Genomic DNA, 128827 nt, shown 5'->3' with positions numbered 1-128827 from the left:
AATATTGATGCTAATTCCTGACTTTGGCATTTGATGGAAGGTTTGGAGGAGCAAGGATTTACCTGTTTCTAATGTTTTGAAGGCCATAATGATATAAATTAAAGCGAAAACAATTGTTAAATGTTAAAGTAACTACTCTTGAATGACAATTGTTTGTTCTTTTTCTAACTATTTTTGAAATATAATATAATAATATAATAAATTATAATAATAGAATATTTCTGTTGCACATTAAATAATGAGTTTTAATGGTAGTTGAGCACATTAATACCAATGTCCATATGGTGTTGGAGAACTCTACATAAGATGAACCTTCATTTTAGATATATGTGCAACCATTATTTTTCTAATATCAATCATTTCTAAATCACATCAACCAAGCATATTCATGATGTTTATATGCTATCGGACTAGAAAGGCTCAACACTAGCATGCTCCATCATTAACATAGTATCCTCTTTACATTGTAACTCTCCAAGTTGTTTTGCTAGTAAATTCCATCATTCACATGGCACATGAAAAGCTTAGCTTACATGCATACATATAACATATGCACATGCCCATGTGTGTGCACCCATATGTATGTATGTATTATGTAGATAGATAGATAAATAAATAGATAAATAGCTGCACTCAATTTGGTTGGATCGATTGTCTTTAGAATTGTCCGATCTGTACCAATTTAGACGCATCAAACTTTCTACTCTTACCATTAATAACAGCTGTTTGGAAAAACAGAAAAAGAAAAAGAAAAAGAAAATCAATTGGATGGGACATGGAGATGGACCAGACTAAGTACCATTTCAAGTCATTTGCATTAATCTATAATAGTCAAAAAGAGAGTGTAATTATCAAAAATTTTATCTATTCATTTTTACTCTAAAAACCAGGTATCCTTGAATTGATCTTGAAAAACCCTTAATAGATGAGTTTTCTAAGATGTTTTTGTAGTGCTCTCAAAGAGACTCTTTGTCTTTTTCTTTTTTTTTCTTCTTCCTTTTTTTTTTGTTTGTTTTTTTGTACATCGGCACCTTACACTGAACAAAGATAAGCTCATCCAAGAAAATCAGAAAAAAGAAGCTGACCAAGCGGTTGAGAAACATCCGCCTGGTTTTTTCAGATAAAATCTCTGGCGTGCTGTGCCGCGTACGATGCTATTCAGTCAGCAGCTGAATTGGACTTTCGATACACATGCATGGCCCTGAAGGATCTATAGTCCTCTGTCATCCGTTGAATATCACAGAGTAGGGAGTGTTCACCCGGCTCGGAAGGTCGCCCACAAATTTTCCCTATTATCGCAGCCGAGTTACCCTCTAAGTGTAAGTACTCCGCCTCCAGAGCCTCCTTATGAAGGAAATCCTCTCCCACGCTGCTCGCCGCTCAGCTTCAGTAGTAGAGGTATCGATGATCCGTCGACTACGGGCCGCCACAAACCTAGAATAGTGACCTCTGATGATGAAACCTACACCTCCTTTCTCGCCTAGCTCAGCAACAATGCCATCGAAGTTCACCTTGAGAAAGTAGGAGGGTGGGGGGCTCCTAGGAAACATAAGCTAACCTGGTCGCTGAATCAATTGGATTTCAGGTCCCTAACCGTCACAAGAGAACTAGATGTAGCACTACTGGTAAACTCCAATGCATGGAGAATGGCTCGGGCTGCCACCACTCTCGGATATAACCACCTATCCTCGAAGATCTAGGTGTTCCTATCCAGCTAAGTATGGTAGGCCAGAAAGGCACATCGGGTTCCCCAATCTACCAAGTCAGGCCTCCTCACAGATGCTTGCAGCTGCAGGAGAAACATCTCCACCGAGGACTTGCTCTGCTCGCCGTTAAATACGATCCCTGCACTTTGCCAGACTTGGGCCGCGCACGGGCAGCAAACGAGGGCGTGACAAATGGTGTCCTTTGTAGCAGGGCAGGCCTCGCATGCTTGCTCGCCAACACACCACCAGTCAGCAAACACCCCCAGGCCACATTTCGGATGAACAAGGCAACCCGTGAGTGTATGAGCAGTCGCTAGATCCAGGCACCCTCAATCTGCTGCATCGGGCCCTTGTGACCTCACCAGTCCTCGGAGGTCACGAGTGCACACCCTCGTCTGCCTCCAAACCCTCCTATCAGCTCCTCTTTCGGTGATGATCGGCACTGCCAGAACTCGCTCAGCCAGTGACTCCCCAAAGGCTTCTTGCATGAGATCTGCATCCCACCTCCGCTCTCCCAGGATGAGGAAGTCACTCACTCTACAACTCGCCGCCTGTACCGGGTTGATGAAGGTCGGCCACCCACTGAGTGGGATCGCTGCCAACCACCTATTCTCAAGGATATCCATTGCCCGCCCATCTCCAACCTCCCATCTGATCGCCTCCATAATCTTCGGGCTCTAAGTGCAGATCTCTCTCCAAATGAAAGAGCTGCGATGACCGGCGCCAAAAACTGAAACCCTACCGGCTCCTCGTATTTGGCCCTCGTTAAGGAACTCCATAAACTGTCCGGCTCTAGAATAAACCTGGCTGCATGACTGGTAGTAAGAACCTCACATTGCTCAAGCAAGGAGTAGATACAGAGGCTCCCAACACTCGGAGGCTGACAAATCACATCCCACGCAAGCAAGTGCACCCCCCCTTCCCCGCGATGACTCTAGAGGAAGCTCTGAATGAGACAGTCCATCTCTCTCAACGGAGCAACGGGCACTATGGTATCGGACAGAAGATATATCGGGATGGAGCTGGGCATGAACCGTACTAGAATCATCCTACGAACAAACACTAAGTGCTATTTCAAGTCATTTGCATTAATCTATAATAATAAAAAATAAAGTGTAATTTTCAAAATTTTTATCTATTCATTTTTACTCTAAAAACCAAGTATCCTTGAATTGATCTTGAAAAACCCTTAAAAGATGAGTTTTCGAAGGTTTGTTTGCATTGCTCTGAAAGTGACTTTCTGTCACTTTTCACAAGGAAAAGCCTTCGGATGCGTGGGCTCCGCTGTCTGGAAGTGAATCCCGGGGTGGAAACGACACCTAGCCCATTCCCACCCAAAGTAACCACTTTCCCGACTTTAGACTCGGAGTGGGTATGAAGTGGCCAAAAGTGGGGCCGGGCCTTCGTCCAAAAACCTCAAGCTGACCTATAACACCATGAAGGATGGGCGCATAATTATATCCTTTGCGGGCAGCCTGGCTGCAGCCACCTTGTGAATATTGGCAAAGCCATTGGATTTTTTTTAAAATTAAGCAAGTTCAAGATAGACCTCTGAGTCTCTAAATTGGACAGGTTCAGGATAGGCCTCTAAGTCTCCAACATCTATACCTCTAAATTAGACTAGTTTGAGATGAATCTGTCTCTAAACTGGACAAATCAAGACATACTTCTAAGTCCATAAACATAGACTCACAAGTCTTTAGACCAAGCACTTCTACAAGAATTTCAAATCATTGGACTAAAATTGACTTGTGCTGATAATGTACATTGTGGTTATGCCTCTATCTTAGCCATGTAAACTTGATTGAATTGAAATAAAGGTGTATCTTTCACTTAATTTTATTTAGCATTTTCCTCGATGTCTCTTAGTGGGAAGGACCTTATAATAAAGGGATAATTAACAATGGGCTCTTCAACATGCTAGAAGCCAGGGTCCCATATAAACAAAAACCCCTCCCTAATAGGGCTAATTTAAATAGATTAATTTATAAAATAAATCTCAAATCCCTCATCTCTCTAAACCTATCCCTAGAGTATATTTGTTATCCCACAAACTTTAACACACCCAATATGACTTGGCTTATCCTCCTTTGAGACATCAGGACAATGCCAAAATAAGGGGAAAAAAAAAAACAAATAATGGTTTGTTTTTCTTAGTCACAATGAAATTATGGTATGTAGCAAGAGAATACTTACCCCTGCTAATGCTGAAACTTGACCTAGACTATCTTTTTGGGTGCTAGTTCTAATGTCTGCATGGTGCAAAATATTATAGAAGTAGTCACTACTGGATTTGCAATTCAGTTCGAAACCATCTAGGAGGCAACTTGCTTCATCCTTGGCCTTGCAACTGTTATTAATTCAAGCTCTTACATAAAGTTAAAAAAATACTTTCTTTAATACCATTAGCCTTGGCTAGTATAGTAGTATTTTGAATGTAATAGAAGCCAACATGTGACCTTTCTCAACTCGATGACACCTATTCTTTAGGAGTTTTCTTTAATGTTGGAGTCTTTCTCTCTCCATTAATTTCTCTGTGTTCTTTTTTATGTTGTTTCATTAGAGAGGCACCTTTTCAAGGGTTCTCTTCATGCTTTTTCTTAGCAATTATTGGTATCGTATAAATAGGATGAAAACCTATAAGATCAAAGCATGTAAAATTGTAGCTTATAAATCATGATCATACAAATCTCAACTTCGATTCGTTGTATTATTTTATTCTCTTCTTTTATTTAGCCAAATAATACTGATATTTGGGAAGTTTATGATATAAGTATTTCTAGTTTGGTAGTGTGATAGCAAAGAAAAGTAAAATAACCTATGGAAAAATTATTTTATGGAGAGTTGCAACCAAGGAATGACCCATCACCCATCTGATTATACTCTCCAATCATTCACCTCATATCCAGATCTATAATTTTGAAATAATTTAAAGTCTTGTTCGTTCAATCACATAACCATTATATTGCATGAAATTCAAAATTTATATAAGATAATACTTTAAAATATCTATATAAAATTATTTATCCCACCAACCCATCAGTCAAATATATTCCAATATCATGGATGATATATAGGAACTGAGATATTGAAGTCTTAGCTATTATAATAAAACAAATATAAGAACTACTTGAAGGCTTTGCTTTTGAAAATTATTCGTTGAACATTTTGAAATATAAAAGAAGGATAACAAAATCCTAGCTGATACTATATGAATATCATATTCACTGATATCTTGAGTTATGTTGGTTTATTTCATTTAAGGGCTAAATTTTTCATTTTATTACAACACCAGGTGTCCAATATGATACAAATTGATAACTTGGTGGACATCCGAGGTAAGATGAAAATCTTGTTTATTAGCAATTTAGTAAAAGTTATGATACTAAAACTTATAAGAGATGAGTAAAAGCATGAGACTTTTTTTCTTTTTTTTCGGAGTAAAGTACAAGCATAGGCAGTTAAAAAAAAGTGAGGCTGAAACAATTGATATAGTCAAAATCAAATTGCTGAAGACCAAAACCACAACCACTTGAAAAAAAGTTAGATAAAACCCTTTTGGTGGTACTTTATCTTTTGTTTTTAAATAAACTTCGATATCTACTAAAGTTATTGAATTATAATCAACCATAAAGTACAATAGTAAATATTTTATTTTAATTTTTGAAGGTACTTAACCTTCTAGCTCGACCATAATCTTGGAATATCTCGATAGGGTACGGTGTATTGCTTACAACTTTATTTGTAAACTGTTGTTTTATTTTGGAACGATGCTTTCATTGATCTATAAAAAATATGATTTATCAGAAAACTATATAGATTAAGGTGTCGTTTATCTTGTAAATATGATGAGTCGCAATTCATTAGGTTGTCGAGTTTATATGGTTGGTAAAGATGCACATGAGCTAACTCGAGCCAAATTTTACGTGCTAGATGGTTCACATATGTGCATTCCTATTGGAAGCGCTCCATGGTTAGAATAGAGCCGTTGATAATTAAAATAAAGATTTGCTTGAAACTCATACTCCCTTGAAAACTAAATTGAACGCATCTAACTTAATTATGACCTCAATTTGGTTAATCAAGCTTCGACCGAACTGCTTATGGCTTAATATCAACCACAATTAGAATGTTGTAGGAAAATAAACTTGAGTATACCAAAATTTAATGACCTGGGTTGCATGTTCAAGATTGGATTTTGATTTCACAGCCAATATGAGACGCCGAACAACTTGCACCTAACCTATTTTGTTCGCGTTCTCAACAACCGGGATGTCAACATTCATTTGTCCTCTCTCATTTAGTTTAAGTCCACCATTTGGCCACTGGTATATTAAATAACATCATGGTTTGTGCCACCCACGCGCCATTCTGTGCATGGCACAGTTTTCCATGCCATACATGTCGAAAGCCGAATCCCGTCCGTACACTTGGTAATCAGATGCTCGTTCCGAACACAAAACACCGTGTAGCCCTAAAATTTTTTTTTTTTTTTTTTTTGCTAAAACAAAAAGGGGAGGGGGAGGAAGGGACAAGCCCATTCCCGCGGAGTAGCTCCCACTGGCATCTACCTCGCCAGGAGAATATTCGATGCGGACAAAAATGACCGTGTGTTGGGCACGCCGGCTGGTTTTACTCATACCTTCCCCACTTGTAGGCTTGGCTCGTTACCCCTTTGGGCTCCGATATGGTTATTCTTTGTGTGAGTATGTCACACCTAGTATCACCGAGGTTACCAGCGGACCAATAAGCCCTTCCAGACTACGTGTCCGAGCAGGGAGCATCCGATTTTCATAATTCAATCGACGTCCACGTGTTTCGAACTCGAAACCACTTGGTTGGAAGTAAGGTACAGTTCCACTGAGCTACCACCTCAGTATCGCCCTAAAATTTTTTTCTCGCTTAGATTTAGATCAAATTATGCACCAGCAATCAGTGAATCCCATTGGTTCCACCACCAATGATGCTGTCTCAAACATACAGCTGATCCCAACGAAGCACGCCACGTCCCACCGACCCTCTTACTTTTTTTTATTTTTTTAATCTCTACATCTGATTCCATCAACCGGACCACCATCATCCAACGGTGACAACGAGCTTATACAATATAAGATCATGTATAAGCTTCACAGAGTAGCGCAGATAGCTGCATGATTCATGAATCATGGCTCTTCTTGGTCGCTGTCAATTGGAATATCATATTCACGCGGAATATTATATTCCGAACCATGTCGACATGGTGTTCCAAATTGCAGCCCGCCTATCCGTTCTCTCTCTCACTTTCGAGCCAATGGTCCTACGGTCCTACCAAAGAGACGGCCCTGTCGGCTCGAGATCTCTCCGCAGAAATTTGATATGCGGGAACAGCATCTGCCGTCAGAATTTTTCATTTTGACGGAAGATATGTTACTCGCATATAACGTTTTATGAGAATAGTCGCAGAATAGAGGTGCCCGCCCACCGTTCTCTCGCCCCGCCTTCGTCTCAAACTATACCAGCGACGACTCCTCCCGCTAAGGAAGAAGAGAATTGCTTCCAGTTGTCTCTCGCTCTTCGTGTCCTAGGGTTAGGGTTTCGGGAAATGGAGAATTCGGATGGCGTGGCCGGCGAAGGGGCGACGGCGACCGGCGCCTTGGAATGGGGAGGCCTGCTGGATTTCACCATCTACGACGACAGCCCGCTCTTCCTCCCCTGGGGTGGCCCAGAGGACCGCCCCCAAGACGTGGAGGTGGCGGCAGCGGAGCCTCCACTCCCTCCGCCTCGTGCGGTCGGCAGCGTGGATCGCGTCCGGAAGCGGGACGTGGGGCTGGTCTGCTCGAATTACTTGGAGGGTCGGATCCCTTGCTCGTGCTGGGAGGCGGAGGAGACGGCGCAGGAGGAGGGGGAGGGGCAGGAGGTGGCGATGGAGGGAGTGGAGAGTAGTAAGGGAAAGAAGCGGGCGAGGATGGGGGGGCCGCCGATAGGGCCTCTTCGGTGTCAGGTGCCGGGGTGCGAGGCCGACATCGGCGAGCTCAAGGGGTACCACCAGCGCCACCGGGTGTGTCTCCGGTGTGCGTATGCTCCTTCAGTGTTTCTTGATGGGGAGACCAAGCGGTACTGCCAACAGTGTGGCAAGTAAGTTGGCCATGGAATCTCTATTTGTTTCTTTCCATGCCATCGTAGTTTCTACATAAAAGCTTATGGTTCTTTTATCGGCTCTCGACTATTAGAATCTGAAATTTAATTATCTTTAGACTTTAGGGAAAAATTGTTCTTTTGCGGCCGTGCAGACCGCTAGTTGGCACTGGTTGGGTGGAAAAAATTAATAAATGTATTAAAAAAAGAATCTTTTGAATTGAAATGCTAGGTTTGGAAAAAAAAACAAAATTCCATCATGGTGATCCAATTTGTACGCTCTTGTTTTATTTGGTTGTAGAAATTTTGACCATGATGAGACATGTTTCAAATATCAGTTATTCTTGTTATATTGGTGATTTTGTTAAGTTACCACGCTGACTAGCACAGATAGGCACATTATTGCTGATAGATACATGAAAGATATAAGGGCTATCATAGGGAACTCTTTCTTATAGTTATAATGGATTGCTTTATAGTGGTGAATAGGCATTTTAATCATTGAAAATGCATAGCTGAGTAACCCAGATGAATCCTTGTATTAGGAATCATCATCTGGTATATGGGTCGGTACTCATAAACATCATAAAAGTATGTAAGCTATTCCATTAAGCCCCTGTTTTGCACCGTTGCTGTTTTTGTGTTCTTGTTTCTATACAAATTAGTCAAATCCTCTATGGAGATTGATGTGGCAGACTGCATTTGTAAGAAACTTCCGGAACTCTTCACTTCCATTTTTGCTCATTTTTGAAAGCAATAAATCTTCGCTTCTGCTAGAAAAAAGAGTTTTATCATGTAAGTTATCTGATCCAATATATATTTCTCCTTCGGTTTTTGAAAACAGAAACAAAGCAACAAAAGAAATACCAAACCGCAAACCGGCACTATCCTTTTCTGTCTAACGGATGTTATGCAACTATAAGGAGCATGCCCCGTAGATTTGCACATTAGAAAAATGGAAGTTTGGAATAATAAATCCAAATAAGTGGTACAAACATGGGCTGGCTGCTTAAGCTAATGGCCAACCTAGAACTAACCTATGACAATATTCAGTTGGCTCGTTTCAGCTCCAATTTTTTCAATGCTAGCACAACTTTTGTCAGGCAAACTTGGGCCAAGTTAGGTCAGTTTTGGTTGTATCTTTTATGGGATTTTGGTCATAAGCCAAGGCTATAATTCAGACTAGGTTACGGGAATTTGTGAAGCCTTCTGTTGCATGCAAGTTTCAGAGACCTAGATCACTGGCTTTACTAACCCTTTTTTTATTTGTATGGTGGAGATTGCATGATCTTATATTATTGGAGGCTTTAGACTTGTTATTTGACATGGCAACTTAAGTTACAATGGCTTGTCATTTCTTAAACAAGTTTTTGGCCTTTTTGGTAGTCCAACAGATAGAAAAAAAAAGGATGATTGAGAGGAGAAAATGGGCGGACGGATTGCCCATCTCACTCGGGCATTTGTACTACCCTCTTCACCTAGTCCTCTCCTTTTAAATCCTAAGGGCCTGCTTAAAGTGTGGATTTGGGATTCAAAATTTGTTTTTTTAGGGCTCAGTATTTAAAGTCTATGCTTAATAGAGACATTATGTCTTTGAAGAATAGAAGGAATTGAGAATCAGAAAAAGAAACGCCATAAAGCAGTCTCCATCAACTACCTTGTTATGGAAATATTGATTTTGTATCAAGTTGCATTTGGTTCAAGCTATCTAGGTCTTTAACTCCAATTCAATCTAACTTGAATCACGTGATATGTTCTAGTCTAAGCCTGACTCGAGGTAGGTATATGTCAACCCAACTTGACCTGAACTATGAGTTATGTTGGGTCAGGTATGGATTAAACCAGCCCAAGTTGCATGCTATCCAAGTATGCAAGAAAGGAAGATGCATGCGGCAGAAGATAAATTGATAATTGTTGCTGTCCTAATATCTTAACCCGTCTAATTCCTTGTCATATAGGTTAATGAATGATTGTTTGTAAAGTTTGCATTGTTGGGGTTATCAGCTGGCTCTCAAGTTGTATAACTAATGCTAAATCTGCCTACCGACACCCAACACGCATAATTGTGGTGTAATTCTGGTAAGGCTACAAAATCTGGGAAAGATAAAAAAGGTATGTTATATAGCAAATGTAAAGGGACTTAAAAAGGAAATCTTTTAAGGGTATTAGAAATTTTGAGGTTATGATCGATAGAAGTTGGAGTAAGATGCTTTTTTTTGTGTGGAGAAATTGAGTGCATTTAGGGCCTACTGTTCACATGACAAGGAGTTGGTTGAGATGAGTAGGCGAGGACAAGAATTATGGGAATCAAGGAAGCCCTTAGATTTCATATTCCCGTAATCCAAGATTTTGATTGATATGAAAAACCACTAGAAAGTTAACTCTAACTTTTTGCTAGATTTTGTGATTGTGGGATCAATGGCCTCCTCGATCCTCCCTAGTTTCCAACCTGCTTGTTTCTCCCTCACTAGCAAGGTTCGTCGTCTTGGTACCGGACTCTGTATCGATGCCACACTAGAACAATGTCGATACGGTATGGTATAGAATTTTTTTGGCGTATCGAGTGTCGGTATGCCACCTGTACCGAACTGGTATGGTACGGTACGCCCCGTATTGCCCGATTCAGGCTGGTACGGCGTACCATGCTCACTAGTTTCTATTTCATGGGAGTTAATCATGGACGTGGTATGCAAAGAACAAAAAATGCCCCTAATGTCCAATCTAACTATGTTCAAACCAAGGAGAAGGGAAAGGGGGAAGTTAGAATTCCAAACTCTATGGGAGCTAGGTAGCCCATTATTTTGGGAATGGATTTGTGACTAAAGGGAAAAAGCGAAGAGCATTTTTTGTAAAATATGGCACTAGCCTATCATCATCATGGATGGGATTGTTGAAGTTTATGACAAGATATATCCACAGATCTAACTGTGCATTGGGTTTGGGATATTATACAGAGATCAATAATAAGAAAAGGGTAAAGAAAACAAAAAGGAGATCGAGACATAGGGAGAAGGTAATTTGAACAATCCTATTAAAGGAATGCAATGCTGGAAGGCCATAACTTATCACAGGGTGACATAAGGTGCTGTTTGGATGCCTGCACAGCTTATACATGGAATATTCCTTTGTAGTTAAGAGACAGAATAACTTGGCAGGGTGAAGAGAGGTTCTTTCCCTGATCAGGGAACCTTGTGGCTCCCAGATCCCTAAAGTTTAGGATATGTACCAGCTTTCTACTGGAATACATTATCAAAGTTATGCCATCGTGAGAGCTCGGCAACCTCCCTCAACTCAACCAGTCAGACTATTTTTCTCTTATCTCCTTTAGATGGTGACAACTGCTGATGATAAGCTATCAGCAGATGAGAAATTCATGCATCCAAATAGTTCCTTAAAGGCTTTTTTATAATAAGTATAACGTAGCATATGCAATATTAATTAATATGATTGGTGGAGGTCAATACAAAGCTGAACAGCCATCAGGTACAATATACCATAAGTCTATCTTTGGTTAGTGGAAATTTAAGTAATTGCATTGTGACAATTGTCATGGAGAACTCTTACTCTTCAAGATATGGATGATAAGCAGATCTTTTAGAATTAACTGTTGGAGAATATAACATATCATATATGGAAATTTTAGTTATAATATGCCTCATAACATTTAATTCAAGAATAATTAGGAAATTTTTCCTACTCTTGACCCTATCACAAGAAAGTTATGCTCTCAGACTTACATTTTGGTACTAACTTGAAGATCCTTCATATAAGCAGATAAGAAAAGTAGGAGACAATAATAATGCTACACCTTACAAGGATCCATGAGATTTTAAAAGACTTATCATGCAATCAGATATCTTTAAATTAATATTTTATTTACTGATAAAAGGAAAAATGGTCTGCTGGAAATATACATGGCTTTGATGTTGTAATACTTTGTTAGAAACAATTTTGTCCTTGACATGGCGATTTTATCAGTTTATTCTGAAATAATTCAGGCTATAATTAATTTCAGAGGAGGAAAACCTGCCCTTTGCAGCCATATATAATTAAAGCATGCCTGTGCTTTCGAGCTTCGTATATGTAGGTTCCTAGAAAATGTATTTCAGGTTTTAGAAATGGATTCTTAGTTCTGCTTAAATAGTACTGGGAGTCTGCTAGTGGTATTTCCTAGAATGTAATTCTGGGGAAAATCTTAATTCAGGGAATCTATGATTAATTGTTTCTTTTGGTTGTTTTCCAGGTTCCACATATTGACAGATTTTGATGAGGGTAAGCGTAGCTGTAGGAGAAAATTAGAGCGGCACAACAAACGAAGGCGGAGAAGACCTACCGATCTTATAAATATTGTGGAAAAGGATAGGGAACATCAAGGAGACATTTTGGAAGATAATAATTGTGTTGGTAAACCTAGAAAAGGTACAACTTGTATAACTCAAGTGTCTTCTGCAATTACTTCTGTTCATGTAGAGATAACAGAATTATGCTGTTGAAATCCAATTTCTAGGATGCAGCATCTTTGAAAACAAGTTTTGGTGGAGGTACTGCTGTATCAGATTTGTGGTCCTTACTGATTGAATTGGGATGACATGTTTTGTTTCAGTTCATAAGCCTACTGCCTCTCTCGAGAAAAAAGGGTGTAGAAATAGTATATGTTTTAGACTTATTCAGTCATGCATGACTTAAAATGCTATCGGTCAATAAGATTACTGTGCGGGCATGCCGTGTTAACTGACGCAGCATTTTCCATTGTCTCATTTTTTTCTCTTTTTTTAAAGAACTTCTAATTTCTCATATTTATGTCTTACTTAATGGTGTTTGGGATTATCTAGTCAGTTGTTGCATGCTTCACATTATCAACATGCTTTGTCTACTGAAATCTATCTAGGAAGACCCCCTTTCTTTTTACCCTTTCCCAATGCATCAAGGTGGATGGTGGTCTTTAAATCCTGTTAAAATCTGATTTGCAGACCAAAGTTCACTTCAGTGGTAGGGACTGAAAGATTACAATTGCTTTGATAATTCATGTTCATATTTTTTTCTCTGTGCCCTGGTTCTTGGTTGTGTAGCTCAATTAGTTCCTCTACTTGCCATCTTGGCTGATGTAATAAGATTTGTTCCAAGATATCAGCAGTTATATTCATATAGTGGCCAAGCTATTTTTTGAATATTATTTTTTTGACTATCTCATTATGTTTAAGATGTATTTTGAATATTATTTTTGACTATCTCATTATGTTTTTTTAATAAATAAATAATACAATTACTGCCTAAAACAATAGTGCTTCTTGCTTTTTACTACGTTAGCTATTCATTTGAGCCCTCAGTCATTATATTCTATCCGAGTTATTGGTATATCTTACGCCTTATAAAATTTCTTCACCCTTAATATCTCATTCCATGTTGGTGATATCATCAACTGAGCTGGTTGAGACACTGTATTTTAAAACCCTTTTTGGCATCCAAACAAAGAGCTTGCATTGAATCCTCCAAGCATCCTCCAAGTATACTTAATACATAAAAAGTGCTATGTCATCAGGAAGCTTGTACATGTTAATTATCTCTCAGCCACTTTGAATCAACTTGAATTTGGTAACAATTGATGGAGGCTAGAATCTAAAGTTAGGTTTTCACTTTTAGCATGCCATAAGGCTTTTTAAATCAAGGATATTGGTGTTGATATGCAGGTTCGTATTGTATTTTGTGTACCTTGCCAGCAAGATATGGGCATAATATCGGGATATGTAGTGTTCTGTTATGCATGCAGATCCATTCCTGTTTGCCTATTGGCATGGACTGGGGTAGACTGGTATGGATTGATACATGCCCTCTCTTTTGCCATGCCCTGGTGTGTAATGGCCATAACACCATGTGGTGTCATATGTTGATAATTGTACCTTTCCATATTGTGATTGGCACAGGAGTAGCATGTGGTACTTTTAATCCACTTTTCTACATATTCTTATGTGTAATTAAGCACTCATTTACCTTTCACGCCACTAAAATAAAAATTGATACCATTGCACACTTCTTGATAACTACCTCTTAGACAAGATGGTCTAAATTCATCTACTTTGCCAAGATGATAAATTTCAAACCCTTCTTCTCAGTACATGCTTTGAAAACCTTACATTGTTTACCTCTAGCAATAAAAAATATCAGTTTCTTTTGTTGACATGTTTCAAAGCAGGTTATATTAAACTTCTAAAAGTAGTAAATTGCAACGATATCTTCCAGTTCAAATGGACACTTCTCTAATTGACATATAGAGTACAACACCGAAGAATGACCAAAAGACACAACCATAATGCTAAAGGGAAACAAGGGCTTGACAGTTCTCCTTTAAGGTTTCATTGGATTTACCACGAGAAGAGAGCTTCTCTTTGTTCCTAACCACGATCATTAATTCATAGCAATGAGTTTCCATGTACATAGAACCTTCAAAATTGTTCCTAAGCCAATTGGAGTACTCAAAAGTTGAGCTACCAACTATAATGTCTTACCTCGGACATTTTTTTTGGGCAGTCAATTAAGAAAGACACTACTGACCACTGAGACATATTAACATATATTCCTTTTTAAACAGAATATACTTTCTGTTTAAACAAAGACTTTAAAGAACACTCTTTCAAGTAAAATGCTCCGTACATCCTTTTGTAAAAATTCTGTTAGATTCTAGATCAATGTGCCCTTTATTACTAGTATAGTTCTAGTAGCAAGTGCTTTAGTTGTTTTCTATCCATCATATGCTTATTTGGACCCTAGTTCTGGTTTAAATTTCAGTCTGTATTAACTTGGCTTGCTAATCGTCTTTGAAAATGAGATTTGCTGTATACACATCTTGTTTATTTAGTTTTGCTTGCTTCTGTATTGTTCAGAGACATTAGATGGATTTGCATGTGGTACAGTTGAGACATCTGTAAGCAACAAACTGAGGGAGAGAGAAACACTATTAGAATCTGAAGATGGGCATGGTTCTCCATTTCATTCTCTTAGTAGTTTCAATAATGTTCATAGCAACAGCATCATGTCTTTTGTTGCCTCAGATGAAGCCCAGAGAGAAGAAAAAATTGATAATTCTAAATCTGGCCTTTCTTCAACATTTTGTGACAATAAGAGTGCTTATTCATCTGCGGTAGGTTCCTATTTCTTCATCATCCTAGCAATTCAGGTCATACTTTTTCTTGGTAATGCCTTAGCTAGGTCTATTCATGTATGGCAGCAATATTATGCTTTGATTTTATTGCATGAAGAAAATGATGCATTACGTGTTTGTAGTGTCCGACAGGTCGTATATCATTCAAGCTTTATGACTGGAACCCCGCAGATTTTCCTAGACCACTTCGCCACCAAGTACTCTTAGAAAATTATAACTGCAATTTAATACTTTAAGTGAAATAATTGCTTTCTGCCTGGAGTTGCTAAAGGTCAACGAGTTCGTCTTGTTCTTTGAACATGCAGATATTTCAATGGCTGGCAAGTATGCCTGTTGAGTTGGAGGGTTATATCCGTCCTGGATGTACCTTGTTGACTGTATTTATTGCAATGCCACAGTTCATGTGGGAGAAGGTAATAGACTTTCCCTATTAAAGAACTCCCCCTTTAAAGAGCACAGTATGTCCTTGGTTCATCATTAGGATGGTAGGATCCTTGATTCTTCCTGCACTACTTGTGTCAAAACCTACACTATTTATGATTCCAAGAAATTATCTCATATTGCACCATTATTTGAACTTTGAAGCTATGTATTAGTTATCCTTAGCATGGAAAACAATAAAATATTAAATTACCTTTTACTGTGTTTATGCATTATTGCACCTTAGTAATTAATATCTGACGTTTTGATATGCTTTTTCTAGTGTAATACTTCTTAAAGACAGCAATAGAAGTGGCTTTGTCATATGCACTGGAGTTTTGTATAATAAATTAGGTGCACTGTGCACATTCAGAAGATACATGGTAGCTGGGAGGATGGATTGGAGTTGCTTGACTAATTACCAACATGACTGGGTTTTTGTTGTGATGGTGGGGTCATTTGCATAACATGCAATGATCGGTGATCCGATTTGAGCCAGCTTGTTAGAAAGAGGGCATAGACCATAAAAGCCTAAACTAAAGTTGTGATGAAGGATTTGAACAAGTACACGAGATGATAATGGCCAGCAATAATATCAAGTGGTGCAATGTAATCTTCAATGTGGTCCAACATTATTGGGTATGCTATTTTCCCCTCCTTTTTTTGGCTATCAAGACCTCAATGATAACATCTTTAATTTGTTGGCGTACTTTTATGTGGTAAGATTGCATGTGCACAAGAATAGCAGACATAGAATATGTGTGGTAACTCTTGGGTTGCTTAGAAGTAACAAAGTATATACCGAGATGTGTTTTGGATGTGTGAGAAAGTCAGCGAAGGGGCTCAAACTGGGAAACAAGAGGAGCATAGACCAAGCGGATCTAGATTGAAGTTATGAAGTTATTTCAACAAGTTTAAATGGATGACAACCCAATAATAGTGTGAGGACCTGTGCGGGCGTGTGCGTAGTCCCACATCGGTTATTCACCGAGGAGATCTTGGGTACTTATACAGGGCTAAAGAACCCAAAAAATACCTTCCAGTTAGCTTTTTGGGTGAGGTCCTGGGTTGTGATAAATGGTATTGGAGCGGACTTGGCCCATGGCCTATGTGGTCTAGGGGACACTGCAACACGAGTTTATAGAGGCTGACCATAGGCCTATCGTGGTGCTTGTGATTAGATATGAATGGATTTGCACCCTTAGCCTGATGAGGACGTCAGAGCTTGAACAGAGGGAGTATGTGAGGATCCGTGTGGGCATGTGTTTAGTCCCACATTAGTTATTCACCGAGGAGATCTTGGGTACTTATACATGATTAAGAAACCCAAAAAATACCTTCTGGCTAGCCTTTTGGGCGAGGTCCTAGGTTGTGATAAATAGTCAATGACATATTATAGGCTTCGCAAATTTTAACTAAGTTGGTGTTGCTGGGGGACATGGTCAAGACCCTTGTGGATGGTGGACCCAAAATTTCCTATTGTAGCTATTCAATGTATAGATTTTGTCCAAAGAGGCCCCATTTATTTAAGCATCATAAGCTCACAATTCTGAACTTTATGTCCAAACATAAAAAGAAACGTCAATTGGATGGTGCCTTTTTGATGGGACCATACTTACCCAAAGGGATTAACTCCATCTTTAAGTCAACGGGTTCAAGCATGAAAATGGGTCTCTTTCAAAAACTTGGCATTTTCTGAATTAAACAGTTTTGGAGACCACACTTTCAAGTCTTACTACCAAAAAAATCATTAATTTAACTTTTATAAAGGACACTCAGGTTAATGAGTTTGTCTTGTGATACATGCAAGAATGCTGGATAAAAAGAGCAAGCAGAAAAATATATTAAAGTAAACAAAAATGATAAGGATATCAATTCCCTAGGAATGGAGTCCTGCAGGAGAAGTTGAAGCAGAATATTGAACTGTCGGATTACCCCCGCACGCGTTGTGACGATCGCAGCGGAAAGACGCGTGGGGTCGTTCATCTCATGAACGTTTTAGGGAACGTAGATTTCAAAATTTTTTTAGAGTTCTCTAACTCTAAATTTATAAAATCTAAAGGAAAGATTAAAATTAAAAGACTAGATTAATTCCAGATCTACTACAATTCCTAATTGTATAGAATTTATAAAAAATTAATCTTTATTTTTGAGCAGGTAGAACTTCACCACTATCTGATGATCGTTGGATTTTTGGTTCGCTCGAAGCCGCAAAAGCGTCCGGCCTCTATAGGTATCCACACGAGGTACAGATCGCTCCAAGATCTCACTGGGGTGCTAGCTCCCTTGCAGAGATCATCTTTGATGGCTGAATTCCTCTCCCTTTAATCAACCCCTTGCTACTTTGCGAGGAAGAAGGAGGACGACGAAGGTCGAAGAGGAGGAAGAAGAAGAAGACGCCTCTTCTTTATTCTTTGCTCACGCCAAGGAGGGAGAAGGGAAGAGGGTGGCAGCTGCAAGGAGGCTTCAATACTTCTATGCCTCACGCCTGGTCCCTTTAAATGGGCATCTCATGCCCACACAAACAAGGAATAATTTCAACAATCAATCACTCCTTGATTCATCTCTCTGAAATCAGCCACACCCCTTAATTATATCACAACCCTTAAAGAGTTTGGAGAGAATCCAAGGGACGTGCTCGTGCCATGTGGCAATCCGTGTAAACCTACTGCAGCCAATCTGCACCACAAGGACCCTTAGGGCCCATGTTTATGCTCGTCAAACTACAGCAACCTCACCGTGATTAGCTAAGGCATCGCAGGTCTGAGTACTAGTCATACAACTGCAGCATCAAGTAAGTCACTGACGAGTGGATAGACATCCAAGTGACTTCTTGTTTTGGTCACGCTCAGTACCTTTGTTCTCTAACAAGCACTTGCACAATCATCCTAGTGCCCCCACACTATGGACTTAAGACTCGTCTATCAAGGAAAGTGATTTGTGCACTAATCTTATCGGATCGATCACCGTCCTTCGTGATGATCCATCGATCAGGAGCTATTCAGGAATTAACTATTAATTACACATGCCTTAAATTCTCAACTCTTGAGAATGTGTTATTATTTTATTAATTCCTAGGATGATTCATGGACACATAATAACACGAATGAACAAAATGCCTAATTTTATTAATTGATAAAAGATTAAATATAAATTTCATGCCTCCAGAACAATTACAATGCTTCTGCCAAATTAGCTTCTAGGGTATACTCCTAACATTCTCCCACTTGCACTAAAGCCAATCAGACATATATCTAAGCTCCATCTTCTCAAGATGTGTTTCTGTCTTTTGCTGACTCAGTTGCTTAGTGAATGGGTCTGCTACGTTATCTGTGGAGTATACTCTCTGCACCTCTATATACTTCTTTTCGAGGTAGTTGCGTATCAGGTGATATCGTCGCTCTATGTGCTTGGACTTCTGGTGAGACCTCGGCTCCTTAGCCAGTGCTATGGTGCCATTGTTGTCGCAGTAGAGTGTGATGGCATCTGATGACATCACGCCTAACTCTTCAACAAACTTTTTGTACCAGAATGCTTCCTTTGCAGCTTTAGAGGCGGCAATATACTCAGCTTACATGGTAGAATCTGCAATGATTGGTTGTTTGGAACTCTTCCTATTTACCGAACCACCATTGCACAAGAACACATATCCTGATGTAGACTTTCTATCATCAATGTCAGTCATAAAGTCTGAATCTGTGTATCCTTCTATCTTTAATTCTGATCCTCCTTCAAAGACCAAGAACATATTCTTAGTTCTTTTTAAGTACTTAAGAATGTTCTTCACAGCTGTCCAGTGCTCTTTACCTAGATTCGACTGATATCTGCTTGTGACACTCACAGCATGTGCTATATCAGGTGGTGTACATAGCATGGCATACATGAGGCTTCCTATAGCCGAAACATAAGGAATCTTGCTCATGCATTGAATCTTTTCTGATGTATTGGGGCACATCTTCTTGGAGAGATGAATCCCATGCCTAAGGGGTAACAATCCCCTTTTAGAGTTTTCCATGCTGAACCTCTTCAGCACTTCCTCTATGTACATTTTCTGTGATAGGCCAAGTATCTTTTTAGATCTATCTCTATAGACTTTAATTCCCAAAATGTAGGATGCTTCCCCAAGGTCTTTCATGGAGAATTTCTTAGACAACCATACCTTGACCGAAGTAAGCATGGGAATATCATTCCCAATTAGGAGGATATCATCCACGTACAATACGAGAAATATAATAGCCCTTCCACTAACCTTCTTATAAACACATGGTTCCTTTTTGTTTTTGATGAAATCAAACGATTTGATTACATCGTTAAAACGAGTGTTCCAACTTCGAGATGCTTGCTTTAGTCTATAGATGGACCTTTGTAGTTTGCAGACCTTGTGATCACCATCACTGGAAGTGAAACCCAAAGGCTGCTTCATATAGATATCTTCTTCAAGATATCCATTTAGAAAAGCAGTTTTCACATCCATCTGCCATATCTCATAATCATGATATGTTGCCATGGCAAGCAATGTTCGAATGGACTTCAGTATGGCTACAGGTGAAAAGATTTTCTGATAGTCAATGCCTTCGCGCTGACTATAACCTTTCGCCACTAGCCTTGCCTTATAGGTCTCCACCTGGTCATCCGAACTTATTTTTCTCTTGTAGATCCATTTGCATCCAATAGGTACTATACCTTCTGGTGGATCTACTACGGTCCAGACTTGGTTGGTATGCATGGAGTCCATCTCTGGCTTCATCGCTTCCAACCATTTCTCGGAATCGATGTCTAATATCGCCTCGTTATAGCTATTGGGATCCTTAGAATGATCCCTATTTTCCACGAGGAATACTTCCTTTACTTCCTCTGTAAGCATACCTAAGTACCTTTCAGGAGGATGGAAAATCCTACTAGATCTACGAGGTGGAGGAGGTTCTGCATGTATTGGCTCAATGTGAATAGGTTTTATAAGTATAGTGGCTTGTTGCTCTTCAGAGACTTTCTCCTCGAGCTCAATTTTTCTCCCACTGTCTTTATCAAGGATAAACTGTTTTTCCAGAAAAACAGCATATCGGCTCACAAACACTTTGTGATCCTCTAGGACGTAAAAATTGTATCCTAATGTTTTCTTAGGATATCCTATAAGACGAGCACTAACTGTCCTAGCCTCTAACTTGTCCGCCTGTTGTCGCTTGACGTGGGCCGGACATCCCCAAATCTTGAGATGACCAAGACTTGGTTTTTTACCATGCCATATCTCATACGGTGTGGTAGGAACAGACTTAGAGAAAACTCTATTCAATATATAAATTGCTGAAAGTAGGGCATCTCCCCAAAGGAATAAGGATAAATCAGTAAAGTTCATCATGGACCTGACCGTATCCAATAGGGTCCGATTCCTCCTCTCTGACACTCCGTTGAGCTGAGGTGTTCCAGAAAAGGTCCATTGTGAAACTATACCATTTTCTTTAAGATAATCATGGAATTCTCCACTTAGGTATTCGCCTTCTCGATCTGATTGAAGAACCTTAATGAGTTTTCCTGTTTATTTTTCTACTTCATATCTGAACTCTTTGAACTTTTCAAAAGCTTCAGACTTATATCTCATAAGATACACATACCTATACCGAGAACAATCATCGGTAAATATTATGAAGTAAGAATAACCTCCCCTAGCTTGCACATCGAATGGGCCGCACACATCAGTGTGTACTAGGGTAAGTATTTCAGTGAACCTCTCCCCGTGTCCTACAAAGGGTAATTTGGCTATTTTTTCTTGAAGGCAGGATTCACAAATCGGATATGACTCGGAAGTCAATAAGCCTAGAAGTCCATGTTTCTCCAATTTGTTTATTATGTCTTCTTCTATATGACCAAGTCTGAGGTGTCACAAATACTTTTGATTTATCTCATCTCTAGATCTTTTAGATCCTATAGTACTCACTGTTTGTTCAGATACATTCACAGACACATCCAAATATAAGTGATAGAGACTGTCAATCATAAAACCACGTGCAACTATTTTATTTCTCAAATAAATAGAACAATAGTCTTTATTGAAATTGAATTCAAAATCTTTCTGTGCTAGACAAGATACAGAAATCAAGTTTCTGCTAGCAACAGGTTAATAATAACAATCCCTAAGTATCAAACTAAATCCAGACGGTAATCGTAGAGGGTAGGTGCCCACAGCAATAGCAGCAATTCTTGCTCCATTGCCAACCCGGAGGGTTACCACACCTTCCGTAAGTCTTCTACTTTCCTTTAGACCCTGCATACTAGTGCACAAGTGAGCACTAGAACCAGAATCTATAATCCAATTGGAAGTAGAAGCAACCGTTAGATTAGTTTCAATAATGAGCATATCTGACATACCTTCAGAAGGCGTGTCATCCTTCTTGCTCTTTATACTCCCCATGTAGATTGGACAGTTTCTCTTCCAATGGCCATCTTCGTTGCAATGGAAACACTTTCCCTTGTCTGCGGCCTTTTTCTTTGGAACATCCTTCTTTGGCTTCTTCTCGGTCTTTTGCTTCTTTGCAGACTTCTTCTTCCAGGTAGACTTTCTCTTAGAAGTAGAAGTCAACTCGGCAGCGAGAACTGTGCCCCTTGAACTCTTCAAGGTTCCCTCAGTTGTTACCAACATATTTAACAATTCAAGTTTGGTGCATTCAATCTTGTTCATGTGGTAGTTTACAATAAACTGCCCATATGAAGAAGGGATTGCAGGATCAAATCAGTTTGCAATTCATTGTGCATGTTCATGCCGAGCTTCTCAAGCTCCTCCAAGTCCTTTATCATGGTCAGACCATGATCATGGACAGACTGCCCTTCGCGCATCTTGGCCTTGAAGAGCCTCTTGGACACTTCAAATCGAGCTGTGTGACTCTGTTTACCATACAACTCTTGCAAGTGATTCAATATGTCTCTGGCAGTCCTCATGTTCTCATGCTGGCATTGTAGTTCATTGGACATGGATGCCCAATATAGCACCTAACTTTATTGTCATCATCCATCCACCTAGCATGCGTCTCATGCTGCTCAGCATTCGGACGATTTGGTAACACTGGGGCATCATGGTCTAGTACATACCCTAATTTCTCACAACTTAAGACAATTTTCAAGTTGCGGAGCCAATCTTTATAATTGGGTCCGGTCAATCGGTTGTTCTTAAGGATGCAGGTTAAGGAATTAGAGGTTGACATTTTTATCTGCAGAGAGTAAAAATTCTAGTTAGAGTTTTGTACTTGAATTTGAATTTTTATTTGTTTTAGGAACTTTTAAAACAAACATCTCCCACTATTTTCTCGAATCTCCTATACTCCTCTAGTAGAAAAACGGAAACCTGCGATTCTAGGTTTTAAGTGGGGTGCTACGGTCCCACCAATTTACATGCCACCTCACTTAACAGTTATTGGTAACACATAAACGATGAGTGTACAACTCTTTGTATAATGCTTTATTAACAAATTGTAGCCAACTTGGTCTCCAAGTCATAAGGGCCTCACCTAACAGTTATTGGTCATGTTCCTTGGTTAAGTCAGACCCACCATAATTTCTGCAGAAGTAAAGTCATCATTAGGTCATCACGTAACAGTTATTGGTCCCCAACCCCATCTTTACCCCACAACATCTCATGCTAATAGAGAGGTCCAGCCCTCCGATGCAATTTGCTCACTGTGTCCAGCCGAGACAAATTAACGCCGGAAAGACCTTAGCAACTCTACTACGGTGGAAGACCTCTAGACTTAATATTAGGTAATCTAGTCTTAGTGATTCCAACTTTGAGCTATTCATAGGAGATAATCGATCAATTAGCCAGGTAAGCAGGTGGGAGGCTCTCCTTACTTAGAGAGTAAGATCCTAATTAAGTAACCACCTTTAACGCTTTCCTAGACACCAATTAGATCAATTAATCAAATATGGCTAGCTCAATGTATCGTTCACTCTCGACTGATTGAGGAGGTTTTAGGTATCGAATGGGGTTTACATCTTATGTAAATATGAAACTGCTTTCATATGTTATGCATTTACATCTTATGTAAATGTCATATTGTTTAGGTTTACATCCTATGTGAATATGAAACCCTTTGCATATGTGTTTACATCTTATGTAAATGGCATATTAGTTTAGGTTTACATCTTATGTAAATGTCCTAACCTATCTGGGTTTTTATTCACATCTTATGTAAAAATTGCTTAACATATATATACATCTCATGCATATATTAATTTGCCTTTTTAAGCACAATCCTAAACAAAATTATCCTTTAATAAACATTATTCTATGATTTAATCATATCTTATGCATATCATGCATATATCAATTTTCTTTTAAGCATAGGCATAAATAGAAATTTATCTTTTATGATTATGAATCTTTGATTGAATCTTGTCAAATACTTCTTATGTAATTTTAGATCTGAAAATTTTAATTAAATATGCTATCAACTGAAATTCTGATGATGCAAGATATGATTTTAATTATTGCAATCTTATTGTAATTAAAATTAATCATGCAAGATATAGATTTTTCAAACAAAAATCTGCATGCGGAAATCAGAAATTTCAGCACGCAGAAATTTCAGCAAGCATACAAATTTTTCAGATCTAAATTAAATCCTAATCAAGCCTATCAATTTTAATCTAAATCCCATAAACACGGCTCTGATACCACTGTCGGATTACCCCCGCACGCGTTGCGACAATCACAGCGGAAAGACACGCGTGGGGTCGTTCATCTCATGAACGTTCTAGGAAACGTAGATTTCAAAAATTTTCTAGAGTTTTCTAACTCAGATTTATGAAATCTAAAGGGAAGATTAAAATTAAAAGACTAGATTAATTTCAGATCTACTACAATTCCTAATTGTATAGAATTTATAAAGATTTAATCTTTACTTTTGAGCGGGTAGAACTTCACCGCTATCTGATGATCGTAGGATTTTTGGTTCGCTCGAAGCCGCACAAGTGTCCGGCCTCTACATGTATCCACATGAGGTACAGATCGCTCCAAGATCTCACTGGGGTGCTAGCTCTCTTGCAGAGATCACCTTTGATGACTGAATTCCTCTCCTTTTAATCAACTCCTTGATTACTTTGAGAGGATGAAGGAGGACGACGAAGGTCGAAGAGGAGGAAGAAGAAGAAGACGCCTCTTCTTTCTTTGCTCACGCCAAGGAGGGAGAAGGGAAGAGGGTGGCGGCTGCAAGGAGGCTTCAATACTTCTATGCCTCACGCCTGGTCCCTTTAAATGGGCAACTCATGCCCATACAAACAAGGAATAATTTCAACAATCAATCACTTCTTGATTCATCTCTCTGAAATCAGCCACACCCCTTACTTAATTCTGTCACAACCCTTACTTAAAAGAGTTTGGAGAGAATCCAAGGGGCGTGCTCGTGCCATGTGGCAATCCGCGTGAATAAGGAGGAGGGGCATCTGCCCCTCCACATGGCGTGGGGACCATGAAAGGAAAGGAGGGGCGGACGCCCCTCCTTTCTTTGTGCGTGTGAGAAGGAGGAGGGGCGGACGCCCCTCCTTTCCTTATTTGCTCCACACGCATGAAGGAAGGGCTCTCTCCCTTCCTTCCATGCATAGGTCACCTAATCCAATTAGGATTTACATGGTCCCACCTGATCAATTGAATTCTAATCCAATTAGAACCCAATGCGTCCTCTAAATTGATTTATGTGAATCCTAATCTAACTAGGACTCAAATTGGATTTTATGAATTAAGTTTCTTATCTAATAAGGAGTTCTAATTAATTAGGCCTTCCCATCCTTATCCAATAAGGTTAAGCCCATGGTCTGCCGTACCGGCCGGTACATACCGGTATCGGATCCTACTGGTACGGTACAGCTACATATTTCGATACCGAACCGTACCGGCCGGTACGGGCCTGTACTGATCAGTCCGTACCGGCTCCAAATTTTTTTTGGCTTTTAGTCCCATCGGTACCGTACCGGTTTGGCTCGGTTTGGTTCGGTACCGTACCGGTACCGATGCCCACCGGTACGTCGGTACAATCGGTACCGCGTATCTTGGTTAAGCCTAATTTAATTAGGTCCAATTAAATCAATTAAATTGCAATCTAATTGCAAATCCTTCTTCTTTCTTTAACTCACTAACTCTTAGCGGGTTAATCCAATTGACATTCAATTTTAATTGCGATTTTTAAATCGCAATCCAACCGTCAGAACGATCAAAACATCTAATGTGTGTGACTCCGTAGGTTCTATTCTGACTGGTAGTGAGATATATTATGATCTCTATTATAATATCATCGAAACTTCTTTCAATGGGTTGAAACGATTTCAGCTCTACTCTTAGGGTTCACTGATCACCAAGTGAATGCCTTCGAGTCTCACAATCCACTAGGGACACCTAGCAGCATATAGTGACAACCCAGCAGAACGGAAGGGATGAACCTTTAGGTGTAGTTAGCGTATGATACAGTACCTCTATCATGGATCCTGACATGACGAAGGTTATGGATAACTCGTCAAACCCCATCGTCTATCTTATGTTAGATTTTTTTGACTCAAGTTCGAGATTGAAAAACTCTTTTTCCAGAACTGCCATGGCCAAGGTCTTTCGAACTTAGTCTAATAAATCACATAGGATCACTCCTAATCTATTAAGGTCGATAATCCCATCTAGATGCAACCCTAATCCGACAGTAAACTTACTGCAGCCAATCTGCACCACAAGGACCCTTAAGGCCCATGTTTATGTGTTCGTCAAACTGTAGCAACCTCACCGTGATTAGCTGAGGCATCGCAGGTCTAAGTACTAGTCATACAACTGCAGCATCAAGTAAGTCACTGACGAGTGGATAGACATCCAAGTGACTTCTTGCTTTGGTCACGCTCAGTACCCTTGTTCTCTAACAAGCACTTGCACAATCATCCTAGTGCCCCCACACTATGGACTTAAGACTCATCCATCAAGAAAAGTGATCTGTGCACTAATCTCATCGGATCGATCACCGTCCTTCGTGATGATCCATCGATCAGGAGCTATTCAGGAATTAACTATTAATTACACATGCCTTAAATTCTCAACTCTTGAGAATATGTGTTATTATTTTATTAATTCCTAGGACGATTCATGGACACATAATAACATGAATGAACAAAATGCCTGATTTTATTAATTGATGAAAGATCAAATACAAATTTCATGCCTCCAGAACAATTACAATGCGTCTGCCAAATTGGCTTCTAAAGCATACTCCTAACATGAACACTAGCTAGCTTTCCTCCCCCAGAACTTTCTTCTTGAATGCAGAGTATGGGAATGCATATGGACTCATTTTGGCATCACCCCCTTCTCCTTATTTGTAGACTTGGAGGGCAGGCTGGTCAACCAAGTGGTGGTCTTTGTAGTTGCTAGACTTGCCACATGTAACGGGTGTTTTCCCCCGAGCTGAGACGAATGTCACACTGCATGGACTTGGTTCAAAATATAAGGGAGGCTCAAGCTTGAGCTGAGTTTGACATACCCTATTCAAGCTTGGCTCATATCAGCTCTAACCTGAGCTGAGTTGAGCTTCCTTTTGGTTCTCTAATCTAACCATGCTCAGGCTCAACTCAATTAAGAGCCAAGCTCCAAAAACTATGTGAACCGAGCTCCAAAAACTATTTGAGTTGGGCTCATTTTCTAATTGTGCTGAGCCTCAATTGAGTTGATCTTGAGTTGTTCATGAGCAGCTAAAATCATTTATAACCCTAGCCACGTGATTGCTTTGGCTTGTGCTACATTGAAGAATTGACACATGGCTTTTTGTATTTAAACCTTTTGGCAAGAGTAGTTTCATATAAGAAAGTTGGGAATGGGCACAATTTAATTGCATGCCATGTAGTAGGGAGGTGGATTGTAACAAGAATATGGGGCACATGGTATCTAAATTTGTGCCATGTGGGAAAAAGAGGTAGTGTATGGAAGAATTAGATTAATGGCAATTTAACTCCATTCTACGTAGCGACAAGGAAATACATGGCATCATCGATCTGTGGCAAGTAGGATGTAAGATGTGGCATTAGAGAATTTTATGACATCTGATAAAGGCAAAAATAAAACATGAGTCTTAGGCTACGATTGGTTATGGAATGTGTAGCGGATAGGTGGATAGCTATCCTTGTTCTTCATTATACCTTTAGAAAGGTACTTATCCCGTGCTCCGAGGATTGGGTTGCTTGATTTCCAATTGGAGTAATAATGGAAGGGAGATGGATGAATATAATAATTAAAAAATAAAATATGGGATGGAAAATAGGAAAGGGAAGAATAACTTTTGCTACAAAGGCGACAGGATAAGAAATTGATTTATTCTGCAAAAATGGGTTATCCCATCTTGACTAGAAATATTTTGTTCTGTAAAAAGCCAACTTGTTTGGCATTATAAGCTATTATCTTTCCTATCCCATCTCCTATATTCGGATTTTATCTAACCAAACACAGCCTTAAGGTTATCAGGCCTTGTAACAATAGCCTCTCTCCTTTAGAACTGCTACTCATTGCAGTAATACTCTTAAGTTGGTTGTTTCCATCTTGTTCTAGAGGCTTATGTAAAAGGCATTCGAATGCATGAGGCTCCTATCATTGCAAGGTCTGAGGAGAGTCAGACGTATGCAGCCTTAACCCCATGTGTGGAGACATTGTTTTCGTGTTTCGAACCCATGACATCCAAGTTAGAATGGAGCAACCTTATCATTGTGCCAAGGCCTGCCCTCTTTTAGAGGCTTATGTGATGAAATCAAATCCAATCTCTTTCTTTCTCATCTATCCATTGAGCGATCTAATTTCAAGTTTGAGAGTGGCATCACCTACCTAATTGGAACATTCTGAATGTTCTTATGTGATTTTATTTGTGTTTTATATAGCTGTCTCAGGATGCAGCTCGCTGTGTAAAAGACTTGGTATGTGCACCTGAAAGTTTGTTTTTGGGAAGAGGCAACATTCATATTTACCTAAATAACATCATTATTCAAGTTTTAGAAGGTATGTCATTGCTCCATTGATTTGGATAGATAAGTTCCATTTATCCTTTATTTTATCTTTATAATGATGATCACTTCATCCTTGCTGAAGTATTTCTTTTTTTTTATAATTAGGCTTATTAGCATTGAAATTTTATGCAACTTGAGATATTCATTGTAGCATGTTTGTTTATGAAAAACTTTGTATAGGTTTGAAATTTCAGCTGAAACAATCTATCTTGGCTGAAACTGATTGATTTTGGCTAATAAGCCCAAACTGAAACTGACCCCTAATCTTGGGTTTCAATTAGTTTTAGGATATTTTTGGATGATTGGGCTGAAAATCTTATTGGATTCATGGATTGAGCTAGTACAACCAGCAAAATCATAGGATCACAGGCCGGGCTAGGTCTATATTCATAAGCACCTAGAAATGGCTTTGGAGTCGTCCGGCCCGAATCCCATAGGGAGAAAAAAAGATCCTTAGCAGTTTCAGCTGAAATTGTTTGGTTTTGGACCTTTTGGTGGTTTCGGCTAGTTTCGACCGAAACTGTTTGTTTTTGGTGGTTTTGGCCAGTTTTGGCTGAAATTGACCGTAAGCAGCTATACACACTTCTTTTAAGTATTATTTTGGCGTTTGCAACTATATCTGGATCATTTCTTTGTTCATTGAAGTACATGGTTTATACTTTATAGTTTATACTTTATATAATATTAATTTTCAGTGATTTTTCTTACATAGTTTATATACTATTAATTTTCAGTGATTTTTCTATGATGAGATGCATGTTTTGAAAAAAATAGTATACTTATCGAGCTGGTAGGCCTCAAGAAACATTGACATGAGAGTAAATCTTACTTCTAAACATCTCTTGATTTGATGTCCAACTTGGTAATACTAATAGATCCCGTTTTCTTTTTAACATCATCACAGAACAACGAACTTTCAACTTTAGTGTGCTAATCAACTCAAATGCATTAGACTTCATAACTGAAATTGTTCCTGCAGATGCACTAAGTATAACTTGGAACGGTTTGAATATTTTCAGAATCGATTTTATATTTGGTTTTTTGTCCATCAAATGTCTGATTCACAAAATAGCGGAGTGCCATCTCATATAGAATGTGGAAAAATGAGAATGATCCAAAAGGCAATATCATGTAATTGGGGTAAGAACGGTGTTATAATTGCATGCTATCTAGCATTGTTGGATCATTGTGGTTGTGCTGCAGCAATTTTGGCTCTTTTTATTGGACATAATTTGATAGTGAAAAGAATAGTTAACAGATTTATGACATCATGTATTATAGGTATTCTCTTGCTACTATTTGAACTATTCCTTGGTTCTTCACTCAACTACTGTCTTCTTTAAATGGCAGATCGCCAAAAAATGTTTGTGTCATTGTTCTAAGTTAGTTGGGAATCAACTTTTGAAGATGGACACTCAGAGCTTGGGAATAGCCTATAAGATTTGAAGAAACTTCTTGAAGAATAGGAAAAGTAATCAATGACAATGTTATGAGTGCAGCCATAATTCTTCAATTTATAAGTAAAACTTAATAAATTGTATGTGTTGTGCTTTGACTTGGTTGCAAAGGAGGATTGAACCAATCTCTAAATGTGATTGCATTTTTGATACTAGAGGCATCATAATTTTTTCAGCCAATCTTTCTTACTGTGAGGAGCCCTATCGAATTTGGGTCCAACAAAATGCCGTTCCACAACTCTTATAATGCGGTGTTTAACAAAGCTTACTAGCATGTTTGTTTTAAGAAATTCTGTTTCTAAATTTAATTAGAGTGCTTTGTATTAGAGTGTTGCAAATGTGTTAAAAAACTGCAAGTGGCAGATGGGTAGTGAAGGTTTTCCTAATGCTTAGTGTTAGAATAGGGCTCAAACTGGGCTAGCTTCAAGTTGGGCTTTAGGCTTGGCTTGAAAGGGTTTGGGCTCAGGTTCGGGATCGGGCAGTAGAGCTCAAGTGAAGATCAGGCCTAGCTTGAGCCCACCCTGAAGCCCGATTTCGAGCTCAACCCACTGCCTAATCCCCTTACACCTTGCACTCCATCTTTGCCTCTCATCTCTCTCCCCTTATATCCCAGTTGTCCCCTCCCTCCTCCCACCTGTCCCCCTCTCTCCACCCTTCCTCTTCAACTTCCATTGTCTCTCTCTCTCTTCCCCCTTCTCACCCCCATTCCCCTCAACCCACCCTCTCCACTTCCTGTCTCTTCTTTCTCTCTCTCTCTCCCCCCCTCATCGCCCTCTCACTTCCCACTTACCTCCCCTCCCTTTTCCTGCCCGCCCCCCTCCCTTGCCTTTTTTTGCCTCCCATCTCTCTCTTTCTCCCTTTTTCCATTCCCTTCTAGATCTCCCCTAGGGGTGGCAATTTTAGTCGACTCATCAGGTACTCGACCCGGCCCGACTTGAATGGGGTGGATTTTACCCGACTTGTGTAAGCTCGGAGTCGGGTATGAGTTTTAGATATAATATCTAAAGCGGGTTTGGGTCGAGCACGGGTAATAGTATGCCTCATCCCAAACCTGACCCGAGCCCGACTCGACATAATATAACCTTAATCCACCCCCTCTCTCGGTTTCCTAGATAGATGATATCCGTCATAGCCCTATTCACCTTAGTTGTCCCTCCCTCTTTTTACTTAGAAATTTATTATTGTTGAAACTTAGAAAACATATATATTCTATGAAAATCACAGCAGTCGATTATTTTTGTTTATTTTGTTTCTAAGCCCTCAATTAATTTGACTTATGTATGAATGTTTCTAATTAGAATATATTGTAGTTATTGATGTATACTAGGATTTTCTCTATCTAAATCAAAAATTGAGTCATAAGAGAATATGCTATAAGCTTCTCCCATTTATATAGTAGCTATAATCTCATTAATTACAGCTATAAGTTATAATTATCCGACCCGACCCGACCCGACCCGATCTGACTTGTCTTGTCTGCCCGACTCAACTAGCCACAACCCGCCCAATCTACTTTACTTGGCTTGAGATGGGTAAGGGGCGGGTATTGGTATAGGGTTTTTAATTGCAAGGAGGGTACAAGTGTTGGCCGACCCGACCCATACCCAGCCTGTTGCCATTCTCCCCTCCTAGAGCACTTTCATCCCCATTGTGCTAGGCTTGGGCATGGGTTGGGCTGATTTGGATTCGGGCTTGGCTCGAGTTGCTTGGAAACCTGCTTTGACCCAACCCCAGTTTGAGCACTATTAATGCCTAGGAAGGCATCCAAAGGTCGAAACAGCCCAATAATGATAAATTTAAAATGATAAACCTAATATCTATATAAAAGTGAATGGTCAAAGGGATTTTGGTTCTTGCCTCTTTGACCATCCACTATTTGATTGGTGACCAGTATGTGGCCGAAGCATGGGCCTCCACTAACTAGCAACCCACCCACTCTATGGATTTTTGCTTGCTTTTGTTTCTTTTCACCTAGTGACTTCGGGGTGGTTCATATTGGCGTTTGAGGTAGGGCTGCTAGCCCAGGCCCGTTTCTGCAGATTTTCTATTGATATCTTATGCCTTTTTTCTAAAAAAAGAAATCCTTCAATTCTTCATCCTGCTCCCAAGCATAAAGTTTAAATGTATGGTGGGACCTTGAGTTACCACCTAACAAGGAAGTGCTGTACCATGGGCTCATGTTTTGTATATTAGATATTTTTAAGTAGAATTTCATAGGAACTTGGATTCTTTCAAAGTAACAACTCCCATCATTATCTCACATTCCCTTCAATATCAATCACATAATACACAACTTATATAGCTGATCTATTTAAATGTAATTTTTAGAAAAAAATCTCCTAAATTTTAAATTTATAAATAATCATTAATTAATGGGTAAAATATGATGCATTTGATATAAATACCTTTTAACCGGTCAAATACATCTATTAAATATGTCTTATGTAGTGTGTATGATCTAGGCTAGGGCCACTAGGCATGTTAATTGCTGAGGTCTCAAATTGCTAGCTTAGACTTCATTAAGTTTAATTCAGGTCTTCACAATCCAAAAAAGATTAGCTTAGCAATAGTTACTTAATTTGGCAAACTTGAATCTAATTTTAACTTGGTTCTCAAGAAATCAAGTCAACACAAGGTTAACACACAAGTGCATTCTATTAACCGTGAAAGGTAAATAGTTTGGTTGGCACCTTCATAAGCAATAATCTCAAGTAGGATGGCCCTATTTAGTTTAGATTCCTTATCAGAGATGTTTATTATTTAAATTCTTTTTTTCTGAAAAATACTGGGGCATCACTTTTGGAATCCAGACTCTCTAGGTGGCCTAAAAGGTGAAAAAAAAATTAAACATCTATCAACTTAGGCAGCAGCACCAAACTATCAATACCTGACTACTGAGGATGGTATTGATTTATGAATTAGTACTAAATTTTCCAAGTTGGTAGTTTGTGTTGATCTTCTACATCTTCTAAATCAATACCATCCTCAATAGTCAAACTTGATGAAAACATTAAGGTGGGCACTTAGGCAGCGACAACACTAGTTTCTTAGAACAGCACTAGCCAAGGGATGGGCTCTTTCTACCCATTCTGTATAATATCTTTTCTTTCCATATTAAAATAGAAACTTATTTTTTGATTATACAATGCATGATTATATGAGGTCGAGTTCGTTATTTATAGAAAGAAATAACTATTTTTTTTCAATGAGAATTTGTAGTACTTGACATGAGAGAAACCTGTCTTTGTATTTTCTAATTAAGAAAAAGATTCTTCAATGATACTCCCCCCCCCCCCCCCCCCACCCAAAAAAAAAAGAAAAAAGATTGTTTCTTTCAGCGCTCCTGCTTGATTTTGTACTTTCCCCAAATGATGAGTCATTAATGATGAATAAATGACCTGGCATCGGTAACTTTACTGAGGCATATGTGCTACTATATATACTTGCTGACCTCTCAAGATTGCTCGTCAATAATTGGTTCCTACACCTCATTCCAAAGAATTGTGCTTGTATCTTGATTGAAAACAATTATAATTCTCAAATGGTGTCTAAGATTATTTTGCTCATGAATTTAGATGGGACATTGTTAAATAGCATCAGGATGGAGGTGCAAGTTCCATGGCTTCATTATGTGTATCCTACTTTTTTCGAGGCCGGCAAACCTATGGAATTTGTAGCCTGTGGCAGTTATCTTGACCAGCCTAAATTCCGGTAAAATCCACTAGATTTAAAACTTTTTGCTGCAACTACATTTTGCACATGTATTTGTCTTAATACTGATTGTTTATCCTTGTTCCAATTTACATCGCAGATACTCTGGCATATTTTTATTCTTAGTGTGTGCAACCACGTGGTTATGAACTGCTATTTCAGCTGACCATTCTTGTATTTTGTGTGCCAATCTTGATATTTGTATGTACTGACATTATTTTGTTATGCAGTTAATCTTTAACTACTAAAGTTTCCCAGGAATTTGGGTAGAGCTAATACAAACACTGGTGGTGAAATTAGTATATATATATTTTTACTACTTGATCAATAGCATTTATTTTTTCTTCTATTCCCCGTGACTTCTCTTATCCTCACATAGTCACATGGGTGTCATGAGTCAGATCATGAAAATGTGGTTGGGTAGTGCATATATAAGGTGAGTGTGAAGTTATGGAAATCTGTCACACTGGACACTATCACAATATGGTTTCTAGTGCTTTGCATGATAAGACTGTTTTGATTGTTTTTTTTTTCTGTCAGAATGTTAGGTTGAGCAACAGAAGTGTTAATCTCTTGGAGATTATAATTTTGCTATTATTTAATAATTACAAAGGGTGATCAAGACAGATGAACATTTGTTTAAAGCCAGCAGCTTTTGAATCTCTTAATCCCTTGGGAGCATATAATTCAGAACCTATGGTCAAGTTATAATTCAATGGTTTCTTTTATTCCTTTTTTATCTTCTATTTTCTTATGCATAAGACCAATATCACTATAGGAGAGAGACATTTGGCAATTAGGGCTGAAATGGATGGGCTATGGATCGGATACTAATATATCCATCCAGGTTGGATGCACTGGTATTGGAACCTGTACTACTTACCCGACAGTACGATACTAGTATTGTGCTGTTTCAATCTGTTTCAGACTCTTTTTTTATTTTCAAATTTTGAGCTAAAATCAGCATATGGTTTGCCAGCTTCAGTTCAAAATTTTAAAATAAAAAAAATAATTCGAAACCCTCTCTTGTTCCACTCTCCCTTGTTCGGAAATGAAGACAGTGAGAGAGAGAAGTGGGAGGAGAAAGAGGAAGAGAGAGAGAGAGAGGAGGGAGGTAAAGGGATAGGAAGAGGAAGGGAGGGGGAGAGAGGGAGAGAGAGAGAGAGAGAAGAAGCTTCTCGAAGAGCTTTGAAGCGGGCTGTAGGCCGGGACGAAGAAAGATGGAGGGAGAGAGACAACCTACCTCTGATTGTTGTTGGGTTTCAAAGGGGCACGATGGGTTTCTAAGCAGGATGGAGGCCAGAGTATTTTGAAGGGGCCTCCGATGTTTCTCTAGCCTTCGAACATAGCGAATAGGGCGATGGAGCCTTCGACTGAGGGTTTTGAAGTGAGTGAAGAGGATTTTGAAGCAGTTTTGTTCAGTCAGCCTTATATCCCGTTTTGAACCGGTGAACCATGTTGCTAGCCGATTGTTCCGATTCGGTATGCCTTGAACCACGGTTCGGCATTGTTCGTCAATCCTTAACGTCCATATTCACATGCATTGTTATTTGATGAATATGAATGCGGAAACACAAATTAATTGGATGTTAATATTTATTTCCATATCTTTATTTGCTTTTCTTTGACCGGTAGAATAGGAATATGGATATTAGTTGGATGCTAAAATTTATATCCATAGCCTAATAGAGTTGGATATTAAACCAGATTTGAATATATACTTTTTTATCCATTTTCACACCAATATGCTTTGACAAACACATAGCTGAATTAACCAAACATCTAAAATACTTGTGGACAAATAAACGGCATTACATTTACCTGTACTTCTGCTTGACATGACATTTGCAAGGATTTTATATGAGGTATAACAATTTTGTTACTAGGCATCATTTTGATATTTGTGGCATTGGATCAATGCTTTAGGTGCTGCACTTTATGTGACTTGTGGTGCTGGCCTATATTCTATTGGACCATGGTCTACTGTACCGTACTGAATCAAACCGATAAAGTACCGATACAGTACCGGTACCGAAATTGTGGACCTTGTATCTGGCTATATTTTAGTTAGAGTATTTGACTTGTATTTTTTTAGTGTCCTAGGAATTTTTTCAGAGTTGCCCTCTGGTTGCAAAAGCTTAATCTATGGTGAATGAGAAAGGTTTTCTTCTTTTCCAACTGCCGCTTTAGATTTCATAGCGTAATCTATTGTGAATGAGAAAGGTTTTCTTAGATAGAATTTTGGCACCAATTTTTAGTGGGGCTGGAACTGAGGCAGATTCGGTTGGTTGAGGGCTAATCTTAACCCAACCTTTTTATCCCCAACCCTCACCCATCCAAGATCCCATGTTCAGCTAAATTCGGGTTGGGTCGAATTAGCATTGGGTTGGGTTTGGCTCACCGGTGGAGCTACAGGGGCCGAGTGGAGGGCGGGGGGACAATTGCCCCCCTAAAATGGAACTCCTTGAACATGGGTTCTTATAATCGAGAAATTGGTTTCATTTGCCTCGCTACGCCACCCCCCCCCCCCCCCCCCCCCCCCCCCCCCCCCCCCCCCCCCCGCGACCAACCAAAAAAAAAAAAATGGAATCCCTTGAACATGGGTTCGTATAATAGAGAAATTCCTTTCATTTGCTGCCCCATCCCTCATAAAAAAGCCAAAAATATAGGGCTTTAAGAAGTGGACTCTTATAGTTGGATTTCCATGTTTGTTTAGGCGCTCAAAAATAAAAATATTCTCTCAATCTACCTATTACTTAGGATTTCTTTTTAAAATACAAGAAGATCCATTTATGAGTTGGGATCTCCATAGATCACATTTCAAGAGGAGACAAACTATCCTTCAAATCCATGATGTGTTCTAATATATTTTAAGAAATCAGCTATAAATTAATTTTCTTTTAATACTTAACGTGCATATTCTTAACTCTCAAAAAGGATTTGTTCCTTATTTTTTTCTGGTGGGATTTCTTCTTTCTTACTATATTCTCGAGTCCTCGATAATAATAATAACAGTTCCTTCTAAAATGCTCGATTCTCATATATTTTAGGTTTGCTATATAATGTTGTATTTTGACAACTGGATGGTGCTTGATATAGAAAACCCTTTTTATCTTACTTGAAACAATGACAATCTTGCATGTATTAAATATATAACAAATTAGCATTTTCTTGTTAGTTCAACTGGTTACCATATTAGTAAATTAAAAAAAGCTTATGCTACCCACCCCCATCCCCCCTACAAAAAAAACCCCAAAATCCTAGCTCCGCCACTGGTTGGGCCATGTTAATTAGGTTAGATCGGGTTGACTAGAAATTTTAAGCTAGAGGGAATGTTTGTGATGTTTTTGCTGGACTAATATTAATGGGGAGGTCGCAACCATCCATTGACTTTGGAATACACTAACACAATATTATAATTAACATGACTAAAGTCATAGTTGGATGCAACATATAAGTAATCTTATATGAAACATAAATATGAATTATTTATTTATTGGGTTTGGTTCAGGTTGAGTTGGTTTTGGGTTGGCCTAGGGTTGATTTTGTGTTGGGTTTAAGCTCAATCCTAACACCTCAGTTTGAGGTTAGGCTAAAATTCTGGAGCCCAAGCCCCAACCCAAATTTGTAAAACCTCATCCAAACCCTGCCCACCAAGTGGGTTGGATGGGTTAAGTTGTTGAGACCAATCCAAGTTCGACCCCCAATTTTCAATGGGCTGATGATGTGTTCGTATTAGGTTGTATCTTTTTTCCAATCGTTGCATGAAGTTTTGTTGATTTGCCCCATGTCCTATCCCATTTTGATGAAAAAAGGCCCAAGTTTTTTTAGCAGCACAACTTTTGCTGCAGGCTCTATCTGCAAGCCACGTAGAACTTCTAAAAAAAAAGTAAAACATTTACTGAGTTTAGCAATTATTTCCATTGAAAAATGTATGGCCAGATTGAAGTTGTCCACTATAACCTTGAAGTCTATCGAGAAGCCTCATTATAATGGTCAGCTGATAATGTTTAGCCTAATTCATTTTTAGTGAAATTTTTATTGCAGTCTATATAATTCATAATAAAGAAATGTTGAAGGAAAAAAGAAGCAAAACAGAAGAACAAAGTTTTAAGGGAGAGCTGAGAGAAAAAAGAAGAAAAGCATAGAATGACAAACAGTTATATTTCTCTTTTCTATTTCATCTTTTGTGCATTTACGTTTCAAATGTCTGATATGCCTCAGATTTAGAAATGACTGGTTACAATTGGTATACCACAATTAGATTCTAAAAAACCTAGAATGTAAAGAAAGTAAGTAGGCAGCTGGTCACAGATTGCAGCCATCAGTATTTAGAGAACTTGGATTCAACTATTCACTTAAAAGATCCCCTGAGAAGTTCAAGTTTTGAGTAAGTTATCGATGGTATTGAATCATAATTGAGAGGATTATAAGTTTTGAGATGAGATTCAACTGGAATAGAGGGAAAATTTTCAAGAAAAATTGAATGACCTAGGTGTTCAATGGAGGAAATGACTTTATTTACATTTCAAACGTGGATCCTTATTTTTTAATTGACCAATCCTGGAGGTTGAGCATCTTTGAAGTGCTATTGCTTTTGTGATTTATATATACTAATCCGGATGGTGTTTCATGGTCTCAGAATTTGTTTACTCAGAGGCAGAGTAGCAAGCTATTGGTTGCAGCAGGTGATTATTCTATTAGGTACTATATGTTCAATGGTTTAACAAGGTTTGTTTGAGTTGGGTTGAATTGGAAATATATTATCCAGAGGAGATTGATTTAGTAGGTGTCGACGAGTCTGCAGTAGTGAACTCAAGAGATGAGTTTTCTATAACCCATATCTGCTAGATTCAGCCAATTTAAGCTTATGTATCATTCAGTTAAAGTATTAAACAATGGTGTTTACTTGAAGCTGGATTAGATATCTGGCAACAATCGGAATTTTAAAGCTAATTTTAGGGGTTAGCTATTTATTAGCAGAGAGATTTTCAGTTCGTCTCTGCTATCTTGGGTTGCTTTTAAGTATTTTTATGTTTGTGATTTAAATGAAATTATTTGTTTAACAGGAGAGGTTAATTGAGGCTTTTGGGATTTAGAGAGTGACATCATACTGATAATTACTGCTTTAAGTTATTTAGATATGCATATATTTTTTTGAACACCTGAGATTTATGTAAGCATAATGTGTAGTTGCAACTTGCAACCTTTCTTGGAGATGAATTTCTTCAGATTTTAACTGAGTATGTTCCTTAGGTTTGTTCTTCTGACCTTCGAGCTTGTTGCTTGCTTGAGGGTTAATTTTAGAAGAGCTTCATGGTTTGCACCATCATGGGGGTTTGTGAAGCTTTGTTCCTAGCCAGTGTACTTGGTCCTAGGTTGGGGAGTTTACCTTTAATGTATTTGGCTCTTTCATTGAGCAATAGGACTCTGGGGAAGTTGGATTGGTAACTGCTGATTAACAAGGTCAACAAAAGACTGGATGGAAAGGAAACTACTCTCCATTGGAGGCAGTTTGATCTTGATCAATTCAGTTCTTTTTCTTTATCCATGCACTTGGTGTCCATTTACAGGATCCTGAAGTGGGTAGTCAGAAGATTGGACCAGGTTAGAAGAGCTTTTTTTGGAAAGGAGAGGAGAAAGTCCAAAGCTTTTCTTGCCCTATGAACTGGAATGCAGCCGCTATATTTTCCTCAAGAAACAAAACACAATCAGAGCTATGTTTAGCTCTCAGTTTTTCTAAAGAGTGGGGAGTTTTATGTTCTAAAAAAGATAAAGGGGAGTTCTGTTGGGAGTGGGGTAATGGAGAGCTTGTTGTAGTTGCAAGAGTACAGGGCCCTCAGTGTTGGGCTCCCTGTTTCATCCTTTAGTAACTTCGAGGGATGTGTTCTTTGCCCTTTCTATTTCCTCAAGAGAAAAAAAAAATCGGTTTGTTCCTTTTATTGCCTGGGAAAATTTTGTGTGAACTCTACTATCGTTGCTGATGACTAAGAGTAGTAATTCAATATGAAAAACGTTTGAAGCGATCCCTTTGATTCTTTGCATATGGCTGCAGTTTGTATTGGTTGCCAAGGGAGAACAGTTCCATGCAGTGAATTTTGACTTCTATCAGTGGGTTATATGTAAATGTTCATATAATGATGCCTTATTTGACAAAATTCAATTTTTATTTTAACATCCCAAAACTTCTTTATTTCGGTGAGGAACTTGTGACTTTAATCTTCAGTATTTCAACAATTTTTAGTGGGGTGATGGGTGTCACAGATTTTGTATGTTTTGATTCCGTTACAGTTATTTGAAACTGTTTCCGTCTCTAGAGTCTCCAGTTCATTTTACCTGCCATAATAAGTGTTTTTTTCTTCACGAAGAGTAATTGGATTTTTTAGTAATTATTTTTTTGATGGCAGATTTCTTGTGTCTTTTGCTGGAAAGTATCTTTCATTAGAGTCCTGTCATGCCATCTGTCATAAGATCACCGAATGCAATGAAAATGGGGTGGGCTCTATTTCAAGCATTGAGCATGAAGTGTTCAGGATAAATATAACTCAGACAGATTCAGAAATTTTTGGCCCTGCATTTATTGAGGTTTGTATATTGTGAACATTTTTCTAAATATTTTTGCTGAAATTGACCTACTGTAAATTGTAATTCTTGGCTGCTAGTTGTGCTCAGCTCTTGCGGTGCATTGCTAACTTGCAGTGACCATTGCTTGCTTGATGCTTCTGTTCATGTTTAATGTGCCAACTACTCTTTATTCTATTGCATAGGCATACCTAAACATAATTACTGTAGGATGCTTGAATCCGTAGTGCCAAATGATGCAGGAAGAGAATTTTGTTTTTAGAGATCTAAAAGATGGGATGTTCATAGAATAAAAGGAATAAAAGTTTGGGACTCTTCGTTGCAACAGATAATTAGTGGAAAATCCACCAAGCAGCTTCAGCATTTCACTCGATTAGTATCAGAAACATCAATGCTACAGTCTATCCTGGTGGGGTACTATTCTTCTTGATGTACAACTTTCATGGAGGAGGAAATAATCAACAAGTACATAATAAGTTCAATTTATAATATTCAGTTCATTTGTTACTCTAAGAGACATTAAAAAAAACCTTACTAACTTAAGAAATTAAACCTAAGATAACAACCTAAAATAATTAAAACTGTGAACTACATTTCTGAGTAGGTTAATTTCATGATCGTTCGACATTGTGAATTTTATCTGGTAATTCACTGAACTTGCTGTCTTGTGGTTACTTAGGCTTAAAGTACATGCATCATAGTTACATGCTATACATGCATGAGCTCTTTTCTTTCCCTTTTTTCTTGTGTACACTGCACTAGATTTTAAATTTCAGGCTGCATACTCACTTCTTAGTTCTTATAGTTTCATAGTTGGTTTAAATAATTTCAGATTAGGTTTTTATTATTTTAATTTCCACTGGGTAGTAGATTTGTCCCTAGGACTGGTCTGCATCATTAAAGCAACTCGATAATATGCCAGCTTGTTTTTGTAGGTAGAAAATGAATCTGGAACATCCAACTTCGTGCCCATCCTCTTTGGAAACAAGCACATATGTTCTAAGTTAAAGAGGATGCATGGAGCGTTCTTTGAATCTCTCTGCACAGACAGCATCATCTCTCAGACCACTGATACTGTTGCAAATCCAGGCTTTTGCAAGGCTCTCGTGTTAAAGCAAAATTCAATATCTGAACTACTTTTGGATATTGCATGGTTGCTTAAGGAACCTCGGTTAGAGGAAACAGAAACACTCTTGAGTTCAACAAATATTCATAGATTAACTTGTTTATTAAAATTTTTAATACAGAACAAGGCTTTCATTTTGTTGGAAGAGATACTGCGTTATCTGGATGCAATTGACTGGGAAGGCTTAAACAGCAGAGTAGATAAAGCTTTAGATGCTGATTCGAGGCTTTTCTTGAACTATATAAACCATGCAAGAGAAATTCTGCATCACAGAATTCCACATGATGAGAAATCAGAGTTAGATCCACTGGACTCCCTTTCTAGAGCCTCCATGCCACAAAGCTATGCGATGAATGATGGGAATAATAGAATGTCTTGTTTGAACCAAGTAAGTTCACATTTTTTCCTAATCTTTATTTTTTGGGGTACACATCATTCTTTTTTGGATTGAATTTTTCATGACAAGTTCAATGGAATGATTTTTTTGATCTAATTGTTTCTACTAATTATTTTTATGTCATCATTGACGGTGGTTAATTAAAATTGACATAGATATTTTTACAAGTGCTGAGCCCAAGCTTTCGTATCATTTCTGTTGGATATTTTGCACATAATTAATTTTTTACAAAATACAGATCCATGATAAAATAATTTCCAAACCAAAATGTTAAAGATAGGTTGTGATATCAGAACTGATGTTGATTTAAGTTGTTTCTTGAAACGCAGAGGTTGCTGGTTCGGTCCTTGTTACCCATTACAATAGTGAGCGTATTTCAGGGAAGTTGAACTTAGCTTATCAAATTTATAAAATAATTAGAGAAGTCAAAGTGCATGTTTTTTCATGCTGCTCCTGTGCTTCTGTGTGAGATTTTTCAGTTATTGTTCCTTCTATTCCCATATTTTTTACTTGTTTTGAGCCTTGACATCTTTTTTTCAGCCTTTAGGTGGACTGAAGCTGCTTGTACAATGAGTAGGTATAGGAGCACATAGGGGGTGGTTTGCATTAAATTAGGACGCCTGCTTAGGAAGTGAAAATATATTGCTATTAAATCTTGTAAAAAGGTTAGTAACTGGTTTTCATGTTCTATTAGATATGAACAAAACATAAACAGCGTAATGGTAATTAAACCATAATCAGCTCTAATTCTTAGTGGCTGTAGTATACTAGTATTAATTGCTTGGTTGAAAAGGAAGTTGTTATTTGGAATCATCTTTAAGCAGGAGAAGGATTGCAAAGCAGTAGAATATTTGGCTGCTAATCTGGATACTTGAAAAAGAAAAAAAAAAGTATAATTCTTTTTAGACTTAATAAGGTTCATATATTGGGATATGAAGTGTATTTACTTGAGAGAGTGGAGGACTAGGTATCATGTTTTCTGCATTTAAGATGCAAGGTGAAAATGGTGGTGGACGTTTGTGTATAAAGCACATCTATGTTTGATGTAGCATAGGAACATGGGACTCCAGGAAAGATGAGGGGGCAAAATATGTCTTTAATATTGTAGCGTGGAGGTGGAGTTAGGTTATGATCTGCCATTTCTATACGCATATCTTTCAGCTAAAAGTTAATATCTATTCAAATACTAGCCCAAAAGAAACTACACAAGACTATGCAAGATATATCTATTATATGCAGATATACACAGAGGTAGACAACATTTTCCTTAATCTAACTTGCTTTTGTTGGTATTCTAATTGGTATGTGACTAGAATCTCAAAACATGATTTACTTATTTACCCAAATCCCACTTTCTAAATCTAACCAAAAACTTCAGTTCTTCCACAAATCTATGAATTGGTACTTTGACTGAAGCTGGATTGATTAATTTATACTGTAAGAAGGTTTTCTTCAAATAATTGTATATAAAAATGAATTTGAATAATAACCTAAACTGAACAAATAAGATTAGTCAACAATTGATATGTTGTCATGTTGCCTACATGCCCTACGAATGACAACATGCTTGCAAATACTGCCGTTTCCTTTTTTTGATCAAATTCTGGAACTAGTTGGCTGTTTGGCTTTGACAACCATTAAGCTAAAGATTTTGGTAGAATGCTTCACTAAAGGAGCAATACAAGACAATCTCATTGAACCCAGACCCACCAAACTGAGATGTGCAAGTAATTACCGGGATCTGTGATGCAGCAAGGGTCATATCCGGCAGTAAATCATTGACAAGTTGGATAAAAAATTGTGCAGAACCGGTCATTAAAAAAAAAAAATAATGTATTGCACATGTATTCGAATTATTATAATTCTGCTGAGATGTTTGGCATTATCTGTTAGTCTCTAATCTAAATCTGCTTGTTTTTTTGTCAGAGCGGTGGCTTGACATTATTAGGCCTTTGAATCACCATACTACAGTAACTTCAAAACCAATACCTTTTTGTGTTGCAGAGTACAGAGGGAAGGGACAAAGATGGTTCAGGCTTAACAACTCGAGCTACTCAAGGAAATGATGAAACTGTTCCACTTCTAACTAGAGAACGAATTTCTGGACAGATGTGCCGGCTGAATTCGGGTACAAGATGGACATCGGAATCCTGGGCCAACATTTTCCCTAGCACAAAGACAAGCATTCGTGCTGCTCTATTTGTAACAGGGAGTGCTTTACTGTGCTTTGTGGCATGTGTCGCCCTTATCCACCCTCGCATGGCTGGGGAATTTACAGATTCTCTGAGGAGGCTTTTATTTGCTAGTCCGAAGCCAAGGAATTGAAGATAGTTTTCCTTTCAAGTTTTTTATCATCTGCACATTGTACGATTGCCAAACTGTAAGTACCACGCTGTTAAATCTGTTGATGGGTCGGCCAGCAGTATAAAGAAAACATAATGCATTCTCCAACGCTGGCATTTGTTTTTTTTTTTTCTTTTTTTCTCACCATTATTCTCTCAATCTCTGTCTCATATTTGAAGGGGTTCCGCTATTTCTAGTTGAGAATGATTTAGAGATTGGGAGGTTTGGTGGTGGTGGCGGTGGTTGATGGAATCCGTATTCCTCGTTCCCTTGGGTACGTATTTCTATTGTTTTTTTTTTCTTTTTCCATCATCATGTACGTTTGCTTGTTGATTCCTAGTATGATCTCTCTTGCATAATTGATATATATTTCTGGGGCCCACCATGTTTGTCGAGTGGATTTTAATTAAATCATAATGCAGTCCGTTTCTTCCGAAAGAAATCGCAATACGGGTAAGCAATTCATGTGAAAAATGAAATCTTGATAAGCAAACAAAATCTTCTTATGGTTGCCGGTGCTCATCCATACGGCAAGGGTTGCACTTGGTCTTCTTGCTAAAAGAGAGGGATCAAAATAATGCACTGCCAACGTATCAACAGAAGCTTGAATTACCTTCGGTTTTACTTCAGACGATAGAGATTAGACTGATGAATCGTCTACAATAATGCCTGCCACCATTTATCTGCACCATCGAGTGCTTTGATCAGCTTATCGCCAGCGCTACTTGTTCTAAGCCATTGTGGATACTAGACGATGTCGACAACATTGGCACATATAAGCAAGCACTTGTGAACATTAAAAAAGAGATGATCTCGCAATATCACGGCCTGCTAGAAGCAAACTACCCTGTCCACAGCTGAGTTTTTCCACAGGTGGGAGTTCCAGTGGAAAATGGGCTTCCCTTGTTTCTGAAGGACCAATATTTGCATCCTAACAGATCGCAGAACTATTTCGCAAGAGGCATAAAGTTTATTGCTACTCTTGCAGTTGCTTCTTGACTGCTGCTCTTGCAGCGAACTCAACCATAATTGGAATTAATAACTGTAGTCTCCAATATTATAATGGAAACTGCAGTGCATAATATTCTCTACCAGCCAAGGATAAGCAGTCACGCCCTGAAGCTTCTGACAAAGGAGAACTTAACATCCACATATCTGATTTGCAGCGTCAAAAAAGAGGCTCGTGCGGTCAAAAGCCTACCATGAATTTAAAGGTCTGCCTTTCAAAGAAAGAATTCAGAGGTCTGGAGTTGGCAAGAAGTAATTTGATACATACAAATTCTGTACTCTTTTTGAAAATTTTCATCAATCAAAAGACCTGAAGCGTACTCAAATTCCACCATCCACTGTTGCATATTGCTTCTAACAGTACTCGGGAAGGAAATCAGATATTACATTGACCGAGAAGGTAAGAACCAAAATCTCATGCTTCACTTGAGCAGGCCCCTCCATTGCATATCCACTGTATTCCATGTGATCCAGCCATAAACAATGTCTACTTCTTTCTGCGTGGAAACAAAATGCAACAATTAGATGAAAATACCTGATAAAAAATTGACATCAGTAAATAAGCGAATAGGCGCACTAAGTTCTTTTTTCTGAAAAAAAATTTTATGGCAAACACACTAGATACTGTACATTGAAGAAAAGATTATTGGTGTGGTATGTGTTAATTAGTGTTTGTTTCCCATTTGGAAAAACATGCATGCAAGAAATTATAGAGATAAGACTACATGTTGCATGGGGCAAAGATCAGGAGCAGAAGACACAATAGCCAATCAATACAAACCTGCTCCTTTTAGCTTTTGGGACAAGTAAACCCCGTTTCTCAAGGCTTTTGAAACGATCCCTTGCAAGAGTGCAACATCCCTAAACAAAATAATAGGTTTGCTAAAATACAGATGTAGCCAAGAGCTGAAACTGGAAGGAATCAATATATAAATGAGAACCTAGTGAGTACCTTCAGCTTACGCAGAGATCCAGAGATTTCCTCGGTCAAAAGAACCTGAAGAGGAGCTGGTTCAAATCTGCAAGGGATGAGAAAAAGAATCAATGAAACCATAGTTCTGGGAAATCAAGAAATGGTAAGAAATTATGGATTTTTAGGAAAGTTTATTCATCTTAAAATAGAGATAATTCCGTAATAACTAGAACAAAGCACTTTCTGGCAGGAAAAGCCAAAGGGCATCCCCATCAATCGGCACATGACAAGTACTCAATTTCGTTAACCCGTCAGATGTCAAGTACAAGATGGTCCATACATCTGCTTCTTATCAGGCCAGGGTGACTCGCAGCTTTCCTCTTCCCTCTTCTGCAAACTGGCCTTTCTCGCATGTATTTCATCATTAGGTGCAGGTTAACTCCACTACCAGGCAGAGTAAAAGATTCCACTTCAGAACTAAATACTGTAGAGCAGAGTTTCGAGATTTACATAAGCATGATATATATTCCAATGAATCAAGGAAGAAGCTCACTGTCTTCAAGGTTTAGAGTATTATTCCTTTCAACCTACTTTGTTTTGAAGCCTGGCTAAACCTAAGATAATCCAGAAGATCTTAGCATCACAATCTTTTTCCATAGTAGTTGGAGCCCTGCCTTGATTGTCTGATCTCATAGTCTTGTAGACAACTTGGATAATTACTAATTCAGAAAACTAATTCCCAGTAATAACATGGGGGTGAACTTGTACATAACTAAATAAACATTATATCCTGCCGAGACGAGCCAAATAAATCTTCAACATGCCTATTAGCTCAGAACCACAGCCCAGACGATATGTTCTTTAACAATGCTTTGGCATATACAGTTCAAGAAATTGTTGCTGCATTTATGCATTATCTAAAGATTCTAAACAGAGTAGAGCAATAAAGTTGATGAGTTATGAGATGTTACTTGTGCTTTCCCAGGCGAGGTGGAGCTGCTTTTAGTCTATCTTGCTTAGAAACAACACGTCTCCTATGTCTTCTGTGCTTTTCTTCATCCTCTTTAGCTATTTCTTTCAAGATATCTGGTAAACTGCAGAAAATTGATGAAGACAGAAAGCTAAAATTCCTCATTAAAGTCACTTCACATTCTTGAGGATGAAGACAGATAAGTACCTATCAATTTCCTTATTAAGATTCTCCAGCTTCTCAGCTTCAGCTTCTGCTTTTAGCTGATCCTTGTGTCTGGCTCTCCGATTTCGCTCCACTCGAGTTACCATTTTTGTTTTTACTTTTCTGCACCCAGAAGAAAAATAGTTGTTCTAATGAACTTGCCAAAAAGCAATACGATTTCAAAGCTAATCATAGACGCTTAGCAGTGTATGATAAATTTATTTAACTGCACAAGGTTCAAGCATCAGATTTGCCAATTTGACATATATGCTTTCTAGGTTATATAAACTAGAGGAAAGAAAGAAGTGCAGTAATCTGGTGAGTTTTTCTGGTATCGACTTTCTTGAATAGGGTAACAATCTGAAATTCCAGAGTTTCCCGATCAAGGGTCATTGATTTAGTGGAGCACCTGATATCTAAGCAGCTGCAAGAGTGCCCAAGTGCTTCGACGATCATGAAAATTAGTGCAAACGAAATATTTCTCCAAAAGTGGCTTGATGCATCATTGCAAACAAGCAACATCAAATTGTTGTAAATTGTACCTTTTCAACCTTAATATAAATAAAGTTAAATTTATCTCTACAGTATCATCATGCAAGGTCAGCCAAAACAGTCTGAATAACATAACATGACTAAGCCGATGACTCTTAAGAAAAAGGTTTCCTCAAGATTGATGACATACGAATCTAACAAATTTATCTGTATCTTCTGATTAATATTTCTCACTTCAATAGCCAATCTTCCAAAATAAAAAAGATCGAACCAACATTACCTGCATTATCTTTTCATGTCAAAAAGTAAAAACAAGGCCCAGACACAACACCTGCTACAAGATTTTACTCTTCAGAAAGGATTGATGGAAAAATATTAGAGGACCAATAACAATATACTAATGTCAATTAAAACAAACTGAAGTAATCATGCATATTTATAATAACCACTTTAATAGAACTATACTGGTACACCATATAATTGTTCATAAAATGTTCCCATGCAGGAATATGTCAAAGATTCAAAGTATCAGAGTATTGGAAAATCTAAGTTCAACGTATACAAGGTCATTAGCTCTTGCTATTTCATCAAATAAGTCATTCAATATGAGAACTTACAACATTTAAGGCCCCTTTGGCATTGCTTTTGGAGGTGATTTTAAAGTGTGTGGTAAAAACTTTGAAACAGCTTTCTAGCTCCTCCAAAAGCTAAGAAAGGTCTGCTAGGGAAGAACTCCAAATTAGAGCTTTTGGGCAAAAGCTCTATTTGAGATGTGGGGAGAAGCTGCTTTTTCTAAGATGAGAGACCTGTGTTCAAGTCCCAATAATGGTTTAACAAGTAATCTAAAAATAATCTATAAATTAACAATACTTTATAATAATAGATTTTTAATTGTACAATAAAATAACAATATAATATTATATAATGTAATAATAATATTTTATCATTATCATCATTATGATATTATAATAATCATATTATAATATTATAATATTATTATACCGTTATAAAATACTAAAACAATAATGTCATAATCATATAATAATAATATTATTATCATATAATATTATTATTAAAATATTGTATATTTTTATAATAAATTTAAAAAATTATTACTAATTATATTATTCAGGTTAAATATCAAAATAAATAATTTATGAATTAAAAAAATATTTTATAATAATTTTTTGATAGTATAAATAGTTAGATAATTGAGTGTAATATGTAATATCCTTTATTATCACTTCTTGATATTAAAAGCACTTTCTTGGTTTGGTTATCAAATATATATTAAAGTTTCACATCACTTTTAAAAGTATAGTTATCAAATAGCAAACAACTTTTTATTAAAAGCTCTGCTACCTATAGGCTACAGCAATGCCAAACGGGCCTCAATATCTAAAATATTCCTTAAGTCTTTCTCCTTTCATTCTTAAGTATTTTAGCTTGAATCCATAAATGCAAAAATGCCTGTACCATACCACATCGCATTCTAGCATGCGTTCATATAAAAATACGCACAATAATCTCTTTAGATATGAACAATCAATTGCTATATGATTCTATTTCTTTCCCATCGAGACCATCTTGGGTTGAATTGAATACACAATGACTTGTACCAAAACTCCATCTTATAAAATAATGTACGACATTTTAAAGAATTTGCACTTCCTATATAAAGATGCAAGTGAAACAGGAGGGGTAAGTAATGCATCCCAGATCATCTAGACCAATATCATCCCATATCTCATATAGTTCATGGGATGATGGTCTGTTCCCTCATTTCCTTATAGCATCGAACTTCTACAAAGTCCCTACACTCCTGTAGCACCTTCACCTTGGATTCATTACACTTATCTTTCACCAAGACATCTGAAGAAGGACAAGCACTAACAAGCAGATATAAGAATCAGTCAATCATTTATTGTACTCTGTCAACTATCCCAAGCCTTGTCAAGGGCAGCAGCAAGCAAGTATAACAATTAGTCAAACATGTATTGTACTCTGTCAACTATCCCAAGCATTGTCATGGCAACAGCAGAAGTCAGCATATCTCCTAAACATAACCTCAACCGCAATCCCACAGGATAGTTTATATGAGAACTTCATATAACTCTTCAAAGCAGAAAATACACTCAGCTGATTTCCTGACTGTACACTTAAACCATACTGATCATGATACTTGCAAACCACATTCCAATGGGAACATTGGAAAGACAAAGATTGCAAGTGCATATAATATCACTAACAAATATTAACCTGACTATCATTGGTATTCCCTAATTGACACATTATTACTATTGAAAAAATAATTTTCAGAAAACCATTATTTTCGCAATTTTAAAGTCAATGACTCTCCTAATTAAAATATTGAATAATAAGATTTATGAAAAAAGGGGTGGATTTGGGTTGGATGAATCACTCGTTATCCAGTAATAAATTGAAACTTAACCCATACAAATAGGTTTGGTACGGCAACTCTCTGTCTGCTATTTGATTGAAACAACTAATTCAATTTCAATTCATGCATTGATCCAGAGATTTGTTGAAGAGTCCACATAGATGCATTTGTCGACCATTTTAGTTTTTTTTAAAGAAATATAAATTAAGGGTTTTTTGTCAAAGAATTCCCTCTCCAATAAAAAAGCAGAGTGGAAATACTTTCATCCTAAAATCATTTCCGCTTCAAATCAAGTCATGCAACTTAACTGTCATATAAAAGATTGATCGAGGTAGATATAATGCAACAGGGAGGGTGCAGTTTGAACCTACCATAAGAGTAACCCACATACTGTTGCTTATCCTGGAGCCATTGGGAACTATCTACAATGGCATTCTTCAAGGAAGACATAGTAATTCGTAATCACAAACTTAGTAAGTCCCTTTTATCACATATATGTCATTATGATTTGAAAGAAAAATTCTATAATTAATTCCTTCAATACGATGTGATTAGACATACAATCTAGTGATCTACCAATAAGGTTAGCAGATGTGCCTTGGACACCAAGCATCAATGCATCTATATAGGGTGGGAGGAAATTTTGGAATGGGAGAACAAATTAAAAATTAATCCATCAAATTACGAAATGGAGGATTAGGATGGAGAGAATAAGGAGATTTGTTTAAGGATAGATATAAAACATTTGGCAATGTCAACAAGAATATTAAAAGGATCCCATGGTTTTCCACTACTTCTGATGAGGCCCAACTTTTAGAGTGGCACTACAGTATAGCGCACTATTTGCAAATCCAAATGCACGTCTCAAATCTCACAACTAAAATGATACTTGTTTATGGATTCACAAGATTAACTTTGAGGTTAGCAACTCATGCAATCAAACAACCAAAAAAGTTGAAGTTATGAGGAATCAAAATTGATTTTTCGAGTTGGATTCAAGTTAATTATATTGAGGGATTCATAAAGAAGCATAGGCAAGAGCTTCCACTGGAATCTTCAGATCCCTAGTGCTATCCCTGACAACCTAGCCATGAATGTTAATTCAAGAGCACAAATCACCAGCCCCATGGCAAAGACTTACTACAAAATTGTCATTCATCTATGTAGGAATGGAGATCATGCTGGCATATGGACAAATCTTCTACCAACACAGACCTTGAAATCGGCAAATTACACTTCTTGAGAAATTAAAAGGAAAACAATATTTTGTTGGGCAACCTGTTGTCATGGCCTCATTCTTTTGAGAAGTAATATTGCATCATTATCTTCAGAAAACCTCTATCATCTTTCACGGAAAAAATGATATAATGGATGCTATTAAAAAGTTATGAGAATCATTCACAAAAATCACCAATTTACATAAATAAAATCAACCATCAAATATAATAAGAAGCCTTACGATATTAAGCTATGTTCTACATGAAAAAAATTCTCCAATCATATATCTTAAATACTGCACCTTCTTTCTCAAATGGTATAGTATTCAATTAACAGGACATAAGAGCATTATTAACAAGAAGATTTAGAATAGCAGACCTTTGTGCATGCAACTCATTGCCAACATCACCCTCACCCCCTTCCATATCACTTTCATTGCCATCATCTGCATCCAGAAAAAATTTCTAGAGAGCAAAAAGTGTTAGCAAACAAGAGCAACTATATGTTTGTATCAATGTATGAATTTGATATCAGCTAACATCTATAATTATGACAGGGGTCAAGCATTCCAGAACTGCCAGATGGTACTTCAACTCTTGCACCCCTTCTCCATTTGGAGGACTTTCATCCAAATTAGTGAAGTAAAAATGAACAAAGAGTATTTCCAGAAGGAGACAGATTCAAGCAAATTAATCATAGTATTGTATTAGAGATTTAGGACAATACAAAATTAATTATGGCTTAAAATTTCAATTTAATAGTAAAATGGATCAGCCAACTTTTAAAGGCACAAACTGGTGTATAAAATTCTATATTAGGCATGTAACTTATCTTTTCTAAGTTTTCTTAAGTTGGCTCTGGATCCTACATCTTTTATTTTGCAAGTTTGAGCTGAGGATGCCAATATACTCCTTTAAAGTTGGGTGGTGACACAATGAGCCTCAAACAAAAAGTTTAAGGTGGATTTTATAGGCTTTAGAAATAATTAAGACACTCATCTATCTTGTAACATGACTTGATTAACAAGTAAAAAGTAGGTCTAGAATTTACTTCATCAGCCTAAGGTAACCATGTACGGATTGTATTTTGTTTGCACTAAGTTATGAATGACCTTTACTTTCTCATAATCGGATCGGAAATAGCCTAACAGGATTTCTTAGTCACCTCGTCCACTTCTTCAATTCTTCCCTTCTTATAATACACAGTATCAGCAAAATATTGCAAGTAAAAAACATTAATTCTTCCCTTCTTACTATACAAAGGATCAGCAGGATTTTGCGGGTAAGCAAAATATGCATCACCAAATACGCATATAATAAGAAATTAAAACCTGCACTTGCAACTGAAATATCTTGAGAACATTTATTCCTTTCAACCTACTTTCATTTGGACCCTGGCTACAATCAGTAATTTGGGAACTAGTGCTTGACACATACCAAATCTAGATTAGTTTTAGAGCACCCATCTATCATGGTCAAATGATTACATGGATAAAAATGGGAATTACACGGTACAATCACAAGATTTGGAGATACTCAATGGAAAAACCCATAAGCTAATGGTCGTGGAGAGCTTCCCCTCGTTATGCATAGTAGTAGCAATTATTTTTTCTTACCTCTGCATGAAAAAAAAAAGCTAAGAAGATTTGAAAAGAAAACCTCTTTAATATCAACTAAAGAAATTAAGAAGATGAACTAGCTGCTACCTCATATGCATATCTTACTTCATAAAATTTCTGGTTATCTTCATATCAACCTAGCCATTTGAATCTTCTACTTATACAAAAAAGCAAGAGAGAGAGAGAGGAATTTCTACACTCACATCTACTTCAGCCACTATTTCACCAGGAACTGTAGGTGGCACTGGTTGAGGTCCCAATTCTTTTTTATAAACTTTTTGCATCTCATCTGCAACAGCTCGGGCCAACGAATCCTATATCCAAAGCAAGAAAGCAAAACAAAAAACAACTGACCCTCATATCATGGACAGAACTTGAGAGAATTGAGACTATCTTATCTAACTAGCCTCTAACCAGCCTCTTTGATGAGCTACATATAACTGGAATGTTATAGCGCATTAGGAAGTCCACGAGATACCTGATGAGCCTCAAATGGAGGATTGAATGAACATCCTGGTGGCTCCACTTCAACCGCCGGAATAAGAGAGGTGGATGACTTCTGTCAAATCCCAAGAATGTTATTAACGAACTTTATGAATTCCATAATTTCAAGAACAAGAAAAAAATACAAAGTCACCCTCTTAAGAATCTTTTATGCACAATCTAATCTTGCAAATAATAACAATGAACTTATGTGGCAAGCTACAGGTAGAATAATAGGGAAAGAATCAAACGGTGATTCAGACAGTTGCCGCATGATCCTTTCCCATGAAGAAAGCAAGATATCACCAAGCACCTGTCTGTGAGTCATAATTGAAATTTGCAAATGAACTGGCTCTTGAAGGTGCTTTTTTCATTTTTAGTTTCAAACTTTTTCAATGTAGCTTGTGAATCAATTATTGGAAGAATGTAACAGGTGGATCCAGCTCTTCAGCATTTTCTGTTGGGTTGATGCTTTCGGCGCCATAGTGCTGACCAATGAGCTATATGTCTTTCGTTTCACAGTACTCCCTGTTGCTATGATTGACTTTAGTGATATACTTAACATCACCTTCAAAGGAAATAGGATACAGTAGCCATCCTAGCATGGCCTAAGAACAAAGTGGAGGTATAATGTCATCATCATGGCCATCACTTGGGCAAAGCATGCCACGTATGACAAGGTGCACTATGCAACAATAGGTAAATCAAGATCTTAATTTTACTTTCCTTTAGTTGGAAAACATCTCATGGCATGCAAGAAGACAGAGACCACATGAAAAGCTTCAAGTTGTTTAAGTTCACTTCAGTAGTATTTTTTAAGGACTTCCTAGATGGAAATTGCATGCTTCGAGTAGCCATGCAACTCTAGGCTTCCTCAGAAGTACTAAATGTTTAAATAATTTATTTGTTCACGAGTCATCAGATCATAAATATGAGATATGATTGTCTCACCTTTTTGGCCTTGGCACACACTTCACCTGCAAAGTTTGAAGGGAGATAAAAAGATCAGAATGGAGTCAACATTAGGTAATTATAATAAAGCAGTGCTGAACATATTAATCATGAAAGAACCTTTTTTGTTCCATATGTCATGGACTGTGGTAGCTGAATCCTCGCCCTGAAGATATCAAGAACAGATAATAAATACAAAAGATAATTTCCAGGCCTAAAACTTCTCTAACAGATTGCATACCTTTGAAGCATTTTGTGTTTCGGTTTTTTCTTTCAGAATTTCTTTCTTTTTCTTTTTTGACTTTTTCAATGTTGAAGATGGTACAGGTTGCACAAAGGGATTGCTCTGAAGCAAGCTCTCGTAATGTAGAACTTTCTCCCTCTTCTTTTCTATCTTCCTTTTGACAGGAATATCTGCAGCAGTCATGAAAAGACTCAATCAATCTCTCGAAAAGATTATTTGAAATGAGGATCAGCAAAAATAGCTTGAAGTAGAAAATATTCCCAGAAAATACATATGAAAAGCAATTGCACAACAGCTACAACGGCACATTTTTCCTTACAAACTAATAGAAGGTTAGTCCAGCAACCTTTTCAATGTCAAAACAATATGGAACCAGGAAGTTCCCCAACTACAAGAAGTCACTGAAGTTATTAACAAAACAGCAACCTAAAATTTTCATGGGTCTTCCTTGCTTAGTGAGAACATCAATATGGAAATAATAAGAACAACAGACTTAAGGAATTGAAATGATGACGATTCAACAGCATAGTCAACTTGTCACTACCGACCATGCATTCTACATTTTCTTTTTTTTTTTAACAAAAAAAATCATTCTACCACATCCAAACTGCACTGGAATATTTTTGCTCTTGTCATGCATTAGTCTTTCATTAGTTTCATTTGTAATCGAATTCACTAGTTTTTTTAACCAAAAAAAAGTCATATTCTCAATCAAAAGTTACATGTTGATAAAATAAAAATTACAAAATAACCCATCAGCCATTAACATACAAACAATAACTGTGCTTATACAGAGTGCAAACCGAGACCTCCTAGCCCTCCTGCTTAGCCACTCGCTTTCCACCTCTCAATTTCTAATATAAAATATAATTATAATTTCTCGCCCTAAAAATTGGATTTTTCCAAAAAAGAAAAATCCTACAGGAGAAACATGTCCATGATCTCTCAAACTCGCAACCAAAGATCCCCCCAGCTTCTCACAAATTCGTACCTTTAGCAAGAAAACCAAACATATACAATAAAAAAAAGACAAAAAAGGGAGAAAAAAAATCCAGCTAGAGCACGAAAAGAACAAATAGCGTTCGAAGAACAAGAAGCAATCAAAAAAATCCAGTCGAAAAGGTGGAGGAGGAGGCGTGGCTGCCTGTGGACTTGTCGACGTAGAAGAGGGAGTCGCTGGGGATAGAGGGGAGGGCAGCGGCGCCGCTGAGCGCATCCTTGGTGGTCTTCTCGAAGTACTCGTCGATGTCGTCCGTCTTGATGTTCGCCCTCCATGCCTTCTTCCCCTTCCGCGACCCCTTCGCCGCCTTCCCCATCCCTTTTTCTCGCCCCCAAATTCCTCTCCGCTCTCAAAACCCTTCTTCGCGAGCGAGCGAGCCTGAGGCGCGAGGAGGAGGGAGCTAGGGTTTTATTAGGTAGGGCCGAGAGCAGCTGGTTCAGGCGGTCTGGTTGGGGCGGCAATGGGTCAGGTTGAGCCTGTTCATGTTGACCAAAATGTAACAAATCCCTAAATATTATTAGATGATAAATATGGGAAGCTATTCTCATAACACCCCCCATTAACCACTTAATTAAAAATATCCATGCCCTAATAATATTTTGGTTAAAATATAACCTTTTAACCCTCAAAGCATCCAATAAGTATGGGAAAAGTGCATGCGAAAACTTTCTCTATCCTCAAAATGTCCTTTTTTTTTCATAATACTCTTATAATTTTTTAAATTTTCATTTATTCTCATAATATTGCTATTAAACCTTCTCACTAAAAATCTCTATGCTCTCGAAATATTTTGAAAAAATTTATATACCTTTCTACTCTTAAAGAACCTATCTCCTGGTCTGGTTAAAATTTTTAGAGATTTATAGCCGTACAAATCATACTACTTAGGATAGCCTAGTTGAGGAGGTACGCTGAAAATTTCAAAGAAAATTTGCTTCTAATTGGAGCTAGAGCTTGAGTTTCCTGAAGTTCTCAAATTATTATTGCAAAGAATATATTTATATTTGGCATGGGTTCCTATTTAGAGATGAGAATGATTAACAGCTCTCAACTTCATCTAGCCTTACGTACAAAGATGGATGAATAAGATGTTTGAGGCATTATTTCGAGACTGTGTTCTCCACCTAAGGCTATAGCTCAAATAAACTCTTCTTCAAACTGGAATGTCTACTTACACAAAATCTAAGAAGAATATTGTAACAAAGCAATAGAGACAACATTATCTATGTACTAATTCATAAAAAGCCTAAATAAATAAAAAGAGGAGGAAGCTTTCTCATAGCCTCAAAATCCCACATTATACTAGATATTTAGTTTCCTCCAAAGTGTTTGCCATATTCCCCTTGATTTTCTTTTTATGTGCTGATTTTTTTTTTTCTACTTTCTAAACATAAAGGAGAAGACAATGGAAAGGCTTCTCAACTACTCAATTAACAGTTTTTTCCTCGTCAGCATTTTAGCTCAATTTTTTCCTCTGTCTTATGCTTTCTTTGTGTTGCCATTTCCTTGAATTGAATTCTTCCATGACCCCTGTCACAAGAGGAGAAGAACATGAAGAGTAGGAAGCAACTCAAAAATCTAGTCATCCATGCATAGATATACCATTTTCTACCCTGTTTCTCTTTTTTCTAAGGCTTGCTTAATTCTTATCCTCTGCATTATCCTCCCCAGTTTAATCAAGGTGTATGCAATATTACCTGCAATACCCCATCCACAATTCTCAAACCTGAAATCTTATACTCTTCAGAACCTGCATGGTTCTGAAGACCAGCTTTGAGATAACCCTCCATCAGAAGCGAATAAACCGAACCATTTGGTTGAATCCCCCTACTTCCTATGTCGGAAAGATGACTTCTTGCTTCATTAAGCTTGCCAGCTCTAGCTAAAGCCTTTATGAGAAGAACATGAACCTTCCACATTCAAGCAAACACCACTCTGCAACCACCTATCGAGCACCTTGACTACAATCACAAGGGGTCGGCTGCGGCGAAGGCAGAGACGGTGGCCGGAGGGAGTCCAGAGCGTGGGGGAGGCCGGGGTCGGGGCCAGGCTGGGACGGGGGAGAGAGAAGCTCTAGTAGTCGGCGAACGGCATGCCGGCCCCTGCCGGGAGGAGGAGGGTCGGCGGCAGGGGTATTTTGGGAAGAAGGGGAGGGACAAGATTGCCACGTAGAGAGATTAGAAATCAAGTCTGCTCTGGAAGGTTTAGAATGCAACTAACTGACTGACGCGTGTCCTATTTACCACAGGTTTTGAGTACACGATGTACGTGTCATTCAAAGAGGATGGTCGGACTAAAAAGAGGAGTGGAGTTTTACGGGATGGTATGGGTTGTATCTTTAGCGCGAAAGAACGATTGATCATCACTCGAGACGTGAACCGTTGGATCTCGCCTTGCACAGTTTTCAAAGCTCTCCAATATCTTTCTTCCATCCGTCTGCACAGATCTGGAAGCGGCCATTGCGCGATCCGATGGTCGACGTCACGAAAAAAGGTGAATCATTTTTTTGTGAAAAAGATACAATCCGAACCTTTACGGGATCCGCTCAATAGTTAATCCCTCTCCTTCACCCGCTCCCAAGATCCGCGCCCTATTTAGTCTCCGCGACTCCAACCCCCTCGTCTCTCTGTCTCTCGATTGGGGTCGAAAGTTTGGAACCCTAATTTCGAGAAGGCTCCAGGGTAAGTGGCACAAATATAGCTTTTAAGGATTGGAATGGAATTTTTTGGTTATTTTTAGCTGAATTTTTGATCTGTGATAGCGAATTTGACTGTTCATGTTCCAATGATTCGTGAGGTTTAGTTTAATCAATCTGCTGTCTTCTTTTTTCTGATAAAAAACCCATTTTTGAAGTAAATGAGTGAGAAAGACTGTGTTTTCTTGAAGACATCGATCTTTTTTCTTAAAAAAGATAGTGCTTCGTGGAAGATTTTTTTTGTACTGGCATCAAAGAGAATTTGGACACGTAATATTATTTAGATTCTCTCTCCCCCCCGCCCCCCATGGCCGCTTTTCCTCAAAGTTCAGCCCTCTTTAAGCTCTCTTCTAGGGAATTTGCTTTGTCTAGTATTGCTTTACAGTTAAAAAAATAGAGTTTCGTTTCGAAAGTCAATGAAAAAAGCTATTGAATTAACTGAACAAACAGATACAAAAGGAATTCAAGTACAAATCGGCATAAGTCGTCAGTTCAAATCCGATAAAAGGCTTTTTCACTAAACTCAAGATTTAGTCTTCGTTTTTCAGTGGAGAACAGAGATTTTGAGCCCCAAATTAGATGCTCTTTCTTCATCACCATCTTGTAATGTTTCCAAGTACATAGACTGATTTAGATTTCTTCCTTTCTTTTCATGCAAAGATGGGATCAGCCCTTCTTAATTCATTGAGAATATTGTGGTTACATCAAGAAATGAGGCAGAAAAAAATTGAAACAGTGCCTCGTGAGGTGCCTGACAAGGAGGAATATAGGAATGATGAGGGGAAGGGGTTGAAGAAGTATGGCATACAGAATATAGCCTACCCATCATCTTCAATTTAGCTTCATCCTGATTAATTTTAGGAAGAGCAGCTGTAATTGGTTCTTCAGTTCTCTGTTTGCTGAATGTTTTGGTGTTAAGAATTGCATATCTTTCACCATCTAAAGGTGTTTGCAGTTATACATAACGTTCCCAATGGTGTTTGACAAATTGGTACTTCATTACATCTTGTGGGGAAAGACTAGACATTTTTCTGCTTTCCTTCAGTCTTGCTAATTGTAGCGAGTTTCCAGTTGAAGAGATGGGCTAATTGTTTATGCACATTTTTGTGTTTGTTTTCTGGTTTTCACATGTTGGATGTCATCTTGTTGCAATCACAATATGGTTTGTCTATTGGTTCTGGCATTATGAGGTTACAGTTACTGATGAGACACTCTTGATTTTGATATGGATCTTAATTCTGCATTTGTTTTTGCAAAGGGGTTATTGACACCCTGAAATTTGATGCAGATTAAACATTAAAGAGTAGTTATTGGTTTCCAACATGCGTGGGAGGGTGTATACCAGTGGTGGAGCATCATCTAGAGAAAAGCTTGAAGAAGAAACTTTTACCATTGATGATGACATCTCTCATCTCACCAAGATTAGTTCAGAACCATGCGAGAAAGTTCGTAAGGCCATGCCTAATGAGCGAACGAAACCTATCCCAATGATTAAGATGTTGTCAGGAAGAGAATTTAATTATTCTGGAAGGGGAAGGTTTTCTTTAGCCGATTGTTCTTATCTTCTTGGTCGATGCCTGCCCGTCAATCTTTGTAGTAACGAAAGGATGGATAGCGAAGCATATGTGTCGCAGTTCTCCTCTGATGGTTCCCTTTTCATTGTAGGATGTCGGGTATGCTGTGATTTACAATTGTTGGAATAATTTTCAAATGGAGACCACTGCAGTAATGTCTCAAACTTGTTCAACTAATGTCTTTCTATTTGTCCCTGTTTCTTTAATTATTAATCAGAGAAGCCATATCAGAATATACAATGTTGATAGCGGGTGGAAAGTGCAGAAAGACATCAGTGCTCGAAGTTTGCGGTGGACAATTACCGACACATCTCTTTCACCTGACAAACGATTTCTTGTAAGTTTCCATCACTTCTTTGCAGCCACATATTAAAGGGATTTTCTTTAATCCTTAGTTTTTGGTCTCTACTTGGCAAATATCCTTAATTCATCCATGCTTCTGGTGGATCGTGACTACTTTAGATTCACCAACAACAGTATTTCGGAACTAACTGTTAAGGAAAGAGAGCCATTCAAGAGCCAATATGTCAACTCCATGACAAGTATTAATATTATCAACACTTAACATGAAATTTGTAGATATACATCTTCCATTTTAAAGCTTAGAACTTGCAAGTAGGGTAACGGGTGTGGTGTGATGTGGAACCCACCTAGTTATATTTTATTGAGAACACAAAGCCTGGTCTGGCCTTCTTGATTTATCATTTACCAGGTCATCCACTTTGGGTTCATATGTGAATTCTTGTTTTTATGAGGCTAGAGCAAGGTCATATAACGTCTCTCAAAATGTTTAAAAACTTGCTAAATGCATTGCCGTCTTTAAGCTATAAATAATCTTTTGTGTTTAAATCGAGTTTAGATGGCATAGTTTAATTTGATTCAAATTTTTCTGAGAAACTAGTTTAACATAAAAGTAGTAGTTAAAGATAACTACAACACTCAACAATTTACCAAATTCGGATATCCTAGTTGATCAAAATGGCCTTGACTTTATAAGAATTTGAGGAGTTAAACCAAGATAAATAGAAGTAGGTATAAAGATACAAAATTAGTGTAATGCATAAGTACTCTTCGTATTGAAAGGTCAAGAGAAACAGAGAGAGAGAGATATTGAAATTGAAGAATATAAATAATAAAATGTAAAATGGTAAAACAAAAAAGTTTTAATTGCATTGTCAAAATAAAAGAATACAAAGAACAGAATATCTAAGGAAAAAGGGAACAATTATAAGGAATGTGAAAAATAGAAAGGGAGGAAATAACTTCAATTACTGATGGGGTTGTCAATATGGCATGCTTACAGGAAAAAACAAGAGATTCAGGGCAAACTTTTCACAACAACTATCAAAGAAACTATCTTATGTAGTTAACTTGTGATGGTGTTCCAGTTTGAATAATTTGATGTATTGCATTTCTTTTAGCTAATGCTTTAAAATAATATCTTTTAGCATTCGTCATCCAGTTTGTTTTTCTTCTTATTGCAGGTTTACTCCAGTTTGACACCAATTGTTCATATTGTAAATGTGGGAACTCCGGAAACAGAGTCAAGGGCTAACATCACTGTATGTTCCAAGCTATAAACTCAAAAATAAATTATTAAAATTATTGATGGTTATCATGTTTCACTTATTTGAAGCAGATGTACTTTGTTCATAGAATTTCTTTTAGCATTTTCTGTGAAGTTATATAAGGGCTATAAATCAAGAGTACCGACTTAAAATCAAGCATATCACCTGAAATGGGTCGTATATTCAGAAAATGAGTATCAAAATCAAGCATATCACCTGAGATGGGTCGTATATTCAGAAAATGAGTATCAAGTGATCTGTTCTCTCATTCTCTAAAGGGCAAGAATGATGTTTCTGTCCATGTTGATCTCAACTTCGTGAGGTTCTCAGCTTTTACTGATTTATAACATATGTTGTTGTCTAGACACATTTGTGAATCTCGTAACATACATTTCAAACCTAAATCCTTCTTCAAGCTATAAGCCTATAACCGAAACTGTCCAACTGTATCCACCACAAAAAAAAAAAAATAATTTGCTTAAAACCTTAAAGTTTTTTTTTGCAAAAATAACTCTGATAATCAAGAAAAAAGGATGACATTCTTAATTTTCTCATCTTGAATGTTTTTTCAACAAATGAGACCAGAAAATCTCTTTCCCTCTTGCTGCACTAATAGTCATTCTCCAAAAAATTCTCTACAACTTGCTGGCTATCTGCAAAAACAAAAAACATAAAACAGTTAAGCACACATTGGTGGAAGTAGCAAGAGCATATTATGTTATATACAACATCTAATGAAGCCCATGATATCTCTGACAGATAAAGCTTTTAACTTCTTGAAGTATGCATAGTTTGATAGCGTCACAAGGTCAAGCTTTGGGAAACATGAAGCTTTCTAGGTGTTTGAAAATAAGCACACAAAGGTAATACACAAGAAGACCTGGGTGGGTGTGACAATCGAAATAATGTCAAGAAGATAGGGTTACAAGGGAACAAATGGAGTTTCATGAGTTATAAAGCTCATGTCAAGTGAATATGTTGTATAGTGCATGGCTATTGACCTCATAGCTCTTAAACAAATAAATGAAATGGACAGTATCTACACGTAATGCAAATACAGTGACATAGGAAGAGTTGATTAAAAAAAGGGGATATTTTTTTTCCTCTTGAAAATGGATATGTGGCTAAGATGTCATTCAAGGTGTCCATTTTTTTCCTTAAATTGTATTAGTCAATGTTTTAAATTTGGTACCGGACCCTTTACTGGTACTGTACCAGTACAGGTTGGTATGGTACCTTGTGTGCTGACACATGGTATGCTGCTGGAGTTGGCATAGAACTCATACTATGTCATAGTATAGGGGCATATCCCACGCCATCCTGGTCCGATATCAGGTGCAGTATAGTTTCGCCTTACTGTCTGTTATGGGTCGATACTTAAAACCTTGATTATCATTCATCTAGTATTTCCACTATTCTTTTGCGTGTGCTGTCGTAATAAATAATATGGTTGTGTCTTCTTTATTTACCATCATTTTTCATTTTTATATTTGGCAATCTCTTTGGTGCCATGATATCATATTTTTCTTCAAGTAGTCTCAAAATAGATGCAACCTATTTCCTCTACAGGTGCATGTTGGATAGTGGGGTAATTGTTACTTTCCTCTCATACCCCTGATGCAAGCATTTGCTTAAAATAACTATTCCATTTTGTGCAGGATATTCATGATGGTTTGGATTTTAGTGACCATGTTGACAGTGAATATTCCTTTGGGATATTTTCTGTTAAATTTTCAACTGATGGTCGAGAGCTTGTTGCTGGAAGCAATAGTGATTCAATACATGTTTATGACCTGGAAGCAAATAAGATGACATTGCAATTTCCAGCTCACACAGTATGACATTCTTTGAGTTTATCATTCTAATGACTGAAGATTTTTTTTAAAAAAAATTACATTTATGTTTATGCTATATTCTTTTTGATTTTGATATGATATTCCTTTTGTGCTCTTCCTGAAAAGAAAGAGACAATAATGTGCACTATGGTTTCAGCTTTGGTTGCCAAAGTCTGTAACGCCTGAGATGCCAATTTTCAAACTTAATAGCTTATAATTGTTGGAGTGTACAACATTGTAGTCTCATTTCACTGTTAGGTGTTCAATATGCATATTTTCACACACATTCTTGCTAGTTACAGTTATCTGGCTGATCAACTCTGCTTATAAGGATATCATGTCCCGTAGTTTACAAATTTCCTATCTTGCAATTTACTGTTTGAACTGTGTTGTTGAAGTAAAACTTTTGAGATATTTGAGGTTAAGAATGATTGGAGGAACCAAGGATACATCTTGGGCTAGATGCCACCATATATAGATTCAGTATTTCAAGCACCATTCTGAAAATCTTTTTCCTTTCTTGACTTTTCTTCCAGACTGATGTGAACACTGTAACCTTTGCTGATGAAGCTGGCCATCTCATATTTTCTGGGAGTGATGATAATCTTTGTAAGGTAAGCACTAGCTATTTTGCATCAAAAGCAAGGTTTTCTTGCTCAGTTTTCTATTGCAATCCTTAATATGACTCCATTAGTAAGCCTCCTGAGATGGTGGTGCTTGTCTGCTATTGTTTCTTGGTGTGTGTTGAAAGAGTGTAATTAGATTTGGTTATGATATCTGGATGTTATATAACCTTCAGGTTTGGGATAGGCGCTGCTTTGTGTCAACACGAAAACCAGCCGGGATCTTGACAGGTCATCTAGAAGGCATTACTTTTATTGATAGCCGTGGGGATGGCCGTTATTTCATTTCTAATGGTAAAGATCAGACTACCAAACTCTGGGACATAAGGAGAATGTCCTCCACTCCGAAATTGTAGGTGTTTTTTTCTCCCCAATTTTTTCAGCTTGATTTGTTGTTTATGCGACGATCTTTAAATCACATCTCTACCACTATAATGCCAAAGGTGTGGGCGTGTCGGTGGATGGCATGCCTGATGTTCCCCCGCCCCTGCCAACCTCCTTTTGGAATTCAGTCAGCTTTATGTCTGTAGTATCCTCTCTAGTACGAGCACCCCTCCTGACTCTAACTTGAAGACAGAAATAGGAGTGCATCAACCAAGAATGAGTGTATTTAATGGCAGCCAAATGCTTTCCATCCGTTCGAACCAGTTGTGTGCATTATACATGCTGACTAACATTTCACTCTGGATGGGATTCCAGCTGTCCATCAAATATTAGTCCTTGTAAATTAGTCAAATGCCATGTGTTGTGCAGTATTGTCAATTTATGAACTACGAGAAAGAAAAATTGACTTTTATTAACTTGGAAGAGCCATCAATCAACAACTCAACTTCAGTCACATGTACAAACCTGCAGACTTACATGTTCAAAGAAATTGCTGTGACTTTTTAGAGCCAACAATAAAAGTTCTTATAACTACAGCAATACTTTCAGTTGGAAATTGGCCATAACTCCTATAATGGCACTACAGAAGACACCTCCCATCCTATCCAAGATAGTTTTTTGATTTTTTTGATCGGACTTTGCTTTTTAAGACATTTTCAGTGTTTTGCTAGTGCATATTGCTGACATTGTATTATGGCAAATGGGGTACATTGTGGCTACAGCTTCTTGCTGTCACAGCCCACCATTTTCTACTTGGGAAATACATGGTCATTATTAACTTTTTATTTTGACAACTTGTATAAATTTCATCCTGAATTTTGTTAGATATATCTCTCATATGTGGAGTAATACTTTTTTTCCTATGACTTTGTAGCCATGATTGTGCATAGACATGTTTTCTGTCATGCATCGATAGAACTGTGCATGTGAATTTGTGGTTACCATATTTCTGTGTGCATGTTATTTGGTATGCTTGTAGGCAATTTGCTCATATGTTGGTGAACATACAGAACTGGACATGGCAAACTTCTATGAAAAAATAAAATACCTAGGAGTGGTGCATGAAGAACCAGCAAACTAATAGTGGTTGAGAGGTGGAAATTAGTGCATGATGCATACTGTGGTAAACATTTATAATATAGAATGCGGTTGTTTATATTACCTATTTATCTTAGGAGGATGGCATTTCTTTCTGTAAATGTTGTTACATGTACTTATCTCATTGAAGTCCTCAATCAGAATTTCTTATCCCATTTTCTGGAAGCTTAGGAGATTTTTAGGGATTATTTTTTTCATCTGAGTTGCTACTAGCTTATTTTCTTAGTTGTTGAAGCAGTTGCTCTATCTGCTCATGCAGTTCCGCACCAAAACTTTTTTCTTGGGATTATAGATGGGATGAATTCCCAGCAGAAGCCAGAAGACAGAAGCATCCATCTGATCAGTCAGTAGCTACATACAGAGGTCACTCAGTCTTGTGTACTCTAATACGCTGTTACTTCTCCCCTGCATATAGGTCAGCACTGAATATTTCTTCTTTAAAATAGTAATTCCAAAGTTCTCATTTTAAGTGCCTATTTTTATCCTCCAAAAGGATGCCCATTTTGAGTGCATTAGAGTGGACTACATTACATATATTAGTCTATTTATTGTATCGGTAAAGACTCAGAATTGGCTATTAATTTGCACTTAAACCTTATGCTATTCTTCTATAATGCAAGAACTGTTTGTTTAGTCTTGACCCCTTTGGTGCATCAGGATTGCAGCTTGAATTTGGACCCATTTATGTTGATTTTCCAATTAAAATTGCAGTTCTGACACTCATTAGGCTTACCTACTTTGTCGTATACAGTAACAACTTGTATTTACTTGTTACAGCACCGGTCAGAAATACATATACACAGGATCGAATGATGGATATGTTTATATCTATGATGTGGTATGTAATCCGAAACATCTCATATTCTCACTATTTGCCTTTTCCCTCAATTTTTTATTTTAATCAAGTTTTCCAATTCACACATCGCAATTGTAAATTTCAATGCTAGCCTGATCCTGTTTGCGAACAAAGTGCTATGAAAACTAATGCTATAACTCTTTTACCTCAGTAAGTTTGAAAATCTTATGAATACCAACAATCGCTCCTCTATACTGACCCAAAAAACCAAAAAAGAAAAGAAAAGAATGCAACATCAGCATCTGAATTTTACTGGTGCCTTGATACTGTGAAGATAGAAAACCTGTCTAGGTTGGACTTTTGGGAGCTTCCAATGATCTGGGTTTCTGGCCATGACCTGACATACTTTCTTGCTTGCACTTCCAGCCGAGGCCTGGTTTTGGCTTTCAAAATAACAAATAAGGATCCTTGCAATTGGAACTGCAGTAATAGTGGTATGATATGTTGCTGCTGTGTTAACTTTGCAATGTTTCAGGTAACTGGAGCTACGGTTGCAAGACTTAAACAGCATGATGCGACTGTTAGAGACTGTAGCTGGCACCCCTACTTCCCAATGCTTGTCAGCTCATCCTGGGACTGCTCCTTTGCTAGATGGGAATTTCCAGGAAATGGTGCAGATCCTGTGTTGCATAAGAAAAACAGGAGGAGACGTTCGCTAAGGCCATAGACACACAGTATTGTACTATTAAAATATAACATGCGACAGCGCTGTGGCTGATGAATGCCGATTTGTAAGTATGCCTGCAAATAATTCTTGCAGCTACAGAAGATATAATGAGCATCATTGTGTGATCACCATATTTGTTCATGTGTTTTGCTGCCTGTGTCTGAATTTCATGGCATGATGGTGCGAAAGGATATTTTGTTAGAAGTGCCCGTAGGTGCCTCCTACTCTCCGAGAATGATCGTTTTTATCCAAATTTTCTGGGCTAGAGCAGGATAAGGTGGTAAAGGAAGCATTGCACAAAGTTTTGTACTCAGGACAAGCTTAGGTACCTTCAGCAAGGTGCATTGAGGAATTAGAGAACTGCCAGCGGAAACTATAGAGATGCTGCAGTGCTGATCCTAGATTCTAAGATGGGCTCAGAACATTGTCATCTGTCTCTAATCTGTACATAAAATCGAAGTGCACTTAATCTGAAACCTGAAACAAAAAAATCAGGAACAAGAGAGCTGTTCATAAATTTCACTAGGCTAGTAGGGAAGGGCATCACATATAGTACTTCAAAGAAGACAACCAACCTGGGTCATTTCTCCCCTTAGAGAAAGAACAATTTCTTGCTAGTTGGCTCTTGGAAGAAGAAAAAAAAGAAAACTGATTACCATCACCATCATTTAGCCTTTCTCTAACTATTATTCAGAGTTTTTTTATATCCTTCCTCGCAACCTCCATCTATGTTAATTTAGATCTTTCTCTTCTTTTTCTACAGCCTTAAACATAAATTAAAGTACATCCGCCTGTAGAAGTCTCCTCAAATTTTTATGGTACATGTCCAGCTATATGTTTCATGAAGTACTACACGGTGGACCCAAATATTCACAGCTAGAAGAGGTTTTCACCTCTATGAAACATATAACTGGGCATCATAGAGAAAACTGGATAGAAACACATCTCCTTGCATATCAAAACATTAGGTTCTACATCAGAGTGATAGATGATTACCAAATCAAAGCAACTCACAACTTTAACCGAGTCCCGGTATCAACAAAACATCCAAAAGAAAATTCTGCAAGATCTTGAGCTGATATCAAAAGGTTAAGCACCCTTGGCCGCATAGGCGGCAAAGGAGATGGCAGCAAGAACGGTGGTTGCAGCGGGATACAGCCATCTCCCCAGTCCTCCCTTCTTCCGAGCCTCGGCCACTTCATGCTGCAAGACCTTAAGCTCCCTGCTCATGTCCTCAATCTTCCCCACCCTGCCCTTGAAGGCCATCTTGATGGCCTCCAACTCTTTCACAAATGGCTGCAGCTCCTCATCCTTCTCTTCCTCATTCCCAATACTCCTCTCGACATCATTCTCTTTTCCTTCAACTAATCCATGCAGCATCATTTCTCTGGTATCCTTCAGAAGGGAAAGGGCCCTCCCAGAGTTCATATCGGCAGCTCTGAACTTTATCTCCATATCCTCGAGACTCTGCTGAGAAGTTAGCAGTTTCTTCTCAGTCGAAGCTTTTTCCTCCTTCAGCACATCAGATTGCAGCTTCCGTTCCTCCTCCTTCCAAGCAAAGTCACCGAGTGCACTCCGAAGCTGCTGCCTCTCGTCTTCAACCTCATCGTTCCTCTTCTTCAACTCCTCAATTTGCACTCTCAGGCATCGCTCTTCCACCTTCTGAAGATCGAGGTCTCTCCAAGCAGAATCCCTCTCAGTTTGCAGTTGGGCGTTTGTGTTGATGCAGGCATTGCACAGAACTTGCAACTCATGAACAGTTGATTGGAACTGTTTCAACTCTTTCTGCAAAGCATCAATTTCAGACTGCTGGACAGCCCTCATTCCCTCGATTGCATCCTTCTCCCTTTCAATCTCCCCCATCCTGGTCCTCAAACCATCCAGCTCCTTGGCAGACACCATCATCCGCTCCTCGTAGTCAAGCAGAATTCCTTCCTTCTCCTTCTCCAGAGCACCCAACTCTGCCTGAAGCCTCTCGAGCTCCTCCGTAACCTTTTCATTCCTCTTCTCCATCTCCGCAGCTTGAGAACGCAGCCCTTCCTCCTCCTTCTTCAGCACTTCGGCAGCAGATTTAGAGCTATTAAGCTCAGCTCCCAGCCTATGGTTGCTCTCGGAAAGGCTCCGAAGCTCTGACTCTAAAGTCGATACTTTTGCAACAAAAGCCTCCTTCTTGGCAACTTCAGAGCGCAGCTCCTCTGTGACCTCAACACTCTTCTTTTCCATCTCGGCAATTTCATTCCGCAACCCTTCCTCTTCTATCTTCATTGAATCAATGGCAGCCTTCAAGCCATCAACCTCAGCCTCCAATATTGGAACAGTTGATTGGAACCGTTTCAACTCTTTCTGCAAAGCATCAATTTCAGACTGCTGGACAGCCCTTATTCCCTCGATTGCATCCTTCTCCCTTTCAATCTCCCCCATCCTGGTCCTCAAACCATCCAGCTCCTTGGCAGACACCATCATCCGCTCCTCGTAGTCAAGCAGAATTCCTTCCTTCTCCTTCTCCAGAGCACCCAACTCTGCCTGAAGCCTCTCGAGCTCCTCCGTAACCTTTTCATTCCTCTTCTCCATCTCCGCAGCTTGAGAACGCAGCCCTTCCTCCTCCTTCTTCAGCACTTCGGCAGCAGATTTAGAGCTATTAAGCTCAGCTCCCAGCCTATGGTTGCTCTCGGAAAGGCTCCGAAGCTCTGACTCTAAAGTCGATACTTTTGCAACAAAAGCCTCCTTCTTGGCAACTTCAGAGCGCAGCTCCTCTGTGACCTCAACACTCTTCTTTTCCATCTCGGCAATTTCATTCCGCAACCCTTCCTCTTCTATCTTCATTGAATCAATGGCAGCCTTCAAGCCATCAACCTCAGCCTCCAATATTGGAACAGTTGATTGGAACCGTTTCAACTCTTTCTGCAAAGCATCAATTTCAGACTGCTGGACAGCCCTTATTCCCTCGATTGCATCCTTCTCCCTTTCAATCTCCCCCATCCTGGTCCTCAAACCATCCAGCTCCTTGGCAGACACCATCATCCGCTCCTCGTAGTCAAGCAGAATTCCTTCCTTCTCCTTCTCCAGAGCACCCAACTCTGCCTGAAGCCTCTCGAGCTCCTCCGTAACCTTTTCATTCCTCTTCTCCATCTCCGCAGCTTGAGAACGCAGCCCTTCCTCCTCCTTCTTCAGCACTTCGGCAGCAGATTTAGAGCTATTAAGCTCAGCTCCCAGCCTATGGTTGCTCTCGGAAAGGCTCCGAAGCTCTGACTCTAAAGTCGATACTTTTGCAACAAAAGCCTCCTTCTTGGCAACTTCAGAGCGCAGCTCCTCTGTGACCTCAACACTCTTCTTTTCCATCTCGGCAATTTCATTCCGCAACCCTTCCTCTTCTATCTTCATTGAATCAATGGCAGCCTTCAAGCCATCAACCTCAGCCTCCAATATTGGAACAGTTGATTGGAACCGTTTCAACTCTTTCTGCAAAGCATCAATTTCAGACTGCTGGACAGCCCTTATTCCCTCGATTGCATCCTTCTCCCTTTCAATCTCCCCCATCCTGGTCCTCAAACCATCCAGCTCCTTGGCAGACACCATCATCCGCTCCTCGTAGTCAAGCAGAATTCCTTCCTTCTCCTTCTCCAGAGCACCCAACTCTGCCTGAAGCCTCTCGAGCTCCTCCGTAACCTTTTCATTCCTCTTCTCCATCTCCGCAGCTTGAGAACGCAGCCCTTCCTCCTCCTTCTTCAGCACTTCGGCAGCAGATTTAGAGCTATTAAGCTCAGCTCCCAGCCTATGGTTGCTCTCCGAAAGGCTCCGAATCTCTGACTCTAAAGTCAATACTTTTGCAACAAAAGCCTCCTTCTCGGCAACTTCAGAGCGCAGCTCCTCTGTGACCTCAACATTCTTCTTTTCCATCTCGGCAATTTCATTCCGCAACCCTTCCTCTTCTATCTTCCTTGAATCAATGGCAGCCTTCAAGCCATCAACCTCAGCCTCCAATATTTGATTGTTCTCAACATGGCTTTGATGCTCTGCTTCCAAAGCTGATACCTTCGCGGCGATCGCCTCGTTCTTGGCCTTCACCGTCTCCACCTCTTCTTGCTTAATCTTGATCACTTCTTCCATCCCCCTCTCAATACTTTCTACCAACTGCCGGTATTCGTCGAGGCTGGTTTCCATGGAAGCCTTCTCCTGGAGAAGAGAATGGATGGTTTCTTGCCTCTTATTCCCCTGTTCCACAAGATCATTGCGCTCTATCTCTAATTTCCCAACATTTGCTCCGGCTTCAGCTATACCAACCTCCAGCTCCGTGACTTTGGCTTCCAGAACCCTCAGCTCCTTCTCCTTGCGATCAAGGTCCATCAAGCTCGAATCTTTTTCCGATAGGGCGAGGTCCAGAGCCTTCTTCATCTCATCCTTCTCTCCAACCACCATCTCCAATCTCTCCCCGCTGCTCCTCAGCTCTTCCGCCATGGAATCCACCCTCGCCTGCAGCGACCTCACCCGCTCCTCCGCCCCCGCCAGCGACCGGAGGTCCGCCTCCACCCGCCGCGCCGCGAGCTCCCGCTCGGCGAGGCCGAAAGAGAGGACAAGGCAGCTGACGTCGCACTCGACGCCGGCGAGGAAGGCTTGGTCGTCGGAGAGGCTATCGTGGCGAGACCGGAGGTGGCCCACCTGCTGCCGCAGCTCCAGCGTCTCCTTGACGAGGAGGTGGTTGAGAGTCTTGAGGCTCTCCATCTTGTCCGGTGATACGTCTCGGCCCGAAGACGGCGGTGAGTACGACTCCTCCTGCTCCTTCTCCGCCGCCGCCGCCGCCTTCTTTCGGGTCATCGCGAACGCTATATGAGGGGAAACTGGGATTAAAGTTAGGGTTCCGGGAAGGGGAGAAGGGATTTAATGCGAGGGTTTTGGGGAAGGGGGAGTTCGAAATTCGAAATAAGGTAAGCGGCGGGACGGACGGTTGGGATTCTACGTTTTGTCTTTCATCGGCATTGGGATCGCCGTCTCTTTGTTTCGCCGCGGCTTGTTCTTTTCCAATCTCCTTGGGACGCTAGATTTGCTCCGCGTGGATAGGATTAGATACACTTCTTTTTTTTCATTTTTGGGTAAATCTTAGAGACAGCCAGCCACTCGTTTAGCGTGGTGAGGATTAGATATACTTGTTTCGTGCGGCGAGGATTAGATACAGTTGTTTCGTGGATACACCTTCTTTTTTTTTCCTTTTGGAGAAAATATTTTCCATAATAAGACTATTATTTACACTATTCACTTAAATAGAATAATGCATTTAAGATAAATATTTACTTGCTAAAATATATTTTTGTTTCTTAAATAGTGAATTCTTATAGGGTAGAACTTTTGAAATGCCATTTCATGTTTTCTCTATTCCTCTAGCAAAACATGTTGAGCACGAATTCTTTTTTATGTACCGTTTGCATTGTAGAGTGCTGTGTACTGTGCAGCGCTCCGTAACCGTCATCAGAAGATAGCTATTAACAAGACGGCCTTACGTGCCATAGCACATCACTGTTAATAGCTATTCATCTTGTGATAGCAACCATCAAGTGTTGCACAACACTCTGTAGTACAAACTACATTCTGTGGATCTGAATTTATGATGTCCTAGAGAATTACTGCAAGTTTTCACCCAGTTCTTAACACACGGTTGTTGGTCGGAGCTCACATCCTTGAATTTGTCAGAACACATTCCCCTGTATCTTGTCCATGCATTATCTTGTGAATGATTCCAAGCTCGTTAGCCAAGTGCTGACTATTCCTTGTGTGTTGGAGTAGTTGTGAGATCACTTAAATGATATTCTGATAAAAGGATGATGTAGCTGGATTTTTAGCTTTTATGTTTCCCCCAAGCATGGATCTATAGGTGGTGTTACTTCAACTAAGAATATTCTGATAAGTGGTGCTTTTCATACGAAGGCTATAGTTTATAGCTTGAAAAATGGATGGTTCTATAAAAAAATATAAAAAATATAAATAAACCTACCCCATTCTATTAATTTAAATTTTTGGGATAAATAGTGATTTTAACATGGTATCAGAGCAGAAGTTCTGAGTACGCTTAAGTTTCATTTTAACAGGTTCATCAATTTCCCAGGAAATAATGTTCAGTTTGTTCTCCTTAAATTGGCTCCATGAGAAGACAAATCATATACGAGTACTTAATTTTTTGATACCGTCCTTATCCTGCAGAGTTCCTACAGAAAACATTGAAAACATTGCTTCTTTCTATGCTATGGACTCGCAGTTCTATCGGTTCTAACTAAGAATTGTGTTTGGGCTGGAAATATTTACAATTCAGAGAGTACCATCGGACCTCCTGTAGCCCACAAAGGATCTAAATGAGAAACAACGGAAGACACTTACCAATTTATTTGCTTTGAAGCATTTAGAGAAAGAGAAATGTTAAATTGTTTCGAAATGGGAAAGTGTTGGGGGAATAAGATTTTTCCCCCCAAGTGACACAAATGCCCCCAAGAAGCCGCACAATCGCCGACCCTGAACAGCCGAAGTCGGCGTCCGACCTCGGAACGCCCGACCTCAAGACATCCGACCTCGAGACCTCCGACCTAGGAAAATCCTGACGCTCAAGGTCTACCCTTGTCAGCCACCTACTACGGCCGTACTCCTCCGAGGTCCAACTGAGGACCATACCCTGCCACTGCTTCAGCATTTATTGCGCATGGCCGCTGTAACCCTCCGGTTCACTCTACAATTAATGTGGATCTCCGGCATACTCCACCATTAATGCGGATCTCCGGCTTACTCCACCATTAATGCGGATCTCCGGCTTACTCCACAATTAATGCGCATGGCTCCTGACATCTACGGATCCTCGGCTCTCCACGGCAAGTTAGCCCAGCAGAGTCTGGTCAACCATGATAAGTCTCTGATCTCGGCCATACCTCCGACACCAATGCAATGATTCGCCTGGTAGCGTACTGGTTCGGGTCGTACGACGCCCTCACCGCCGACATCAGCACAATGATTCGCCTGACCGTGCGCCGACCTGAGCCACATGCCGAGCCGTACTATGGCCTCGCCCTGTTACATCACAGGTAAACCGACCCCCACCTATAAAAGGGAGCCTTAGCTTCTCAGGAGGGGGTTGGAAAATTCCGCGCCTTACAAGTACTGTTCATCTCCTCCTTACACTATCTGCCCCCTCCCTGACTTGAGCGTCGGAGGGCCGGCGCCGGAAAACCCGGCCACCAGTTTGTCTGCAGGCACCCAGACGGAGGACGCCGCCCGCTGACGGATCGCCGCCCTGCCGTGAGGATCCCCAGCTCCCTCTCTCCGGCCACCCCAGACGAAGGACGTCGCCCGCCGACTGGTCGCCGCCCCGCCGTGGTGACCCGCAGCTCCCTCTCCCTCGACCGAAGATTGCCCCCGGGTCCAATTTCCAGCAACAATTGGCGCTAGAGGAAGGGACCGAGTAGCAGTCATGAAGTTGAGAAGTAAGGGAGCCTCCAACGTCTCCCGGCGTCCCCCGCAAAGTCCTGGACGCTCTGTCCAGAATTCTCCAACTCCGGCTGACCCAGTTCCTCAGGTCCAGCCGGAACAGTTCAACGCCTTAGTACAGCAAGTCCAGGCCCTGGCCGCCGCCGTTCAGGGCCTGCGACGCGAGGAAGCTTTACCAACGCTTCCCCCGCGGGCCCAGGTCCCGCCGGAATTTCTTCCCAACGGCCCGGTTCTCCCCGGCCAGAATCTACATGGCTCCTCTAGAGCCAATAACGAAGAACGGACTTCCCCCCAGAGAGAGCTACCGGGGGAGGATCTCAACAGAAGACTCCAGCCTTCTGAGGCTGAGTCAGCCCCGGACCGCCGTGAGCCGGCGCAAACCGCGGCGACAATCCCGCGGGTGGGGGAGCTCGACAGAAAGGTTGAGCACTTGGAGCGCCAAATTGCAGCGCTCCACAGTAAGAAGGCGAGGCAGGAGGGAGACTTTGAGTTCACTACCAAGTCCCCCTTCTCCTGCCGGATCGAGGATGAGCCGGTTCCCGCAAGGTTCAAAATGCCTCAGGTGGAGCCCTATAGCGGAATCACCGACCCTCTCGACCACTTGGAGAGCTATCGGGCCCTCATGGCCCTACAAGGGTCCTCGGAGGCCATACTTTGCAAGGCCTTTCCAGCAACCCTCCGAGGGACCGCTCGGCTTTGGTTTTCTGGACTGAAGCCGAACACGGTGTCCTCTTTTGAGCAACTCGGCAGGCAGTTCGCCACCAACTTTGCTGCCAGCCGGCGCCAGCGACGGACGTCAGACTCCCTCCTCGACATCAAACAGAAAGAGGGGGAGTCCCTCAAGGAATACCTGGACCGCTTCACCGCCGCCACATGGGAGGTTCGCGAGCTAGACCAGTCGATAGCCATGTCGGCTCTGAAAACTGGGGTTCGCTCCTACCGATTCCTCTTCTCCATCGAGAAGAGCTTCCCGGCCGACTTCACCGAAATGTTGGCCCGGGCCCGGAAGTATGCCAAGGCCGAGGAGGCAGCTGCCTCTAGGCGGGGAGCAATCGAGCCCGCCTCTAAGAAGCAGAAGAAGCGCCGCGAGGAGCGTGGCCAACAGAGGAGCCGATCCCCTCGCCATGAGAAGAATCTCCCCAGACTGAGGAGCCCGCCCCGTCAGCAGGGGCGACCTCAGCAGAGGACCCCTCCTCGACCGAGGTCCCCACCACGGCCTCGGACGTACCCGGGAATGTACGAGAACTATACACCCGTCAACGCCCCCCGGGCCGAGATCCTGATGGAAATTGAAGGTCGGGATTTCTTCCGACCCCCGCCGCCTATGCGAGACACGGGATTTCCCCGTAATCCCAGGAAGTACTATCGCTTCCACCGAGACCGTGGGCACGACACGGAGGACTGCTTCCAGCTCCGGGACGAGATAGAAGCACTCATCCGTCGAGGAGTACTCAACCGGTTCGTGAGAAACCGGCGCGAGGAAAGGAGGCCGGCGGAGGATGTCGTACCAACCGAAAATCCGGACGACAACAGGCCCATTGCCGGCACCATCAACATGATTGGAAGGGCCGTATCAAATCGCCCGGGTGCAACGACCAGGGGCGTATAAATTAAAGTCCCTAGAGGGGACCTTGATCCCGCGAAGCTGGAACTCCGAGAATCTACGAATGTACTACCAGTAAAACCCCTAGGGGTTCAAGACAATCAGGACAATGGGCTCAGTTCCTTTTCTGCAAATAATTCTCTTATCTTGATGACTGTAATTCTCTTCTAATGTTGGGCCGTCTGTGATCCTCAGATTCTCCGGCCAAAATCGGGATGCCTCGAGACTCGACCGTAGAGTCCCAAACTCCCTCGACCTCGAGAAGTATCGCAGGACGATGAAACATCGGCTTGACGCAAGGATCCCTCGACTAAGGTCGGGATGCCCTGAGGGTCGACCGTAGAGAACCAGACTCCCTCGACCTCGGGAAGAAGCCGTAAGGGGTGGAAAGGGTGGTTCCACCCGGGGCGCCACAAAGTGGACCCCCGGGAGCGGTCGACGATCCCCGATCCCCGAAGCGGACAATACTTTCCCTCGACTAAGGTCGGGATGCCCCGAGGGTCGACCGTAGAGAACCAGACTCCCTCGACCTCGGGAAGAAGCCGTGAGGGGTGGAAAGGGTGGTTCCACCCGGGGCGCCACAAAGTGGACCCCCGGGAGCGGTCGACGATCCCCGATCCCCGAAGCGGACAATACTTTCCCTCGACTAAGGTCGGGATGCCCCGAGGGTCGACCGTAGAGAACCAGACTCCCTCGACCTCGGGAAGAAGCCGTGAGGGGTGGAAAGGGTGGTTCCACCCGGGGCGCCACAAAGTGGACCCCCGGGAGTGGTCGACGATCCCCGATCTCCGAAGCGGACAATACTTTCCCTCGACTAAGGTCGGGATGCCCCGAGGGTCGACCGTAGAGAACCAGACTCCCTCGACCTCGGAAAGAAGCCGTGAGGGGTGGAAAGGGTGGTTCCACCCGGGGCGCCACAAAGTGGACCCCCGGGAGCGGTCGACGATCCCCGATCCCCGAAGCGGACAATACTTTCCCTCGACTAAGGTCGGGATGCCCCGAGGGTCGACCGTAGAGAACCAGACTCCCTCGACCTCGGGAAGAAGCCGTGAGGGGTGGAAAGGGTGGTTCCACCCGGGGCGCCACAAAGTGGACCCCCGGGAGTGGTCGACGATCTCCGATCCCCGAAGCGGACAATACTTTCCCTCGACTAAGGTCGGGATGCCCCGAGGGTCGACCGTAGAGAACCAGACTCCCTCGACCTCGGAAAGAAGCCGTGAGGGGTGGAAAGGGTGGTTCCACCCGGGGCGCCACAAAGTGGACCCCCGGGAGCGGTCGACGATCCCCGATCCCCGAAGCGGGCAATACTTTCCCTCGACTAAGGTCGGGATGCCCCGAGGGTCGACCGTAGAGAACCAGACTCCCTCGACCTCGAGAAGAAGCCGTGAGGGGTGGAAAGGGTGGTTCCACCCGGGGCGCCACAAAGTGGACCCCCGGGAGCGGTCGACGATCCCCGATCCCCGAAGCGGACAATACTTTCCCTCGACTAAGGTCGGGATGCCCCGAGGGTCGACCGTAGAGAACCAGACTCCCTCGACCTCGGGAAGAAGCCGTGAGGGGTGGAAAGGGTGGTTCCACCCGGGGCGCCACAAAGTGGACCCCCGGGAGCAGTCGACGATCCCCGATCTCCGAAGCGGACAATACTTTTCCTCGACTAAGGTCGGGATGCCCCGAGTGTCGACCGTAGAGAACCAGACTCCCTCGACCTCGGGAAGCGTCGCAGGTCGGTAGAGCGTGCCCAGACCCACCGACCTGACGAACGATCCCTCGACTAAGGTCGGGATGCCCCGAGGGTCGACCGCTGAGTTCCAAACTCCCTCGACCTAGGGACGAAGCCGTGAGGGGTGGAAAGGGTGGTTCCACCCGGGGCGCCACAAAGTGGACCCCCGGGAGCGGTCGACGATCCCCGATCCCCGAAGCGGACAATACTTTCTGAAGCAGAGCTCTGCCATTGAACTAGCGCGCACCCTACTTCGATAGAGCGCCCACAGGCCCGCCGACCTGACACAAGACTCCTCGACTAAGGTTGAGGCGCCCCGGGGTCCGACCAGAGGGTCTCAAGCTCCCTCGACCTCGAAAAGAACTGTAGATCAATAAAGCCTCCCCAGATCCTCTGAACTTCGGTGGGTGTCGTCGGGTCCGTGAGAAGCCCAAGCCCCCTTACAAGTCAAAATGACTCCGGAGGACGACGAGGAAGGGAAGCAACCTACTCCGCCATGTGGAACACAACTCCAAGAATGCAAGAGGTACATCTAACTCGATGCCCTCCTTGTCAAATTTTATCTACACACCGCTAATCATCTAACGTTGGAGTCCTATCCCGCCCCAAAGTCGGGCTACTCCAATGGGTCGGCTTAAGACCGATCTCCTAACTACATTATGCATGCTCCGTTCGACAAGTCTCCACTCGTCAAGTCTCAACTTGAACAAAGTCTTCGTAAGTTAGGGCCCAACTCGGCCCCCATACATAGACTCCGATGTCTAGCTGAGAAAGCGGTTTTGGCCGCAAGTGCACCAGCCGAACACAGATACTAAGGCGATCTTCAGAGATTCCAGCCTTACTCACTGAAATCTCGGCAGAGTCCGAGAGCAATAACTATGAAAACCTTCGGCGATAATTCAACTATTAGCCCGCGCTCCCTACAAAGGACCCGGAAGTCAAGTTCGGAAACCCGACTAGACTCCCCCGAATAGCGGCACGAACAGACCTAGCCCGGTCCTACTCGAAGGGCTAAGGCCCGACCTCAATGCCTTGGATTTTCCTAAAGGCCGAACGTGACGACTTTCGCGATTCTAAGATCCGAGTTATAGGACTTAGAAAATTTTCTGGAAACCTAAGCTCGGAGCTCCCTTTGCTCGGAATGACTAAGATCCGAGAAGGCTAAGGTATAACTCAGGAAAAGGGCAACTTCGTTAAGTGGCCCGAGAACTAAAATATAGAGTTAGAGGTCGTCGAGGCGGTTAGCTAAGACCCCAGCCTCATTCACGACAAGAAAGGGAAAGGCGAGCACAAAATGACAAAAGTATTTTTCATTGACAAAGGGCCGGAAGGCCAATTACAAAATTGGAAGTCGGCCATTCAAGAGCCGACCTCGGATACAATGAAAAAGAAAAAATACAAGTCTCAAGCTGCGGGGGCGACATCCGGGGGGTTGTCTGGCACAGTAATGACCTCAGCCGGCACAGGCTCAGGGTCGGGGGCAGGGGCCTCGGGTGCCGCCTCCGGGATGTCGTCCGTCTCGGCCGCCGGTGTCGCCTCCGGGACGTCATCCGTCTCGGCCGCCGTCGTCGAGGGCCCGGCGGGGTCTTGTTCATACAATCCTGCCTCGGACGTCAAAATGGCAGGAAGGTCTTGCATATCGGACCCGTAACCCAAGTCCATCCTCGGACGGACCGTTGAAAAGTCGTACTGGGGGCAGTACCGGATCACCTGCAGCCGGAAGTTCTCAAAACCCCGGAGAAACCCGTCGACCGTCTCCTTCTCTAACATGTCGCGGAACTCCTGCGACCCCTTGAAGAGCTCCACGGCATGATCAGCTCGCTCGAGTGCCCTCCTCTCTCGGGCCTCGAGCTGCTCGATTCGGAGGCGGGAAACCCCGTCCTCATACTTGAGGCCCGCAACCTCGGATTGGACCTCCCCCAGGCGCGCCTCCGAGGCGCGCAAGGCCGACCTGGTTAGGGCGTGAGCAGCCTTCTCCTCCTTGAGCCCCTCCGCCATAGCGAGGCGCTCGGCCTCGGTGGCCGCCCTCCGAGCCTCGGCCTCGGCCAACGCCGCCTCCAGCTCGGCGATCCTTTTCTTAGCCGGCTCCAACTGCCGGCTGACCCGCCGGGTCTCTTCCTGGCATCCCTGGGCGATGAACACCAGGGTGTCGAGCTCGTGAACATGCTGTAAGAAAAGAGACAAAATGATCATGAGTTAAAAACATACGGATTCACTAACAACTTTAAGGAAATCGAAAAAAGGACTTACCCGGGCGGTGTTGCAGTAAGCACTGTCAACGACCACCTCCAGCGGAATGTTCCGGAACTCGGCCCGGTCCGCTGGAAGCATCGCACGCCGAAGCACGGAGCGTGCGACCTCGGCGTTATGAATGGCCGAGCTCCCCTCGGGAATAGGGGAGTCCGGCTCGACTGACTCCTCCTGGGAAGCTCGGAAAAGGCCCGGCATGCCCGAGCCCGAGGTCCCGGAGCCGCTCGCTTCGGGGCCTTGAGTCGGCTCAGGTCCCGGGCGCTGCTGCCGGATCGTGGACGGCTCCCCCCGCTGGGCAATGGGGGCAGGGCAAGGAGGGGCTGATGGGCCCACGTCGCTGACGACCCATGCCCGCCTCGGGTCGGCTGTGGAGGCCCCCGCCTCGGGGCCACTCGTCCCGGCCGACGTCGAGGCGCCGTCTGATCTCGCCCTCTTCCGAGGCTGAGGCATAGCTCCGCCGGCCTCGGCCTCTCGCCTCCTCAGGCGGGAAAAAAGCGATGTGTTGCTGGTCGGCATGAAGGAAATGTCTGAACGAAAATTTCACTAAGTGTCAGACCAGTAGCAGTGAAAACAAAGGACAAGGAAAGAAAGTAATATAACTACCCTTACCCTCGGGGCGCGCCGAGCTCAGACCCACGCTCGCCAGGGCGCCCTCTCGCAGGAGCTCGGTCAGGTCGTTGCCCCTCCCGAGGGCTCGCAGAGAGTCTAGGGTCCTCAGCTCCCTCCCCGACGGCTCGGAGAGCCTGTTGAGGGCCTTCAACCGAGGGTGTCCGCACCTCGGGTCGAACCCCCAAGGCGCCTCGGACGTCAGGAAGAAAAACTTTCCCTTCCACTCATGAATCGAGGAAGGGGCGCCTTGGAAGAGTGACATACCACCCCGAAAGGCAAAGTATAGCCACCCTGCGTCCGCCGGGTTCTATTTCAACAGAAAACACCGGCGGAAAAGACCCACTGAGATCGGGATCCCGTGCTCGAGGCACAGGGACAAGAACCCGATTATCGTCCTCCACGAGTTCGGAGCCAACTGCGCCGGGACGAGCTGGTACTCGGCCAGCAGGTTGTTCACGAACTCGTGAACGGGAAACCGCAGACCAGCCCAGAGTGTCTCGCGGTAGACCGCGATCCGACCTGGGGGCGGCTGCGTCACCCTGTCCTCCGGCTCCGCGGTTTCAAGGCGAAACCCGGGCCGGAAGAAGAAAGACAACAAAAATAAGAGGCAGCCAAATAAAACCTTTAGGGCAACCTCAAGGGGTTTATATAGACCCCCTCGGCGGTCCAGATCGGCAGGGTCGGTTCCCATCCCCCGATCGGATTGCGCCACGTGTTGACCTCGGAGACCGAGGCACCGTATTCACTCCGGATCAATAAATCGGGTACGAAATCGAAGTCCTGTCCCATCGGATCTCGGGGCCTCATTATGGGTCCGCGGAATCGAATCGCCTTGAACAACGAACGGACGGCACCTCCGCTCCCCTCATTTAATAAGGCCCTGGGGCACGTGGAGCCCCGACGTAGCCTTCACCTCGCCGGATCCATGATCCAGTAATACGAGATCGGAAGCGTCCGATCCTAGGTCATGCCGCGTGTCCGTTTTGAACCCCGTAACGGCACGCTCATTGATGAGCGGAGAATTCCGATTACGGGATCGAGGCGTCGCCTCGTCGAGCCCAAGGACCCTCATCATGAGTCCGCCGCATGAAGCGATCTTGGCGATCCAAGAGACGCCACCCCCGTTACACCCGCTCCGAGAAACGTAAAGACACGAGCTCCACCATAAGTTCGCTGAATAAAGCAACCTCGAAACGCCCAAGGGCGCGGGTCTCGCCATAAACACTCCGAGAAACACGAGGGCGCAGACGAGATTCGCCCCCCAACTTTAATGATAGACTTTACTTCCCACGTCCGAGCCCGCAAGCCGCTCGAACTCGGAAGTCGGGGGGTAGTGTTGGGGGAATAAGATTTTTTCCCCCAAGTGACACAAATGCCCCCAAGAAGCCGCACAATCGCCGACCCTGAACAGCCGAAGTCGGCGTCCGACCTCAAGACATCCGACCTCGAGACCTCCGACCTAGGAAAATCCTGACGCTTAAGGTCTACCCTTGTCAGCCACCTACTACGGCCGTACTCCTCCGAGGTCCAACTGAGGACCATACCCTGCCACTGCTTCAGCATTTATTGCGCATGGCCGCTGTAACCCTCCGGTTCACTCTACAATTAATGTGGATCTCCGGCTTACTCCACCATTAATGCGGATCTCCGGCTTACTCCACCATTAATGCGGATCTCCGGCTTACTCCACAATTAATGCGCATGGCTCCTGACATCTACGGATCCTCGGCTCTCCACGGCAAGTTAGCCCAGCAGAGTCTGGTCAACCATGATAAGTCTCTGATCTCGGCCATACCTCCGACACCAATGCAATGATTCGCCTGGTAGCGTACTGGTTCGGGTCGTACGACGCCCTCACCGCCGACATCAGCACAATGATTCGCCTGACCGTGCGCCGACCTGAGCCACATGCCGAGCCGTACTATGGCCTCGCCCTGTTACATCACAGGTAAACCGACCCCCACCTATAAAAGGGAGCCTTAGCTTCTCAGGAGGGGGTTGGGAAATTCCGCGCCTTACAAGTACTGTTCATCTCCTCCTTACACTATCTGCCCCCTTCCTGACTTGAGCGTCGGAGGGCCGGCGCCGGAAAACCCGGCCACCGGTTTGTCTGCAGGCACCCAGACGGAGGACGCCGCCCGCTGACGGATCGCCGCCCCGCCGACGGATCGCCGCCCCGCCGTGAGGACCCCCAGCTCCCTCTCTCCGGCCACCCCAGACGAAGGACGCCGCCCGCCGACTGGTCGCCGCCCCGCCGTGGTGACCCGCAGCTCCCTCTCCCTCGACCGAAGATTGGCCCCGGGTCCAATTTCCAGCAACAGAAAGCAAATAGCAAAAGAACATTTTATTAACCATGAGCTCTAATATCTCTAGATCACGTCCCTGCCTTTCAATTCATATCACTTGCATGTAAGATTATTATGCACAGCGGAAGATTAAATAAAGCAAATTATTTTACTAACCTTCGGTGATAGTTGATTAAGCACTTTGATTAAACATCAACTAAGCACCTTCACACGAGAGGAGGAAGACTAAGCACCCGAGGAGGAAGAGACCTGCAGGAGAGAGAGAGGAGGAGATCCGGAGCTTCCAACCTATACAGGACTTGAGTGCTTTAGGTGATGGATCCACATGCTATTTATAATGCTAGGTTAGGGATCCGGATCTTTATCTTTAAGGTTTATCTCTAATTAGTTTCTATCCATCAAGAAACTACCTGATAAGATAAACTCTGAATAACCTCTAATCAGATTGGATTAAGTCACCATTTAAACGAGGTTGTGTTTATCCTGATGTGGGTAAACTTGATCAAGTGGGCCACATCAAGCCTTCTAAAATTAGGAGACATGTTAACATTCTTCTACTTGGTCCACGTAACATAAAGGTGACAAAACTATATTATGGCCATAAATAAAACTTATCCAATCTTGTAATCTTTATCAACAAATATCATTACATGAATCATAGCGGTTATATCTTATTATAAAGACATTTCCTTCCCTGTATTACGATGTAAGGTATTTATTGATGTGTACTTTATAAGATATATCCATATCTTAATGACTAAATAATAGTCTTTTAGGATCCTTTCTTTATGTATCGAAAGATACCATACATGACAAAAATAAACTTTATGTGCACAAACATGGTCATGTATCAAAGCTGTAGGTATTATTCTCAAAATGTGAATACAGAAATGAGAGGAAAGATCAGACATCAAATGAGCTAATAAGTCCCATATGATCGACATGATCAATGTAAACTTTTAGCCGGCAATGGGATCAGCTCAGTACTGAGATATTCAATGAACACATCTCCAGATCTTACTTATTTTATCTCTCACAACCTTATACCTATGTGCTTATTATGGCTGCCACTTTTGTTATTCTTAAAGAAGAAAACTGCAGCCAAATTATCACAATAGATTTTTATCGGTCTTGATATAAAATCAAGGACCGTTAGTCCTGTTGGCATGTGAAGTTGTTTCACAGCATGCAACAAATTCTGCTTCTTTAATTGATGAAGCAGTTATAGACTTCCTTATATCCGAACATCCAGCAAAATTTGAATCTGGATATTCGACAACCTCCAAGAAATCTGTATGTCTATAAGTAAACTTGAAATTTTTGGTTCCTTATAAATACCACAGCACTTTATTGGCAACTTTCCAATGTTCCTGCCCAGGATTGCTTTGGTATTTTCTCAACATTTCTACTATAAATGCAATATCTGGACGAGTACATATTTGAGCATAAATCAAGCTACCAACTGCAAAAGCACAAGGTATGTTTTTCATATACTTCAGTTCCAAACTATTTTTGTGGTGATTGTCTCAAATTGAATTTGTCTCCTTTGACAATGGGTGCTACTGAAGATGAACAAAACTTCATATTAAATCTTTCTAAAACTCTTTTGATGTAGACCCTTTGAGATAATCCCAATATCTTTCAGGATCTGTCTCTATGACTCTCTATGCCAATGACATATGAGGCTTCACCCAAATCCTTCATCTCAAAGTGTTTTGAAAACAAAATTTTAGTTTCACATAGCAAATCCAAATCACTAGTTGCAATCAAAATATCATCCACATATAGGACTAGAAAGATATATTTACTTCCACTGACCTTAAGGTATATATACTGATCAACAATGTTCTCCGTAAAACCATATGAAGTAACAATATTGTGAAACTTGATATACCATTGGCAGGAGGCTTGTTTAAGTCCATATATGGATTTTCTTAACTTGCAAACCAGATGATTATCCTTAGATGAAAATCCTTTAAGTTGATCCATGTATACCATTTCCTCAAGATCACCATTCAAGAAAGCCATTTTCACATCCATCTGATGTAGCTCTAAGTCAAAATGAGCTACTAATGCTAAAAGAATCCTTCTTAGAAACTGAAGAGAATGTTTCATGGAAATCAATTCCTTCTTTTGGAGTGAAATCTTTGGCCACAAGTCTAGCTTTAAGTCCCTTTTGGTCTTAAAGATCCATTTACAGCCAATGGCTTTTGCTCCTTGTGGTAACTCGACGAGATTCCAAACTTGATTTTTAGCCATTGATTCCATCTCTTCCTTCATGGCATCATGCTATAGAGAGGAATGATCCCCTGTCATGACTTCTGAAAATGAATTAGGATCAACTTGTGGTCCAATATCAAAGTCGGATTCTTGAAGGTATACAAGGGAGTCGCTAGATATTGCTGGTCTTGTTATTCTTGAGGATCATCTTGATTCAATAAGAGGTTATGTATGAGTTTGTTCCTCAAGGTGTGGTTGTTCTTGAATTGGTTGTTCTTCAATTATATTTGAAACTGGATTTTGAAAAACAACTATATTACCAATTGATTCCCCACTTGGTTCATCAATTAGTTTCTTTATTTTCTCAAACGATATGGTTCGAGGAAAACCACTCCCACTAAACTCATGATCCTTAAGAAATTTAGCATTTCTAGCTTCAACGATTCTAGGTGTGTGCGTGACAATAGAATTTGAATTTCTTGGAGTTTTTAGCATACCCAATAAAGAAACCGCTAACCGTCCTAGGGTCTAATTTCTTTATGTGTGGATTATAAATTCTCACCTCAACTGGACACCCCATATGTGTAAATGTCCTAAACTTGGTTTCCATCATTTCCACAACTCAAAAGGAGTTTTAGGAGCAGCCCTAGATGGAACCCTATTTAGTACATATATGGCGGTTTTTAAAGCTTCACTCCATAGCTTGATAGGGATATTCGAATAACTAAGCATGCTCCTTACCATGTCTATCAGTATATGATTCCTTATTTCTGCCACACCATTTTGTTGTGGTGTTTCCAACATTGAATATTGAGCAATTATGCCCACTTCTTTAAAGAATGTAGCAAATGGCCCAGGCATCTGTCTAGATTCTATGTACCTTCCATAATACTCTCCACCCCTGTCTGATCTTATAATTTTAATTTTTTTTTCGGTTTGTTTCTCTACCTCTGCTTTATATGTATTGAAAGCATCAAGTGCCTCAGCCTTATCATATAAAAGATAGAGATACATATACCGAGAATGGTCATCAATGAATGAGATAAAATATCTCTAACCATTCAGACAAGGTGGGGTAAATGGCCCACAAAGATCTGTGTGGATCATCTGAAGAGCTTCAAAACTCCTTTTGGCTCCTTTAGTGGTTTTATTGGTTTGTTTTCCTTTTATGCAATCCACACAAGTACCAAAGTCGGTAAAATCAAGAGTATCCAGTACTCTTTTATTTACTAATCTCTTTATTCTTGCCATTGAGATATGTCCCAATCGCTTATGCCATAATAACGAGGAGTTTTTCTTAATAATGTTCCTCTTTATACCAATTTTTAGGGAGTGAAAAGCCCTATATAATATTGGCAATGTGAATTATAGTACCAGAATCAATTCACTATATATTATTAGGAACATCAACAAAATTAGACTCATAACACACAAGAGATAGTAGATTACCTTTCTTCTCGAGCCACTTCTTGTATTTGGTACAATCCTTCTTCACATATCCCTTTTTCATGTTTTAATCTCTCTTCCTCTTGAACACACATGGTCAGGAGTTCATTAATTGACCATTTTTTCTTATGTGTGTTATAGAAAATTTTAAAAGGACCATATTTCTTAGGAAGAGAGTTCAAAATGAAATGTACCAAAAATGACTCTTAAATCTCTATCTCTAAACCTCTAAGTCGAGCAGCAATGTCATGCATCTCCATAATGTGTTCATGCACACTTTTAGAACCATTATGCCTCATGTTTGAAAGCCTTTTTATCAGGGTGCTAGCCAATGCCTTATCAAAGCTGATAAACTGCTCTTCTATGGCCTTCATGAAATTCTTTGCCTTATGGCAATTAGGGATCGAACCCCTGATTCCCTTACTGATATGAGACTTAATGAGTATCAAACTTAAGCGATTAGATCGCTTCCACTGCTCATAAGAAGCCCTTTCAGTTAGCGAACTTGATTCCATGGGGACGGGTGGTTCATCCACACGAAGCGCCAAATCAAGATCCATAACAAAATTTTATCTTTCCAGTCAGAATAATTATCACCACTTAATAATGGAACCCTAGATGATTCAGTACTCAAAAACGTAGTAGGAACAACTGCAAAAACCAAGAATATATTATGCTATGAAACCTTTCCAAAATTAAAGTAAATTCAAACCTCCCTGTGGGCAAAGGTTGTAACATGCATTGAATTCGCTTTAAACTTTATTAATAAGACTAGTAAATATCGCACACTAAAAATAAGAAATTTTCGTTATCTGTGGACATAGAAAATTCTCATTTTAGTGATGAATCCTCTATCTTATCCCAATTAAGTCAATAAAATAATTATTTTCCTGTGGGCATAATAATTATTCTATTAACCTGAATGCAATGTTAGATACCGTTTAATCACTTAATTTGTCTCACGTTACTGAATGTGATCCAAATTACATGTCATAACAATTTAAGATGTTGTGGCTACTCCCAAATTATCGTGACGTTTTCTTTAAAAATAGTATCAAAATAAAGCTTTAATGGGATAAATACTTTATATGAATTATTATAATTCATCTTAATTATCCCAAATAATAACTTTACATGATTTACCCCTTTATAATAAAATTAATGCATTAAGTATGATAGTTAACGAACTTCAGATGTCTAGTTAAAAAATCTAAAGAATAACAACCAGATCAGCTCCAGATCAGTGGTGGAACACTAGGCTCACTTAAGTACCAGCCTTTCTTAGGCACGTATACCTTTTTGACAAGCTTTTCTTAGACACCGTTATTCAAAGGATAATTTTACTAGATATCCAACAAGATTTCATCATAAATATCATACTAATAACATTATTTTATCTCATCATTAACCTTATATAATGACTTTCCTTTGTGGCCGGATCATTATGTATGATGTAAGTGTTCAATTTCATGAGATGGTGATAAAAGACCTTTTATTGACTAAATTAAAGCATTCAAAAATTTATGGGATGCTTTATTATCACAAATATGCAAAAATTTAATCATCTTTATGTCTTTTGCATGTATCACCCTGGATCATGAATATATAAATAATTTAAATAATCATGAATCATCATAAGAAAGCATCTAAATTGATTATTTACACAATACAATTCATTACAGGGAGCAATACATAATTAAGTGTACTATTCTGTAATGAAACTTGAGTACATGGATCAAGTAATTGTATTGGAGGACCTATATGAAATAAAACTTACTTCTGGGAACCATATGTAAGTTTCGGAAGACCCCTTTTGTGAAATAAAGTATGTCAGGGTTCTATTAAACATATTCAACGACCTTTATGTAATTCAGATTTCCTCTGCGGATTAAGTATAAATTTCTGAAGCCCCGTTTGCTGAATTAACATACTCCAGGGGGTTAACTGTAAAAACTACAGTATAGGCCACATGAGTTCGGGTTTTCGGGTTCGAGTTTCGACCCGAAACCCGGATCCACTAACGTCATCTTCCTCGCGAGCCCGATCGGAAGGAGGAGAAGAGGGAGCCCAAAACTGGCCCCTCTTTGCTAAACAGCGGCGGCGGCCGCCTCCTCCTTACTCCTCTCATGTGGTCGGAGAGGCCACCCACATGCCGCTGCCGGCACGGCGCTTAACTATCATTTCACATAAGTGAGAACTTTTTGTACATTAGCTGGTCAAAAACCTTATCCATGTTTAAATAACATGGCAACAACATAAGTATTATTATGCACAGCGGAAGATTAAATAAAGTAAATTATTTTACTATAAATTATGTAAATTATATTACTAACCTCTGATCACCGCCTATTTATAATATCAGGGATCTAGATTTTTATCTTTAAGGTTTATCTCTAATTAGTTTCTTTCCATCAAGAAACTACCAGACAAGATAAATTCTGAATAATCTCTAATCAGATTGGATTAAGTCATCATTTAAACAAAGTTGTGTTTATCCTGATGTGGATAAACTTGATCAAGTGGGCCACATCAAGTCTCCTAAAATTAGGAGACATGCTAACATTTCAATCTGATATGACCAACAACAAACAAATTTATCTAGATTTTAATTTGAAATTACATGGAAATCTCTCAGGATCATTGGACCAGCCAAATTTGCTTGATGCGGAAATTTACTTCCTCGCATCAACTTTTAAGGAATTTGCTGCATTGGGTATCTAGAAATAAATAAAGATAAGAATTTTTTGATAAACATATTTTATTTTATTTTCCTTTTGTAGATTTAAATTTAAGTTCCTCTTTTTTCTTTAAAAACATAGCCTTCTTTTGAAATTTTTGCACGCTTTCATCTCAGGAACTCATAGGTGGACTTCAACTATATGTGCTCCATGCAAGATCCTTCCGAACCGAGGCCATAATTTTATTTTTTTTATTTAGAAAAATAATTCTTCAGCTGAAAAGTAAAAAAGAAAAACTTATAAAGCCCTTTGACTAGTTCCATTCCTTTCTCAATTTAGAAAGTTCGAAGTTGAAATGGTTGGACGGACAATCAGCTTCACATAGGATCGTCCCATTACATGGGTATGTCTTCGGTCCCAGTGTGGTCCTCTCTACCTAATAGGGTTGGATCATGGAAAATGGGGAAGTAGATACCATCCCGCTTTTCCGCGATCAAGTGTTTAGGGTCAGCGCTCTTCTTTCGACATAACCATAGTCAAAAGAGTGTTTTTTTCTTATATTTAAGGTTTCAAATGTCAATCCTAATTGGATGGAATCCCCCAAGAAGGGTTATAATGGGATCTAGTTTCTTTCTGTGAAAAAGCAGAAGAACCTACATCCGGTTGATGGCCCCGGATTTTTCGGTTTCTTGATTTTCAAAAGAACGTCATTCGGGAAAAAAACTGCCGGTTTCTTAAGGCTTCAAACGAATGATAGGGATATTCGATTTGTTCTCATAACTTGCTTATTGATTGGATTCTCTCTACTAATTTTATGCTATGAAAAGTAACAAGAAGCCACTGAGGTGGTAACTCAGTGAAACTAGGCCATTACTTCCACCCGTGCGGTCCGAGTTCGAAACGCGCAGGCATTGATTAAATGTGGAGACCGCATGCTCCCCGCTCGGACACATAGGGTGGGAGGGCTTATTGGTCCGCTGATAGCCTCGGTGGTGCCGGTATGACGTACTTACACGGAGGGTTCGTTCCGGGCCCAAAGGGATAACCGAGTCGGGCCTACGGATGGGGAGAGTATGAGTAAAAATAGCTGGCGTGCCCAACACATGGTTAGTTCTGCCCGCATCGAACATTCTCCTGGTGGAGTGGGGGCCCAGTGGGCGCTGCTATGCGGAAGTGGGCTTGTCCTTTTCTCCCCACTTCCTCTTTTTTTTAGCACAAAAAAAAAAAAAGCAACAAGAAGAACAAATAACTCATCTTCTTTAAATGATTCTCAGGACCAAACTTGCCTCTTGCTATGGTAAAGATTTTTCTTGCTTCTAGTAGATAGTAGACCAAGTTAAATATAATTTTTTTCAATAATGAGAATGCCCACTCTTTTTCTGATAATGAACAGCAATTCATATATAATTTTTATGTTGATGTGCATATATTTTTTATAATGATCGAAGTGTGTAGGAGTACAAGCATTCAAAAATTCCAAAAATAAGATATTTTGCATGGAAATTTTTACATATACATAGACAAAAACAAATTGGTTATGTTTGGAAAAACTCTCAGCATAAGATTCCACGTGAAGATGATGCTTGCACTTTAAGTTTATGCTGCCATGTCATGCCATGCATTCAATTTATGTGAGTGCAGGAAACCCTGGAAAAGTAAACAGAAGAGGGACCCGGCTACCAGCCCACAGGATGGCGAGGAGACCACTTTTACAGTGCAGTCCTCGGCAAAGCACTTTTCAGCGATTGGGTCCCCTCATAACCATACGGAATGGGTCGATCTGATGATTTTAAGTAGGGTTTAGTTTAAGTAGGGTTTAGTTTGAGAAATCGTATGCTACACGCCGCCGATTATAGCTATTTGTTTTTATTAATTTTATTCATCAAATATTTATCTCGATGTACTGATGCAGGAATAAGCGCTTGATGAATGAATCTCGTAGAGTCGAGCAGCTGTGATTGACGGCGTGCATAGCCATATGGTGCATGCTATATAGGATATAAATTCTTCTTAAATTGGTACCGTTGAAGTGCTCTACATGCCGCTTGTACCAAGCACACAGGCTTTCTTTTTTCTTTTTATCTGTGGAGAGATGAGGGAGAGCATGATGACTAAACTTTGATTGAATAGGCCTGACAACTTTATCATCCATTTTCTATGGGCACATTGGACTACTTTTTAATGGATGTATTTTCTTGAATTTTTCTAACTTGCAAAAGAGAAGATGCGAAGAAGATTGGTGTGTTGAAAGAGAGTGCATTTGTTTGCATCTTTTACCATTTTGATGGAAAAATCTATAACCTAACCTTTTTGTGATACTCAACAAGCAATGCATGTCTTCAGGAGATATTTCGATGTCCAATGCACATAAAAAGAGTAAGGATGGCGGTGATCTTCCATCCCCTTGGATCAAGGCTTCGAATGACAGTGGAAGGGAATTTAATCAATCAAAAGATCAACCATAAAGAGAAATAGTGAAATAAGTGGATTAGCATGGGATTTATAGCAATATACAAGATTTGAACCCTAGATCTCTTCAAAGAGCGAAGCCTTAGAAGAGAGATGCCAAATAAACAACAGAACTAACATTTATTAGTGGATTTAAGGGACATACAGAAAGGCCAGCTGAATCGGAATTGCGATGCTCATTAGAAGAATGAAATGTTGAAAGAACTTTAATTAGCAATAAAAATTTATTAAAATAAATAGCCTTGTTGAAAGAACAAGAGAGCATAGCTATTCATGTATTTCAATAATATGACATGGCATGTCATATTAGCTATTCAAGCATCAAACCTATTCTCCCATCTATGGTGCATAAATCCTACAAGTGTCAAGTGGCGCGCTTTGTATTCTAAGGTCGTATCCTATTAGTATATGGAGATGGCATTAGGCTTGGAATAAAATTAATGACTTCCTGATGATCTTAAAAAAAATCCTGATATAAATGGGAAATAGTTAAACACTCAAAGCACCTCACGATAGACAAATTAATTCCAAGAAAGCCTTGTTATGAACTAATTCTATGACAAATACGTTAATTTATGCTAGCCCTTATTTTTTATAATAAATAAAACAACACTCCTCTCCTATCCTTCATCATATGTTATCCTACCTCCCTAATCTCTCTTGGCATCTCTTGTGTCCCCCACCCCTTCCCCTTTTGCAATTTAATCTTAAATTTGAAAAAGGACAAGTGACAAAGATGAGTATATCATTTACCCATCTTATTAAAGAAACACATCACTAGTTTTATTTGAGATTGTGATAGGGTAATCATCATTTTTAGAATCATATCTAGTTCCATATATATATATATATATATATATATATATATATATATATATATATATATATATATATATATATATATATATATATATATATATATATATATTATATATATGCATGTAATTAAGGCATTTATTGGTTTCTTGATTATTTATTTGAAAAAAATAACCAGAAATATGCATAGGTAAGTGATAGATGATAAGGGTAAAAGATGTCATATATCCGGCCTATGCTAAAAAAGCAACTTTATTTCATATTGCAACCAAACAATACAATTAGTTATTCTAGGCAGGAATAAGAATTTCTAGCCAAACAAAAGCAAGCATTAACTTGTTTCTAAGATGTTCAAATATATCTAATATATCAACGTTTATTTTATTTTCTCATGGCACAATTAATGCCTAAAACTATATTGAAAAGAATTACAAACATAATAGATGCAAGAGGTACTGCCTTAGAGAAAGAGAGAGATAAAAGAAAAAGAACTAAGGGTTCGTTTGGTTCACGAAATTTTTTTTCTCCCATCAAAATATTTTTTACTGAAAGTTGATTTATGAAAATATGATGCATGAAAAGGTACATTTCAGGGTAGCTTACGTTTGATTGAATATTTACTTTTCGGAAAAAGTTGTATGAAATATCTATTATATTCTTAATAAAGAAAATAATCTTATTCATGGATTTTGATGGCTTAAGGATAGTTTTGGAAAAAAATTCTAATTTTCAAATAATGAAAAAGCAGCTTTTTCATGTTTCTCATGAGTTTTTCTTTTTTATGAAATATGAAAATCTTATTTCCTTAGATAATATTACTTTTCTATCTCTCTCTTTTGAAAACTCCAATCAAACAAGTGGTATTTCTTTATTTTTCATTGACTACACTTTCTTCCTCTTTTCTTTTTTGTTATCATGATATCATCTTATGCATATTTTCCTTTATTTGTCTGCTCCTGCTTGTTAGGCAGCCTTGGCGGCTTCTTCATTGTCGCTGGTTACATGTTGATGATGCCTTCGGAAACATGTTCTCTATGCATGGGAACAAAAGCTAAATTCTCAAAGAGCACATTCCCGGTTATCTCAAGTCCCTACTTGATCTAAGTATCACAAATTTCAACATTGCATGACTGGCCTTGTGAATATCAAGTAGAGCTCAGGCTCCAATAATTAAACAAAATGACAACCATTTGTATTTTGTGAATATGCGACATATCTTTATACTTTCAAATAAAGAAATATGAAAGCAATTTAAAACTTATAATCCAAGAGGAAATAATTGATAACACAATTTAAAACTTATAATCGCGCAGTTTAAAAAAAAAAAAAGAAGAGAAACTATCGTGCCCTTTATTTTCAGTTCACTTCCATGCATAAATTTGACTAACTTTAAATAGCAACAACCCTAGACAATCCAAACCAATTAAATCTCCATCTCCAAAATTTTATTTTCCTTTCCCTAGCCTCTTGCTCTCTTTTTTTTTTTTTCTTTTAATAGAAAAAGAAGAAGATCTCTCTATTATATTTTCCAAAACAAAATAATACAATTTTCTTGGGATTCCTCCTCACACCTCCCTCCATCCACACTGCGCCGCCGGCCTTGTCTTCCGCCGGCCGGCTTTCACCGGGCAAGGCGTGTCCAATGGCGGCACCATGCAATTATACTGCAAACAGAGCGACGTGCTCAACGGAATGGTCGCTGCCGGGCTGATCCTAAACCCCGTCAAGTAATTGTGCTGCAGATAGAGCACCCTGATCGCCCCCGCCACTACCCTGTCCACGAACGTCGCCGGGACATCGCCGGAAAACCAGTTACTATTCAGATACAACCTCTCTGCCGCCGCCAGTGCCGCCGGCACCGGCCCGGTCAGCCGGTTATGGCTTAAATCCACCGTCGCCCCGGCCGGCATCGAACCAACCGGCCGGACCGGGCCGGAGAAGACGTTGCGCTGGAGCTGGAGGGAGGAGATGGGGAAGGAGAAGACTTGGCCGGGGATCTGACCGGAGAGCTTGTTCATGCTGAGGTCGAGGTAGTTGAGCCGGGCCAGCCGGGGGAGGACGCGGTCGACCGGGCCGGAGAGGCGGTTGGAGGCGAGGGAGAGGTAGCGGAGAGACGGCGGAAGCGCGGGGATCGCGCCGGAGAGGGAGTTAAGCTTGAGATCGAGGCGGAGGAGAGGGGAGGAGAGGGGGAAAGAAGGGATTTGGCCGGAGAGGCGGTTGTGGCAGAGGATGAGGTTGGAGAGGGCCGGGATCGCGGCGATCGCCGGGGGGATTTGGCCGGAGAGGAGGTTGAAGCTAAGGTCGAGGGTGCGGAGACGGCGGAGGGAGGCGAGGGAGGGGGGGACGGAGCCGTAGAGGAAGTTGTGGCTGAGAGCGAGGAAGCGGAGGGAGCGGCAGAGGGAGAGGGAGGTGGGGATGGGTCCGGCGACGCGGCCGGGGACGAGGGAGAGCTCGGCGAGGGCGGAGAGTCTGCCGAGAGCCGGGGAGAGGCGGCCGGCGAGGCCGGGGGAGCCTGCGCGCGGGTCGCCGAGGGCGAGTCCGACGACACGGTTGCCGGAGCAGAAGACGCCCGGGAAAGTGCAGGGGTCGCCGGTGAAGTCCCACCTGGAGAAGAATGTAGAGCCATGGAGGTCGTAGAGGGACTTGCGGATCGATTGCAGGGCCAGGAAGTCTGCCGGGTCCAACATTCCGAAGCTTCTCCAGCACGAAGATAGCAATATCATAAAGAGTATGACTGCTGTTCTTCTCATCATGATGCCAATGCGAGTTTGTAGCAATGCAAGTGTTTGTATGATTGCTTCAATGGTGGGTCGAGCTGTGGAAAGAGAGCAATGCAACTGTTTGTATGATTGCTTCAATGGTGGGTGGAGCTGTGAAAAGAGAGGAGGAGGAAGAGGAGGAGGAGGAAGGAGAGGTGGCAGAGAGAGTCTTGGAGATGAACTCTATTGTAGGATATTTTACTATTTCTAATCATTTACTTGGAGGTGATGCTCGGCTTGGTGCTCTCGCTCTCCAATCTCTCTTTCACTCTTGTTCTGGGTCCACCTGTCAGCTGACTATAATCAATGTAGAGTATTACTTAAATGCAAATAATAGAACTTTTGATAGTTCTTTTGTTAAATGCCTAAAATAAATATCCTACATCAATTGAAGGAAACTTTTAGATAAAATTTTAAAAGTTCTAATCAGTGTTTATGGATAATAATGTTCTAATTGGGTTAAGTGATTACTTTTGAATGTCCCTTATTTCATATTAGTAATCCTTCCATCGAGTTCATGCTGTTTGAAGCACTCCTGAAGAAATTTCTCAAAAGAAGAAGAAGAAAGAAATACTATTACAGAAGTTAAAGAGAACAAGCCTCGACCATGAAAGATGCTAATATTATCTGCTCTCGAGGAATATATCGAGTTTATCTATATATATAACACAGCAAGGATTTGAAAATATTTAACTATTTTTTACTGAATTTTTTTGTTAATCGGATGTCTTCCAAGAGACTACTAATTCCTGCTGACATAACTTAATGTTGGTCTAAGGTAATGGATTTTGGTTTATAAAGTTTCCTATTGTCAGCTATATGATTGCCACAGCAAGTACACCACTCTTCTCCTTGGGGAATTCTGGTTTCTCATCTTGGTTGATGCATTACTTTCTCATCTTGGGCAACAGGACCACTTGGCTTTTTAGTGATGGCATTGGTTAACCACTCCCTTTGGCATAGATTTGAGAGTAGCTGGGAATTGATTATAATCACACAAAAAAAAGATTACGAATAGAAATTCTTGATTCTTGAGTGAAAGTCAATTGGTAGCTGCTGAAAAACTATTCTTAGACTAGAAAGGAGAAAATAATGATACACAAAATTGCTCGGAGTCGAGCATAAGAGGTTGCATTTCGATGATGAAGAAATTTCAAACTTTTAATTATCCATTTTTTTGGTTCATGGCGCACCATTTCCTACAAGGCAACACCTTGGAACATTTAAACCCTAATATTTCCGGCGAATTTGTTATGCAAGACATAAACACATTATTACGTATCGAGTTTGTGTTCATTGATCGGCCCTTTCAATGCCACCTCTCCTCCCCTTCATCCACACGAAGGTTTGTAAATTAATTGTTAATTACAATTAACGTGATTTGATTTTGTTTAATTGTAAATTAATTTTGGATCTATGCGGAGTATATAAGCTCACAGGTCCAATAATATGGACCTACTTAGTTGTGTGCACCTAATATGGTTCTAGGCATCCCAATCTTATTGAATGACTAGCCACATGAACAAGAGACATTTTCTCATTTTTTACAAAAAATCATTAGAAATTGTAACTAAATCAGCTCATAATTTCGAATATGTGAAAAGTTATTACAATATTTAATTTCAAAATAATTAAATTTATGAAAATACTAATATCTATATATTTTTTAGAGCAGAGATAGAGATAGAGAATACTATGAAATGCATCAACAACGAGCGAGACTGAAGATATTGCCCCCGACGGGGAGGGCACGAGAGCTGGGTCAGTAGGATCTTATGAATGAAAGGACGTAGGAGAGAAAGGCTAATATGATAAAATAAAATAGGGATAATATTCTTGCTATTTACTTGAAATTTTTTAAATAAATTATATATGTGCTTAAAAATGAATAATTGGACTTCTTTGCTGAGAGAGATTAGTTTAGAATTACAACATAAGAAAAAAAGACTACAGCTAAGCGTTTCTATTCCTTGCTATAAATATCAAAATTCAACAGTATCTTGTAAGGACATTCGGACCTTAACAAACAGATATCGCACATTAGCAAATCGAGCACTCCATGTGCATAACATGTGCAATTACTGACAGTATAATATAGATCGAAGGACTAGAAAAAGCATAGTGCTAATGCACAAATTCTTTGCTATACAAGATATAATTTTGTTTTTGTGTTTCTAATTAAATTGTGTGAAGCACTTAAGAGTAAGAACTCCTCTTTTTTTTTTAATTGGAAAATCTCTTTTTTTTAAGATTCATTTGATTTGCAGAATTTTTTTTTTTACTGAAATATTTTTTTTGAAAAGCTGATGTCTGGGATAATAGTTTCTGTATGTTTGGTTGATCATAAAAAAATAATACATTTATGTTTGGTTGAACATCTAATTTTTTTAAAAAAATTATGTAAAATATGTTTATGCCCTAAATAAAGAAAAATTTTTTATCCTATTCTATCTAAAAGTTTAAAGGCACTTTTGGAAAAAAATTATTCCAATTTTCAGTAGGTGGAAATTAAACTTTTTTATATTCCATTTGGATTTTTATTTGCCATGAAATATAAAAATTTTATTTTTATGGAAAACTATTTTTTTTATTTTTTTTGAAAACTCTAACCAAATCAAATATAAGGTGTAGGAATTCGTGCGGGCATGTGTTTTGTCAAACATCAGTTATTCGCTAGATAGATCTTGGGTACTTATACAGGATCAAGAAACCCAAATAATACCTTTTGGTTAGCTATCTTGGGTGAAGTACTTATTTGTTACAAATGATATCAAAGCGGATCTGGCTCATAATCTATGTGAACTAGGGGACACTGCAGCACAGATTCATTGGGATTGACCGCGGGCCGATTATGGTGTTTGTAATTGATTTGAATGGATTTGAACTCTTAGCCTGACGAGGACGTCAGGACTTGAATGAGGAGAGTATGTGATGACCCGTGCGGGCATATGTTTTGTCCCATATCGGTTATTCGCGGGATAGATCTTGAGTACTTATGCAGGATCAAAAAATCCATATAATATCTTCCGGCTAGCTATTTTGGGTGAGGTCCTGAGTTGTTACATAACGTATTTCTCTTTTTTTTTTTTTTTTCCGGGTACCAAATAATCCATTGTTTGGTTTGGGTTATGCAAGGGTGGCATATTATGCACTTTGGGCCGTACAAAATTGATCGTAGGGCATCATCAGCCCTGAATTTTTATTTTTTATTTTTATTTTACTGCTGCCAGGCTGTGACATGCCGTTGCAAAGTGTTCCGTAGACAAAGTTGGCTGTGGTTTCGTACTTCGTACCATTTTCTTCGCACCTTTCAGGTTGCGTCTTTGCATGCTACATAGAGACGAAGACAATTGGACCGATTTGGTGGCCTAACAAACTTATCCTTCAAGACATGATAGATTGTGTGTCCGTATTCATACTTTTGAGCACAGTGGGACATTAAATATATAGCCATATTTTTCTTGTCTCTTAATTCAACATGACTCTTTTGGAAGCTAATGAAGCATTTGTATGCTAGCTCTCAGAATTGTATCATATTGCCCTCCAAAAGCTGTGATGGCATTGGAAGCTATTGTAAAAGGGATGAACAATAATACAATAGTTATTGTAATGATACATGTCGCAAAGATGCACTCCTATACATTTCCTAGGTAAATTTCATGCATTCACTCTGTTCATTTTGCAGAAATCGGCTATTGGCACTACAAGAAAATACATATTCAACGACTAAGATTCTAGTCGCCGAATAACCATATTTGGTCGCCGAAATCTTTTCGCGACTAGCATACCCTTCGTCGCCGAACCCTAGTCACTGAAAGGTTTTGGCGACCAATATTGTGTGGTCACCTAAGGTACACCAACAACGACCAACGTTTGGTTGCCGAAGAAAATTATCAGCGACCAAATCTGTTGTCGCTAATTTCAACACCGACCAAATAGTTGGTCGTAGAAGGTTTGTCTTCCGCTACCAAAACAATGGTCACTGAATGTCTATCTTCCCCCACCAATAGTTTGGTCGCAGAATGTATTGGAATGCATTGGCATCAAACATTTTTTGGTGGCAGAAAGTATTAACCTGTATTTAATTAACAATTCAAATTATAAGCTTAATATTTATTTTTGGGCTCGTTCCAAATCCTGTACAACCAACACAGCCTATCCAATATCCATATTGCACAATACATTTGCTCATCCAAATAGAAATATACACAATGTTGGAGAATCCATAATAATTCATTAGAAATATCATCATCTAAAAGTCTAAAGTCAAGCATACCTATATATTAACCATACATCAAAATGTTTCATCCATACCATATGTTAAGGTGATAATCATCACCAAATACATCAAAATATAAATTAAAAATCCTAAAATATCTGATCTTGCTATTCATCCAAACAACCATCACGTAGACAAAAATATTCTTATACCAAAAACTGGATTCTGCTTGTAGACAACTCCACCATGATCATCTGAACAAAAGCTATCCATATACTAGAAACTAGATTTCACATGCTCATAACTCCACCATGTATCTGAGAAAGCAAAAAAGAATATACAATCAATAACCACATGTGAAAAATAATAAACTGAAATTCAAGTATAAGTTCACAATGACATTTCGCTTAATTTGGTCCAAATCTCTAAATAACCTACGTAATATAAATGAGAATACATACCAACGAGTATTTGTACCACCAGTTGAATACATAAACCCCTCCTCACAAAACCACTCTCATACGTACACAAATAGCACCATATCTATTCCACAAGTATTAACCTTGATAAGAAAATTGTGCAAGAAACAGCCAGGTGATCATCAAAGTTAAGCTGCAGATTTAAGAAATAAACTTGAAAGGAAAAGAACATGATATCAGATTATAAAGGAAGCGAGCATAAATGATTAAAACTGATATGCATCGTAGGCACCAAAATGCACATTTCTTAAGTTAATAAATGGAAACAATTGTCCATAACAAATGGAAGCTATTGTAAGTAAAAGAACTGGTATCAAGCTGTTTCCAGAGCAAACTGACTCGTTTTCCCTTGACAGGCGAGTGAAACAGACATTTTATTGCTAATCTGCCCCTCACAAGTCTAGATATAATAAAATATCCTGATTTAAAAAGAATGGAGTTCAATTGAAACATCAATGAGTGATGATGTCCTAAGCAGGCGTGACATTGGGGTCAAATTAGCCAATATCTACATTCTGCAATATGTTCAAAAAGAAGACGGACAAATTTTGGAATGGATACAAGAGAATACTAGCATTCATCTCAAATTCATGGATTGGTTTGTATCTTGCTTACCAATCTGCCCCTTTCATGTCTGAATAAATAAAATGTTCTGATTTAGAGCCTAAATCTCGATTAAAGCATCAATCAATGATAATGTCCTGAGCAGACACAACAATAAGGTCATATTGGCCTATCTTTACATTCTGCACTAGTGTTTCCCCCTTCAAGTATGAGCTAAATCTTGAAATGGGGACCAAGGAAAACTAGCGATCATCTCACATTCAGGTATCCTGCTTGCCCCCTTCTATCCAAAATCAAGGTAGCTAAGCCTAGCAACAATACATGTACCAGTTTCTACCTTCTCTGAAAGGAAGCTACCCATCATAAGTTTCATTAGTCCACCTCATTGGCCATGCCCCGCTATGATTATGAATTCATCAAACACTAGTGGAGATTTTCATGTTCTCCATCAAGACTTAATCAAGTGATTACCTTCTCCGAGTCACCTTCAACAATTAAGATTTGGAGATGATAGTGGTATCATCACCATGATATAAACTTTTCCTATGTTTACCAATGAACCACTTTAAAAGCTAATGACCATGTCAAATACAGATGAAATCTCAAATCAAAAGGAAAGGTAAGGTGCCGCCTATAAACACACTTTGTTTTCCAACACTTCACATGTCTGTCTGCCAGCACATTCAATCATCAGCATTGGAACAAATTAAACAATGATGAAAGCGTTCAAGGTTTTCATCTCCCATCTATCCTAGTTTTCATCTTATGGAATATGAATAGACATCAAAAAATTAGCAAAAAAATCAAGCATTTATCAACTATGAAAAACTAAAAGCTCCAGCACTATTAAGGTAAAAATAAATTCACCTGTTTGGGCAGCTCCGGACGAACAACAGCAAGCTGGGTATTCCCTTCGCAGACATTCCCGAGCTTATCCTGAAACTGGACAACCAGCTGTGTGATATCCCCCTCGACGACCTCACACACCACCTCCCTCGTGTTCAGATTGCCGAAATTGACGACCTGGGCGCAAGCATACCCCTCATCGTGGTACCACTTCTGGACCCGGTCCCGGATCCTCTGCAGCAGCCTCGCGCTGACCTTCCCCTGCTCCTGAAGCATCTGTAGCACCTCCCGCTGCACCGGGAAGGGCAGCAGGCACGGCTTGGACCGTTCGACTCCTCCGGTAGTCCCTCTCCTGGCTCTGAAAGTACTCCAGCTTCTCCCTATCGGTCATGTCCGGATCCATCTCCATCTGCTTCGTCTGGGGCATCAGCCCGACGTTGATGCACCGGAAGGCATCGGCCGACTGCCAGGTGCTCTCAACGAAGGACACGGTGAGGGCGAGGGTGCCGTCCGGCTTGGTCTTGCTCTCGAGATCGACCTTCTCGAACATGCCGCAGGAGGCTAGGGTTTCGAGCTCCTTCTGGAGCTGGGCCTTGGTGTAGACGCCGCCGGGGCGGAGGGAGACCATCTCGAAGAAGGAGTCCTCGGTGCCGGCGACGGTGGTGGCCCGGCGACGATCGAAGAAGAGGATCTCCGAGATCTTGTAACGCTTGAACCCGCTCAGCTTGCTCGGCTGGACAACAATGTTGGCCGGCAGGCCGTGTGAGTCCCATTCCGAGCCGCCGCCGGCCGCGGGCTCCTCCTCCCTCGTGATCGCCGCGAGGGGAGAGAATATCTGAGACCAGAAGCCTCCACCATCGCCCCCGCGGAAGCCTCCCCAGCCCCAACCGCCGCCGCTGCTAGGGTTTTCTTGCGGGTCGAGTTGGTGGGGGATTTGGGCGATGGGGTTTTGGCGGATGAGAGGACGCATTCGGGGTGATGGGCGGCGGACACCGGGGCCGCCGCGTCGGCGGAGGTGGAAGCGGAGCGGCGATGGCGGGCGGAACCGGAGAGGGGTATTTGGGCGCCCAAGGGTAGCTTCTGAGCGCAGAAGGCCATGGTGTCGGGAGAGAGAGACGAAGAGAGGGTGAGGATTAGGAGATCCATATGTTTATAATTACCCTGATTCAAATACTTGGATGCACCACTCAAGACTCGAACTCAAATTTTTCGGTCACTAGGAAAAAGGGTGCAACAATTAGGATTCCCATTTATCCTTCTTTCCTTTTTTTTGTTAAAAAAATGAAGGGATTTCCCCTAATTTTATTAAGGAGTGAAAATAGGAGAGTATTTACAGGAGGAAGGAGATTAATGCTCTTATTGGGACCCTTCAGGAACTAGGTGGGTGAGAGAGCTCCTTAGTTTCTTATGCTTTTCCAACAATGCAGGTTGGAAAGAAAGAAATAGGGACCAGCCCAACTCTCTTTCTCTCCCCCCTTGAAGCTCCTTCTTTCAAACGATAAATCTTCCTTTGAAGTTCCTTGTTAGACTAGAATAATTTATTCAAGAGTTCCATTAGCTACAATAATAGAGACCTTGCCAGCTGATGGTTGTTGGGACAATGCTGCAGGGTTGCATAGAACCATGTGGTGAAGAAGCCAGCATGGACTTGGATCGAGGATCGAATTCCTGTTGATGCATTGGAAGAATCGGCGTAATATTGCTGCTGTTGTACACGACTCATAGAAGAATATATTGATCTAAAATGCTCTAAATGAACTATTTTGCAGAGGAAAGATTGATGGTTCTGATGGAAGACCGATCAATTGAGATGAGCATTAATTTCTTTGCTTTTTCGGTTCTCAATCCCACGTCCGCATGCCGTGTATCCTGTCGATCCGTATATTTATTTGACAAGGAGTCAAGCACCGAGCTCAAGCTTTTAAATTTATATTATAATAATAAAAATAAAAAAGAATTTAAGTATGAAGAAAAGTTGTGGGATTGAGATTTAGCCGAAGAGACGAGGATATGCATGCCTAAGTGCATTAAGGTGTCAAATGGCACCGTTTGAAAATAAGCAGTTTTTTTTTTTTTTTTATAACTTAGAAATTAGCATCTTACAGGGGCTAGTACAACATCGTTCGGTTTTATGGGAACCTTCCACTACTAAAATTTTGGTCACTAAAAAATTCAAATTTTCTGCCCAATTTTTTCATTGGAAAAAGGCGTCATTCGTAAAAATTTTCATAGACTAAATTTTTTTTAGTCACTGGAGGTGAACCTTTAAGGACCAAAATTTAGTCGCCAAAAGTTTTACCTCCAGCCAACGCGAAATATTGGACTCGTGCCAACTTGGTATTACTTTTCCGTGACCAAATATGCATTTAGTCGGTGTAGAATAATTATTCAGTAACTAACAAGAATGTTGGTCGCAGATAGCCTTATTTTCAGCGACCAAACTTTAGTCGCCAAACGTTTTACCTCCACCCCGCCAACTTGGTTTTGATTTTCCACGACCAAATATACATTTAGTCGGTGTAGAACAATTATTCAGTAACTAACAAGGATGTTGGTCGCAGATAGCCTTAGTTTCAGCGACCAAACTTTAGTCGCCAAACGTTTTACCTCCACCCCGCCAACTTGGTTTTGAGTTTCCGCGACCAAATATGCATTTAGTCGGTGTAGGACAATCATTCAGTAACTAACAAGGATGTTGGTCGCAAATAGCCTTATTTGCAGCGACCACTATTCATTTAGTCGCCAAAAGTGGTCGCTGAAAGTGTATTTTCTTGTAGTGTGGACTGTGCAATGGTTATTTCAAAACCGGATGAATAAAAAAGTTTAGAATATTTTGAGAACCGTATAAGACATAATTTAATGGTCGACATCGTGAAAGAAAATCAACTGATCTTATAAAAGATGCAACCTGAACCCTAAAAATGGAGGCTATCATACATCTACCTTGCAGCATCTACCTTCTCCATGGGGCGAGTAGAGATGTGTAATAAATCCTTGCATGATGAGGACTTCTCGCGCATGATGTTCCACATCTTTAGATGCCACGAGAAATTGGTTAGGCAGACTTGGGCATCCAAAATCCCTTTTTCTGTTTTTTTTTCTTCTCAAGTTTTTAATTGGAACATTTTTTTTTTTGATAAACAAATATTTTGTTCTCCGTGTACTGCACCTTCCTCACCTTTATGTATGTTTGTGCTTGACTTCTTGGTAGAAAGTTGTGGACACACGGCATCCAACGGCCCTTCTTCTTGAGAAAAACATGTTCATGACGTGGCAAACAATGCTGCCTTTTGTATTCAAGGCAAGGTCGAGCTTGATCGATTTCGAGGTTGAAAATCAAGCATAAGCTTGGCTTGTTTATCACTTGATTAAGTCTAATTCTAGGCAAGTTTCAAATGGAGAGCTAAATAATACTCTATTAATTCAAAATCGATTCAAACTTATTGAGCCCGAATAGGACATGAACTTAGCTTAATTCAAGCTTAATTCGACTTCGACTCAATGGTTGATTATATGCAATGAGAACCAAAGATTAGCTGTTGGATTACATCCAACAGTTGATTTATGCTAACTAATGTATATTAGAAGATATTTTATCAATTTCAAGCCTCATCAAATCAATTCCGATTGAGCTGAGTTTTCATGCTTGGTTTGATGCTGATTTCGAGTCTATAAACCAAGTTCAAGCTTGATTCAATTATATTCAAGCTTGATTTGAGCTTATCTTGAGTTGAACTCAAGCCTAACATGATGTATTTAGATCAATTGATAGTCATGGTCATAAGTTTTGTCTACATTTTGATCCTTCTCTTAGAAGTCGACGGGTAAGTGAGAAGACGGAGGCAGTTGGGCAGCAAAGATAGCTCATTGAAGCTTAGAAAATGATAGAAGAGAGATTTTTTTGGCCGATGGAAGGGTAGGTATGAAGCAACAGTCAACATCAAAAACCCGAAAAAAAAAAAAACAAACTTGTGCATATATTTCAACTTACATCTTTTAGGGCCATAGGTTTTGATCCATTTCTTTTCATGTCACATCATCACAATCTACTTCTAGGTCCCTTTTCTTCATGTTTGGCCATGGTTGTCACCCAACACACTTTTCATGTAAATGCAGACAAGGTTCATGCAGCATGGAGCATTGAAGCTTGTCCTGATTACCTACCAAACTTATTTTTTTCGCTTGCATGTGCTTGATAAATATTGCATTTGAAGCAAATGAGTTTTTAATTATACATATTGGTAAAACTTAAGAATTTAAACTTTCTTTCTTATCTAAATTAGGACTCCTCAAGTCTCCTCTCATGTCATGAGACATATATTTGGACTAAACACACCACTAAACGAATTAAGATAGATGGTGTTGCCTAAAGGATTTCGAACTTGATTAATTACCATGCCTTGGTAAGTGCAATCTTATTATTATTATTTTTTGGTACAACGACTGCTCTAGTGTGAGTATAACCAGTAGAGACGAGGAAAAGGAGATGGCGTAAGGGTGGAGGGACAGCTATAAAACATATCCAAAGAACTTCTCTCGAGTGGTGAGCAGCGAAGGAGGCAACCCAGTCTGCAGTTCTATTTGCTTCCTGATACACATGAGCAGCCTAAAATAAGTCACAATTTCTCGTTGTCCTGTCAATCTTATTATCTTTAAGCATGTGAAAAATAAACAGAGATGCAATTAGGCAAGAGCATTTGATTGAGAAAAAAAAAAGGAAAATCAAACAACTATAAGAAAGGTTTGGCAATTATGACCCCCACAATTTCTAGTTGTGTCAGGTGGTTTTTGTCTAGTTAACTATATGGAGGACTCTATATAAATCTAAAAGAGTCAAGGAGGGGTAGCATCAAAGAGAGACAGGAATCCCATCGGTCTCTTCCAGGCATTGATTTTTACATGGTAGTAGATTAGTTGGAGCTGACATTGATGCATGTTTGACTGTCTGGACGAAATTCTGAATGCCTTTGATCCGTGGCTGCATCATTAATTGTGACATGCAAAGAAAAATGATAGCCTTTTAGCCTCTAAAGTTTATCATGTGTTGTTGACCCTTCAGCCTCTTGCTGAACAACGAACCAATTATGAATAACGAGGAAGGGTGACGACCTGCTCTTATGATGCATGGGAAGTGGTCGATGACCATGGACAAATTGCCTCACAATTAAGGACTTCACACTCCCATGAGAGTTGAGAATAAATTGGTAACCAAGATAACTATAGAGAGATAACGAAAGATATATACCTTCATTATCTTTCGCTATTGAGCTAGTAAATGGCTGTTTGCTTTGTCAAAGGACAGGCCCCTCCTTAATCACTAGGGTAGATTATGAGGTTACAAATATTGAATTTAGATAAAAAGGACCGAAAGTCTATGATATTCATAAGTATTGTTGAAAGAGAGAGAGAGAGAGAGCTTTGTTTGGCCTTCAGTGTCCTTTTATAGCAACTATTGCCATATATCACCATATCCGCCAGGTTGATATGTGCTTTATGCATCATGCTACAGCTGAGTTAATAGACTACTTCTTGATCCCGTCCACCAAGATTCCACTCCTGAGTAGAAGTATCTGATGTAGTGATGATGGCACACAAGTGGCAGGATGTATGTATCTAGCCTTTGCAAAGCGACGCTCTAACAATTGCATCCTCTACGAAGAAGACAGTGAGCATTATTCGGGCCATGGTAAGTGGAGACGTTATCTTTCAGATCAAGCATATTTACAAGAAGGCCAAGGAAGCTACGGATTGAGTAGCCTTGTATATGGCTAGCCACTCTAGAGGAGCTTTCTGGGTTGGTGAGAGGGAGCTGCCTAGAATGCTCCGAGACTTGTTATTTTTTGACTTTTTTAGATATATTCATACTAGAAGTGTATGAGTCATCCGCTGTAGCAAGAAGAAAAAGAAGAAGATAGTGAGCATTGTCTTGTCCCAATTATGATATCCATAAGAAACAACCCTTTTACCCAAATGCATCTCCAACAAATTGAAGCTCGAATGGTCGATGACAGTGAGTTGCCCTCGAACTTGTCCGACCCTAATTAGGAAGGTCGACATTGGCATGATATTTTATTAATCAGCACCTAGTTGATTGGTCTCGTTACATGTGCATGGTCATATATCAAGGTGTCGATCCATCTCCCTTGATGGCTTCTTGAAAGTGATCTAATTATCTAGCTTGCCCTCCGCTAGAATCTTTCCCATGGTTAGTTCAGTCGATCGACAGTCTTTTGGAATCAATCATATCAGTTCCTCCAAGCCAAACACCTAGGTTCAGCAAAACTTTCCAACTGAATGGACCTTCCATCGGAGCCAAGATCCATCATATTTCCTTGTCCTCAAGAAGAGATTCCTTCGGGTTGTACGTAGATGAATCTACTTCTTCTTCCTTCGTCAACTCCTCGATTAACAATATGAGTTCAATTTGTGGAGCTTAATTTTTACTTGTTTTTGGCTACCACCGATTGAGGTTCCAAGTGGCAACTTGTGCCTTTGTGTGCGAGTCACGCCGTAATAGAGCTCGCTGAGGCCAATGGAGCTACAGATTTGGTGGCCTCGTATGTGGTTGACCACTCTGGAGGAGCTCTCTGGGTTGGTGAGAGGGAGCTGCCTAGAGCGTTCCGAGACTTGTTATTTTTTGACTTTTTTGGATATATTCATACTAGAAGTGTATGAGTCATTCTGTTGTAGTAAAAAAAAAAAAGAAGAATAAGAAGAAGATGGTGAGCATTGTATTGCCCCAACTATGATATCTACAGGAAACATCCCTTTTATCCTGAATGCATCTCCAACAAATTAAAGCTTGAATGGTCGATGGCAACAAGTTGCCCTCGAATTTGTCCGACCTTAATTAGGAAGGTTGACATTGGCATGATATTTTATTAATCAGCACCTAGTTGATTCCAACTATGATATCCACAGGAAACATCCCTTTTATCCCAAATGCATCTCCAACAAGTTACAGCTCGAATTCGATGGCAGCAAGTTGCCCTCGAACTTGCCCGACCTTAATTAGGAAGGTCGACATTGGCGTGGTATTTTATTAATCAGCACCTAGTTGATTGGTCTCATTCCATGTGCACGGTCACATATCGAGGTGTCGATCCGTTTTTCTTGATGGCTTCTTGGAAGTGATCTAATTATCTTACTTGCCCTCAGCTAGACTCTTTCCCATGGCTAGTTCGATCGATCTGCAGTCTTTTGGAATCAACCACATCACCTTCCTCCAAGCCAAACACTTAGGTTTAGCAAAACCCTCCAATTGAATGGACCCTCCACCGGAGCCAAGATCCATCATATTTCCTTGTCCTCAAGAAGAGATTCCTTTGGGTTGTAGGTAGATGAATCTACTTCTAATTCCTTCGTCAACGCCTCGTTCAATAATATGATCAGTTCAATTTGTGGAGCTTAATTTCTACTTGTTCTTGGCTACCACTAATTGAGGTTCTAGGTGGCAACCTGTGCCTTTGGGTGCGAGTCATGCTGTAATGGAGCTCGCCATGGCTCGGCCAAGTGATGAAGCATATCAACTGACTCCTTCCATGCTGTGCAGGAGCCTGTTGAAGACCTCGGTCAGCGAGCGAGGGTAGTAGCTTAAAGCCAACAACTAATGAATTCTTCTTTAAATCACCTCGTAGTTGAGAACTTCACACTTCCATATATAACAGTTGGAAAGAGAAAGAAAGATACCTTCGTTACCCTTCTACATGGCTTCTCTAAGTTCTCTTTTAACTCTGTATCACATTATAATAGTTCATGCAAGTGCTTTGCACGTTTATCCATTTTTTACTTTTATAAATCAGTGAAAAATTACAAGTTAAAATCTACTTAATTAAACATGATGCTAAAGTATCTCTAGACTCTGGAACTGCCCATCCAAATTCCATAATTCTCATTATAAATATCCAAATATATCCCCTCAGAAAAAAAAATCCAAATTATCTAGTATGAGAAACAAAGTTTATATTCTTGTTTTGTAGTGATGGGGATTCTCCTTAGGCATACATGTTAAGACTTGTGGGCTGAAAAATAGAAACAAGGAGTTGTCTATGTGTCATTCCATTTATAATTCCATATCATGTATATTGCTGACCATTATTGCCTAGCTTTTTCTTCTTCATCTTCTTTTCTTTAAATCACTCCCAACATTGACAACACCACTATCATTTAGTTTTATACATAATCTAACAAGTTTCATATTTGACTGTATTCATATAATTAAAAAAAACAACAACTAGATGACTGGCTCTTTGTCGCATATCAGTTCATCACAAACCCAAAAAAAAGAAAAAAAAAGAAAAAAAAAGAAGTTATCATTTAAACATGACATGAAGAGATGCTCCCTAACATAGTGATCACACAGATGATTGAAAAACAAAGGCTTCTCTTCTTTTTCACCATAATTTCCAACCAAAAGCCTTGCCTTCTCTAAGCTTTCCCCCCAAGTACATGGATAAGATGAGCCAGCTACAAGCCATGAAAGGTAAATGTAAAGAAAATTTAGCAAAATATTCGATCCTGCATCGCGTTATGTTTAAGGATGAAATCTTCATACCTGGAATAGTGATGTAAGTTTGTCACGTAACGCGAACATTTCTTGCTTAAATTGTTGTATGTGCATCAAACATCTGCACCAAGCCATACTAGTTTTTTAAAGTGGAAATTTCTAAAACAAATCAAATAAAGGTAGGTGAGAATGCACATTGCTTCGATTTTAATTTCTAACAACAATAGTATATTTTGTAAACAAAATATTGCAAGTAGTGAACAAAATAATATACATCAAATTAAAACCTCACCCTTCCTTGCTGTTATTCCAGCAATGATTTTGAGCTGATGTGCATATATCGTTTAATCTTTGAGCACCAACACTGTTAAAAGGAAGGAGAACAATAAGTATGCACAATGATTTGGTTATTTAAGATGATATATGAACATCATCATATAGGATGTGGTATGAATTACTAATTTGTTGCCATAAGTCTAAAAGCTAATGCACACATTTATTATTTCTTTAGAAGGGAAAACAGATATAAGTTCCATAAAATTTTAGCCAGAATTATGTTCGAATGCAAACACATATACTTTGCTTTCAAACTAGAAAAAGGCTAGCCCTATCCAAACTATTGATGAGCATTGTCTAAGTGTAAACAACCAATTGTTGTCGATTGATGTCTAAGTGATCAATTGATGCCTTTTCAATCATATGGTAGATGATAAGTCCTTGATCATGAGGCAAATCCAAAAACACCCATTGTTGCCTGTCCATGAATGCATCCCCATTCTCGCCTCAGCAACCCAAGCCAGCAAATAGCATCCCGAGTGCTAGTAGTGACTCATCGGTTGATCGATAGCCTAGCGGCCAATCAAAGGTTTAATACATGCATGTATATGCACATACATACGTACGTGAGTACCTACCAACGTATATACATATATGTATGAGTGTGCATGTGTGTGTGTGCGCGCGCGCGCACATTAATGTATACAAATACAAAAAGAATTTAGGAAATGGTTACAATTTCATCTTTTAGTGATACTTTCTTATTCCATATTTTAGTTGCATTGGGATTCTACAGTTTTGACATTTCAATATCTCTGATAAACCTAGGGTGGCAATTGGTCAAGTCGAGTCAATTTTGCATAGCAATATACAAAAATTTGATCCATACCTGACCCGACTCGAAATCAGGTGAAAACCTCTCAACCCATACCCACCCATGGGTCATTTTAGGTCACCCATTTAATTCTAACCTAATCTATTTTGCAAGACTTAACCCCTAACAAATCTAAGATAAAAACTAAAATTCAAGATTAGAATCTTTATGGGATAATTTTTCATTCTTGGGGTAGCTGTGGAATAGAGAGGGGGAAGAGAAATGGTGGCTGCGAAACTGGTGGTGTTCTTGGAAGGATGAAGCAATGGTTGTGGGGTTGGAATTGAGGGTGCCTTGCAGGAAAAGAGAGAAAGAGAAGGGAGAGAAAAGGGCAAAATATCCTTGGAAATCAAAGAGAGGGCTAGTAAAACCTACAGATATATATAGTATTCTCTTTGCATGATACCTTATGTAGTTTTGAGCCAGATTGGATTGAGTCAAGAGTAATTTTAATCATGTTAGGCCTAATTTAGTATGACCCCACCTTCCGCTAAGCTCGATAGTGGATTATTACCTTTTACGCAATGAACAAATATTGTCGATGAAAAACAACATTATACGAATATTAATATGAATACGGACATTCCTATTGGTCACGATAACACTTGTAGAATATCTTTGATCTGAAAAAGAAGCTGATGCAGATATCAAAGGCAACAACTTTAGATAGTACTCATTTTTCATCTAGTTTAAGAGCCTTCTCACAAGAATTTGCATGAGAGTTTCATGTGAGACTAAAAAGAATAGGTAATGTGAATACCTGGCGGTGCTTCCTTTCAACTTGATGAGATGGTTATCGATTTGGTCAAAATCCACGCTTTCTTGTCTTCTTTATTAGACACAAGAGTACATGGATAAGCTACTTTTCTCATGAAAAAGATGAAGAAAAGAAAAGAAAAGGGGATTTAGAATGGGTAGAACTCACAGAAGCTTGTTTATTTCGTTGATGGTGTTCTCAGTATTCCTGAAGTAGAGGGCCATCGTGTCAAAAAGAAAGCCTGGGGTATTCTCTTCAAACTGCTGTAGCTGTCTGAAATTCCCATCTACATACCCCTTCGCAGCACCAAAGAATCCACAACATTTGAGGAAACATAAGTTTCTATCAGCCAAAAAGAATTCGAAAGGCTCGGAAATTACAGGGTTCAAACCATGCAGGTCTTCATCTTCTAAGACTCACCTCACGATGCAACTTCCAAGTAAGATCTTCATACTGCCTCTTGTATTGTGCCACATCCATGACTTCTCTTTTCTATGATCCAAAGCTTCTCTATAGCTTAAAGTTCTATAAGGAAGTATTTGTGGAAGAGGGCTTGCAATTGTAGTTGGATTAGAGGAAAAGCAGCGCCAGATGATAAAGTTTAGAAGAGAGTAATAGACAAGGGAGCATAGGATGATGTTTAGAGGGAATTCAATGTTCAGAAGGAAAATAATATATACTTGCCTAATTTTGACAGGATTGCAATTAATAAAAGAATGATAGAACAAAAATCCATAAATTCATGGCCAGAATTTATAGCGATAGAGGTTGTGAAGAGTAGCATTAGATGGCAGAGTCTGAAAGAAAAACAAAACAAATTAATAGATAACAAATTCGATGAATTATTCGTAGAATTCGATGTCATGAAGAGAATGCAAACAATGCTTGCCAGTTTCAGTTGCAACTATAATTAATGTTAAAATTTGTGGTTGAATGTTAAAATGTTCCTGAAACTGCATGGCTTGATGGATTGGTGGGAGCATGTGAGCCCCCTAAAAAAAGAACTCTAGGCAAGGAGTAAAGCTGCTAGGGATTAACTTGTATAGCCATACATAAAGATGATGCTAGCACATATTGACAAAAATTGGGCGCATGATGGAGACCATGTGGAAACTGGAATAGGTGGTATTTTGGGTCAAGATTGGGTCGGTCGACATGATGTCGAGTCACCTAGACTCGAAATTGGGTTACGATGTTGCCGAACAATATCTTAATTGTCTAGATTCAGGTCAGGTGGTTATAATCGAAAACTATAACATTAACTAGAAAATAATTTTTTTTTAAAAAAAACCAATTACCGTTAGGCCTAACCATAAATGTAAAGTCTTCTTGCATGTCCACTCTAAGTTTTACCATAATCTCGGCATACGTGGGAAACTCAGATTGCCATTGAACGATTGATAGATGCATAGTGCGACAAATGCAACTTGAATTGGGCTCGACTTATTTCCGACCCCACTCTTCACCTATGATGTCGAGTCACCTAGACTCGAAATTGGGTTATGATGTTGTTGATCAATATCTTAATTGTCCAGATTCAGGTCAGATAGTTATAATTGAAAACTATAACATTAACTAGAAAACAATTTTTTTTTTTAAAATAACCTGTTACCGTTAGGCTTAACCATAAATGCAAAGTCTTCTTGCATATCCACCCTAAGTTTTACCGTAATCTCGGCATACATGGGAAACTTGAATTGCCATCCAACGATTGATAGATGCAAAGTGTGGCAAATGCAACTTGAATTGAGCTCGACTTATTTCCGACCCCACTCTTCACCTATGATGGTCAATTGAAGTGATCATAGTCTTCCTTTCGGCATCGTCATGTTCTCGATCCAAACATGACATTCTTGTGGACTTTATTAAGAGTCTACTATGCCAGAATGATACTTTAGCCATACATTTTTGTTGTTTGGAACTCTTGGTCATACTAGGTAAAGGCATGAGTCACACTCGTTATTTTTTTTCCTTGCTAATTAGACAATTAGAAAATTCAGACATCTAATAAAATCTATAAACCATTTACATAACATAGTGAGCTCAAGCAAGTTGCATGATGCACATAATAAAGCCAACGTAACAATGGCTAAACAAGGGATGCCATCTTTGATACAAATATTTACTGCTTATCCCAATAGCTGCATCTCCTCTCACTTAATTTCACTTAATTATATGCAAATGTTTATTTTTATTTCTTATTTACGATATTCTTAAATTTATCAATATATATGCATTAAAATTGGAATTTTCTAGCTCAAGAATGTTTATTTTGTAGATCAAATTAGAAAAAAAAATTGAATGAAAATTCATGTTTATTTTGACATTGTTTTATTTTTATGTAAAAACTTTTAATAATTTGTATTTGATTATCAGTTATTACTAAGAGATAGCTAAATGCTTGACATGGATTCCAAGTCCAACCTAAACATGAATATTTCGGGTTAGGTCTAGATCATGCCTCACCCTAACTTAACCTGAATGAAATATTGGGTCTAAAAGCATTTTTTTACACTCCATTCAATTCAACCCAATTAGCTAATGAGTTGGGTCTGAGTCTAAAATGAAGATCCATTTAAGAAAGTGGGTTGAATTTGGGTCTATTATCATATTTATTAAACCCGGACATGTGTCTAACTTGGCCAAGCCATTGGATAGCCAGCTCACTGTTGCAATCATTGGGTCAATCAGTTGAACCAGTAGTTTTTAATCTTACTTTTTAAATCATATTAATTTGCATTCTACACTAGTCTTTAGTTGCAGTTTGCATTAAAAAAAATCATGAATCATCTATATTTTTAAAAGCTATTTGAAAATTCGTATATTTCCAAGAAAATATATAGAATTTATTATTTTTAATTATTCTGACAATATTTGTGATTAATTTCAAGCAATTTACTCGAAATAATAATTTAATATTTTTCTAAGCTCGAAGTTTGATTTTTTTAGCCATACTTGTGGTCAAGGATTCAGACCTATCTTAGAACAAATTGATGAGTAATAGGACAATTGTGGCCTCTTCAGAGACCAGTCGAAAGATAGATGAGAGAGAAGAGAGCATACATTAATAAGACGAGAGAGAGGAAAAGATAAGATTGGGGCACGGGTCGCATGGAAGAGAAGAGAAGAGAAGAGAAGAGAAGAGAAGAAAGAATACAATGGAGGGGGAGGGCTTTCCATTTTACTGGGAGTGGAGAATATGGCAGGAGCTTAACTCTCCTCTTTTTTCTTCCATGATTTCCACTTTAAATTAATTGCAAAAAATTCCATAATTAATGATTACCCACTTTAAATTAACTCCAAAAATACCATTATTAATGATTACTTTATTAATGATGATCACTTTAAATTAAGAATTATAGCCTTCTAAGGCAAAATCAAAGACTGGTAGAATTCAATGGACTGGGTAAAGTAAGACAATCCATGAAATAAAACTTAATGTACAAGTGTACAAGTTTAAGGTAGAGACTTTAATTGAGGAGGACGATGTGGTTTTACCAAATGCAAAGGTTTATGATCACGAGGTTAATATAAGAATATGCATGCGTTAACATTAAACCAGTTCCGGCTAGCCACCTGCAAGGATTATATCAGATTCAATTAGGATACTCATCTTAAATATTAATATCTAATAGGGTCTTATATGGCATCCCAACATCCTACTGCTAAGTAATTCGGGCAGTGTTCTTGCCGGGGCTAATTCAAATTTTACGTAGAGAACTTCTCTGTAAAGTTTTTAGGAAATACGGACTTTTTACAAATGTTTATATCAATTTCTAATAGCCTCTGCCGGGACTAGTTCAGATTTCAAACCGATGGGAGGTAACAATTGCAAATAAGTCCGGCCATAGATAAATATTTCATTTAAATCTTTTACAATGTGGTCCCTTCCTCCATTGACAACCCTAGAACTTGGCGATTTCCCACTTCTTGGATTCAAAAGGTCTTGAAGTGGTTGGTGTCTGAGGGTAGAAGGCGCGGTACTGAGTAATCTCCTTTTCAAATTTTTTTTTTTCCATTGTTTGTGTCATGAGAAATCTCAGATGATTACAAGTCCTAATAGTTCTCGATAATTTCTTCTCTTTTCAGTCTTGTTTTGGTCAAAATTGAGATCTTTTTTGTTTTTCTTAACATGGGATCTGATCCATAGAGCCTCTGGATTTGAGTTTGTAGCTTGGTTGATTCAATATTATTTTGAGAAATTTCTTGCGGGAAAAAAAATTATCGAGGAATGTTGATTCAATATTAAGTAAAACCATGATAAGGGTGTGAGTTTGGATATGCATTTCCTTTAGGGCCATTTATGATAACTCGATGTTTTCTTTCACATGATGTCAAATCAGGATAAAGACATGCTGTGATTATGATCATATGATATGAACTGGTTAATTATACGCAGCATCAGTTTTTGTGTTTGGATGAAGTCATATGGTATCACCGAATCACCTACTTGTAGTTATTCAAGGGACACTTGTAGGCAATCAAGATTATTTGTTTTCTTTTCTTAAGTGTAATCAAAGCTTTTTTGTTTTTCGGTAACTTCATGAGGATTTATAGTATATTGATTGCAATGAAGATCCAAGGTTAAGAGCACAAATCCGAAGTCGACCTTGATTGCACTAGTCAAGGAAGGACGTTCACCTTTCAAACCCTAACCCTACGATGGATGGGCAGCAGCGGGGCATGGAGAGATGTGAGAGTGATAGGAGAGTTTGCATGATAGTAATGTTCTCATCAGCCTAAGAGATAACAAAAGGGGGCTAGGCTGCAGTTCTATAGCAACAATATTACTCCTAGTTGCATGAGACCATATTGAGATTAGACTCAACTATTAGTGACAGGCTCATTGACAATAGGGTTGTAGCAACGTGATGTAGGTGTTGAATTAAATTAAATATTTTAAAATTTTGAAAACTAAATTAGTCAACGACCAAGTGGCAAACATCCAGCGCAAGAGCAAATATGAAAAAATTTTCAAAGAAAACAAACCATGACAAGTGTCATGCATCCAGCGCAAGAGCAAGTATGGAAAGGCCCCTCGAAGAAGAAAGAAAACGTGGACGACCAAGATGCAATAAACCGAAGGATCAAAGGAGCATAAGAAGACACGTCATCAATCCGCGGAAGAGGAATCTTCTTCTTTTGATGCGCCTGAGCCTATATAAAGGGCTTTAGGGATCATTTCAAAGGACAATCAAAATTTTCTCTTCTCCCTATTCCAAGAGTCTAGATAAAAATGGCTCTAGGGATCATTGGGAAGCAAAGAAATATAGAAATTTTTTCTTCTCCTCCTAATTTTTCTAAGTTTCTTTTGAGGTATCTGCAAGCGTGAACGTGCTCTCTTTCTTCCCTGAAGGCGCACTGACGGGGAAGACGTGGTTCTGTATTGGGTCATCATATCTCTAGGAGATCTGTGCCAGCAGACTCGTGCGTGGGGGGCATAAACTTTTCTGGGATAACGCATCAGCGTGCTTCGATCCACAGGCCATCTTCTCTCTCTTTCTTCATTTTATTATTATATTATCAAGCTAATTATTTGCTAGTTTATTCTTCTTAATTATTGTTTTTGAATATTAGAAATATTTAATTTATCAATTATATTTGTGCATCTAGGTTAACAATCCAGGAAAGTTTATATACTGTTAGCACTAGATTTTAAATTGCGACATTTATTATATATTTTGTTGCATAATTATAAATTGTTCCATTTTAGTTGTTACACATTTATGCTAGCTTTACTTTAGTACTTAATTTTTCAAGCAAAATATTAGATTGCTTAACCTCCAAGAGATTTATTAATACCTCCATTTGGACTCCTTACGGAGTAATTTCCAGATTCCATTTAAACAGAAATTCGGAAATTGGTTAATTCATAGGAGCTAGCTTAATATTGCACTTAGGATAAAATTGAACGATATCTAGTGAAATTATCTATTGAATAACGATGTTTAAGAAAAGCTTGTCAAAAAGGCATACGTGCCTAAAAAAGGCTGGTACTTAAGTGAGCCAAGTGCTCCACCACCGATCTGGAGCTGATCTGGCTGTTATTCTTTAGATTTTTCAATTAGATATCTAAAGTTCAAATTAGATATCAGTGCAATAATTTGACATAAACCTTCTTATTTCCACAGGTGTCAAAACTGTGTTAAGCTACAAATTAATGGCTTCCCACACATCTGAAAATCTTAGTGCTAAACCTGAAAAGTTTGATGGTCAAAATTTTAGAAGGTGGCAGAATCAAATGCGGTTCTGGCTCACCACCCTAGGCTTGATCTCCGCCATTGGTGGGTCTAGCCCATCTGCTTCACGACCTTCCATTCGCAACAACCCAAACCCTGCTCCTTCTGATACTGCCTCCTCCACTAGGACTCCAGAAGAAACCAACTACCACTGTCTTCATAGAATCCTAGGAGCCCTTTCTGATAGACTTTATGATATTTATTATATAGCTAAGAGTGCAAAGGATCTCTGGGATACCCTAGAAAATAAATATGGACTTGATGATGCCGGGGTAAAGAGATTCAAAGCTTCTGACTTTAGCAAGTTTAAATTTGTTGATTCCAAACCTATGAATGATCAAATCCATGAATATGAAACATTGATTCTTCAACTCCAGACAAATGGAACCCACTTAGATGACTCTTTCCAAGTTGCCTGTATTATAGACAAACTTTCCTCTACCTAGTCAGACTTTGCCAAGACTTTGAGCCACACCTAAGGTGATCTGTCTCTAACCCAAGTCCTAAATTCTATTAGGATTGAAGAACAACATCGCCTTAGAGAAAAATCCCATTCCTCCAATTCTTTACCCAAAGTCAACAAGGTTGAATCCAAGCCCAAATCCAAAAATCAGAATCATTCTTTCCGACCCAACCACAACAAGTCCTTCAAGAAGAAATCATTCAACCATAGGAACTCCTTTCAGCCCAACAACAGAAAACCCAACTTCTCTCAGAACTAGAAGAAAGAGAAAGAAGAAGAATCTGTTCGTTGTTGTTTTGTCTGTGGTCGGACCAACCATATGGCCCACCAATGCTTCTACAAAATCACTACTCCTCGCCAACCTAGAAGTAAGGGTCCTGTCTCTTCTGGCGCCCAGGCCAACATGGTGACCTGTGGGGCTGACTCCTTTGAGACTGCTATCAGGTCTGTTTCCTTTGTTCGTTCGATTCCTGTCTAACTAAAATATGCTAAACAGATCGTTGTTAGAACCGACGAACAAAGTTTAATTTAATTATACTCTTATCTTTTCTACTCGAAGAATAGTGGTTGTAAGAGGTCGATCCACAGGGAGGCGATTGGAGTTGCTTAAAAATAAAAACGTTCACTTGGATTTAAAAGCGATTTTTGAATAATAAAAGCAAAACATTATGTTGGGGATATGGAATGATTTACTAATTGAAATTAACGAAAAGACAGGTACTTAAATTCAAAAAGCATTTATATATTTAATGGAAAAGAAAAGCTTTGGCATAAATTAAAACGGATGAAGGCAAGAAGATTGAAGCGAACACAAATTGCATAAAGGAACATTTAATGTATTGCATAAAAAAAACAGAAATTAAATGGAACCTAGAACAAGGATTGCACGAAAGGAATTTGCTTGACTTCATGAGAAGAAAACTAATTACAAAAAGTAGAAAGGAAGATTGGACATGAAGCCTAATGCTACTTTATTCTGCAAATAAAAAAATAAAATAAAAATAAGAAAATTCCTTTCTCTCCCACGAAGGAACATAAACTACTCTTCTTTTTCTTTTTTTTTTCTTTCCAAGAACAGAGCATCCCCTGTTCTTGGCCAAACCGAGCTTTCCCTTAGACCCGCCGGCCACCACCACTCCCCGCTCCTTTCCTCCTGCCGAGAACTCCCCTATTTATAGATCGCCCGAGCCTGGAGGAAGAGAAACGGGTGAGGGATCATGGCCGCTGGGATTCCGAAAGAGGAGGAGGGCGCGGTCTGCGACCGTGGGCGGGATCTCGGCTGCATCACGGTGGAAGCATAGGCGGAGGAGGCTGGATCACGGGACGATTCCTGGAGGAGGAGGCGATCATCCGAGATCGCACATGGAATGGAAGGCGATCCGGGATCGATGGGAGGATGCCGTGGACGCTGGGAGGTGCGAACGGTGTGGCTGGCTTCACGGGCTGAGGCGTTGAAGACGGGAGGAGGCATTCACGGCTTGGATCCTGGCTGGAGCTGGGAGGAATCGCGGAGGAGCCGATCACGGGATGGTGGAGTATCGTGGACGTTGTGGCACGCAGATGCTGGGAGGAGGCGTTGATGAAGCAGAAGGAGGATCGTGCGGGATTACGGGGAAGCATGGGCGGACGTCTTGAATGGCCGGATCCGGAAGAAGTTGGAATTGGTGTCTGAGATCACGCCTTGCTGGGAGGATTTTTGAAATGGGGAAAGAAGCGGACGGGCGCTGATCGCGTGAGGGATGCAGTAAAGGTTGAGGAAGATGATGGCTGGCTTCACGGGCCCTCGAATCCGGAAGAGGGGGACGCGGGATGAGACGGGATTGACAATTGCTCTCGGGATGTTGATGATCATTGGGTCTCTTGGATGCGGGGTTGATTTGGAAGGTGATTCTGGAAAGCTGGCTGCATCGTGGGATGAGCTCCATCACGTGCTGGCTTGACTTGAGCTCGGGCTGCCGGGCATTGGGCTCAAACCCAATGTTATTGGATTTCTTGGATTACTTGCACTCAAACACAAATACAACGTTAATCTATTAATTTATTATTAATAATTAATTATAATACTAATTAAAATGGTATGACGATTGCACTTTTGTGCTCTCATCAGATGGGACGAAAACTCAAGCTAGAACTGCTATCATATTTCTTAACTCAAAGCTATTGTCAAAGCAATTCCTAGTTTGTACAGCCAAAAAGATTAGAGTTTGAGTTAAAAATTTGAAATCCCCCCCCCTTTTTTTTTTGAAATCTTTTTAGGCACAAAAATTAAAAATATTCTCACCCCCATACCTAAATTCAGCATTGTCCTCAATGTTGAGAAAATTAATACCCAAATTAACAGTAATAGGATAGAGGAGACAATACCTGATTTTGGACCTTGATATGGCTAATAACTTGAAGATTGGGGAAAATACCCCCAAACCTGCATGTTAAAAAATTTTATTTATTTATTTATTTATTTATTTATTTATTTTTTATAATATTTATATGTTGGGTTGCCTCCCAAGAGCGCTAAGTTTTATGTCTTCAGCCGGACAAAATGTAAATCCTCTTTTTTTTCAACCATTATCTAAGAATGGTTTTGGAAGAGTCCGATGAAGAACAGTCGGCTGATGACGATCTATGCTCATAAGAGGAACAGAACTAAGGGGCGCATGTTTGACCCCTTCCTCGGAATGGGTAAGGTAAGCTTCTAAAGGGTCCTTATTATAAGTTTGTAAGAAAGTCTCCTGAACCAGACTTTCAATCATGTCAACTTCATTGATTTCTTTGTCGTCTGGTGGTTGTTTACTTATGTTGAAGACATTAAGCTCGACTTTCATGTTGCTAAAAGATAACTTCAGCATCCCATTTCGACAGTTGATCACAGCATTTGCTGTGGCTAAGAAAGGTCTACCTAAAATTATAGGTGTGTGACTGTCTGGATGTATTGCAGGTTCAGTCTCAAGGATAACGAAGTCCACAGGATAGTAAAACTCATTTACTTTCACTATTACATCCTCTATAATCCCCTTGGGGTACTTCACTGTCCTATCTGCTAAGGAAAGGATAATATTTGTAGGCTTTAATTCTCCCAAACCTAATTTTTGGTACACATAGTAGGAAAGTAGGTTTACACTACCTCCTAAATCTAATAGAGCTCTCTGGATGATCGTCTCTCCTATTTTTATTTCAATAGTTGGGCAACCAGGGTCTTTGAATTTCGGGGCAATCTGTTGTTGAATGAGAGATGATGCTTGTACAGCCATAACAGCTTGCCTAGGAATACTGATTTTTCTTTTGACCGTGGTGAGGTCTTTCAAGAATTTTGTATAGGAGGGAATTTGTCGTATGGCATCGAGGAAAGGTATATTTATTTGAACAGTTTTAAAGACTTCCATGATTTCATCAAAGTTAGATTGTTTCTTTGAGTCCTGAAGTCTACTGGGGAAGGAAACCTTGGGTTTGTATGTTTCTATGGGTTCTTCCCTTTTTTCTGGTTTGTCCTGTTCTTGACCTCTCTTCTGAATTGGGTTCTTATCGGATTCATTTTTATTTTCTTTTTCATGTTCAGAAAGTTGGACTTTATTGTCCACTTGCTTACCAGACCTTAAAGTGGTAATTGCCTGGACTTCATAGGTCGGATTTCCATTGATTTGATACTGACCTCTTTGATCTTGATTTTGTTGTCTACTAGGGTTAGGCACTGGTTGACTAGGTAGTTCACCTTTCTTTCTATCCCCTAGAGAGTTTGCTATTTGGCTTAGACTAACCTCAAGTTTTGTAATTGCTTGCGCATGGAATTGGTTAGTCTGGGCTTGGGCTGTATTGGTCTGTTGTTGTTGCTTGATAAAATCTTGTTGTTGTTTCATCATATTAGCCATCATGGTTTCTAATGGTGAAGATTGTTGTGGGATAGGAGCATTATAGGGAGATACAGATGGAACCAAAGATTGGTTCATTTGTGGTGGCCCTATCCTGGAAAAGTTGTTCTGAAAACCTGGTGGACCACCTTGATGCTGAATAGGTTCGTTCTGCTTATATGAGAAATTTGGGTGGAACCTATTATCAGGATGGTAAACTGGGCTGAACGAATTAGTAGTGGGCTTCTTGAAGGCACTATACGAATTTAGAGCATTTGCTTGCTCGACCTTTATGTTGGGTAAACTAGGACAACACTCCACTAGATGCTCAGGACTGTTACACAAAACACACAAACTATATGACTCGTGATCCACTTTCATGACGGGATTTGACTCTTTGTATGAACTCGAACTAGTGAAAACAGTGAAAGCATCAAACTTTTTACTCAAGTTGTTCATTCCAGCCACCAGATTGGACATGACATTTTTGAGTTCTGGGTCTGCTTTCATTTCATAATTACCTGGTTTTCTAGACCCAAACTCATCTCTAATTACTTCCTCACCATAGCTACTCCAATTTTGGGCATTTTCAGCTAAGTCAACAAGAAATTCATAGGCTTGATCCGGGGTTTGGTTCATGAACCTACCCTTGTGCATGGACTCAATCATGTTTCTATGTGCTGGAGGTAGTTCTTTATAAAAGAAGTGGACCAGATCAGCCTTATCAAGCCCATGGTGTGGGCATTTGACCAACAAGTCATGAAATCTTTCCCAAACTTGGGAAAATTCCTCCTCAGATTTTTCTCTAAAAGTTCTTATGGCATCCTTAATTTTTTCAGTCTTTTCCATAGGATAGAACTTAGCCATGAACTTCTTAGATAGTTGTTCCCATGATGTGATGGAATTTGAAGCAAGGGAATACAGCCATGCAGCAGCACGATCCTCTAAAGTCATGGGAAACAACCTTAATTTAATACCCTCTTCATCTAAGTTTTGATTTCTAAACATTTGACAGATTGTCAAAAATTTGTTTAGATGAATATAGGGTTGTTCACTCTCGAACCCATGAAATTTGGGTAACATGTTTATTGTTGCAGCCCGAATTTCAAATTGGGCTGCATTATTTATTGGCAATACTATACATGTAGGTGGACTAGCGGATGCAGGAGCGAATAATTCATTCAGGGTTCTAATATGTTCACCCATTGTAGAGATCGACGGTTGGTTTACAGTTCGCAGGTTATGATAAAAAGTTCTGTCAATCTCAGGATCAAATGGGGTTAACTTATCCCTTAATGACCTTCTACCATGCATACATTTTCCACAACTTAATTAGACTCAATTTTTTAAACGAAATCCTAAAAGATAAGAAGAAGGGCTAGACCAAGATGACCACAATCAACACCACACAACACCACACAACAATTTGACCCTATTAGTCTTAGAGCTAAGTGAGGTTTAGTAGCTTCTTAAATCTAGTTGCACAGAGACTTATCAGGTTAAAAAAATTCCTGAAATTCTCTCTAGATTAGACAGCTCCTAATCTCCCTTTCAGATTAAGCTTGAGCTTACCAGTTAAGTGAACCAGTAACCAGTGACCAGGAAAGTCCCGGGGTGTGTGGTGGTGCCAGAAGGGATACACCGATACCACAATACCCGTAACAGTTCTCACTGTTGTAAAACTTTCCTAGACATCACCAATTACTAAATCCTCACTGGAGTGGCTTTCAGCCGCTTCTTTCCAAGAGCCTAATTGAGCTCGAAACCCTAAGGTCAACGTCTAATTTGATTTTAATTTAATTTGGCTTAGGATAAGTATGCAAGGTGGTGATTTTTGGGCTAAGGACAGGTAATGACTTCCCGACCTTATCTTTTTAATGGGTTTTGCCCTTAATTACTTTATGCAAATGCTTAATACTAAATGCAGCAAATAATCAATGGTTTTTTTTAAAGTTTATGCAATGTCATTAGGTTGTACTGATTAAATGAGCAAGCAATTTTTTTTATTTTTTTATTTTTCTTAATTTTTTTTAATTTTATGTTTTTTTTAAATTTTTAATATAGGAATAACTTGAATGTAAACTAAAACTAATCCTTATGCGTCAGTCAATCTCCGAATGCCCGTTGAATAAGCTCTGGAGATTACTCCGTGAGGAGCCCCAATAGAGGTATGATCACCTCGGGGGATTGCGCCTTATCAATTACTAGCAAAAATAATATAGATTTTTTTTAAAAAATTTTTTTTTTTAATTTTTTTTTGAATTTTTTTAATATATTTTTTTTTAAATTTAAATTTAAATTTCAAATTTCGAATTTCAGAATTCAAATTTTGAATTTAAATTTTTGAATTTTTGAATTTTGAATTATTTTTTATATTTTATTTTTTTTTGAATTTTTTTTTTTCGAATTTCAAATTTCAGAATTTAATAACTACGAAATTATTAACTGAAAATAATCAAAATAATAAAAATAAAAACTTACTACCGGAGTGCGTTCACTCCGGGCATCCAAAATCCAATTTGATCTTCGTGATCGTTCTTGCTTCTCGATTTGCCTCCCCGGCAACGGCGCCAAAATTTTGTTCGTCCGATTTCTGTCTAACTAAAATATGCTAAACAGATCGTTGTTAGAACCGACGAACAAAGTTTAATTTAATTATACTCTTATCTTTTCTACTCGAAGAATAGTGGTTGTAAGAGGTCGATCCACAGGGAGGCGATTGGAGTTGCTTAAAAATAAAAACGTTCACTTGGATTTAAAAGCGATTTTTGAATAATAAAAGCAAAACATTATGTTGGGGATATGGAATGATTTACTAATTGAAATTAACGAAAAGACAGGTACTTAAATTCAAAAAGCATTTATATATTTAATGAAAAAGAAAAGCTTTGGCATAAATTAAAACGGATGAAGGCAAGAAGATTGAAGCGAACACAAATTGCATAAAGGAACATTTAATGTATTGCATAAAAAAAACAGAAATTAAACGGAACCTAGAACAAGGATTGCACGAAAGGAATTTGCTTGACTTCATGAAAAGAAAACTAATTACAAAAAGTAGAAAGGAAGATTGGACATGAAGCCTAATGCTACTTTATTCTGCAAATAAAAAAATAAAATAAAAATAAGAAAATTCCTTTCTCTCCCACGAAGGAACATAAACTACTCTTCTTTTTCTTTTTTTTTTCTTTCCAAGAACAGAGCATCCCCTGTTCTTGGCCAAACCGAGCTTTCCCTTAGACCCGCCGGCCACCACCACTCCCAGCTCCCTTCCTCCTGCCGAGAACTCCCCTATTTATAGATCGCCCGAGCCTGGAGGAAGAGAAACGGGCGAGGGATCATGGCCGCTGGGATTCCGGAAGAGGAGGAGGGGGCGGTCAGCGACCGTGGGCGGGATCTCGGCTGCATCACGGCGGAAGCATAGGCGGAGGAGGCTGGATCACGGGACGGTTGCTGGAGGAGGAGGCGATCATCCGAGATCGCACATGGAATGGAAGGCGATCCGGGATCGATGGGAGGATGCCGTGGACGCTGGGAGGTGCGAACGGTGTGGCTGGCTTCACGGGCTGAGGCGTTGAAGACGGGAGGAGGCATTCACGGCTTGGATCCTGGCTGGAGCTGGGAGGAATCGCGGAGGAGCCGATCACGGGATGGTGGAGTATTGTGGACGTTGTGGCACGCAGATGCTGGGAGGAGGCGTTGATGAAGCAGAAGGAGAATCGTGCGGGATTACGGGGAAGCACGGGCGGACGTCTTGAATGGCCGGATCCGGAAGAAGTTGGAATTGGTGTCTGAGATCACGCCTTGCTGGGAGGATTTTTGAAATGGGGAAAGAAGCGGACGGGCGCTGATCGCGTGAGGGATGCGGTAAAGGTTGAGGAAGATGATGGCTGGCTTCACGGGCCCTCGAATCCGGAAGAGGGGGACGCGGGATGAGACGGGATTGACAATTGCTCTCGGGATGTTGATGATCATTGGGTCTCTTGGATGCGGGGTTGATTTGGAAGGTGATTCTGGAAAGCTGGCTGCATCGTGGGATGAGCTCCATCACGCGCTGGCTTGACTTGAGCTCGGGCTGCCGGGCATTGGGCTCAAACCCAATGTTATTGGATTTCTTAGATTACTTGCACTCAAACACAAATACAACGTTAATTTATTAATTTTATTATTAATAATTAGTTATAATACTAATTAAAATGGTATGACGATTGCACTTTTGTGCTCTCATCATCCTTCATACCTGAAGTTAACATGACACAATTAGCACTTGACTGGTGGATTGATACCGGAGCTAGTATACATGTTTGCTCTGATCGCTCCTGGTTTTCATCTTATCAGATCTCATGTAGAGGAACTGTGACCATGGGTAATAATGCTTTGGCGCGCGTGCTTGGAGTGGGACGAGTGGATCTGACACTTACCTCTAGGAAGATCCTTACTCTGCAAGGCGTGCACCACGTTCCAGACATACGTAGAAATCTAGTTAGTGGATCCTTGCTTGTCCAGCAAGGATACCGAATTGTTTTTGAATCAAATAAAGTTGTAGTAACCCATGGTGTCTCTTTCATCGGAAAAGGTTTTTTTTTGTGATAGATTGTTTAAACTCAATGTAATTATTCCATCTATGAATGAAAATTCTATTGTTCTTCATATTGACTCTCCTATTGTCTGGCATAGTAGGCTGGGACATGTAAACTATAGTTTAATTAAAAGATTAATGCACTTGAATTTAATCCCAAAATCAGAACTTAAGAATAATGATAAATGTGAGATATGTGTAGAGGGCAAATTACCTAAAAGACCCTTTCACGCTGTAAGTAGATATTCTGATCTCCTTGAACTCATACATAGTGGAAACAAATATTTTGTAACTTTCATAGATGATCTTTCTAGATACTGCCACCTCTATCTTATCAAAGCTAAAAATGAGGTCTTAAATAAATTCAAAGTCTATAAAGCAGTGGCTGAAAATCAACTAGATAAAAATATTAAAATCTTAAGGTTTGAAAGAGGAGGTGAATATACCTCATTTGAGCTGACCCAGTTCTGTGAAGAACATGGGATAATTCATGAAGTGACAGTTCCTTATTCACCCCAATCTAATGGAGTAGCTGAGAGAAAGAATAGAACCTTAATGGATATGGTTAATTCTATGTTAATTAGTTCAGGAGCACCAAAAAATCTTTGGGGGGAAGCACTAGTAACTACATTTTATATCTTGAATAGAATTTCATTCAAACATAATGATAAAACTCCATATGAAATCTGGAAACATAGAAAACCTAACTTAAAATACTTAAAAGTGTGGGGGTGCTTAGCTAAAGTAAAAATTTCAAAAAATAAAAGAAAAAAAATTGGATCCAAAATAGTAGATGCAATATTTATAGGATATGCAATTGAGAGTAATGCTAATAGATTTTTAGTGTTTAACTCTCAAATATAATTAATAACAACACCATAATGAAAGCAAGAGATGCAATCTACTTTGAAAGTATATTTCCCTTTAAAATAAGGATAAATGAACAAATAAATATCAATAATAATTTAGGAACTAGTTCTAGCAGAACCAGATTTAGAAAAGAAGAAGAAAAAAAAAACTGAACCTAAAATAAGTAAAATAACTAGAGTTGAAAAGAACTTTGGAGAAGACTACTTCACATTCCTAATAGAAGACTCTCCTACTTCTTTAGAGGATGCTTTGAAATCTCTAGATGCCCCCTTCTGAAAAGAAACAATAGATAATGAAATGCAATCCATAATCCAAAACCACACTTGGAAATTGGCGGACCTACCCCCAGGAAGTAAACCTATAGGGTGTAAATGGATCTTTAAGAAGAAACTTAGGCCAGATGGAATTGTAGACAAATATAAGGCTAGGTTAGTAGCCAAAGGTTTTACTCAAAAATCTGGGATTGACTTTTTTGATGTTTATGCCCCTGTAGCTAAAATCACTACCATTAGGATTCTTGTTGCCTTGGCTTCCATTCATAAGCTGGTTATACATCAAATGGATGTTAAAACCGCTTTCTTGAATGGGGACCTAGATGAAGAGATCTACATGAACCAACCCGAAGGTTTCATTGTCCCAGGTCAAGAGAAAAAGGTATGTAGGTTGATTAGATCTCTTTATGGTCTAAAACAAGCCCCCAAACAATGGTAACTTAAATAATCATAACTAATGGATTTAAAATTAATAGCACAGATGAATGTGTATATTATAAAAAGAAGAATAACAAAATTATAATTTTATGTTTATATGTAGATGATATCCTAATTTTTGGAACAGACTTAGAAATTATTAATGAAGTAAAACAATTTTTATCTCTAAAATTTGACATGGAAGATTTAGGAGAATCAGACCTAATACTTAATACTAAAATCATGAGGAATGAAGATGGAATAACTTTATCCCAAAGTCACTATGTGGAGAAAATTCTTAAAAAGTTTCACTACTCTGATTGTCATCCTGTATCTACTTCTTATAATCCATCTCTTCATCTAAAGAAGAACTTAGGTGATCCAGTCAATCAAAGCTTGTATGCCCAGATCATTGGTTCTTTAGGATTTCTTGCAAATTATACCAGACCTGATATAACATACTCTGTGAACCGA

The 128827-nt window shown here is 39.9% G+C and overlaps 6 protein-coding genes and 1 pseudogene across 16 annotated transcripts; 2 read left to right on the top strand and 5 right to left on the bottom strand.

Annotated features, from left to right (window-relative positions):
* The first annotated feature begins 7208 nt into the window (after positions 1-7208).
* Positions 7209-45356, top strand: LOC103724228 (squamosa promoter-binding-like protein 9). Of its 4 annotated transcripts, XR_015975782.2 has the most exons (12): positions 7212-7820; positions 12064-12239; positions 14699-14955; positions 15099-15173; positions 15282-15389; positions 28273-28390; positions 33431-33566; positions 39974-40151; positions 41084-41662; positions 43676-44051; positions 44194-44288; positions 44437-45356. XR_015975782.2 is itself a non-coding variant. In XM_008815422.6 (10 exons), exons 1-10 carry the CDS (start codon positions 7288-7290, stop codon positions 43994-43996), a joined length of 2481 nt encoding a protein of 826 aa, XP_008813644.3. In that variant the 5' UTR covers positions 7209-7287; the 3' UTR covers positions 43997-44396. The 4 variants fall into 4 exon arrangements, 2 of the variants coding, with proteins under 2 accessions (XP_008813644.3, XP_026656221.3); XR_005511407.3 differs by lacking the exon at positions 44437-45356 and having other exon boundaries at positions 44194-44396; XM_008815422.6 differs by lacking the exon at positions 44437-45356 and having other exon boundaries at positions 7209-7820; positions 43676-44396.
* On the bottom strand, positions 45199-55978 carry LOC103724230 (Nop53 protein). The gene is made up of 12 exons (XM_008815425.6): positions 55661-55978; positions 54514-54686; positions 54393-54438; positions 54273-54298; positions 53317-53397; positions 53042-53152; positions 51599-51684; positions 47113-47232; positions 46907-47029; positions 45975-46041; positions 45804-45883; positions 45199-45519 (listed from the first exon to the last, which is right to left on the bottom strand). Exons 1-12 carry the CDS (start codon positions 55830-55832, stop codon positions 45510-45512), a joined length of 1095 nt encoding a protein of 364 aa, XP_008813647.4. The 5' UTR covers positions 55833-55978; the 3' UTR covers positions 45199-45509.
* A 1996-nt stretch (positions 55979-57974) lies between these two features.
* LOC103724227 (LEC14B homolog) lies at positions 57975-66944 on the top strand. 5 transcript variants are annotated; one of them, XM_017846916.5, is made up of 10 exons: positions 57975-58197; positions 59500-59884; positions 60003-60122; positions 61270-61347; positions 63012-63188; positions 63725-63802; positions 63988-64163; positions 65553-65708; positions 66071-66131; positions 66625-66944. In XM_017846916.5, exons 2-10 carry the CDS (start codon positions 59534-59536, stop codon positions 66814-66816), a joined length of 1389 nt encoding a protein of 462 aa, XP_017702405.2. In that variant the 5' UTR covers positions 57975-58197; positions 59500-59533; the 3' UTR covers positions 66817-66944. The 5 variants fall into 5 exon arrangements, with proteins under 5 accessions (XP_017702405.2, XP_038981338.2, XP_088572924.2 ...); XM_039125410.3 differs by having other exon boundaries at positions 65532-65708; XM_088716798.2 differs by having other exon boundaries at positions 65532-65708; positions 66045-66131.
* Positions 66945-67746: 802 nt separating this feature from the next.
* Positions 67747-72089, bottom strand: LOC103724226 (uncharacterized). The gene has a single exon (XM_008815421.6). The coding sequence runs from the start codon at positions 71626-71628 to the stop codon at positions 67906-67908; it is 3723 nt and encodes a 1240-aa protein (XP_008813643.5). The 5' UTR covers positions 71629-72089; the 3' UTR covers positions 67747-67905.
* A 21535-nt stretch (positions 72090-93624) lies between these two features.
* LOC103717236 (uncharacterized) lies at positions 93625-95788 on the bottom strand. The gene has a single exon (XM_039125426.3). It carries the CDS (start codon positions 95142-95144, stop codon positions 93957-93959), a length of 1188 nt encoding a protein of 395 aa, XP_038981354.2. The 5' UTR covers positions 95145-95788; the 3' UTR covers positions 93625-93956.
* Positions 95789-99364: 3576 nt separating this feature from the next.
* LOC148714886 (protein TOC75-3, chloroplastic pseudogene) lies at positions 99365-102611 on the bottom strand (annotated as a pseudogene). Of its 3 annotated transcripts, XR_016399534.1 has the most exons (3): positions 101280-102611; positions 99831-99912; positions 99365-99686 (listed from the first exon to the last, which is right to left on the bottom strand). The product of XR_016399534.1 is annotated as a protein TOC75-3, chloroplastic pseudogene, transcript variant X3 (transcript). The 3 variants fall into 3 exon arrangements; XR_016399532.1 differs by having other exon boundaries at positions 99831-102611; XR_016399533.1 differs by lacking the exon at positions 99831-99912.
* A 6837-nt stretch (positions 102612-109448) lies between these two features.
* LOC148714885 (histidine-containing phosphotransfer protein 1-like) lies at positions 109449-112290 on the bottom strand. The gene is made up of 6 exons (XM_088717244.2): positions 112092-112290; positions 111840-111967; positions 111675-111743; positions 110057-110128; positions 109813-109885; positions 109449-109724 (listed from the first exon to the last, which is right to left on the bottom strand). The coding sequence occupies exons 1-6, from the start codon at positions 112149-112151 to the stop codon at positions 109686-109688; spliced, it is 441 nt and encodes a 146-aa protein (XP_088573370.1). The 5' UTR covers positions 112152-112290; the 3' UTR covers positions 109449-109685.
* Between the last annotated feature and the right edge of the window lie 16537 nt (positions 112291-128827).

The sequence above is a fragment of the Phoenix dactylifera genome, chromosome 2 (genome assembly GCF_051530095.1).
Source record: "Phoenix dactylifera cultivar Ajwa chromosome 2, Ajwa_hap1_PhDact_Kaust_v1.1, whole genome shotgun sequence".
NCBI classification, from domain to species: domain Eukaryota; kingdom Viridiplantae; phylum Streptophyta; class Magnoliopsida; order Arecales; family Arecaceae; genus Phoenix; species Phoenix dactylifera.
Note: the sequence above shows the minus strand (reverse complement) of the source record. Positions and strands in the feature narration are given on the sequence as shown.

Excerpts from the sequence above, each read along its gene's own strand:
- LOC103724228 (XM_008815422.6), top strand. The coding sequence starts at position 7,288 with ATGGAGAATTCGGATGGCGTGGCCGGCGAAGGGGCGACGGCGACCGGC. Across the intron at positions 15,390-28,272 it reads CACAGTTCATGTGGGAGAAG|CTGTCTCAGGATGCAGCTCG; the intron begins GTAATAGACTTT and ends TGTTTTATATAG. Across the intron at positions 40,152-41,083 it reads TTGGCCCTGCATTTATTGAG|GTAGAAAATGAATCTGGAAC; the intron begins GTTTGTATATTG and ends TTGTTTTTGTAG.
- LOC103724230 (XM_008815425.6), bottom strand. The coding sequence starts at position 55,832 with ATGGGGAAGGCGGCGAAGGGGTCGCGGAAGGGGAAGAAGGCATGGAGG. Across the intron at positions 46,042-46,906 it reads CCTCGCCTGGGAAAGCACAA|ATTTGAACCAGCTCCTCTTC; the intron begins GTAACATCTCAT and ends CATCCCTTGCAG. Across the intron at positions 45,884-45,974 it reads GATCTCTGCGTAAGCTGAAG|GGATGTTGCACTCTTGCAAG; the intron begins GTACTCACTAGG and ends TATTTTGTTTAG.
- LOC103724227 (XM_039125410.3), top strand. The coding sequence starts at position 59,534 with ATGCGTGGGAGGGTGTATACCAGTGGTGGAGCATCATCTAGAGAAAAG. Across the intron at positions 60,123-61,269 it reads CACCTGACAAACGATTTCTT|GTTTACTCCAGTTTGACACC; the intron begins GTAAGTTTCCAT and ends TTCTTATTGCAG. Across the intron at positions 63,189-63,724 it reads TGCAATTTCCAGCTCACACA|ACTGATGTGAACACTGTAAC; the intron begins GTATGACATTCT and ends CTTTTCTTCCAG.
- LOC103724226 (XM_008815421.6), bottom strand. The coding sequence starts at position 71,628 with ATGACCCGAAAGAAGGCGGCGGCGGCGGCGGAGAAGGAGCAGGAGGAG.
- LOC103717236 (XM_039125426.3), bottom strand. The coding sequence starts at position 95,144 with ATGATGAGAAGAACAGCAGTCATACTCTTTATGATATTGCTATCTTCG.
- LOC148714885 (XM_088717244.2), bottom strand. The coding sequence starts at position 112,151 with ATGGATGTGGCACAATACAAGAGGCAGTATGAAGATCTTACTTGGAAG. Across the intron at positions 111,744-111,839 it reads AACGAAATAAACAAGCTTCT|AAGACAAGAAAGCGTGGATT; the intron begins GTGAGTTCTACC and ends TGTCTAATAAAG. Across the intron at positions 110,129-111,674 it reads TTGAAAGGAAGCACCGCCAG|TGTTGGTGCTCAAAGATTAA; the intron begins GTATTCACATTA and ends TCCTTTTAACAG.